Source organism: Manacus vitellinus, unplaced genomic scaffold, assembly GCF_001715985.3.
Source record: "Manacus vitellinus isolate BGI_N305 unplaced genomic scaffold, ASM171598v3 scaffold_28_pilon, whole genome shotgun sequence".
Classification (NCBI taxonomy): domain Eukaryota; kingdom Metazoa; phylum Chordata; class Aves; order Passeriformes; family Pipridae; genus Manacus; species Manacus vitellinus.
This window is the reverse complement of record NW_021940122.1, coordinates 4,323,865-4,429,211: the sequence shown is the minus strand read 5'-3', so window position 1 is coordinate 4,429,211 and position 105,347 is coordinate 4,323,865. Positions and strand designations below refer to the sequence as shown.

The following is a 105,347-nucleotide window of genomic DNA, read 5'->3' as shown; positions in this document are numbered from 1 at the left end:
GCTTTTCTTAGCAAGAGAGGGAGGTGGCTGCAAAGCCAGACTTTCCTTCTGCTGCACAGGGAGAGGGGGGAGGATTTTCACTTTGATACAAGAGCAAATGCAGAACCCTGAAGTAATTGCAAACTCCCCATCCTCTGCTGACACCTGCCCTCCAGAGTTCTTAAAGAGTTTCCCAAAAAGCTTGACCACAGGTTCTTATTAAATCTGTATACCAATCTCTTCAAAGTCTCCCAGGCCCAGCTCAAACTGGGAAACAGTGCCTGAAGTATTAACTCCCTCTGCTCCCCCCAGGCGAGGCGGGACACAATAATTAGCCTGGGAAGGGTCCATGAACCACTGCAGTGTGATCCACATCTTTACAGACCTGTTATGCATTATGGATACCAGCCACAGCAGCACAGGAGCTGCCACTCCAGACATGGCCCTGCTCTGCAGGGACAACATGACAAGCCATGAGAGGAAAAGCTCATGAAAAAAGCTGAGAGGAACAGAAGTTTCACATGTCCCCATTAACAGCACTGGAGTTAAAGAAGCTGGGCACTCCTTGGGTGTCAGAAGTCTGACACTGCTGCACACACCACTCTCACCTAACTAAAATCCTGGTTCACTGCTAGCGCAAGGTCCTTGTTGTCAGAAAGCATAAGGTAATCTTCAAAGAGGAACAGCTGAACAGCAGAGAGAAATGCTACCCAGGCAAATCAAAGCAGAGCTCTGGAACAGTCAAAGGCACCTGTGATTCTACTCATTAAAAGTCATCTTGCCTTTCAGCAGCTGTCCCAAGATACCAACAGAATCAAAGGCTATATCTCTTCCCACTACCTACATGGAGAATATCCATGTCATTTCCAAATACAGCTTAGAAAAGGGTTTAAAGCAAGAGATTGTTCCTTTTGGGGGTTCTGGATCAGATAATGATAATGGATTGCTCATAGGATGAAAGATCCCCATTCAAATTCCTAGCACAGGGGAATATGCCTGGTTTCCAGGATGGTGAGAACTGCCAGCAGGTCTGTTTCATCCCAACACCAAAAAATCCAAAGGTCAACTTTTGCAGAACTTGTTTCCTAACTTTTCCTTAGCCGGTTGCTGCTTTATTCCCACGTCCAGCTCCCAGCTAAATAGCCATGAGATGACAGCAGCTTTTGGTCATTTGGCTTGGCTGAGTGTGTGGGCATAAATCAACAGGCCACTCCACAGCTCATTTCCAATAATTTATTTTGAGTCCTAATTGTATCCATTTGGAAACACTGAATATGATGCAAAATGGACAAACACATACACACACACACACCAGACCTTTCAAAAAAAGATCACAAATGTTTCACAGTTTCTTCCTCAAGCTTAGGTTAAAAAAAAAACCCAGAACTCAAAACATCCCACTCTCCGGAGCCCATTGCTCTTCACATCATCCTTAGAGGAGTTCCATAAAGACAAGATCTTGGGAGGCTGAATTCCCACATTTCAGAAAGAACCTCACCTGTCTGCAGAAAGATTTTTGCTGTCCAAACATCCTGGTAGTGGGGAAAAGAATCCTAGGTAACTGTAAAATTTTTCACTGAAAGGAATACATGAAAACACATCCATAATCACACACGCTTTCTGCCCTAATGAGGCAATATACATTCATATAGAAGGAAAAAACCAAGCACATTATTAAGACATTAGGCAGTGAGGCAGTATCCATTTTAACTTCAGAAGAAATTTTACAGCAAATGGTTTCATTAAGACACTTGAAAGCAACCTACTTTGAAAGGAAAAAAAAGCACCATCATAGCATGAAGGCTGAAATGTGATTAGGAGTCACAAGCAGCACCAGCTCAGGCTCACCAGTGACTTCTGTCATTTAAGGACAAGTTAAATGGAGAAACAGTCGATGTGGGGACCTGTGACTTGCCTACAAAAAACCACAATGCAGGAAGACACAGTTAGAGAGTGCCAAGCCACTGTTTACAGGCTGTATCTAATGGTGCACAGTTCTTACTACAGTCACCAAACAGTAGGGTGCTGGCATTTGGACATGGAGGGTTTAACACTACAACAGCAGCAACATCAGAACCCTGGCCCTTTAAAAGCTGCCTGGTCTGCAAAGTCCACACTATTTGTGAAACAACAAATGCCTCTTAAAAGGTCATGGTTAAAGCAGGATAAACTAATTTCCAACTATGGGCTAGCTATTACCAAAATCCTTCCCTGCTGCTGATCAGCTCTAGGTCCTCTCTTACACAGGAAAACTTTTCAAGGGTCAGCAGGTAAGGTTTTCTGCACTGCCAGGCACGCAGTTTTACAGGTAAGACACTGGTCCTGCCCTCGAAAATGCCACACACGACCCACAAGTCACCTGTCAAATGCAGGTTGTTCCCACTGCTCCAACCCCCAGGCAGCACAGATCTAGGCAGCTATTAACACAGCAAGCCCGAGGACTGACTAGGCCTAGATTTTAACATTTTTCTACCAGCGTGGTCAATAACAAGCTCGGCAAAAAGTTACTCAGAAAAAAAATTGTCCTTTAGTGCACCAGATCACAACTGTTTGCCCTTGCTATAACTGCAAATGGGAGAGTTGCCCTTCAAGTGTTTCCTGCTAATTCTCAGGGCTGTTAAAAGGAGAGCTCCAAAGTATCCATCCTTTTAAGATGCCTTTTAGATATATCATGTTACTTTATGCTTCCCATCTCCCAAGGCATTCACAAGGTAAATCCTCCCAAGAAGAAGATATGCCATTTAAGTCACCACTGCTATGCAGATTACAGCCATTTGAACTTCCTGTTCACTGGGGAATCAGCACTGCATTCTCCTCCTAGAAAAAGGTTGCAAGGCTGGGGTTTTAAGTGTCCCGAATAGTTTCAGTTTCCCCTGGAGTGCAAAATTAAAATTTACTTTAGCACTGAGCCCTCACTGTACTTGAGCGAGCTTGAACAACATATGGAATGGTTACATTAGTCCCAGGTCCTCCATTCCTAATCTGCACGCCAAAATCCATGCTGCCTGGGAGAACAGCACAGAGAGTCTGTGCAAGAACAGCACAGAGTGCAAGCAGTTCACTAAGAGAGAAGGGACAAGGCTACACTGACACACAGGCTGCAAGGTAGCAAGGAATCTCTGCCTGTAGGAGAAAGCGAGCACCACAGGGTCAGCGCTGCCAGGGAAATGATCTGCGATCTGCTCTGCTTTCTCCCAGCCAGGAGTAGCAGGACTCTGAGAAACCACTTATCTCAAACCTGCAAATGCTTCCAGAGCCTGTTCAGTTCGTGGGCACATGACTGACTTCTGTGCATACGGGGACAGAGAAGTTGGCTGTCTCCACTGTAGGGGTTCGTTTAGCCCAGGAAGTCATTCTGCCTCATATTCCCTAGCGTCAGCAGGATGCAATCTAAGATCACAAACCTCCTAGCCCACAGCATCCTTGTCTCCAGGGTTGCCAAGCTCCAGTTCATCTCAGCAGGCATCACAAAATGCATATGTGCCATGGAAACATTTACAGAAAACTCATGTGGAAACATGGACTTTGTGTCAATTTGTACTCCTAGGGACAGGCTCCAACAACCAAAGAGAAGGTTGTAGAGGAACAGTCTGTACAGTCTAGCTGGGTGTCTTTTTATTCACATTAGGGCCAGGGAAGCAGTCAGAAACCTCTCAGTGTATTTGGTTAGAGGCAGGAAGCAAGAGAGGTGTCTCTTTACCTACTTAAAAAGGATTGCTCACTGGATGACCAGAGGGCAAGAGGAAATAAGGGAAACTCCGGTAAGTCAGTAACTCTGCACAGACACATTCCAAGTGCAGCTGCTCATCCATTATCTGCTGGTTATGGAAAGTGCCACTTAAGGAAACCAAACAGTGCAAAGAGGGACACGGTCTCTACATTAAACTGGGACACGTAATCAATAACATACACACCAAATACAGCAGGGATCTAAAGGGACACCCCCAACCCTGCTTTCTTTTGGCACCATGTACAGTCCATCCACCCTTCAAAGCTAATGCACAGCAGCACACAGAATTTGCATCACTCTGCCAACATCCCCCAGCTGCCTGCCATGCAGATGGAGTCAGGAGCAGGCATGATCTATGTCTCCTGCACACACATCTAAAAACATCAGTAGCCAGGACAAGGCTCTTATCTCTGCTTCTGCATCTCAGTTCCAACATGTAACTCTTGTGCTGTGGTCTCCAGCTCTTCCAGCCAGACCTTTCACTGCAGGGCCTATAGCACACATAAAGGGTTTAAAACCAAAAGTAATAATAAATTCCAGCCGCAAAAAAGCCAGAAACCATTTCCATCAAAACCTTGTTATTTCAGCTGAAGCTCAAGTCCAGGTAATAATACAGTTCTAGGCTAATGAGAAACAAATGGCTTTCTTGCAGAGCACATTTAACACGTTAACATTCACCTGCCAGTACAGGTCATCTATCCCCAAAACAGAGACCTCCAACACATCCTCTTCCTCTCCCTACATACACAGAGGCTGATCTGTTCCTTGGCTTCTTGGCTTGAGAAAACAGATCTACAGTCAGGTAGTTCACAGTAACTGTGTTGATGGCAGATGGGATCACTATGTTATTAGCAACACAACTGACCAAATGCTACCTACCAAAACAGTTAGTAGGACTGCCTACTCTCCCACAGACTGCCTTATCCCATGATGGAGGGGGAAAGGTAACTTCCATAAAGCTACAGTAACACTAGACAGACAGCACTCTTGTTTTGCCCTCAGAGTTCACTGTTGCATATTGCTTCAAAACATCTCCTTGGTATATTTACCCCCTGTTTCAAGTCACAATCCATAATCAGAGCAGAAACACTTTGAAGGAGATGAGCCAAGCCTTCAAACCAGCACAGACCCAGCCCTACAGGAATGTAACTCACAAAGGCACTTAATAGAAGCATGTACACAGCTGGATGGAATAAGAGATAGTAAAAACAAATAAATGCACCAGAGAGGAGAGCACTGCCCAGTGACTGCCTAGACAGTCTCTTTTAGCCAGACAGCCTGGCTTCTGCAGGGGTCCATCTGTTATCTGTATCCAAAGTTCATCCTCCTGACATCTCCAAAATGCTGCATGTAGATACAAACCAGGGATTCCTCCACCTTTGCAGGAACCAGTGCATGCTCTGAAGCCCAGCAATGGGTTCCTCATTAGGTTCACACCTAATGAAAACTCAAGTTCTCAAAATCTTGTGCTCTTCTTCCTGTTTCCCACGGTGGAAAAAGGCAGTAGGCTCCTTCTCTCCATGTTTGTGCATATGGCTTACTGCTTTGTGCATCCTATTGCTGGCTGACAGCACACGAAGAACCAACCATTCTGCCTGGGAAAACCTCTGATGTCGTCAGTGGGGGGACAGGTAGCCCATACACCGCCCACAAAGGAAGGGTGTGCGAGAAAGGAGTCCTAGTGGAAGGGGCCACTCCCCTGCTAAAAAGAGTCAGTCAACATCATCTGCAGAAAGAGGGGTGTCACACGATGTCTTCGGCAGAGCGCTGTGGAGGAGAAGACCCCAGGCTCAGGAAATGGCCCCAGTTGCATAGGAACCCCCTGTTATACTGGCCAGTGTCTATCACTAACCCACCCAGGAGTCTGCGCCCAGTGTTGTCCCGCAGAGCCAGCCGAGCTTCCCTCTCGGTCACGTTGTAGCTGATGTTCAACAGCTGGATGAGGAGGATGTATCCCATGCCAGCTGTTACAATGGCACAGTACCATACACAGGTGAACGACAGAGCAGAGCTGGCAGCAGGGAAAAAGATGGGAAGGAAGCCATTTAGTTTTGGAGCAGCTGTTTTAGAGTGACTTTCCCTGGTAATCACTATCCTTTCAAATCCCTGTCTACATCTGCCACAGTGATCTCACTTTGCTGCTTTCATCAGATAATCCTTTAAGGCTTTCTCAAAATTAAAGCTTCAGGACTCACTTAATGAGGGCTTTTAGTGCTACCAGAGTTACTCCTGCATATTGCTATCTCACAACCTAGCTCTTTATTCTTCCTGCTGTAAAGAACACAAGGATGCTCACACTCAACAGGTCACGAGATGGAGTACAGAGGAAGGTAGAGTCATTTGTTCACCAGCCCTATGCTCTGCTCATCAGTGGTAGTGCTGGTCTCTGAACTCATGTCCAACAGTTCTCAGCACCTTCCCTACTGAATAAGGCATGTTGATGCTGTCTGTTCTAAACAGACAACTTGGAGGGACAGTCACTTGATAAACAGGGAGGAATGAGAGGGAGAGACAGCACGTGGATTCCTGACTGTCGTTACCTGCATCTGGGGACACACATTTAAAGGGGTATCTACAGAAGACACAGTAAATAAATACTTCAAATCACAGCTCCTCCAACAACTTTTTCCAAATAAATGGTGAGCTCTCTCCAAGTCTCAGGCTGCCTACCTTGGCAAAAGCAGTGATGCACCTTTGCTTTCCAGAGTTTTTTAGGGAGCACTTTTTGGTCAGGTTTGACAGCTAACAGGAGCTAAGCTGTCTGACCAAACCTGTTCCCACCCCAGCTCTCTCCCAGACATCTCACCTGTAGTCAGAATAGGCCCCAGGGCAGTAGAACAATGCCACAAATGGACTTTGGCCCCTACAGACGGTGTGCAGGGTCAACATAATCCCATACACAGAAGTGAGCATGAAGAAGGAGAGTGCAAGGATGAATGCTTGATGGTTCTGCTCCCCTACGCAGCTGTTAATCCTCCAAAAGGAAAGAAGAGATTACTTTGCTTAAAAAAAGAAAAGAAACTGGCTTCTCTTCCTCCTCCCTCCCCCCAGCTGTCAGAGAACCTAATTTCCAAGGTGCTTCCATACAACACAGGCTAAGAACTTTGAAATATGTTCAAAGAAGCTTTAGAGATTTTTATAGAGAAGTTATAAGCACAAGTCAATAGACTGGCAGCAGACTGTTTGCCTCGAGTTTTTAGCAAGTTTATCCTTTGCTGAGACACGTCATACCCTACTGTTCCTTGTAGGGTATGATCATACCATCATACCCTTACTCCAGTGCTCCTTCCAGCACTGCATGCACACAGGCAGTTTTGAGTTCCCTCCCCCCAGGAGAGTACTAATAACCAAAAAAACCCCAGAGTCATGAAAGCCAGTGGAAAACTAAAGGCAATTCTGGAGCGTGCTGTAGAAATTATTAGCTATCAGGTCAACCCACTTAGAATAAACAGTGCTTCTAACTATTCTTTAAAGGGGAAATACAAAGCTTTTTATATTTAAAGAACGTTCCCAGGTCTTGCACATAGCAAAAGCGACCCTGTTTGACAGGGACTGAAAAAAAAGAAGCTAACTCTAGAAAGGGGGGAACTCAGAGAGAGAACACGCGTAGCCTCAGCAGTGCAAAACCTACCAGACGCAGTGATGGTCCAGTCTTCTTACACACCTGCCACAAAGCCTGCAGTGCCCTGCTCGGGCTGGCCTGACCAGCTGGCATTTGGTGCACCAGTCCTTTTTCACACCTTCTGGCTCATCAGCTGCCATCCTGGTATAGCCTTTGGCCTCCCCATTCACAGCACGACTGCTGGCAGCACCATGGAGCCCGCTGGAGCTCCCTCTAACACTCCTGTTGGGCAAGACCTGGTGCGATGGCTTCTCATTGCCTGCTGGAATGGGAAGGTAGCCAGGGTCTTTCTTGGCTCGAGACAGGGCTGCGAGCATAAGGATTAACCCGCAGGTGAGAGCGACCACTTGGGAATGCTGCACGTGGCCCCGGGGAACCACCTCCTGGAGGAACACATAGTACATGTAGCCCAGGGAGAAGAGCCCCAGGCTCAAGAAGAAGAGGGTCCGCTCCTTCCTCCGGTGGGTGAGATAGTAGTACCAGAGCACCACCACGGGCAGGGACGTCAGGACCAGGAGCCCCAGCAGGAAGTGCAGGGCGGCAACGTGGAGCAGCACGGGCAGCAGGACGAGCGGCGGCACGAGGCTCACGTTGATCTTCACGGCCCCCGAGAACCACGGGACCCGCAGCCGGTCCGCGATGGTGTCGGCGATGCTCTCCAGCGCTCCCGGGGGCAGGGATTTGCACGCCAGCCACCTATGGAGCGGGGAAGCACAGCGCCGGCTGGCACCGGGGCACCGCGCCCCCCGTGCCCTTCCCCTGCCCTGCCCCGCTCCCGGCGCCTCCCCCTGCCCTCCCTCCCCACAAGTTTCCACGGGAAGCGGGGCGCAGTCCCCTGCTGCCACTCGGGACGGGGACAACGCGCGGGAACGGATTCCGGCAGCTGGGCGGCCGCCGGGGGGTCCGCGGCGCCGGTAACCTGTCGCAGCCCTCGTCCAGCTCGCTGGCAGTTCACGCACAGACACGCCGCCAGGTGGCTGCGATGGCCCCGGCGGTTCCATACTCGCAGCAGAGAGCGGCTCGTCCATCGCCGCCCGCGCCGGGCGCTCCCGGGGCCGGAGCCCCTCCGCCCGGCAGCTGCCGACCGCAGGTGCCGCGCGCACCGCCGCGCCCCCGCGCCACGCGCGGCCCGCCCACCCGCAGTGCCCAGCCAGCCATATGGCCGCGCGCGCCCGCAGGTGTGCGGGGGGGCGGGGCCCCAGACGGGGGCGGTGGCCCAATGGCGGCACGGGGGGGCGGGCCGCGCGTGACGCGGGGCACCTGCCTTAAAGCAGCGCAACAGGTGGCGGCCGTGGGGCGCGGGGGCAGCGCGGGGGCCCGGCCCGGTCCGCCCGGCCCGGTCCCGCCCCGCCCGGCGCCGCCGCTCCCGAGGCTGCGCTCACAAGGCTGGGAGAGTCCCCTACCTGCCACCCCGCGGAGGGCTGTGGCCCCAGGACTCTGTTTGTGGGACCCACACGCGCAAGCCGCACCCTACACCTACACCCCTCCCTGGGCTCGCACCACACAGCCAGCGCTGTCGCACAACCATGGGCCACCCCGCGGGCAGGCTGGCTTTCCAGTGGCTTTGGGGTTTTTATGTTCATCTTCTTCCCTTTAACTCGCCTAGAAAAAGCAGGTTTCATGTGCTTCAAGGTGTTTCATCATCAGTGGGCTCACGGCGCTACAGAGCTGAAGCACAGACCTCGATGGAGGGAAAATACCGAGGGCTGAAATTTCTCTGGGAGAGCTGGAAACATATGGCAGAAGGCAGACTGCCAAAGCTTGCAGTGTGCAACAGATATCAAGCTTTTTCCTGTTTATTAATCTTAGGCATGTTCATCCTTAGAATGGTGCGTCGTTTTAAAAAGGTCCCCACGGCTAAAAAAAATCATATGAAGATCCTGTGGCTGAGAAACCACCATCGTTCTTTTTCTCCAAAAGACTCTTCACTGATGGTGATTTGCTAAGCTGACATAAAAAGATGTGATTTTCTCGAGACAAGCTCTGCTCTCTGCTGAGGGTGTTCTCCCCCCTCTGGAATTTGCAGATCCATTAACCAGCAGTACAACTGCCCTTGTTCACTCACTACAGGATCCAAGAGCTGTGCACTGGTCGTAAGCAAGACCCCCCCAGGGTGGAGGGCTGGCAGGACAGAAAAGGCTGCCAAGCTATTGGGGAATGCAGAACCCAACTTACTTTTTCCACAAACCTTTATTCTGTACAGCTTTTGAGCCAAACAGTGAGGAGTCCAAAGGTGACAGTTACATTCCCTACCCCACAAGTCCTCACACACACATCTCCTCTTCCCATGTCTTGAACAAAAAGCTGATGTGGTATTAACTCTCAGTCCTGCTGCTCTGTGTCCTGTTCAAGTGGTCAAAGCTTCTTTGGAGCATGGAAAGGGAAGTCTTCAGCTGTGAAGACACAACCATCACAACCCCCCCCAATTACTTAAGTTAATCTCCTACATGGGTTAGTGGTATCAGGAAAATAATGTCTCCCTACTCTTTTTTTTTCCCCTCCAAGATTTCATGTGATTTCCTCCTCCCTGTTTCCATAAACAGTTGACTTACTGTGCACTCCTAACAGCTATATCCTGTACAGTTTATAAATAGTAACAGTCCAGGATGATAAAGTCTTAACACCTCACCAGACAACAGTGCAGAAGATAAGCCACCCCACTCAGTTTTAGTCACAGATAATGTTCATAGCAAATACTAAGGAACATGGCAGCAAAATACGAATTTTCTTTTAATACCTGGCCCTCCTTGTGCATTCTGGTGCACAAAATGTGTTTAGATTATTGACAACACTCAGAAAACACAAAGTAACAGGCACTGTGTCAGAACTTCCAGGCAAAAAGTGTTATTTGGGATGAAAAAAGTGGTGAAATTCTCACTTTTTTCTTTTTTTTTTTTTTTTTTACGCCGTGTGTTCAAAAGGCACTTAACACTTCAAAATTAGGAATTGTTTGGATAGTAAGCAGAGAAAATGAAAAGGGTATGGAAACCATGCTGTGATCAAAGTGGTTAATTAATAGATTAACGGCAATACTGTGTTTCTACCCACTCTTAATGCATACAAGAACACAGAGCAAACTGGTGATGGATAGAGGTACATGTGGACTTCCCTCACAGCTTTCCTAATATTCCATCACCTTTTAAGGTTTAATAAAGGAACTTAAAATCAGAACATTAATGGGTTGCAAGTTAAAACTAAAGCATGAATTACTGTCCCTCACTTACTGAGTTGAAATTTCAGCCAGAGATTTACCAGTCATAGACTTCAGGATCAGAGAGACAACAGCATTCAACAAGTTACTGTACAGAAGGATTAGTTCTATAGCTATGGAGCCCCTAACAAACATATGGTCTGCAGTTATTTATTTTTTACTGGAGATTAGGTGGCCCATTGACACCAAAGCTAAGTGAAGCTCTAGCCAATATCTAGAAGAGTAGTCAAGGAATCACGAAAACTTTAGTTAGTATCAGAGGACATCAAACAAAAGGTATGATAACATATGGGAGAAAACTTGAGTTGTTGAGAAACAAGAACATCACCAGAGAAAGACTGTCAGACCTACCTGCTCAAGCATTTCAATTGAGTCTCTTAAGACTCCCTTTACATGTTTAACCTGTTCCTTATCATACTGAGGGATCTCTTCTTTTGATACCATTTCTGGAGATATGCTGAAAAAGATTGAGATTACATTAGAAACATGAAACAAGCACCCTGACACCTTTTTAAAAACAACTGCTCTCTGCCACCCTTGCTCTGCCATTACCAAAACCATCCTTTTAGAAGAGCCACAGAAAAAGCTGCCTGCAGTTGAATTCCAATCCCTGCTGCCTTCAAGATACTGCTTCAGACCTTTGTAGACAACAGCCACTAAGAAAAAAAATGTGCTCACATTACATCTACAACAAGTTCTCACACTTCAGTGAGCAAAATCTTTCTTATAAATAAAGTTGTTCTAATCAGTTCTGAGATGGTCATTACAGGAGGTCACCACACCACTTCCAGACTCAACATCAGGTTATGGTTTTTAACTTATTTATTGATACTGTATTCAAGAGAGGAAGCAACATCTTCCTGTGTCCAAATACAAAAGGTATGCAACATGTAAGTTTAAGGGAAAGATTTGCCAGGAAACTCACAGAAAGAAGCTAACAAGTTAAATGAATCTTTAACATTACCTTTGAGATCATGCTGGTTCACACAGAATGAACACTTCAGTTCTGTGATATTCACAGAAGATGAGTCACAGCAGGGTGATAAATGCCAACTAAGGTTAATGTTCCCCAAAAACCAGCTTGTCAAAGGAGAAACTTGTTACTGCAAGATGCAGTCAGACATGTCCCTGGATCTCAACACAGACCACAGAAGTGCAGCAAGCCCCAGGAACTTATGAAAACTTGCCACTGAATTTCAGTGTTTAGAATTTATTTCTTTGGATCAGATTCTCACATAAGCTGAGGAAGAAAGCAAGCAAAGACTGTGAATTCAACTTACTTCAAAGAGCTTTCTTCCTGAAGCTGGACATGATAGAGGGACTGAGCTGCATGCTCTATCTTTGACAGTTTGAGAAACAGTGTTATATTCAGCAAGACCAAGAGCAGCAAACTGTAGAGAGAACAAAAATCAAGTCCTGTAAGAATTTCGGTTGCAATGCTAGAAAAACAAGATCTAGGCTAAAAACAGCTAAGGAAACAGAATCATTCTGGGAGAAAAAAAGGTGTAGGGCAGAACTATACTGAAAATAGAGATCTATCCAAACAATTCTTAGCAGTTAACATTAAGCTGTGGAATAGGAACAAACAGAAAGACCAATAGTATCTCCTCTAGGAACTTTTAAAACTAGGAATTAGTAAATTCTAGACTTTTTTTTTTTAAATAGGATCAGACCTAAGAAAATCTGTAAGTTAGAGTAGTTTGGCAAATCAGCATTTTCATTCCAAGTCATTTCTAAGTCAATTAATTCCCCTCCTATACCCAGGTATTCCACTCATTTGTTAAATTAGGTTAAGATCTATTATGCTACATGCAATGTTAACATGCAAAAGAGGAACAGACAAAAACAGATAAAGACTAAGATGAGCTTGAGTCAAGCCACATTTTAATGCAAGTGAGTACTTACAAGACACTCATTACTACAATGATGGTGGTGGTCCTACTTACTGCATCTCTTTTCCTTCCTATAGGGCATGGAAGAGAAGGAGGTTAAAAAGTACTGAAGAACATTCCTAAAGGATGCCTGCAGATATATGTCAGTGCCCAACACTTCACAGAGAATAGCTCAACAGCTTCTGATGGAAAAAAATAACAGATCATGTGGGTGCACAGGATCATCTCCAACATTCACCACCAAGGCATTTTTGCAGTCATCTCCAACAAGTCAAGCTGAACAGTCAGGCTCTCCCATCAGAATTCCCCCTACCCCAGTATGCTGGGCACAACACAGGACTGGGGCATGGTATCACTAAACATAGCCTGAGAAGGCTACAGTCCATCCATTACTAACATGCCTTCACCACATATACTGCTGGTCACACATGAGCAGAGACAGGCTGCAAAGTGGCTCTTTGCTGCTTGTTCTCATGCTCACATTAATCTTTCTGACAACCAGTGCCAATCAAGTTCTCCTGTGACTTGTCCCATCATTACTGGCTTGGTTTATCTATTGTCCTGAAGACAGCCTTTCAAAAGACTATCTGCTATTCATCAGGCACCAGGGACCAGACACTTGTGAGGGAGAGGAAGTGTGCATGCCCTCTCCAAACTGAGCAGCAATCACCTACCACGGTGGGCAGGCTGATCTTTAAATGTAATTACAGTTTCATACATTCACACCTCCTGCCTTGGACAAAGGACATACTCCAAAGTTGTAGTGTATACAGAGACAGACACATTCATCTGAAAAGGTGGAGCAGCAGTAGCAAAATTAAGTAATCAAGAAGTAATTTCAGATAGGTAAACAGTCCTTTACACATGCTGCTGATTCAAATATTCTCTCAGTGCTATACTCAGTGTTGCTTCTCCTTTCAGAGAAGTGCACTTGCACTTGTAAACACTTCAGTGTTTACAATTCAACTTCTGTCATGGAATCCACCATTCTCTGGTACACATTAATGCACAGATGTTTCTGATCTCTCTAGGTATAGCTAATACTGCATGTGTTAGTGACCAAGTCTGTCATGCCTTAGGGCAATGGAGCTGCAAGAAGTACTTCAGTGACCCAGAAATTACAGAAGCAGATGGGAAACAGACTTAACATAAAAAAAAAAAAAACAAAAGTGAGGTGACAGGGCCAAGACACAATTGACAAAGTTGAATCAACTCATTACTTGGGTATGCTGTTATTTGAAGAAACAAAGCAATTTTTCTGAAACTGTACAAGAGTCAGGTTAATTTTTTTCCTGATTCAATCTTATTTTAATCTTATGCACATTGAGAGCAGCATTTTAGGTTTTAAAACTGAAGGTGATATTAAGCTTAATTTCATGAGATAATCATGCTAAAAGTGACTATGCATGCTCCCAACCTACTTTATGCAAACTTGAACATATTAAAGCATTTGCTATCACACTGATTAAATAAAGACATGAGTAATATATACAGAAGTGCTACTCTTGCACTATTGTAAGAGTTGTGCTTCCTTGAACACACCTTTTGGAAAACACAATATAAAAATTCCTACCTATTATGCTGCCCTGGGACTCTACTCCCATGTCACCAGAGGAATGTTGGGAAGAGCGTTTGGGAAGTGATTCTGCCAGACCCCGGTGTAAAGTGCGTCGTCTTCGTCTCAGAGCAACTAATTTTCCAGAGTCTTCTATGGACTGATTAATTGCATATTCCTCCATTAGGAGATCTGATTCTGCAGTGGAAAAGATAAAGTTACTGAACTGCCAAAAGCAAAGCTGAAAAGCTTAGCAATGAAGACTTAAAATGTCAGTTATGGAGGGCAGCAGTGAGAGGAACAAGTGCATCTTCTAGTAAATAAACTTAAAGCAGGTCTAACAAACTACACCTTGACCTGTACCACCTGTCCTCTTTGCTAGAGGGCACTTGGAACACTTTTCAGAGACGGGTGCATGTTCAGCCTTGGCGGGATTATTTAATGATATGCAAGACAGCAGCCGGAAGAGCACTGCAAAACACTGTTAGACTGAGACTAGGAATTGTGTTAGACTGCGAGCCTGAAGCCGTGGCTGGCCAGGCTGTTAACAGACATATCCATGGAGCCTGCCAAGTGCCACTGCTTCTCTTTTCATGTGCACAATCAAGGAAATGCTTAGAGATAAGCACATGCAGTTGAGAGTAACAGCTTTCCTGCTGCTCTTCATGTTTCCTTCAGAAAGCGATTCTGACAAGGTGTACAAGGTATGTTAGCTTCTTTCATACCCTGGAAGTGGCAGATATATTGATGACAGGAAATTCTGTCTTCGAGACTGCTTAGGTGTCTTTTTTTCAACCCATTCTTTAAGGAACCAAGTTTGACAGATGTGAAAACATACAGAGCAAAGGTAGCCTCCTTACTCCAGCACAAAGAAGAAAATGCCTCACCAAGTTGTTTGAAGTTTTCCTGTATTCCCCCCCATGTATTCTTCTCGATTACAGTCTTGACAAGGCCCCAAGGCTGTTTTTTGTACTTCACTTCTGCAGAAACCCTAGTAAACAGAATGCAATAATGAAAGAGTGGTCTTCTAGGCATCACAGTGATAACAGAAATCTCTCATCAGAAGCAGGCCTCTAGCTTATGTTTATTATCTGAACCACCAACTGGAACTGCCCTGGATTTCAACCTGGGCAGCACTTTCATTGAAGAAATGCAAGAAATAGACAGTAGCAAAGACAACATCTCTAGCCAAAGCCTCAAAATCTGAATGTCCAAACTATGGGAAACACTTTAAACTGTTCTCTTTCAGACTCAGATTAGCAGACCATTTTTACCCACTGAAGCATTCTCATTTTAACATACATTTAAAATAAGATTCAGGGTTTCAGATCATAAAGTCCTGATTTTTACTTTGTATGTGTACACATATATATTACATGGGCACTTCAAAAGCAGCAAGTAAAATTCATTATCACCACTCACAAATCAAGTGCTCAGACCCCACCCTGAGTAGACAGAAATTAAAATCTGTCTTTCTGTGAGCATGATAGAGGGGAAATGGCACTCCTGGCTTGCATTCCCCAGGTCAAGCTAATCAATAGCACTCCCAGAACAAAAATTAACTGGAGTAGAATCCTTCAGAAGGATGCTTCTAGCAACTGAGTGAATCCCAAAGCCCTCCATAAGGGACAAAAAGATAGCCTGTGACTTCAGTTTCAGTCAAGAGCACCGACCATCCTAGAATACACTTTTTTCAACTTTTCAAATAATCTTCCACATCAATGCAAGCCCACTGTGTTTCTAGTCTAACAAAATGAAACCTTTCAAATGGAGTTTTTGAGCCATTTTAATCACAGTATAAGGCCAGCTGTAACATCACCATGTGCCTTTCATTCTGTACATGCCTGGTCTGTGTACCATGTTGAAACCTAAGATTTTATTTTACTCTTATCCTAGGGTTGTCACGTCTCTCAGATAAAACAAGCTTAGTTCTCAAAGAGGAAGTGATTCACTCAAAAAAATCATCTAGAAAAGTTGTTCAAGGACTTTTCTTCCATTCTCCTCCGAGTAGAGGGGAAGTCTTTACTACTTTTATATCCTGAAATAAGCCAGAATAGAATCCAGGCTTGCTTACCTTTCCTGCTGAAGTTTGAGATACAAGGTCTTACTAATGACAACACAAGAACTACCAAGGATTACATAGTCAGAGAGCCATAGAAATGTACTCAACATGGAACTTGATCACTTCAAATGTTTTCAACAAATGGGAGAGAACTCTCCTATCTAGGTATAGTTTAGTTGAGTATCCTTCCAGCAAAACTGAGTACGTTCCATCTTTCCTGCACCTTTTGGTGAAACCACCCTCCTCTGCAGGTCCTCAGCAAGGATATCTAGGAAATTCTGTAATAAAACATCTCACTTTGTTCCAACATATCCCACTCACACAGCTGTACTCCAAAACCCACGGCTGGTCAGAACCCAGTCGGAGATGAGTTCTGTACCTCAGAGTCAACACGAGTTCATTTCTCACTGCATTAATGAGATCCAAATACAGCATACATGTGACAAGGAATAAAGCAAGCTTATGTTTCAGAAGATATCTCCAACTTCAAGAGAAACTGACAATCTCTATGCTGCTGACAGGCACATTTTTTTAATAAGCACACATCATCAACCTGTAAGATCTGTGCCTTGGCTTCTCCCCTCCCACTGTGCCCCACCCAGGCTCACCGCAATCGACACTTGTGACTCGACGTGCGGCTGATACAGTATCTGTTCACAGTGTAGAAATAATCGTGGTAGGGGACATCATGGGTCAGTACCTCAGCATCCACCTGATAAGACTGGCCTTTCTGGCTCTGTTTATGCAGGATCTATCATAAAAGAAAGTAAAAATAAGAAGGTATATTCATGGTACACAATTTTTTTCCCCTCTTTCAGCCTGAGTTCCCTAGGCTAGATCAACCAACTATAAGTGAAATAGAGAGGAAGCCTGAAAAACCACCATAAAAATCAGTTAAGAGTGTCAAATACAGATGGGGTGAGAAAAGAGAAGATGCCTCCTGCTACAGTCAGCATAGGCAGCAGCAATACTTCCCCACTGCCACTTCAAGTACCAGATGCAAGGCTGGCCACTGACTCATTACCACAGCTCTTCTTTGAGACCTGCATCTTTCCCAAAGCAGAATTTCAGAATGGTTGAGATTGGAAAGCATCTCTGGTGGTCATCTTGTCCAAAAACTGTTCCCAGGCAGGGCAGTCTAGAGCAAGTTGCCCAGGACCATGTCCAGGTGGTTTTCCAGTATCTCCAAGGAAGGAGATGCCACAACCTTTGTGGACAACCTGTTCCACTACTCCTTCACCCTCACAGTAAAGAAGTGTTTCCTGACGTTCAGAAGGAATCACCTGTGTTTCAATTTGTATCCATCACCTCGGTCCTGTCACTGGGCACCACTGACAGCCCTGGTAGTGAAAGCCCAGCTCAGACTTCTTTGTACCTCCCTTCAGATACTTCTATACATTGTAAGATCCCTTGAGCCTTCTCTTCTCCAGCCTGAACATTCCCAGCTCTCAGCTGTTTCTCCTATTAGATGCTCCAGTCCCTTCATCATCTTAGTGGCCCTTTGTTGGACTCTTCACCTCTTGTACTGGGGAGCCCAGAAATGAACACTGAAAGCATTTAATTGCTTCTTTTCATCCCCCAATTCCTAAGAAGCGTTAATACCTTTCCCCACAAACTCTGTGGGAGTTTACAGCCATCTGCAAAGGTAGAAAGCCTCTCTGATTTCATGACCATCTGCTCACTAATGTTGAGAGGGGCTTAGAGATGCCATGTTTAAACTACAGATCCACATTCATCTCACTGAACTTTAATCTATGGTCAGAACTCTGACAGACCAGAGAGCTGACATCTCCCTTGCTTTAAAGGGCACCAGACAGACACACACATGCACACAGTACCTGCTTTTCAGTTGCAGTTGTGAACTTCCCACAGAGTGGATTGTTAATCGTTACAGTGTACGTCAGAGTCCTCAACTGATTGCCATTGGAATCTCTATTCCAAGGGGTTGATACAGCATCTAGATGAGAAGTTATGCAAAATCTCACATACAAATTACCTAAAAGGCATTATCTCTGCCCAATCATATCTTAACAGCTTGAGAACAGCAGTGAGGAGAAAGACAGAAAACTGATTCCAAATAGTTGCGGTTTTCCTCAGGAAGGGGAGGATTGTAGCTCACTGATGAACAAAGCGGAAGCACTAAGTAGCTGAACCCGAGTCTACTCAAAGAGACTTGAGAGTATAGAAAAGAATACGCAATTAAATGAAAATATGTCATTTCCCATCTGCTTAAAGTTGAATAGATTCACTCAGCATTATCAAAAGCTTTTGCCACTTTGCCTTCCAAGCTGACACTGAATAAATATTACCCTTTTTGACTTAATTTTCTGTTCTTCTGATCTCTGTGAATAAAATTTACTCATACAGAAAATTAAGGCCCGTGAGTATCATTTAAGAAGATGCAGTGATTGTGCCAGCCATACAAATTTCACTATTTGTGGGACACAATGTAATGAGAAATACCCCACAGAATGCATCAACTTAATAGCCTACCCAAAATTCAGGCATTAAAGTGCAGTTTTGCATTAAGGTACTCTGAAATAAGGTTTTTACTCCAAAATATGATTGATCTACATCTGCTATCTATGGAAGCAACAGTCTAGCTTTAAATGTCCTCTCTCATAGTGAAACTTTAAAGCTTCAAAATTCTTTTAAAGCAGGAAGAAACTTAAAATTCACCTTAGCCCTATTTAGCAATTCTTAGTGATCAAAATTTTCAGGGTAGTTTGTAACAAAGAAGGCAGAAGAGTTTATTACCTACTATACTCCTGGAACTGAGAAACCTCTGCATGAAGTGAGAATTGGTGAAAAGGATTTCAAACATCTTGTCTGCAGTGATGTGGAACACTCTGTTTATAAAAAGTCTCCCATAGAGATCATTCTCAGAGACTGTCTCCTTCACTGCTAAGAAAGGCAGAGAGAGCAGGTTAAGAACAGTATTATGAAGCACCTTTATATTATTCTAAGCTTTATTACAGCTCAAATTCTTCCCAAGCTTACATCAACATTTGTTTCTCATTCTCAGAAACCCAGTAATGATATTGGCATGTGATTTGGTAGGTTGGTTGCCTTCAGGAACAAAGTCCAGAACTGATTTTCAAACATACACCACTACCACCACCCCCACCATCTCCCTGTGCAAATTCATAAATCAACATCAAAAGATCCTATCTCCTTAGTTTTGCCTTCAGTATTCTACTAATCCTACAAGAAACACTGGGGAAAGACAAAAAGTTAACATAATCTTTATTAATATGTGTGCCTATTATACAAAGGACAAGCAAACAGGACAGTGAAACCATAATAATTTTCTTCTCAGCTGTGGCTAGTTTCAGAATTCTGCTTTTAACATTTGTAATGCTGGTAGCATCCACAGTCTAAGAGACCAGGTAGACTCAGAAACAGTTCCTCAAACCCTTCCTCCCTCCATACCTATTTAACAGGAACACAGGAGGTACCCTGCTCCATTTTGCAGTCCCAAAAATGCACCAAGGGGCTCAACTGCATCACCCATTTCAAAGCCACCAAGCACCCCAGAGGTGTTGTGTGGCTGCAGCACTGATCTTTGCTATTTCTGCTTCTTGGTGGTTGCTGGCATGACTCAGCTTTGTGGTTGTCTCAGCCACTCTCGCAAGAGATAAGAGACAGAATTACAATCCTGGAGGGCAAGCAGTCTCCTGTGCCAGCCCCAACTCAATCTGCTTATACAGAATCACCAAAACCACAAAACACTCCCCACACACACACACACATATTACTAAAATGAAATAAAAAGCCCAAAAGCAAATCTTGCAGCAGACAGACAGTTAGGATGCCTAACCTTTCAACTAATACAAATGACTGCTCAGAGCTAGGAAAGGTCAGTGCCAGCCACCAACACAAAGGTAGTCTGAATATCAAGCTATAGGTCACACACTGCCTACAAGCTAAAGTTGCAGCACTTAAAACATTACTGCTTAGTAGAAGTCAGGATTGATAAATGCAAATGCAGCAACTAAACACCAAAGCAGTCCCCAACGAAACCCAATTCTGACTGGGCAGATTTCCTCTCTAGTGTTGCTTCTAGCCTGCTAAAAATCCCCATTACACATCTGCCTCAAAAAAAAGTTCTTTTTGATCTCTCAGGCTTCAATGTAGGACCCCAAAATTGAAGCGTGAGTGCCGTATTTTTGTGCTTGCACAAGAGATTGACTTCCTTCCTGTGCCACGTTCTGCTTATGCAATTGTAATTCCACACAATTACAAGATGGGACAGAAAGCAAACACGCATTTCAAGAGGCCTATTTAACCAGTCAATATGCAGTTATTATGTGTAGAATACAAATTCTGCTGCGCTGAAACATTCTGTGGGAAGCCAGAAATTCTGCCTGAGTTTTCAGCTTATGCTCACTATATTTCCTCTCCCAGCCAAATCTAACTCTAACAAAACGCAGGCCAAGTGAACTGTAAATTTGACCTCAGTTAACAAGATCAGCATTACAGACTTCTCCTTTCAGAGCGCACCCACCACTTCCTCTCTATCACTAAGAAACAGGAAGCTTCAGATATTGATGTTGACATCCCTTTTGCCTACTGTGCATCAGCTAACATATGTGGAGTCAGGTACCAGGTAATTCAAACCTAGTTACTCCAGTTGAGCATTACTCAGCTGGACCTTGACATGCCCAAGAAATCTGCTACCACTTAAAAAATGAAAATACAAAGGCCCAGACACATGATCAAGTCACCATGCATCAGATAAGCTTTGTCAGCTATTTGTATATGTCTTAGCAAATACAAGATAATATTAAGTTGCCTCTACCCCAGTAAGCCTTAGCTAAACAGCACAACGTCACGATCACCTGAAATGCCTGAGGACAGCTGCTATTTTTCTGCTGATGCAAGGTAATTTGGTAAGCCACAGAAACTTACAATACGCACAAAGCCCATGCATTAATACCTTAGGGTGCAGACTTTGCTACTGAGCTGGTTTGCACTTCATGCAAGAAGCCTGTCCTCCTTCTAGTGAGTCTTAAGCAAGAACACTAGCAGGTCTGCACAAAACTTCCTGTTAGTTGATTTACTTACACTTTATTTCTATCTAGTCATGTCTTTAACAAGGAATAGTTAATGAAGTACAAAGTGCATGACAGTGTCTATCGAGAAATACATTTTTACTTTAATCCCTCTCAGTTCTTAGAACAAACAAAGAAAAAATTTTAAAAAATGTTGTTAGCACATAAAGCAGTATTTTCAGAAACTCCAGCCTGAAACTGGGTTTATATATCAGGCCTATCAGCTACTTTAGATGCCAGGACTCAAACAGCTGTTCTCCAGAAAGCCTGGAAATCTTTTAGACGACGGGTCTGGAAGGTGCATGTATGTATAAATGCTGCTCTGAGTTCCACATCTGTGGAAGCAAGTTGCTGCATACACCAAGAGCTTGACAAGCTTCAAGTCGCTTTCATCCAGGTTTCTCAAAATTTATCTATAAAAAACCTAGACAAAGCAGCAAGCACAACCAGTAACACAGCAAAGAATAAGTGTACAATTGATATGCTTGCAATTTGAATAGACAGCTTTAACCACTTACCTCCGCTACAAATAAAGATGCACATTTGTCTACTGTTTTGTTTGTTTTTACTCACACAGGTAAACTTGTATCTGCCTTAATTTATCTCTATACTAGAGCAACATCATGCATTTGACCTAGGACTGGCTTAGAAATATTCTTTATGAACAAAATGTTTTGTACAGGTATAGAGATATCAGTCTAACTCCTTCCCTTTTAATGCAGTTCTAACCCCTCAGCAGCATGCAATTATCAACACTAACTCTCTTAGCCTGAATACATTTATAGCTGAATTGGAGCTGTCTGATAAAAGAACATGAGATTATTCTGACTTTGGGTAAGAATCCCTAGGGACCCAGAAATCCAGAAGTAAATATATTACCCAGAGTGTCCTGGTTCAGCCTGAAGACAGCAAGTCTGTTCCCTCCCCCTCTACTGCCTTGCACTTTATAAGGTCATTTTCATCACTGCAAGGCAAGCTGTGAAATAATGTTTGAATATAATACCATTATGTAGCAGTGATTGTAGAGGTTTAAAAACATATGCAGTGCAAGAAAAGAGACAGAAAATGGTGGGGCAGGGGAAGGGGGCAGCAAGAAAAAACTTGTTCTTAAAATTGTCATCAACAACCAACAGCTGAAAGCTAAACACACATCACAAGCAAGTTAAGAAAGCTGAACTGATAGGAGCAGAGGCTATCAAACATATTAATAAGGATGCTGATTTTTCCAGTCCACAGAGTTAGGGGAGGATCAGGATTTAAAAAAAAAAAAAAAAAAGAAAGCTATGCAAATCTTGGCACTGTTCAGCATTTCTGTACCACTGGGGATGGGGGGAAAAAGTGCACACTGCATGAAGAACACATACAGGTAGGAGCCTTTAACCAGATACACCTGAAATCAAGTTAATAAAACCAATTCCTAGAACTGAACATGTTCCAGACATCATCTATTTGAAGACTGTATCAGCAGAATTAGCCATTTTCAGAGAACTCTCCTATACTTTAAAAGACTAAGTACAAAATTAATTTGGGGAGGTACTAAGTACTGTCTCAATGCTAGCTTTTTCCAGTTCACAAGATAAGAAACCCCCAGCCTTATGCCTTTTGCCTTTAGACAACTCAAACATGTATCCCCCAAACCAGCTGTGTAAACAGATAGATATAGACATATATTCAAAAAAAATATGTCTTTTCACTATTTTGATTAAAATGCCAACAAGATAACAGGGCTACTCTTCCTTACATACACCGTGTATCCAAAATTTCCTATCTTGGGGTGGGGGGAAACCAACACAAGGCTGAACCAATTTCAACCATCCTGTATTTCAAACACTCTATGCCCCATACATCCCTGTCTCCAAGAAAGGTCAAGCCACTGCTGTACCCATCTCACAGCACCACAGTGCAGACAGTTACACTCTCCTGCAGACCGCACATTTAAGGTCGTTATTAGTACAAATAGAAACAATGCAGTAAATCTGTCAAGTTATGCAAGGAGATCAGAAATTTATTATGCCCTCATATACAGTAAAGTTTTCTAATAGAAAACATTGTTTTCCAATTTCCTGCTTTCCCCTTTTTTCTTTGAAGTATTTCATGCAGCTGAACATTGCCAATGAAAGAAAGGAAAAAACAAAGAAACCCACCCTACATACAAAAGAGTCATTAGAGGAAATTAAAAAAACTCTTGGCCCTGTTTTGGAAATGTGTATTCCATGCTTGAACTAAAAATCGTTTTCTAAAATTTACAATTAAGACCACAGATATTAATTTTTAGCTTAGTCAAAAGTTTGTCATGGCTCAAGAATTTATACTCTGATTTATGAAGCCAGACAAAAGCACCAAGATGCAGGTCCATAGGCCAGTGGTGCCTAGCGGGATGCACACCCTACTTCCCCCAAAGTAACCAGTGTGAGAACTGCTTAGGACAAGGGAACTAGTGTTGGGAAGAACAAGAGTTTTGAGCTTGCCCCTCACCTTATTTGCCAGGACACCTCCATGGGCAGCCTGAGTATGAGCCAGAGGACACAAGAGAAATTAATCGCATGGGTAAAGCTTTGTCATGTAGGAAAGCTATTTCGTTTGCGTGAAGGAATTCACCTTGTAAGGGTATGGGGCAACTGCAATAGAAAACAGACAGAAACAGAAGAAAAAAATTCTAAGCATGAAGAATCTGAGAGAAAAGATTAATGCTGTGAGTCTAGAAAATCCTGCTCTGAATAAAAGACTAGTCTTGGGGGAGGGAGGAGAAATAAGAAAAGCAGCATGAAGTCAGTTGTCTTTTTATTAAAGAGACATCTCCAGTTTAAAATGTTCTATTTATTCAACATCACTAATGCAAGGATGACAGGGAGTATTTACTGCTATTGTTCAGGCAGCTAGCAGCATGAAAGACAACAGGACTATTTTTCAGTTAGTTCCACTGGAGACCTTTCCCATAAAAAATAAAACCCAGAAGAGAGATGTGGTACTAAGAAGATAGGAAAACTGCAAGATATCTAAAACATCTAAAGGCCAAACTTTCTGCTGCTCTCAAAGATACACCTGTGAAGGAGTAAATTAATTTGTGAAGCTTGTTAAGTGTGTAGGAGTATGGCATAAACAGCATCCTGTTCAATTAGGTATATTCACAAAAATGATAAAATCTGACATGCATCAAGTTGAATCTGAACTCCAGCAAACACAGAAGGAGTATGGGTGAGCAAAAGGAAAATTAGTTGAATAAAAAGTATATCCCTGGGCAAAAATCACGATTTGCAGGCAGCCAATTCAATCCATAACTTTAAAAGCTTTCCTGGACTCCTCAATGATCCCAACATAAAGACCCCCGCACACAACTTCAGTTGTCAACTCTGAAAGGGTAAGATACAAAATTTCCCAGAGAGATTAAGAACCAGCCTCCATTAACTGAACTGTTCTATTTCTGCCAACGAGTGATGAAAGTAAGTTCTTTTCACACGTGAAAGAAATATTCAGCTGCCACTAAGCACACTGCTGCTGTTGAGCTTTTCTGTCTTTCATTTGCACACCGCCATATAACCTTGGAACCAGTACAGGTTTTGCACACTTCATTTTAAAGGCATTTACAGAGTCCAAGATTCGGATATTTAACAGAACATCCATCACAACTTCAGTGAGCTGCTTGAACAACCAGAGCCCTGCAGCACAGAAAAGTTCCCCATGGTAAGTGAAAAGCTCTCCTTAGAAAATGTGAACTTGCAAGGGGCTACTGTAGGACCTCAGCACAAGTCTCACTGTCATCCAGTCCAGGTAGAAGGCAGGCTCCAGCCTAACTCTCTCCCAAGGACATAGCAAAAATTCTTTTACCAAAACCATTTTGTGAGATAGTGCTACACTTTCCCTCCTATGGTGAGAAGATCAAAAGAAACATGTAACAGTCGAGTTACCATCTCTGTACCACTGTGGTATCCAAGTTTCTTCTCATCTTGTACTGGGTAATGAGGTATGAGTTGTGAGGATAGTGTATTAGGATCCATTAAGACACTAACTGTTGGCACAGAAAGTGTAATCTGCTCCAAGATATTCATTAAGGTTTTCATGAAGGTTTTTCATTTTCAGATCACATTCAGAATATGCACAATACTATCCTGAAAGCCGGGAAGTTGTCTTGCTTGGACTCTCAGTGAGTTCCTCAGTTTACTTCATCAGTAACACTGGAGCCCACAAGCCTTAAGAAAGTAGAAGTGTAAAGAAGGGGGATGGGAGAGATCTTTCAGAAACTTAAGAACTGTTATGCCTGAAATGTTTTCCCTCAGTTTCCAAGAAGTGCAAACAAAACAAAACAAAAATCTTTTAAATATCTGTGAGAACATAAAAAGTGAACTAACACCACCTCATTGTCAATAAACTTTTTTTAGTTTAAGCTGTTAGCAACTCTCTACCCACCAAGAGAGAAAAATCAAAACCACAGTTTGTTTGTGTTCATTTTTCTCCCCAGAAACTAAGATACATAGATGTTTTTGCTGCAATTCCGTCAAACAAATAAGCAAACAAGTTTCATAAGATCAGAAAGTTCTCTAACTTGCTCCACAAGTGAGATGGAACACCAAAGTCAGGTTGTCTTACAGATCCCAATTGTTATAGGATTTACCTTCTTCACTATCTGAGGCACTGCTCTTCTCTGGAAGATTTTCATTTTCATTAAGGTCCAAGGACTTTTCTAAAGACCTGCTCCTGACTAGCTTAACAGGTTTTCTTTCTGAAGACGTGAGAGGGCTCTTTATTTGCTTCTCACTTAGGGACTCCTCCACCTGAAACAACCCAGAGGACAAAAAAAAAAAATCAGTAATCACAGACTGTTAAAAAAAAAATCCCACACCAAAACTCAAAGAGAAAGTTACTTTCAAAGAAGACAGCCATACAAAGGAAGCCACAAGTTCTATCTACTTGATCACCACACAGTTAAGTGCTAATTTCTCCCTTGTTCCTCTACCCCAGACAACCTCCCTTCCTCTTTATTTAAATCTTTCACTAAATCCTGGTAGCAAGGAACAGACTTACTTGTATGTACCATTGATACCAAGAGCTGCCTTAAATGGGACAGTTCACACCCCATCCAGTCCCCTGGCACCCACCTGCACAGTTTGGTCTGCTTCCCTACATCAACACAAGCATAAATTATATATTATATATAATATAAATTCTTTAACCTAACACAGATTTACTTTGTATTGATCAATTTTTTTTTTCCTACCAGTTTAGCAAAGGTCCAACACTCTGGAAGGGAAGCACAATGAAACATAGGCAGGGCCTTCCTCTTTCAGTAAGATTAGATTATCCCAATTGCATCTTTGAAAGGTTCTTATTTTGCAGGACTTCTTTACCCTTTTAAAATACTGTCTAGAGCCATCCTACCTATAAAATGTTACTGCTCAGAAACACAGTGATGGAGTGTCATTTGCCATCTCCAAATCCCCCAGAACATCAGCCACTGAATCAATGATGCAGCTCTTAACCCTAAGCTGTAATGACTGCTGGCTACACATACGTGCCATTGCACACTTCAAGAAGTAAATCTCCAATGAAACTGTATGGACAAGGTTTGTGTATCTCAAAATTCCACCCAAAAGGCTCATCTGTGAGCTTTCTATCATAGTTTTAATTCTGAAGTTCCCCTCAAAGCCCCTTTTGCCTCCAGTGGAACACCTGGGATCAACAACAGTACAGCCCCCATACACAGCAGTACATGGACCATAGTAAACATGATCAGGCCTCCTCAACTGAGTAGTTCTGATTCATCTGCAATACCATCATCCTGTAAAATTATTCAGCACTGACTCAAGAAAGAAAAAGCATCTGCTGTTTGAACCGTCATCATGTACTTCCTGTATTTCTTGGCTTTTTTCAAAATAAAAACCATTTACTTTTTTTTGTGCAACAAAAGGCCATTGGTAAAAGGTGGGTGGTTGGAAAACAGGCATGGATCTGACTGCAGTATAAGCAGACAAAAAAACTCCTTTCAAGGTCAAAAAAAAAAGACTGAATCAGAAAAGCAGATCAATTAACAAATGCTGCTATTGAAAGGACCTACCATGCCTACAGTTTTACTCAGTCAAACAACAGGATCTAGGAGAGAACTAATATTTAAATGTCAAAATACTTTACCAATATAGACAGAAGTCAAAAAGGAGCTAGTGGTGATAGAACAGTCTAAAACTTGACACAGATCCAGCACAAATTCAAGGAACTCTCTCATAGAGTTTTGATATCAATTAAGGATCTGGTGAACAAGTGGAGCTCCCACTAGCAGCATCAGAGCAGCCTACTATGCTATAAGCAGAGCAGGGAAGTCAGGCTCAAGTCAGAAGATAAGAGCAAGAGCTCCAACAAAAAAGCCTTTCATGATGTCAAAGAAGAAGACATTCATGCTGAGGCTTTTGGAATAACTGATCAACTTAAACACTGTTTTCTTGGGGTTTTGGGTGTTGGGATATTGGGTTGGTTTGGTGGGGTTTTCTTGACATTAAAGAGTAATGATTTTTAGATCTGTCTCTGGAATAAAGATGTGTAATTTCTTCCCTATGTACATTTATCTCCTGCGCTAGTCCAGTACTGCTAAAACCTGTGCCAAGGCTTTTCTGGTTTTTAGCCTGCAAACAGCAAGCTCTGGGACTGGAAGGGCTCCCTACAAGGGGCAGAGAGAAGATGATAGCTGTAAACACAGGCAATAAGGTGGTGCCCACATTACGATGTAGTGAGCGAGAGAAGCAGATGAGCCACAACTGGTGTTCCACACAGACTTTTTTCAATCAACTATAGACAGCCATTAACAACATTTTTTCCAAGATGGGCCAAGTACTACAACCAACTCAGATTTTCCACTGAAGAGGGCTTTGGGACTTGCTTTGTCTATCAGAGCAGTAAAGGGGAGGTTAAGCCTGTTTCCCTCCAGTCTTTGGAAGGTGATTAACTGTGTTTTGTGTCATCAGTGCAATGGTTTTTGATAAATACATTCTAAGCACTACTGCCTCCTCCTATTGCTCTTGTGGTTCTACAAAATATGCTGTAATCCCAGTGCTGTGGAGAGAGTGTTGACATTCTTGAGAAATGCCAAGTGACACATATAGCTGAACACAGTCATTATGCATTTTAGTTACTCTGAAACAGTAAACTAAACAGTTTAGTTGCGTATTTATCAAGATTGCACTTTTACACTATAATTAAAAGACTTTTTAAAGGCAGTTTATTCAAGGGAGAATCCTGGCATTTTTCCTTGCTTACAGACCAAATCCCCAGGCATTCCTCCTTACCAACAAGCCCAATTAGATTTAGCACTCACAGGAGACATTTCTGGGTGTGGCTTATTTTCCAAACATAGCAATTATTTTTAAATGGCTTGTTCTTGCGCAAATAAGACTTACAAGTCTAAACCAAGGCTACATGTGTAGATTTTTAATTATTCTAAAAGAGCCAAAATTCCAGCAGCATCCACAGTCCTCTCAGGTTTGCCTTACCTCCAAAAATGTCCTATATTGCTAGGATTTCGATGACGGATACAATTAACTAAGCTTTTAACATCTGACAAACACCAGTATAGTTTGCTGGATATGAGTCTCTAGCCATTAACTTCGATTTTGGCAAAACTATTTAAAGCCTACTTAACCTCCAGATCAGTTTTAGGAAGTGACAAAAGCCAGATTTATACGGTAGTAAAAGCCATTAAAATCATCTCCTTTCTTCCTTCCCCAAATTTTCCAAAGCAAAACCAGCAATTCAGTACCCAACTTTAGTGAAGCTTATAAAAAAAATGCTTTAGTAATTCATTTGCTGTTCGAAGATCTTTGGGATATCTAATAACCAAGAGAAAATGTTTGTAACCTTTTAGGACTACAACTACACAGAGGAGTCCCTGCAACTGTGCTAGACACTGTGCCCATCTCAGATGTTGCTACTAATGCACCTGCCATTCCAAACAGCCAAATATGTTCACAAATTCATATGACACGAATGAACATGAGTGAAACATTCATGTTGCTTCAGTTCTACTAACCCGAGGAATTACAGTAAAACTCATCTTTATAAGAACAAGTGCGGAGGTTTTCCCCTTCCTTCTGAAACATTTCCACAAATTTCAATAAAAAAGGTGTCATATATTCATAACAGTAGGCTAAGTGACCTTTGAAGGCAAGGAAAACAAAATATAACTACCCTCTAATAAACCTTATATACAGGAGAGATATCTTTTTAAATGACAAATACCACAAGTAAGAAAGCACTGAAAGTGAAAAAGGTGTTACTTCCATAAAGCACTTGGATAAAAACACATATGGTCCCTAGGGAAGTGGATAAAAAAACCCCAGGTAATTTTGTTTTTAAAGGAAACAATAAAAACAGACCAGGGCATAAGGCTCAGTGTTCCAGCCAGGTTATACAGTGAATTAAGTGACAGGACATTGCTGGAACTCACACCAACAATGTTCTCTTATACAGAATTTCGTTCATTTTCAAATTCAAGAAACATTCTTGAATTCTCAAAGGCTTCTGAAGTTACAAACCCCATGCCTCCTATGCTTACAGATACACAAGTAAAGCATATATGCCTATCAGTTACAAACAGCAGGAAAGGCTGTGTCAGCACTTACTCCCGGCAAGGTGTGTCTGTTGAGTGACTCTTCTTCTGCTTGAAGTGTGGGTTCACGAACTAAACCAATCATTTTAGGTAGTTTTTCATCCCTTTCTCCAGAATCATCACAAATGCTGGATCTGTCCAAAGCAAAAAGGAAAATATCTTTGGAGATAAGTGTTGAAAAATCTGAGAAAGCTTATGTGTGATTTTTGCATTCAAACTATAGCTGTTAATCTAACATTAAAAACCACCAACTCCTTTTTCCCACATACAGCTCATTAATCTCTCAAGCCATTTTCCTCATCCTAAGCACCTCTCAGAAGATTCAGCTTCTGATCATAAGGTTAATAAAACCAAGCGCTGCTGAATCACAGAGATAGTGAGTGCTGTGGGGAAAGATGAAACAGAGATAGCTTAGAAGAAATTTGGAAAGAAAATGTATTAACAAAGTGTGATAATTTTTTTCCTGCATCGCTTATTCCAGAGTTGCACAGTTATGCCTTTTTTACAGGCAACAAACAAACAAACAAAAAAACACCAACCAGAAAATATTTAATAGGACATCTTTTAAAGCTTGCAATGAACTTGAATTTTTCTAAACAAACATAGATAACACAGGATTGCAAAGAGACAAGTTACATTGATCAGCTTTGTAGAATCATATCTATTTGCATAAAGTGCTGTTATGAATTGACACTGGCAGTTCATAACTTAATTCACATTTGTTCAAAACAAAAAATCAGGGCAATTCTTTAAAAAAACACATTGTTATTACAATTATTCCATTGTATTATATTTATTATTATTCTAGTTTTCTAATTCAAGCTGAGGACAACACAATATTCAGCTAACACCACAGACATCAGGAGAGCAAAGCAAAACAAGTGTTTCAGTCTCAAGGGAGGAGGGGAAAAAAGTATCTGAAAATTATATATAGCTCCATTTCATTCAGCCAAATTAAATTCATTCATTCATTCATACTGCAGAAGGGTAGAGAGGTACTGACTAGACACCATCATGAAAAAAGTTGGTATTTAAGCTGTCCTATGCTGCTATCTGCCCAAGCAGATGCAGAGAGAACATCTTCCTACCTCCCTCCTTAGGGGGCCTCCACTGCGCTCACATTATTTTCGAAAATGAATACTGTTAAGTTTTTATGCATGCTCAGTCTATGCAGGTCAGATTTTTGCATCCTTTTACTACAGGCTTAACCTTTCTGGTAAGGCTACAGCAGTACTTTGGCAAAAGAACTTCTAAGAAAGAGGACAGTGCTTCTCCCCAAGTGTTTCAACAGGCTTTATAGCCTCTCCTTACCGAGACTGCCCGTTGTCCTCAGATGATGAGTGGAAGCTCTCCATCTCCTCACTGTTCAGACCCAGCTCAGAACCATAGCTCTGGTGTACCAGCTGCCAGAATTCCTGCTTGGTTAGCCTCTGAAAGAAAGCAGGCTAGTCAAGAACCACAGTATGGGACAGTAAGGCACAGAAGGTAAAACAGCAACAAGTTTGAATTACGCCACAGCCTTTAACCTCAATTCTGAAAAGCACTGAAAGCATTTAGATATCACATTCCAAGATTGGATTTCAGCATTTTGGGCAACTGTACTGCTGTCTACTCCATATTCCCAACCGATCACTGTTTAACCAGATGTTAGATTGTCATTTCAAGAAAACACACACTTGTAGCCACTACTTGCTGCTTTGTGTGTCATCAATAATTTCACAGATACCTTCAAGGTACCTCCCTCTTGATTTTTACTCAATACAGCACAAGATCAGTAACTATTAGACAGCCAAGGACTCCCTCTTTGATCCCAGACAAACTGCTTAATTAATAGATACCTACCTGCCTGTTTCTTGAGGATGCTTGGAGTACTTTACAAATTGTGAGAGGCTTGGTCACTACAGTGGTGTCCACGTCAGCCAACTGCCCACTTTGCCAAGGTGAGACAGGAGGTCCTAACTTTGGACCACCAGCAGCCTCTTTATGAAAAACAGCTGATTTTGTCCAGGATTACCTTGACTCACTACTACTTATCTTCTCTTTCTCTACAATATCTCTGCCCTGCTCCATGAATTCCCATAGCTACTGGAACATATTTAAAGATCTCTTAGATGCAAAGTTTGGAAAGTGAAAGCGGTATGACACATTCATTTCTGCAAAGTAAGCAACAAGTTTCAAAGTCCACCTCAACTGTAAAGGGTTACAGGGAGAAGAGAAGAAGAGAAAAAAAAAGAGAGAAAGAAATAAAGGAAATAAGGTTTTGGTATTCAACAGAGCTCAGAGAGCAATACTAGCGATCTTAAAAAACAGAGACACCACACTGGAAAATGTGTCTTGGCCACAATTCATATTGATCAAGGGAACAGGACTGTGCTAATGAGGCAGTAACACAAGTACTGCTTACTATTTGCATGAAATCATGGCATTAAATACGCATGCATTATTTAAAGGGCTTTTAAATGATCCTCTCCACCTCCCTGCTTCACCTGTAGAGTGTTACACTACCCGCAATTTTAGACAGACACGAAGGAGCTGACCCCCGGGCAGGAATGCAAATGCGCGGCCTCACGGTTCTTCCCCCCGCCCGCTGCCCGCGCCTTGTCCCGCACCGACACCAACCTGGCGCTCCCCGCGGGCAGCGCCGCTCCCGGGACAGCCCCGCTCCCGCCGGGAGCCGCCGCCGGGGCCGCCGCGCTCCCACTTCCTGCTGGGCGGCGGCGGGGCCCGGCCGGGGCCGCCCCCGAGCCCGGAGGGGGGCCGGGGCAGCGCCTTCCCCGGCTGCTCCCGCCGGCCCGGGGCGGGACGGCAGCTCCATCGGGGTCCCGCTGCGGCACCCCCGCGCTGCATCGCATCTCCCGCCGAACCTCAGGGAAGCGTGCGAGGACCGGGGCAACCCCGGCCCAGTTCGGGAGATCAGGAGGGGTTTTTCCCTCGGGTGTTTTCCAGCACAAGAAAGGTTTCGGGCTTTTCAGAAAGCAGCTGGCACAAGCACGCTATTGGCAGAGATCAGTTTCAAGGTATTTAATCCTACCGAGGACAAAGTAAACATTAAAACACAAAACACACAGCCATAAAGCAAGGGTCATAGCAGCTAGTGCCAGCCTCCTTCTGCCACGGGGTTTGCTCTACAGAGCAATGCACTGCTAAAGACACGTGCATCAACATACAGCTGCCTTACTTTCCGGGGGCGTGCTGTCTTTTGGAGCAATAAATTCATAATCATGAACAACTACCTACAGCTGCTATCATTAAGTGGCCAAAAACAGGTGCAAGCATTACAAAAATATTTCAAAAATATTTAAAAAAAAATTTTCAAAATACGACTGAGTTATCTCTAGATAGCACACTTTTCAATCAGAAAGCAAAGGACAGGGGGGAAAGCTACTTTCACTTTCATTGCCCAATAGTGCCAGTGCTTTTATTTCCAGTCATAAGAAAATAACTGGGAAATAGTTAATGTCACCAATTAAATTCACTGGCACGTTCTGCAGCAGTCTATAGGCAAAACAGACTGCCCTTGTAGAGTGAGCTTAATAGTTTGAGGAAAGCAGAGAAGCTTTTCAGCTACGCATTTTAGGAATCTATAAAGCTGTTTCCTGTGGTTTTGTAAAGTCAGTGCTACCAACTTCTGCTTCTAAAACAGCATTCTTGTGCTCTGCCCAATTATTCCTAGCTCAGCTAGATATAATAAGTTCTTAATGGTCATAAGCCAATACCAAACCAGACTCGCTTTATTTTCTCAGAAAGGATCAGTTCTGAAAGCAAAGAAGGGCATAAATTTTCTGGGTCAGACTTCTACTTCTGAGAGGATGGTTTAGAGAAGCTCTGAAGCTTGAAAGGCTGAACCTAAACATGAATTACTTTGCCCATTCAAGGTGATGGTCTGTGCTGGGTTTTTCCTCAGTTCTCTTTGTGTGCAAACACAAAGGCTACAAGAAGCAGCTGCAAAACTCTTTTGTCTTTTCAGCAAGAGCATAAAACATCAATACTTTGCTTCACAGTCAACAAAGCAGTGTCATGGCACAAGCAATGCTACAGAATGCCAATGACAGAAGCAAAGCTGCTGATTTTTACCCCCTATCGACAAGTGCAGAAATAAGAACAAGACATGCCATATAGATTGACTCAAGAGACATCTCACCACACACCACACTCCTGCCAGGCAACTCTGCTACAGAACTCTGTCTGACTGCTTATTTGCAGAACAGGGGAGGAAAACAGCAAATTTGCTCTCTAACTGCCCAAACATGAAGGTCACAATCAAACCAAGCCCTCTTTGATCTCTAAAAAAACGCTTGTTGCACACAAAGGTGCAAATAAACCTCTCTTTTTTCACAACCTTCCTGAGAAGCTGCTGGAGAAGGCAGAAGTGTTGTCCTGACAGATGTCTGCCATAAGAAGCCCAACTGATCAGAAATTCTCATCCCTTCTCACACCTCTAGACTTACCTGCTACAATGTCTCTGGAGACAGGTGCAAATCTCTACCCAGCAAAGCATACAAAGAACAATAGGAAAGTAAATCCAACTCTAAGGAAGAGGACTCATGGGAATCGAGACTGATTAAGTTAAGATCTTGTTCCATTAGAAATAAGGAGTGCTGTGTTTGTTTGGGATTTGAATGACCTGTCTAATTACATTTTAATTTGTTCCTTCTCCCTTAAACTGGAGAGATATTTGACACCCACGAGCTTTAGGAAAATAAAGCAAAGGTATAAATGGCATTGCTCTTACTGTCAATAGCAGCCATAGTAAACTTGTTTTACCAATCTGGAAAGCCTATTCCAAAACAGGATTTTCAGCTGATTTTATAAACCAATGCATTATTGAAAGCTGCAGTGGATATGGAAGCAGCTATCTGTTTTATCAACACTGGTGTCATGTCTCTTCCAGACCTGCATTAATGATTCCTTTTTTTCCATGATGCTGGATCATTTAAAAAACAATGGCAAGGTAAAAGCCTAAGAGACTCACTCTGCATACATTTTGCAACAGGGATGGAGAAAAAAAAAGGTAGAATTTTGCTTGAAAGAAAAAAAACATCTTTACATGGACATTTACAGAATAAAAAGCCTAAGAAAGGACCATCTTAAGAGGAAGATACTCACTGATTCCCAGAAAGGCACCAGATGCACAGTACTGTATTCTGAACAAGGTCCAAAGGAGAAGTTATGAGCTAGAGAATTACAACTCAGCTAAAGGGGACCAGGAGTCCTGTCAGAACAGTGATGCAAAGTTGGAGGAGAGCACCTGGATGGATAAGTTTAGGCACAGAATAGCATCTATCCATTTGATGTTTTTCTTGCACAGTGCAAGCCACTTCTAGTAGAAAGGCAGACTTAACAAAGGACTACTTGTTCAACCACCTAGGACGTGCAGTACTTAAGAGGTACAAGACAGAACGGCCACAAGATGGAGATCTGGGAAAGGGCATGCTGACCCCACCAAGTTCTGCAGGTGGTGACAGCTTCAGGTGTATCAGGTAAAGCAGACAGGTCACTCTTCAGAGGAGAGACCTCATAACAGGAAATCTATGCCCAGGAAGTGTTGAAGAGGCCAGTGACTGAAAATTACCTCAGCACAGACGTGATTTGAAGCAAATACAATTCCAGTCCCCTGGATCCAAATCCTGGAAATTGGGGATTATTCACCATCAGGTGGCGCACACCAGCACTGTGACAGCTGCAGTCAGTTATACTTCAGATTACAAGAGAATTACTTTATTTCACAATTTAACATTGCATACCATGCCAGGGCCTCAGATCTATGAGATATTTTTCAAATGTATGTTGTCCCTGCCATGGGGTAGTGAGGAGAAAGCAGTAAAACTGCTTGGATGTACCAAGGGCTCTCTTTTAGCAGCAGTTCAATAGACAGCTGTCATTGTAGTGGAGTCAGTAGATCCAGCTCTAGCAACTTCAGTTTCTACTTTCAACTCCACAGTGCCCCCCTATAGCTTGATCCAGTAAAGAATCATAAAGTAGGCTGACAGGTGACTCAAACACATTCTAGCAGAGAATCAGAAGTCATTATTACATTGCAGAAGTAGGAGCTCAACCTAACAGAAATCCTGTTTCAGTAACTAGTTCCAAACATACTACATTAAAAAGCCCTACATATACCTCATGGAAATGTTCCATATCACAACTGAGAACCCCAGGCAGAAAACCTCATAGACCTACCTTTTAACATACTTCAGTGAGGATGCAAGCAAGCTAACAGCAAGATTTGATAGAAAGAATAAGGATAGTTCCCAAGCTACTCAAATGCACCGATCCCTAAAAACTGCTAGCTTAATACATCTCATCTTACGTGCAGTCCATGCCTCCTGCTTTCTTATCTACCCTTCAGTTAGTGCTCTGAAGTGAAAAGTCATTCCTTATGTGACACTCATTTCAGTGTCACAGAGTCGAAACACACAAGGAAAACTAATACTGAACAGCACAAAGCTTGTTACCTCTGTTCCAGCCCCTTGGGCAGATTTGTGTACCTGAATGTCCATACATTCACCCTCCAGCACCACAAACTAATCAACTGAATAAGGTAATTGCTATTCCTGACACACTGCATAACAGAAGAAAGCAGGGTTACTTCCAGTTGCACATTCCAGTTGTTAAAAGATGACACAGTACATTGTGGCTGGATTCAAGACAAGATGGTTATGATGTTACAGTTAAATGGTATTTGATTTGAGGGAGAAGAGATTAGCAGGAAACATTAGTTTTGCCTTAAATTGCACTTCCTTATTATTTTCAGCTTTTGTTTGACAAAAAGTGCCTTTAGTCTGCCCTAAAATTAACATTTAAAAAAAAAGGGGGTAGCTACAATCTATAAGCAGTCCAACGGCTTTAATCCTTTGGGGGCCATTGTAGCACAGTTATATGTGGATATTTCAGTGTGCAATTGCAACTGTGTTAAAATACTTAAACAATGAGAGCCATAAACAGGAAGAAATTGGTTTACAAAAATTATCTTTCTTACAGTGATGTTCTGCAAAAGTGTCAGTACATTTTTAGAAAGAAGATTAGCTTAAGTATCCACAAATTGCAATATAAATCAAACTAACTCACATCGGTTGCCAAAATACACTTTCATGTCATATAGCCTGCCTTTGTTGCACTTATTCAAGGTCAGGGGAGTTGTAATGAGCTGGATGGCAAAGGTTCAGCTAACTTAACTGAGAAGGAGATTTTAGGCCCTTTTCCTTAAAAGTTTTCACTGAGAAAGCCTCTTGCCTTTTGAATCACAAATTAATCATAAAAAAATGTAAAGCAAGTGCATACTAATTTAGTAACATATGCTCGAGCTGGTACTGAAGAGAAGCATGCAACCTATATGCTCCATCAACAGCAGAGTTTAAGTGGCAGTATGAGAAGCAAAGGATGAGAATTTTATTTGGGACATGAAGTACAAGGAACCAAAGGAGAACATCTAAGTCAGAAAGGAAAAGCTAACTTCAAGTCTCTTATCTTCCAAAGACACATATGCCCACATTAGAAAAAGGTACTGACAGGTACAAACTCACCTTATCCAGCAACACATTCTGCCATAAACGGAAGATACTGAGGTAGCTTCTGTCTCTTGCACTGAATGACGTGAAGAAAAACTGCAGGAAAAACAAAGGTGGAAAAAAAAAAAAAGCTCACTTGTAGGTACTTTCAAGAACCCCAGAATGCTTCCTTATATCTTGAATATCATAAGGTTTTCAGCAACACATTCAGCAAATCTTTTCACATTCAGCAAATCTGGAGTATATTCCTCACACTCCACACTTTTTATCACTTTCCATAAGTGAGAGTCAGACCCCCAGTGTCCACATAGTATATAAAGACACTTGCTCTTCCGGGCATCTGACTACCCCTGGCATGAAGGAAGAGCTCTTCCTCAACTAACTACACACCTAAATGTCTCTCACTTCCACATAAGAGGTGAAGCAAATCAGAGATGCATATGCCTGTTTCTTACAGGCCACAGCTCTTTCCATCCTTTTGCCACACATTGCTTTTACTAACATTTTCATGTGACATGATGTGAAATTAAAATAATTAAAATATGAGATCAAATTAGATGCATCATTTGCAGTATTAAAATCTTTCCCATTTGAAAGTTATTTTTTAGTAAAGAGGTCTATCTTCCTTGTTGATGAAAGTTAATATTGGATAAATTGAGAAGGAACGGCCAAATATGAGGAATCACAGTTCCTTCACAAAGAACAACTCCACATTAACTGTGGAAAGCTATTCTCTGTATCCACCCAAGAATTATTATTTTCAAGGCACTTATAGAAGAACTGTATTGCACGTAAGAAAATTCTGCATCACGCTTTCCAGTTTTTCAAATACACACTCACAAACTTAATTTCCCAGCACATATAACAGCATGTTCTAGGGTAAATTTCTCCATAACTCAAAACCCATGACACCACAGTCCTTTTATTTTCAGCAGTTTTCTTCCAGGGGCACTTTAAATCCAGTGATTCATATCACTTTTATATTTTTCCAATATCAAGAATGCAAATTCTGATTTCATGCCCTGAACTTATAGTTTTCAAATGGCTTTCCTTTCAATCAGTGAGACAAAGCCTCTTCCTTCCTGGTTACTGCATCAACACTAAGAAGGGATTGTGCAATCAAACTAAAGTTGAATTACTAAGCCAATATGCACAGGGACCAAACCACCAAGTCTGTCCCAATCCCACCAAGTCAGTCCCAATCACACTTAAAATTTGACAGGGAAGTTACTTATGCAAATATGAACTAGAACAAGTGCTCTATCCTAGACATTACAATTTCACAAGAATATATTTTAAAACAACTTTTCACCTTCTCTCCTTTTGTTGCTATTTGTATGGCATTTGGAATGAGCCGAGCAGTCTTCTCCTTTGTCATGAAAGTGATGTCCTTCAAGGCAATAGAAATCTAAGCAGAAACAGATTTAATAAGACATATCAAAAAATAACTGTTAAGACTAAAAATTTAAAGTTACAGAACATGCAAGAGGAACTCTAACCCTAAACCCTGGGATGCAATTTAGTTGAGATCACAAAAGCAATTACAGTCTTCACTTGCTAAGCTTAACAGCAAGTATTCCAAAGTAGAAGCTAAGGTGACTTAAGAATAATCTCCTTTCATGTTAGGACTAGGGAAGCAAGTGGTTCTTTCTTCTTTCCCTCCACTCCTCCAGCCATACTCCACAATCCCAACCAAATAAAAACCACAGATGCAAAAGCCAATCTCAATCAGCATGCCAGATATAAAGCAGGACAGTCTATTATCTGATCTCTCATCTATGTCACCTCACAGAAGTTTGCAATATATCCCATTTACAGAGATTTATTTGCAGTCCAGACGCTGCAAGAAAATCTTCCTGCTTAAGTGTCCTTGCCTTGTATATTAGTACTTAAAATTTAGAAGAGCATGGTCTGACTGGCTGCAACAAGCCATTTCCATTCAGCCTACTCCCTTCACTTGCAGAGAAGGCTGTGCTGCCATTCTGCTTGGAAAAAAGGAAGAACATACAGCTGGATTTGCTTTTTCCCCTGTGTGCAGAAGGTCCTCCACTTATTCTCTCTCTACATCAACACAACCTGCTAAGGAGGTCCCCAAATTTGGCTCTACCATTGTAGCTGATGAGCTCAGATTGCCTAAAGATTATCACTGAAGATACCACTCTGCTAAACAGGCAGCAACAGCATACCAGGATGTATGCTGTTTTGGCTGAAAAAATCAGTCTTGAAAGAGTTTACTTGTTCAAGGGTGTAATTTCAAAGGGTTTATTTTTAATTTATTTCAAGTCTCAAATAAGAAATATTCAGTCAAATACACTTGATGAAATTAAGCTTGGTTTTCAGTTAAGTATTTCTACATACCCTCACTGTCCTAAAGTATACCAGCTATTTGTTGTTTGTCCTGTGTATTTCAGAGCACTTAAATTTAAGACATTAACTTAAGGTATGAGCAGTCTTACAGCTCACAGAACATTTTGACACAACCATCACCTACTACCTAGGTTATCTTCCTTTTCTCATTCACTGCCTTATGAAAGTTCTACACCAGATGCAACAACTACTTGAATGAAAAATTTTAACTCATTAACCTAATTTTTACAGAAAAAGAGGGCCAACATATGACAAATACCAAATTTTGTCCATACTGTTCAAAAGCTACAGACCACAACATGAGAACTTGCAGAGATCATTTATCAATTCCCTTTTGCTGTTCTTAGATGCTGATATTTACATGTGAGACTAAATCAAGTGAGGTTCAATGCTGGAGAGTTCTCAAACACCATGTATTGTGCCGTGCTTCTGGTCTTACAGGAGAAGATTATGTGTTACATCCCTTGGGTAACTCTCCTTGGTAAGGAGAGGCAAACTGTCACCCAGGAATGTAAAAGATCAGCTTTTGCATAACTCCTAAACTTCCTATGCTGAATGACTGACTGAGCAGGCTTACTTAAGCATTAGGATGTCTCCAATGCTATCCTCATTTTACAGAGCAATGCATCTGCATGTCGACTCAGGGATGCAGGCTCTTTCTTCACAGCCCAAAGCCACTAGTATGAGATTGACAGGACAAACTTTGCTTGAGGGACTCTACCCCAATATCCTGATAGCATAGGACAAAGAAAAGGTGGGATTCAAGTGTGCTAAGCGATCTTACTGTGGTCTCCCATCGGAAAATGTTGCTGTGGAAACAGAGCCAGTTTTCAGAGAGATATAAGCGCCCTTGCAGCAGGATATCCTTCTGGAGTGCACAGGCGTAATCTATGTAGAGAGAGCAAGAGCAAGTTACTCACTCACTGCAGCACAGTTGAGCCAAACTTCTTAATTAGAATGAGATAGGAATATTACAACATAATAAAAGGCCTTTTCTTTCACTCTTAAGAAGTCTACAAAGGCAGACTTGTACTGGGTTGCATCCAGACCATTGTTCTGGGAACACCCAGAGTTAATGGAACATCTCTGTGTATCAACCCTCTGTGCATTATCCTATGCTTTCAGAGAAGAGGTATCAGGCAAGACCAGGAACATGTGAGAAGTATTAATTAGTAAAACTTCGAAGTGCCTAAACAACAGAATACACAAACGTTTTATAATATAACAGATTATACTGTCAACTCCTACATAACAGTAGTTCATATGTTGTAGTAGGATAATAATTTTCCACTAAACAGATCCTATCACTAGCTAAAACTATCTGCAGAGTGAGACACTAAAGGGCATCTTGAAGCTATCCAGTTTTCAGGCGGGGGATATTTTCAGAAGCTGTCATTTTTATAATACTGCCTCTGACTGAAACATCCCTTTTGAGAAACAAGTTTCAGCTAGAAGGTAATTATGCATCATCAGATACCTGCTAATTAAGAACAAGAGCAGAGGATTTCGTTGCACTTTATAAAAATCTCCAAGAGCTTTCACTATTTCAGAGCCTGAAGACTCAAACAAAAGGAATTTTCAGAAGTACTACTGCTACATAATTAAGACAGACCTCTTCTGGAAGCTCTGACCTAAAGAAGGTTACCTTATGTATAGAAAATACCCAGAATGTAGGTATTCATGCAGGATATTAATGATTTTAACTTTAGAGGTATCAAATGTCTTTGTTATTTTGAAAAGCATTGTATCTGGTATTGTCCGAGCCGGAATTTTGATTTTGTGTACTACAAGATGAACACAATTCTTGTTCAAATATCAAGAGGTTCAGGAGTCCTCAACATCCTAACTTCAAGCTAAGTCTGCATCTACAGAAGCTTTTATTATAGTTTTTAACGTTCCTTTGGGATTTTCCCCTCAAATAATCAAGTGGAAATAAAGTTTCTTGCAACAAGAATGAGACATGGATACAAGCCCTTGGAGACATAACTGTAAACAGAATGACATAAACTTAAATCTAAACCAGTAAGTGCATGTTTAACAAAAAGTCAGATACCAAAATGCTAAGAGAGGAATGCAGCAGGAGTTTGAGGTTAAGAACTTGAGGAAAGCATTACTAAGTTTGCATGGAAAGGATTTAGACCTATAAAGGTCATCACTGGGCAAGTGATGAGCAACCCCATCTGACCTACTTACACAAAAGAAAATATCAAAACAAAAGGGAGAGATTAGCATTTCTCCCTCTAAGTTTTCAGAATCAGTAACTAAATATGCTGATTGTAAACAACAGTTTCAGGCAAATTATAACAGCACTCCTTTAAGCTCTGATTTAGAAAGTCTAAGTAATTCTTTTCATTTTAAGAAAATATTTCCTACAATCTTTGTATACTGTGCTCATTACAGTGGAATAGTTGCTTCTTTTTAACAGCTAAGTTAAGAACAAGAGGAGTTACAATTCTTTTAATGAACAGCAGCAAGTAAGGGCTTCTCTGAGCACTGTAAAGCCTATAATAAGTTTTTCTGCACTGAGCAAAGGAAGAGCTCTTTGCTTGGGGGATGCAAATAGTCATTTCAGAAAAGCGCTGTTTTTACAGGGTAAAAAAAAAAATTATATAAAAGTAGTGACTTTGCTTCTGATGGAGCAGGTGCTAAATTGTTGAGATTAACCCATTACTAAATCTTCCTCTAAGTCCTAAGCAGTCTGTTCTTTGAAACTGTGCTTCAGAGTTTGCTCCATGGCTTTTTGTATCAATCAAGTATAAGGAGAAACATGAAAACAATACTTTGAGGTAATACCCATTTCTTCTGTTTTACTTTAGGTACTAAAGTATTTTAAAAATTCAGAAGGCATTTCAGAGGATAACTGCCCCCTTCTGAGGCTGGAAAAAGACACAGGGATTTAACTGTTTCAGAGCTGTCACTTGCACACTGTGAGCATACACTGACAGCCTCTCAATATTAATTTCTTTAAAGGTTGTGTAAAATGAGAGCTTAATTTTAAACAGTCACAATGCCACTTTTGTATAAAACTAACACCCAATTCTTGGACAGGGTATTTGTTAAACAAATACAGTGCAGGCAGGTAATAAAGGAGGGAATAAGGTACATCACAGTATTTGAAGGAGGTAGGTTACATGTTTGCCTTCTATGGATTCTACAGTGGACTCAATCAGGGAATTGGAGCTCAAAGGGAATATATCTCTATGTTGAGACATTATGCACCATAGTTTGATATTCTCTGACATCAGCTTCTTTCCTCTCCTATTCATCTGAAAAAGCCTTTTAAATTACAAACACCCACTGTGCCACTCAGTCCCACAAGTCACATTAATCAAGGTGCCTAGGCAAGGGTGTTAGTTCCAGGGAGCAGAGAGAAATGCTCCTTGCAAGGATGATCTACCTACTTAACAGGGTCTCTGGAACATCCTTAACTTTGTATCCACCCCCCAAACCATTACAACTGCGGAATCATTCCCCCCTCCCCCAACATCTACAGCAACTGACTGTCATAACCATTTGCCTCTTTAAAGTAAGAGAGAGGATGCAGACACTCACAGGATAGAAAATAAAAGGTTGTAACACTGGAAGAGGTACACCAAGTTGGTTGCCCATGCTGGAAAGAGCATAAAACAAATTCAGTGCTCTCAGGATTAAATTCTACCTCTGCTATTCTCACACTACCATCTCACAAGCCTGACAATGCATGTATGCAAAGTTTATGTGCTCAGTGCTCACCCTGACCTTGCATAATGATCTAACTGTCCATTGTCAGACAATCATATCTCCACTATGGGTTTTGTCTAAAAACGCACTAAAAGTAGCATCAGGAAAAGTCATTAAAAGGTTTCCATCCTGTATTTAGATGAATTGGAGGATTCTGCACCTTCTCCTTCACTTCTTAATCCCCAAAAAGAATCTGTCATTTTCCCAAAGCAGTCAGTACAGGAGAGGAGTATGAACCTGACTTTCCCTTAAGGCATCTGGTGCTATTTCAGAGACAGGAGAATAGAAAGTTATCAGTTCTAGTTAGAATTTGCCATAAAAAAATCAAAATGCTTTGACACTACTGCAATCCGGAGTTATCAGCCAGAAGACAAGGATTTTTGCTGTGATTACGTCTTACCTACTATGAGTCTCTCTGAGTCTGGCAGATGAGAAAACTGCCTCTTGAATTCTTCACTCCTATATTTGTAAGTGGAACTTGAGAGCTGCAACAAAGAACAGTAAAAGGTTATGCAAACAGATTTATTTTCAGCCTTCAACTGTCTTCATACTGGAAGTGTAATTTTATCTTGAAGAACAAATGAACATCAAAAGAGCAATAAAGAATAGGTGGTATCTAAATGTGATCATCACTGTAACTTTATGCTTGCTTATATAAGAGTATTTAGGAGAGTATGGGCCAAACTATTCCCCGTATCAGGCCAGATGCCAATTACAAGGCATTACAGTTGTATGATGGCAACCTGCTGCACTCATAAGGAGATGAGAGCCCTTCTGGGACTAAATATTCTAGCACAGGCTAAATGAAGAGGCAGCAAGGCCACAACACAGAGGTGACAGACTAGATCAAGCCCTCACGTAGGCCACTAGCTAGACACAAGAACACAACCTAGAACATTTATGTCTTACTTGGAGCACCATTTCAGGAACACTACAATGTACAGGATTTTTCTCCAGCTGGTATAACTAGACTTGAAAGAATAAAGGTAACAGTTTCCTCCAATAAGGAGGAAATCACTTCTTGATTTTCTGATCTGTTCTACATTTCACCTCATATTCGAGATCACTGTTTATATGATTCATTTGAGATTCAAAGGGGGCAGCAAACTCACAGCAAAGAAGACTATCTTGATGGACTTTTAACTCCTTATTCCTATAAACAAATGTTCCTGCTCCCATTCAAATAAAGAGCTTCAGCATGTTCTCCAGAAAATATTCTGCTGTGAAAGCCCTATTTTCCATTTTGCAGTTATAACGGGGCCATTTTTTTTTCTTGACAGATGTTAGACACTTATTTTAGAGGCTGTCCTAACTACCTAACTAAATGCTGTATAAGGCCATGACTCAGCTGGACTATAGCTAAGACAGGAAGAAACCACTTTCAAGTGTTACTAAAATCAGGTATAAATATAAAGAAAAGACCTCCTTTACACTTTTTTTTAACCTTTCTGAAGATCTTAAGCACATGGTTGCTATTCTCTCCTTGTATTACTCCAAAACTTGACATTCACCACTAAATCCATCTCTGCCATAAGATTCGTTGCTATTTACTTTTAGCATGGGGGAAGAAAGGAGGCAAAGAACCACTTTTGACTGTATAACCTTGCAGGATGTTTACTACTTTTGACACACTCCTGTTGTATGTTAGTTGGTCTATCCTTTCATTATGTTTGTGCTTGTTGTCAAAACAATCCCAGAACAAAGACAGATTTATCAGGGTCTTTTAATAAACTAGAGCCAATACTGCTCCCACCTCCTCAAGATTCTCATATTTTAACTCTTTTTTTCCACAGAGGACATTCCTGCTTCTTGCAGTTCAAAAGTTCCCTGAACACCACCCTAGACTCACAGACTATGATGGTCTGTCATCTACTTATACCTGAGAATTGAGCTCTTAGGCCACAACAAGATGTAAGGTCAAATGTTTAAGTGCACCTAACACGGGAGAGAGCAAAGTTGCCCTGACTCGGTTCAGCTTTAAAAAAAAAAATATGGTAACGTTTATTTTATTCATGGTAATTAAAGGTAAGTCTTTACATATGATCACTGTTTGAGGAGGTATTTGCTGTCCACTAATATTCTGAGCATTGTAATGCAAAAAGACAGTGAGGGATGGAGACTGAAAAGACATCCACCCCATGCCCCTTCTGAGAACAGTAAACATGAAAGCTTTGGGTGCAGGTAAAGGGCAACATGTTTAACATGTCCTCTAAGTTGTATGCTTCCAGTTATATTTCAGTTGCTTCTGAGAGTATAAAAATAACATTCTTGGAGTGCATGTAACCTCCTGAAGTAGATAGGCTGTGGTTTTTGGCCTAGCCACATTAAGCCCTGAAACATACTTCTAACTGGTCATCCAAAACAAGCATCCAACAACTGCACTGCTTTGAAGAAACCGAGTTCTTTGCAATTACTCTGGAAAGAGACACAGGGAAAAGTGAGAAATTAACTCACATCTGTAAAGTTTCCACCTGTAGTTCCAGAGACCCTATGGTTTACACTCAGTCATACCTCAGTTGACTGAAGTATAGCTTGTGTTGAAAATGCCAGCATACAAGGAGATAAAAGAACTGGTCTGCCATGAGAGCAAAAGAAAACTCACTATCTCCAAGTCTGATTTATGAAACTGTGATTTAGGCAGCAACACTTTTAAGGAGGAAAGTAGATTCTCAAACACACTGTATACAAGAGAAAAGAGCTACACTGGAGCTAAGCATTTTTGTCACTATAAGACAAAAGGAATCAGAAGGAAAATAGGAACATCATAGTATCACAGACACATTTATGTTAGTGTCTGAATCAGCCAGTTCAACAGCTCCAAGAATCCAAACTCGAGACACCGAGTTTTACTTAGAAAGGATTTTTTTTTTCTAAAGCATAAAACCTGCTATAGCTTCTGAGAAATTCTTCCTGGCATTTAGAAGTGTTGTCATGAGCAACAAATAAGAAAGCCTCTTATTAATTGTAGCTGTCTACTGAGCTCTTAGGCCATTTATGCGGAGCTTGCTCTAAGCAGCAGGAAAAGAGAGAGTGAGCACACTGAGACTTTCTACCCTTATCTTTTCTCTACTTTGCATGAAAACAGGCTCACTTAGATCTGTAATTGTTACCTATTCAGTATATGGCTTGGTGATTAAGAGATCCATCCATGGACTTGGGAAACAACAGGGACATTTTTAACACTACTGGCAATTTCAATTTCCCTGAACTGAAGAAGAAAATAAGACATTTCTATGAATACAGCGTCTCTTATAACGGCTACTATAATGTCCAACATGTGGCAGCATTTGAAGCAGGTTGCCACCTCTGGATTACAAAAATCTAACATCAAATATTAAAAGAAGAAAGACATAAATCAGATTGTAGTATGATATTTAAGAGATGAAACCAGCAACTCATTTTTAACACATACACATTTCTAGGTTTAATTATAAGTCATCAGGCAAACACTTTGCCTGAGGATAATCTTAGCCATTTACGGTTATGCTATATTTAATCACCAAGGAAATTAAGTCCAGCCAACAATATATTAGCATTTTCCATCTGAACCAAAAAAATATACCAGAAAACTGTAAACTAGCATAAATGGAAAACCATCTTCAGTGACAACCAAAAAGTTTTACAGAAGACATTTATGTAAGAAACAGGTATTACTTGGAGACACGTAACCAAGTGACTCTCATATGTTGTTTAGAAAAGGAACAGTCCAACTACATAAAGTCATGTTCCAGAAAAAAAACATGTAAACTTAAATTAGCACTAAGCTGAGTTATTTATAGGATAGAAAAAAACAGCTTCCCTTCACATTTACATCTTCAAAGTGTGGCCACTGCAAACAATTTGAGCCTCTTAGCAAACTGCAGAGGAAAATTAAGCTATGTCTTCTCCCAGGAGTACAGCAAAAACCCTAATCGTTATGAAATTCTTTGATTGCACATATCACTAAGCATGCAAATAGTCAATCAACCTCAGCAGAATGGTTTGCACATTTTTTAACAATCAACTAATGACAGTAATAATTTTGCATTTACTTTGTTAGTGTTTTCCTTTGTTTTGAGAAACTACAAAACCCAAGTCACCTGACAATTCGCATTCCGTGGTTTTGACCTGCAGCTACAAATACAACAGCTGAGATCACAGGTAAGTTGACCTCACCAGTACAGCAATGCAACTCTGATGTCACCTCATTTTAAGAGATGTACAGCTGAGATCACAGGTAAGTTGACCTCACCAGTACAGCAACACAACTCTGATGTCACCTCATTTTAAGAGGTGCACACGTGTCTCCCACTGAGATTCAGTCTTGGTATCAGTTACCACCAAGTGCTTGGGGTCCCAGAATCAAACAAGCCTACAAGGAAGCTGCCCCACCTACTCCCCTTTTATGCTCAGAAGCCTCACTCAAGCAACAAAATATGGCCCCATGGAACGCATGGCTTTGCTTCTCTGTAAATCCACGTAAAGCATATAAATCCATGCCACCCTGTCTAAACCCCACTTAAAGACCACCTGACATGCTATTCCCCAAAGACAGAAGAGCTTGACCAGTAATTTCCTATGAAGTTTCTAGACATGGTCAAAAACAAATTTGGAGATATTAGTAAGGTTAGGATGAAAGTACATCATAATCCTACACTAGCACATTAAAACAAATATTAAATATTCTTGCAAAAGCTCCTGCATTTCTACTGAAGAACACATTGTGTTCCCCCCTCTTCAAATTAAGTTAAAACCCTTCTTAGCATCAGCAGAAAGAAAAAGAAAGCAGCCTCCAGAAGAACACACAGTCAGAGAGGAGGTTTGATTTTATGCAACAAAACTACTTTATACTGGAAATATTCTTTAAACTTATCTAATAAGTGAGGAAAAAAAAAATCAACCCAAAAGTAAACTAACAAAAAAAGCCAAACCTAACATACCAACATCCCATTTTCAGTGAGACTAAAGCCTCCTTAGGCTAGGTGAGAGCCAAGTTAATAGCCCTGAACAAAAGCCTCATTTAGCAGTGCAAGGCAGGCAAACCTAGGGCTTCACATACCCTAAAATAAATTCAGGCATGCTTACCTATAAACACAAGAACAACTCCCCTGGCACACTGAGATGGTGGTCTCCCTGCTGAGGCTACCTGTAGAAGGTGCCAAGTCTGACAAGCCTTTCCATCAGAGAAATGTGGACACCACTGCAGCCATTTCTTCAGTCCAGAAAAGTTCATTGTGACCACCCATCTAATCTATATCACACAAACCACACCCCTCCTACTTTAAAACTAGAGATGTGATGACCAAATTTCCCTTTGGTAAAGAATAATATATATATATATATATATTACCTTTTTAAATTAAAAGTCAATCCTGATGGAAAAATCCATCCTAGCTATGGATAGTTCTTCTACTGGTCTGTTAGCTAATCTTATCTTCACTTTGTGAATTATTTTTGGATTGTAAACAAGTTACTCCATATCTTCTTTTGACATAGGGATTAAGCTTCTCAAGATTTTATTTTTTCAGACCTGTTCTTGTGGCTTTTCTGAATCCCCTCCTATTCTTAATGTCTGTCTTGAAAGCTAAATATAGCATTGTCACACAAACACACAAACCTGACTCACTTTTGCTTTTAGGCACAAAAATCACAGTGAAAGCCCAGATCCACATGACAACCAGCCTCCTTTATCTTTTTGTAGTTACTGGGCAGAGTTTTCCATTTCTTCTGAAAACAAGCACTAGGCTGTATGTTAGAAGTGTCAGACTTGTTATGTATACCTTATCACATGTACACACAGTCTAGATCCACTCTGTTAAAGTGATTTATTTTCACTAACCAATTCCTGACAATCGCAGAAAAAAAAATGATTGAAAGTTGTTCCTAAACCAGTTTGAGTACTCAAAAGCTTTACTAGCAGTGACTTACTCTTCTTTTCTTTCTCTTAAAGGACAAAAACATTAAACTTACAAAGAAAAAGAACCACTCATAGGATGTGAAGAGCAGCACCACATTACCTAGCATGACTTACTGTGCTGTGTACAGTATACTGTACACTTTGGTTCACTTTTTCTTTGGTTTTGGAGGGGATTTTTGGTTTATTTTGTTTTTGTTTTTTTTTTAAATAAGGAGGTATTTGATCATACCTGCTTATCCACACAGTTGTATTTAATTCATAGGTCATGAGAGGCATGTCAACCAACTAAAAAAAAGAAACCAAGCAACTGTTGCCAGGGTTTGCTCAGCCACTGTACTCCTTAGGAGCCTGCTTTCCAGAAGTTCCCATGTTCTCAAGGAAATGCAAACAAGGTCAGAGTCACAGTGGGAGGGGGAAGAGTTTAGGCAGCCAGGACTATTTTAATGACATTCATTATATGTTTTTTCCTTCACCCTTACCTCTGGGGAGGGGAGTCTCATAAGCACAGGGCTGCTGGCAGGCACAGGGCTGTGCACTAGGGTCATTATGTCCCCACTTCCGTGGCCCAGCCCCCCTCTTATTTGTAGAGGCTGAAGGAGAAACATTTCTTAGTGACTAAACAGAAAACAAATCAATGGCAGTTCTTCAGTGGCATCTGTGTACAGGCAGAGTAGCATCCAATAGCATTTTGGTGAAACTATGTCCTTCTTCTGTTGGAAATACAGTACATAAAATTTCAACAAAGGGATATTAAAATACAGCTCATTGGCAAATACTCCAGCTACTGTATCTTCTAGGGATTTGTTTGTTTGTTTGTTGGGGGGGAAGGGAATGAGGGGTGGGTTGTATTTTTTAAGCCCACAAGATCCCATAAACAAGGCTAAAGACAGAGTCCCTACTCCCCCCCAAATGTGTTATTATTAACTAGTTCTCACAGATGCACAGGCAGGCACACTGAAAATGTTTAAGAGACTATTATTTACAACTAACACCAGTAACTTCCAAAAATCCATGTAGAAAGAAACTCCTCAGAACTATTTCATTATGGAGATCTTCTGAAATATTGGACACCAATCTAAAAATCTTCTGACACCCAGCATCCTGAAGCTGACTGAATTAGGTACTTCTGAAAGGGAGACTTTTTATTTAACTTTCAAGATTAGGTATAGTATGTCAAAAGCACTGTGTCCCACAAGGGTAGTCCAGCTCCCACAAGCTCCACTGTGGACATCAGATTGACCTGACACATGGTAAAAATCTGTTTTTCTGAAAAGCAGTTCTACTCAACTACTGAGCAGAGAGACCAGATCACAACTGTTTCTCCATAGTGTGACATGAACTTGGCTGAACTGGAATCCTGCTCACAGAAGGCCTGGTCATTTCCCTGCACCTTATCAGTCACATGGCCCTTCCAAGTGCAGGAAGGAAGGTCTCATAGTTGAGCTTCACCTGTATAAGTACAAATATCAAGTCATGTTGGAGCATAGCTTGGAAAACAGCCTAGAAAATCCACAACCAAAGCTGTCACGATTACAGTTTTGATAGACAAGAAAATTTAGCATCATATGAAATACTATGCTGCTAACATCAGGTTATATAATTATAACAAAAGTATCATTTTTGTGAAGAATTTTAAAATTTGGCATCCTTCCCAGGCAGAAAAAAACCTCAAAAGACTTAAAGAGTTGAATGATACAAAGGTATTTCTTCAGAGAACTTTTGATTGCATAATCAGTTGAAAATTACATTTTTAATGTTCTTTAAAAAAACAAATCAAAAAACCAAAAACAAAACCAAAATTAGAACAGACCTGGAAGAATTTTGTAACAGAGTATTTTAGTTTAGAACATGTGAGGAACTCTCCCAAGTTTCTCTTTCAAGATCCCACAAGAATTAGCTCGATTTCACAAGCCATTACATTTCATTGAAATAGGGTTCAGGTGAAGCTACTCCAAACAAGGTGCTTCAGAAACAAGCTGATAAGCTTCTTATCAATGATAAGAAAGCCTCTTGTCATTAGCAGCATTATAGACTTTTCCCAGAAAAACAGAAGTTTGGATTGAGAATATTCCCTGCATATTCTGGAGCAGTTGTTTTGTAGTATTCAGTATTTTCTTCCTGCAAATAAGTGTTCTAAAGCATTTTTAACAGTGGAGCCAATGTACTTTCCTGACAACTCTGATTTGGAGATATAATTGCAAATTTGACACATACAGTACAGAGCAAAGCATATGCTCCATTTCAGAATAAAGCTGACTGAGGCATGAAGCTAATGTAAAGTCAGGAGACACACACCCCCCTACACATACCTCCTCCTCTAGCTGCCTGCAGCCTGTTCCAAACCATGCAAATCTCTGGCCAAACCCTCTCCAGCTCCCCCCTCTCTCCCCCACTTGCTCAGAGCTGGTGCTGGACACCATCCAGCAGAGCCAGCTAGTGTTCTGCTAGCCTCTGCTTGCATGCCAGCTTGGAAAGCAGGCCAAAACACACCAGCCTTGCAGAACAGGCACACAAATGTTGCAGCAAGTGATCAAAGAAAACTTAAGAGAAGTGGGACACACTTTAGAGCTGCCCAGCTCCCACCTAAAACCACCATCATCAAAATGGATTTTGGGAGACAGACTGCAGTAGCATTGATCATTTCAAGTTCACAGAGAGAACAGCAGAGAAAAGTACTATCACCAGGGAAACACCAGCTTGGAAAGGAGCACTCGAGTGTCCAGTGCTCCTCCTCTCTGGATTACTGAAGGCTACAGTCCATGAACCAGTCCCAGAGTACAACTACATCTGGTAACCTGGCACTGTCCCAAGTCTACTCTAACACAAGACGTGGCCCTTGCTAAGAGATCTTCTCAGTCTGAGCTCCAGAGAAGGGGAGGGAGGAGAGCAGGGCATGCTTCATGCATAGCCTCGTTCCCCAAAGGCGTACACTACCACACACCCCTTCACCAGCTGCCAAGAGCTCAGTTCTTCATGGACACTGAGCAGACACTGTGAGGCAAGGGATACAGGGCTCTGCATGCCTGGCAGATCTCTGCCTGCTCTGAAAGACAGACACACATCTGTTCTGCTTTCTTTAGGCTGTCTGTCCCTTTCCATTTGCCTTACCTAGGACCTGTCTGCTACATTTCTGCAACTAACTACATGAAGTCAGGGTCTGGATGCCATTTGTATCAGGGGCTGTTCTAGAAGCAAGGAAGATCACAGAGGGAACAGGAGGCTGCACAGGAGCTTCATCCTGCACACATTGTGAGCCATTAGAGCACAGCAGAGTGAGCGGCTGTGGAGCCCCTCTTTGCTGCAAGGCACCATCCACATCCCCAGCTGCAAGACTGCATCCCTAGAAGCTATCACAACATACACACAGTTTCAGAGCTACAGGAGAAGAGGCAGGTGTGTCTCTATGCTGCACCCACATCACCCACTGAAGGCCCAGCCTTCTACAAACCCAATCCTCTTGGGCACAGGGCTGAACATTGAGCTAATGATTCAAGAGCAGCAAAGAGAGATCATTCTCCTAGCACAGCCCTACTAAGGAAGCTGACAGAAGAAACAGAAAAATGCTTTTCAAGGCATTTTTATCAGAGATTTAAATCTGAAAGCCTGAAAGAAGATAATTGAACACAATAAGGCTATATTTACAGTCATTCTGCCAGCCCAAGCTGCTCCCTAGGATAAGTAGCTGTCTCTGTGCACCTAGCTGGGTGGTGGTGCTTTGGATGGCCTGCAGTTCTGTTGTCAGGATCAGCTACATATGCAAATAGCAGGAACTGGTTTCACCAGAAAAACGAGACAACTCTTCTGCCTTCCCAAAGCAGACAGGATACATCACGGGAAATCTCTGTGTGCCGAAAGAGGAGCAAGATATTGGGAAGCATATCTGTACTGAAAAACATTCACTGGCCATTTCTTTCCATCAGAAAGACAGTGGGAAGATTCAAAGCAATCTCAGAAAAGTCCTGCCAGAGCCTGGGTACCAATGTGACAGGTCTCAGAAGTAGCATGAGCATGAAGTGATTTAAGCGCATTTCCTGTTTATGAGATAACACCACCTGCAGCTGATTAAACACCTGAGTCTGGATGTTTGCAATTAGCAATAAGGCTCATTATTTCAGTTTCAAATATAATTATTTATGTAACTGCTACCAAGTACCTCTGAGTTTGGATGAAACAAGCATTTAAGTTTTAAATAAAGTTAAGCAAAAAGTTCAGGAGGTTTGGACACTTCCATTGATAAACATCTTCCTCAACAAGGAATTGAGGTGGTTTTAGCTTCCAGAAGGTAAGATATTCCAATCTCAGATTTACTCAGCATCCTCACCAACACCATCCATAGCTGGTAATAACTCCTCCAAACCTGGTAGTAAAATTATGCATGTAATGGCCATGCCAGAGACCATGTTTCATGCTGCTCTCCCCCCCAGGACACAAGTACAAACCAAGTTCACAAGGCTCTTAAATACCTAATTCCTTTTCATTTTAGGGAAAAATTGCGGATCTGTACCTACTTCCTTGACTTCAAAGACACATCATTCAAGCATTTCTTTTTTGTTCTGTTTTAGTAATTTCATCTATTGCATGAGGATTTAACCAAAAAAGGAAGTAAACCAAAATACAACAACAAAAACCTGTGATACATCGACTTCTAAAACAAGCTTAATACAAATAAACCAAGCATGTTTGGATGAACTCTGCAGTTAACATTGTGTAATTGAAGTGAGTTTGTCACCCTTCCAGCAGAAAGGTATCCTTTAGCTGAAGACAATTTATCCACTCCCCACTTTGAGTCCTGAAACTATGTTGTCCAGGTTTCAACAGCCATAAGTGTACTAACTAATATGATGCAAGAGCAATTAAAAGCTCAGTCAAGATGACTTCCTTTTGGATAACAAAATACATTCCTTTCTGAACAGCAGTTCCATCTGACTCAAGTTTGTTTCTACAGCATGTGTATGAGACAATTAGCCAATGTTAGTGGTTAAGAACATCTGTTCTTTCACCTGATCTTTCACTGCAGGCTGCCTAAGTAATAAACTGTTTGTCTTTAGACGTATTTGATCCATTTAATAAACAGGAGAAAAAAAATCCAGATATTTTTCAGGGGAGGGAAAAAAGCCACATACAAAGGAACTATAAGATATGAATTTTGAACTCTTGTCTTCCTTACCTGCAAAGTACCACAAAGATTACTTAATACAGAACTAGTCAAATACAGAATGAGCATTTCCCTCCTTACTTTGCCAGCAAGATGTGTATCACTATATCTGCATCTCTGATCCGTATTTATGTTTAGTAACAGTACCCAAATATTGATCAAAACGAATCACGAAGGAAAGAAACAGTCATCTTGGTAGGAATTCCCTTTGGTGTCATTTAGTTTTCAGCAACTGATGAAAGGATACATAAATACTTTGGATCAGGACTAGGGTGAAAACCTGAAGGAGCGTATTAAGCCACAAGAGTAGCTACATAGTTAAGGCAGTAGTGACTGTAGCCAATTACATAAACTACTTTCCTATAAATTACTCTGGTCATCTCATTAAATCTGCCGGTAGCCCTACTGCACTTGAAATTACATGGAAAATAGCACTTACCAAGCAATTGTCCCAAAAGTGTTTTTCCTATGAAATATCTTATTTGATCTCTTCCTTTTATGCCTTAGAAAAGCACCGATTTTGCTCTTAGTCATTTCTATATCAAAAGCAGCTACCACATTTGATTGAACCATTCTCGAAGACAAACCACACACAATTTTTCTTCAACTTTATATAGAGTGAAATGCAAAGGGGCAGCTGTTGGGAGACCTGCATGTCAGTACAAGCTGATCAGAGCTACAGAGACACAATGGTTCACGACCACATGCCACCATAGCTGAACAAGGGGTGATATCTTGTTGTGGGTAGTAGGCACAGCAGAAAACAGGAGGAGACACTGAGATGTTGTATGAACAGGCCAAAGTCCTGAATGACTTTATCTGTCATTCCCTAGAGGCTTTAGGGGGTTGCAGTAACAAATACACAAATATCACAAGTATAGGCTTTACTGACTCAGCAAGCAGCTCCAATAAAAAACTACTTAAAAAACCCTCTTACTCCACACATAATTTCTAAAATGCTGCCAAGTGTCACCAAGGAATCTTGACATAACTCGATTAGTGCATAGCCATATCCTACACAGGATGACAAAATATAACTTCCAAAGTAATCATTAGCAGAAAAGCCATATACTTTTGTCTAGAACACTCTTATGGTTTTGGATAGGTAATTACATGTCCCAAATAATCTAGATGTCAAATATTTCAAATTTTAAATATTTTATCTCTTAAGCATCTCCCAGAGATTTTTCTTCTGTTAGTTGCTGCCAATGACTTAATTAAGTGAACCACTAAACAATCACATCCTGTTTTGTTTACCTGTCTTCTTTCCCTCTCCTAGATACAAGTGGCTCACCTGTAGCGAAGCTGAAAGAGACAGTGCTCCAGCACTGCCTGTTTGCAGAAATACAAGCTGTAAACAAACACAAGGACCAAAAAGAGAGCTTACTCCCATCTCCTAGAGTTGTCTTATAAACTTTTCATTCTGCAGCTGAGGAACTGCCCTTTCATTAAAAGGACATCATTATTCCATCAACTCCATGTGGATTTTCTGAACTATGTTGCATTTCTAATGGTTTTGCTCACAGAGACTCGGGGGAAAAAAGAAAAAAGTAAACCACACAAATCTGAAATATTTTCTTTCTGATCTATGAATATTATTCTTCAGGTTCTAAACTAATTCTTTACATGTGTGCAATAATAATCCATATTATATAGAGCTTCCCACTGCTGCAGCTAGCAAAAGCTTACTTAGGGCACCACTGTCAGTCTTTGTTAAGGATGGGCTGAAACTTGATGACAGCAAGATCTACCCCAGTGCTCAATTTGGAACTGCATCAACAGCAGTAAGGAGATTCCCAGCATGACAAGAAGTGAAAAAAACCCCTTAGGCCTAATCAGCCATGTTCAAGGGCTGGTCAGAACTGCAGTTTGTCTTTTCTTACCATGTTAAAACACTGATGCTATATAATCAGTGCTATCACAGGGCTGAAAAAAGGCACCTATTTGTAGGGATTCCAGACAGGTAAACAAACAACACACCAGTGCTACAAAAACAAAAGCTATTTATACTGAAGTTATAACATTAAAAAAAACCACCAAACCTAAAAAGCCTAACAAAAAGCCACACCACAACCTAGCACTAATGTGACTAAGGTTTTTATTCTCTTTGGAGCCCTACAGCATTCAACCAATTCTCATCCTCTTTAGCAGCAGTTGGTTTCATACCAGCAAATAAAAAGGAGGTTAAAAATCCTCCCCCAGTGTCATAAGCATTGATGTCTCTCCTTCACAACCCAAACATTTGATTTGAAGGCACAGATAATAAGAAGAAACATACCAAATACACAACACAGGAGATATAGCTACTGTCAGAGGGCCTTAAATACCAGCCTGACAAAACATAGTTACCAATTTAACCAGCCCAGTAAACCATTTCAAGAGTGTTGTGAGTCTTCAGAGAAAAGCAGAAGGAGCATCCAAACAACCATAAATACAAGAAATATCTCATTCAACGCTCACCAGTCTTGGGCCACAAAGTGCCTCAACTCGATTCTGTGCTTCAATAAGTCATCTTCCAAATTGTGATGCGTATCTGCATCCCTCCTGTGCAGGTTTGAGACATATGTGCCAATTGTGTTCTTGCCATACATACTTGTCACATGCTCCCACAGATTAGCTCTTTCTCATAGAAGCCAATTCTATGTAATAATTCAAAATGTTTTCCCGATCTTGTGCAACCTCACTTGCTCTTCTATTATGAAAAGTAAAAGTTTATTTTCACTTTACACTCTATCATTTGCTTCTATTGTCAGACTACTTTGTACTGACCAACTCTTTAAACTGGCATTACATTGCAATCAACCAGCTTTTTTAAAGCCTCTATTATTTTCAATCCATCCACTCTTTGACACCTCATATTTCCAAATTCTTAAACAAGCCTCCCAGACACAAGCAATTTTCTTAGAGATGCTCATTTGATTTTAACTCTTTCCACCTACCTTTTCATTCCAACAGGACTCACTTTTTTGTTCTTTCTTTCCATGGGCATTCTTCTTATTGTAGACACACATGAACTTTCTTTGACTGTTCATTAATATAAACTAGAGTCCCCAGACACAATACCCTCACTTTTGATGCAAAGATCCTTTTCATTAGCTTCCTCATTCACCTTTACTTTCTTCATTACAGTAGGAGAACACTTAAGACTTTCACAGGTTTCTTCTTCCAAGCATATTAAATTGAATTATATTTCAGTATGAAGGGAGTAAAAAGATGAATTCAGAATCTTGAGATAGGGCTTCCAGATGTAACTTAGTTTCCAAATCATCTTTGACTTTCATCACTTCTATTTGCAGTTGCCAAAACTAGAATCATTTAATCAAATGCAGATAAAAGCTTTATGGCTTCCAGTAAAGAGGGAAAGCCCTGAGATTAATTTTGTTAGTAGGCTTTTTTCTTCCTCCAGTGAGGTTACAGAAGTCCAGCTTTGTACACCTCCAGCTGGAAAAAAAAATCCATCAAAAAACCTACACAAAAAACATCCATGACACACCATCAACCTTAAAAACAGCAGTTAGTAAAACTACCAGTTTAAGATTACAATAATGGAAAATTAATTATTTCTCAGAATTTTTCAATATTATTCTGCATAGTAGGATTCTCTTCTTTTCTTCCCTCCCTCCTAGTTTTTCTGCTACCCTTTCTTCTCCCCACTCACCATAGCCAGGAAAGAGATTGTATCCCAGAGGCTGCCAACCCTGTCTTGCTGCTAATTACATGTGCTCACAGCACCTACTGAGTATTCAGGATATCTGGCCTGACTTCCAGGGGCATGGCACAAGTGCCTACTCCCACTCAATCCATGAAAAATTGAAGTCAAACCAGTCAGGCTCCAACATCCACATTTGGTTTCCAACATCAGAGAAACAAGAGTACATCACACTCAGAAGAAATGAACCCTTGGAGTAAACCAAAGTTGTCAGAAACACGCAGCCTCTCAAAGCAAATAACTCAGGCAACAAAGCTGATCCCTGGATGCTACCACAGGCTATTCCTGCTGTTTTAGCAATTCCTTTCTTCTGCTGACAGAGGAGTAGGAACGAGCATAACAAATCCACACCTGCCACAGGACAGTAACATCATCCTTCATCAAGTGCTAGTGACACATGCTTTACACACTGCAACAAGCTGCCTTCCATGCTATCACCTACACATTTACTATGACTCAGAATGTAGGGAGTTTGAACGATTTGTTTTTAGAGTCAGCAGCTGATCATCAACCATGCAAGTTATTGAAATACATTTTCTGTCAAGAAGAGGAGGAAAGATGCCAATGACATAACATTTTAATGAGAAGATCTTAGTTTTGCCTTGAATTTGTGGCTTTCTGGCTCCTGCTACTTTTAAGTTCAGTCCCCGTGAGGCTGACAAAATAAGTACCATAGCTTCCTATAACCAGACTGATAGAGATTTTTTAAAACTAATCAGTAACAGACGGTATGGCTAGAACACTACAAGCCACAGCATTATCTTACAAGAGGCAAGTATTTACACAGTGACTTTGTTTTAACTGCAAGGTCATATTTGTAGAACCAGATAAACACTAACATCAAACAAATACTGAGGTTCTTGAAGTATAAATCATGGACAGAAGGCAATCATTTAATCATGCTGGAAAACACCTTACACAGCAGCTGCCACTGCACTGAAGAATCCCACTCCACTGAAGTTACAGGGACACATCACTACAGGAAGCAGAAAGTGGCACTGTGAGGACACACTGTACAGGCTTAAAGCTCTGTTCAAACAAACTTCAGACCTTCCTCGTGCACCTAAAACCTAAGAATGCAAAGCCAATTATATGTGCAATATATGCAGTTATATTCTTCATATAGTATACTTTAGTGACTTTATTTTCAATTGCCAAGCTTACCAAGGAAACACTGAGTTACTAACTGCAAGTCCAACAAACTGATCCCAAGACCTGAACAGGCTTATTTCTCACACAAACCACCACCTGCATTAATGGTTGTATGCAAACCATCAAGACTTAGTTTACACAGTCTAATCTGCCATCTAATGAGAGCATAACTGGCAGCTACAGTGTCTGCACAGCAGGATTTACTATCGATTCGAGTACAGAGATACAGCTGGGCACAGGCAGGACAGCCCTGTATCACCTTTGTCTCTGTAGAAATAGTGGAAAAAATACTGAACAATCCAAGTACTCGCTCTCTAGCAACACGAATCTACAACCTGCTGGGTTCATTAGGCCTGTCCTATTTCCATTGGCTCCAGACTACTATTGCTCAGTTTAAGAGTACACATACATTTGTAGGGAGTTTATCTTAGGGCCTGAGATGCACAAACCGATGTTCTGAGCGTTAGGACTTCCACTTAGTTTGAACAGAAGGGATGAAAACACATACAAGCTAGATTTATAAATAAGGAGTTGGGAAACCTGATCCCCCCAGCTCTGCTCACAGCTCTGCCACAGATTCCATATGGCCTTTGCCAGTTACTTAATCTTCTACCTGCTGAGCACAATGACCACTCGGATGACCTCATCAGGAGAAGGACAAAGTAGTCCAGCCCTATGCACAAGCTGAAGCAAACTAGTTTACTGGTTTACCAGTTTACCAGTTTACTGCATCACCTGATGCAGAACCTTAGTCAGACTGCCAGAGCTGTGAGGAAGGGAACATAAGTCTCTCACATGATCAGCTGTTACCCTGCCCATGGCTGCATGCACAAGTAATCCTCTTCCTTATCAAACAACACCAACTCATCTACCAAACTAACAGCATAACGTATTTACCTTCTCTGAAGGCATTAAAAAAACACTACCAAAAGTATGAGGAAAGTATTCAAATCAGCACTTATTATTACACCCTCTGCTTTCAGTGAAGCATTTCCCTGGAGAGGAACAAAGTTAAACCCCTCATTTCTGCCCTTCTTATTCACAAATCCCATTTTTACACAGAAGACAGGAAGCTTACTTACTCTTGTAGAAAACAAATGTGTTTACTTGACAAAAAACAGACAGTAAGAAAGCACATCAGAAGAATCACCCAACAATGAGAATCAAAATTCACCCCTTATGGTGAAAAAGCATCAATAATGTTTTTCTAAAGGCATAAAGAGACACGGGGTACATTAATGAACCATGCCAGGAACCGGGAGACAGGATTGCGCACAGAAGCCAGAAGTTCTGTTACTAACTTGATATGTGACATCAGGTAAACAACTTCACCCCCTCTCAGTCTCACCTTACACTTTGGTAAGCCCATAATGATAAAATTACCAACCTCACTACATGGGTGGAGAGCACTTTACTAATTCATGACTACAAAGCAACTTGAGAACAGTGGATATAAAGCTTGTACATATACACACATATATAAATTAAAATATACATGTATTACATTTATAAATTAAAAACAAATTAGAAGAGAAATAAAACACATTACCCAAAAGCTCCAGTCAGCACTCCAGCTATACTGAGCAGGACCCTGCATTTTCTCTGTGCACGAATTAAGAGTGTCCTCTGAATCAGCAAGTAGCTGGTTAACAAGACCATGATCTACTTCATGAACTTCCTGTGAACAAAGAAGCAAGGTATGTAATTCAGCAGCGGTGGAGAAAGGTGAAATAAGATGGCTAATCTGTATATTACACAAAAAGTGGCATGCTAGCCTCACCAAGGTGAGTGTTATTGAAACATTTCCCATTGACAACTTTTTGACTTTTTTTCCTAGAATATACTATATTTAATTATTACTTACATTTTTTTCAAAGTATTTCATTTCCACAGCAGCCCCTCAACTTGCACATTGAAGCTGCACAGATACTTAGAACTGAAATAATATCAACATGAAACATCAGTCCATAACACGCAGCACATCTCAGGAACCTCTGAGACCTCTCAAAACTTGAGAATTGTCATACAGCTGTAGCACTTTTACCAGAGAACTGATATATATTATTATAATAACGATACATCAAATATTTTTACTTACACTATAAATTGTACATTTTGTTGTATATAAATACAAGCACAACACTCAGAGGCACATACTTGGACTCATATCACTTAGAAAGATAGTAAGTAGCACTATATTCCAATTCTGTAGCACTGTCCCTTGGTATCAGTATTCCTCACTTTGAAGGTCAGTTTTACTTTACGAAGGCAAACAGAGCCACAAAAAGTCACTAGTCCCAACTCACCCAGCAAACGGTACCAAACCAGCCCAGGGCCCTAACCAGTAACATCGCCTGTACTACCGATCTGCCGGGACGAGACAACGCTGAGTTTGGAGTGCAAACCGACTCAACCCCGAGCCGGTGATGGGACACACACGCCCCCCCAGCCGGGCTGCGCACACCGCCCAGCCCTCCCGGGGCTGCAGCGAGCCCGCGGCCAGGCAGGGACGCGCTGCGGGGCGGACAGCGGGGTGAGGCAGAGGCAGGGGCTCGCATACGTGGCTGAGAGCAGGGCTGACCCCGGGGGGTTCCACGCAAACACCCGGGATAGCTACAACCATCCCCAGTTGGCTGCCCGCCGCTCCGACCCCCATAACGCCGGAGCTCGCGGCTGCCTCCCCTGGGTGTCCCCGCGGCGTCCCGGGAGCCGGACTCTCCCTGTTGAAGACGCGCGGGGCGCTCGCCGGCCCTCCTCACGGGGGCCCCGAGGGCCACCACTCCTCCCCCCCTCCAAAAAAAAACCCAACTTCGAGGGAGGAGTGGAGGCGGCGCGGCGCGCTTCCCAGTTGCTGCCCGCGGGGCCGCCCGCGCGGCTCCCCGGGGCAGGAGCGGGGCTGGCCCCCCCGCACCTACCTGCGCCAGCCCGGGGGGCGCGGTGGCCCGCGGAGGGGCGGGCGGGGAGCGCGGCGCTTACCATGGAGGGGGCGAGGGCGGCGCGGGCCCGGCGCGCTGCCTCCTCGCGGGCGCACGGCGGGGGCCGCGGCCGCCATTTAAAGGGGCCGGCGCCGGCCGCCGCGCCGGCCCGCGGCGGAGGGGGTTGCCAAGGGCGAGCGGCAACGCCGCTCGGGGAGCGGGGGCCGTCATGGGGGGCGGAGAGGGCGGTGGCGCCTCCCAGTCCCCCCCCCCGCCGGCTCCGGCGACCCCTTTGCGCCTTCCACGGAGATTTAAACGGAGCCGGTGGAAAGTTTGAGGGCTGTGGCAGGAAAGACTCCTGAAGCGGGGACCCGGGCGGGGGCGGTGGGCGGTGTTCGCTGCCTCCATCCCCAGGGATTACCCCGTGCGCGCAGCCCCGGCAGTGGGTTCAACAGCGCCCGGGCAGCAAAAAGGTTCCCAAGTCCTAAATTCTTGGGATTCGACGGGAAACATCGCCGGGAGGCCGCTCCAGGGGGACACCTAGGGGGAGAGGGGGAAGGCTGGCTGCGGGCTCAGCGGAGGATGAGGTGACATAAAGGAAGTCAATGCGGGATACCCAGGGTCTCGTTTTTGAAGCTGCTGAGCAGCGCCAGGTGGTTTCTGCCCCAAGCTGTGAGCACACGGAGGTTGGGAAAGCTGGAGTCCGTCTTAGACTGCAGCAAACGATGCCTCTCAAGTCAGGGGACCCAACCAGTGCGATGATGGCTCACAGACTTGTGCCCTCAGGTCACTTTACGGAAGAAGAAGAGCCCTGTGAGATGCAAAGAAATCTCCACCTTGCTGGGCAAGCTGCCTGGTAGATGATGAAAAGGGATGGATGGATGGCCAGCCAAGGGAAGGAAGGGTAGAGCAGACTGTAGTGACAGCACTGTTTCTTCCTGCTGTCCCCTTTCTCTCCACGGATTTCCCTGAAAGCATGTGAAGGCTCTCCCTGAAACAACATCTCAGGGCCCTGCAATATCTGCCCTCTGATACATTAGCAAAGGTATCAGTGAAATCCCAGTGGCTGATGTCCCCTCCGAGCTGTTGGCCCACACAGGAAAGTTTTAATGCAAGAGACTGTGAGTCTCCAAAATTTACAAGAAAGTGTGAAAAAATGTGTGGTTTGTTTCATTTTTGTTCTTGGTTTCTTGATTTAGACCTCTAAAACTCAATTTTTTTCCATGCTTTTATCAACAACAATCTGTGTACCAAATTTACTTTTCATTTTGTCCAAAAATTGAGATTCTCTTAGGATAGGATTGGGTTATCCAAGTGGGAGAAGCTTCATTTTCAACTCCTGGCTGCCAGCGACACTAAACCTCCTTTGTATTCCCTTGGTTAAAAGCTGGCTGATCTGGCAGTTTTGCTCGGGCATTGACCTATTCAATAGAGGATTCACAAGAGAATTGCTATTACAGGATGAAATGAACATAAACAGCATTTGCATGAACAATGGTAGTATGTCCATCACAACACACTTGAAGGGTTTTTTTGAAGCACACCAAATACTTGGGTTTGAATCAGACACTGTTTGGATTGCCTTTAGTCTACCTCCATCTTCCCACGCTGACTTCTATGACACGCAGTCATGACCAATACTCTAAGCTCAGTAACTTGGTCCCAATTCCTCTTCATATGCCAGATGCCTTTGACTCTACTGGTTTTCCCTCCTCGAACTCTTGATCGTTTCTGACTCCTCTAATTTTTTCCTTTCATGGATAATTTGGTTTTACTCAGTTACGCCTTGGCAGTACTTCCTTCAGAAGACCCCCACAAACCTCTTTCCAACTTTCCTCTGAAGTGCTGTGTTGCTCTGCACTTGATCCCAGTTCCCTTCTTAATATATACTTCGCTTTGGAGTGATTCCTGCCTGGTAATCCTAGGTCTTCCCACTCTTCCAAGCTATTTCAGAGAAGTATTTGCCCTCCAAGTTCCTTTAGCTATACTCCCTCTAGCCTATCCTGCTTTTGCTGATACTACTGCTTTGGTGTCAGCACACCAAAGCTAGAGTAACAACTGGTGACTACAGGAATGAATTGTTCCTCTTGACATTGTTTGGTCAGCCAAGTTTTTCAAGTGAGATATGGGTCCTTTTTGCTTTCAAATGCAAAGAAAAGCAGAAATACTCATGCCTCTCTCAGCTGAACTGTGGTTTATATGTATTTTAAGAGATAGGGAATTGAGTTTTTACTGGATACTCAATCATAATTCCATTACCTGGAGAGTTTTAAAGATATACAAGATCATTAGACAAAATGTGCAGTAATCCCTAATCCTGTAGCTGAGGGAAGAGGTGTCAGCCAGGTACTGAGGGTGGCACATGCTTGGTACAGGGGTACACTGCTGGAGGGGCTGGATGGTACAGGTAGCATTTGGGGCTGCTGCAGCTCTTCCCACAAAGTCGTGCTCCATGTGTGCCTCATGTAAACCTAGACTCTGTTTCAGAGTACACCTGCTGGTTTTGCAGATAGACCACCTGCTTCAGCAGTTTTCCCCTCCACCCTGGTGGCATGGACAAGCTCTACTTAAACAGAGTTTAAGTAATCAAATTTTGATAAAAAAGCATTTGTTCTGCACTGAAAAGAATACCTTGGGGAATACATTTTACCTGTAAACATCATGTACATATAGTCACAAAAATATTAAATTTCTGAAACTTCCTTTTGTGGTGTATTAGGATGATAGGAGTCCAGCTGCTCAGAAAATTAATCCAATGCTCTTTCTCTTCTCGCCTCCACTTACTTGGGAGTGGTTCAGCAGAAGAAAGGTCTCCTTTTGAGTATTTGGATACTCTGTGTTCAAACCAAAGTTGTGGTTTGTACAAGGCTAAAGTGAAAAACAATGTATTATCTTTCCTCTGCTCTCAAAGCATTTTCGACATCTTCTCAGAGGGAGCTCAGAACAGCCGCAGGGGAAGTCATTGTTGTCACTTCAAACGTGGCTGTCATCCAGGCAGCAGGCAGAGCACTGTGAGCTCAAAGCTGTGGTAACTTTAGTAAGTGTGACATTCACTGGGCAGAATGTGCGGTCCTGTTGCTATAATACATACATATTTTTTGCCCATACGACCAGAGGGAGAGACAGTGAGGCCATATACTTCAGCAGCTATGATTCAGCACATTGGGAAGCTCTATAGGTCTGCAGCAACTTCATTCCTCTTCTTCTTGGTGCTGGGTGAGTACTAAACCTTAATTAGAAGAATTAGTTCCTAGAGTTTGGTTTGAGAGGTTCTCTTCTATTTTTCAAAAAGCAACTTTCCACTGAAGGTTTCCTCAGGTTGCAGAGAAACAGTAGTGCATTGCATTAAAACATACTTTTCTTTTTAGATACATTCCTGTTCAGCTAATATAAATGTTCAGAAAGAGTGTATTTGCCTGTCTTTTTTGAGATGTGTATCATCATTGCTAGAAGTTTCTTTTCTATTTTGGTTCTCTGGTGTATTAGCAACCAGTTATTGTCAAAAGGTAGTTATTCATATCCATTTGTGAAAGCCAAGTTCAGTCCAGGGCAAAAGTCATATAAATTAATAGTAGCAAAGTGCAGTCACTGATCGCTGGGAGCTGGATACAGCTTTTAAAGCACCTTCATGGCACCAGCATGGCATGAATGTGAAGCTGAGCTTTAAAGCCAACAAAACCACCTGAAAGACAGTCATTTCAGCAGGAGAGGATTTTTATGTGGGTTAGAAATCAAACCCTACTTGCCCTCAACCTCTCCTCCAGCTACTGAGTGTGAACAAAGAAAAGGTAACATTCTGTGCTGACCTCCGCCCACCATTTTTGTTCCCCCATGTTGCTGACAGCTGGCAAAAGAAGCTTGCAGGGCTGCTTGGGTTTACTCCAGGCACCAAAGAGTCAGTTAGAGGCTCCAGGACAGGAAGAGAGTGCAGTTATATTTTATGCTTTCTGTTTGTCACCCCACCTCCTCTAGCCTGCTTTGTGTATTTTTCGCTGATATGGCTTTACATGGGAAAGTATCAACCTGCAGATTATGTAAAGGGGAGGCTGAGGGCTTAGTAGGTGCCCTATTAGTGCTGCCAAATGTGGAGCACACTGCCACATTACAGGGAGTCCCAGAGAGCTTTCTCCCCTCATGGCTGAAAACTTACCGTGAACTAACGACTTTATGTGACACTGACCTATTAGATCATCTAATCGTTTTTCCAGGTCAAGACAAGATTATTCATGCTGTATTTCTCTGTATTCTGTCTTGATCAAGTGCTTTCACCAAAAAGCCTTGCATTGCTCTCCAGCCCTACAACCCGCATGACAAGGGACCTACACATCACTCTGCTAATGAAGCAATTGACTTAAAAAGAGCTTTGAAGCAGAGTCAACAAAGCATTTGGCATTGCGTGCTCCCAGATGCCAATACGATAAGGGCATTGTGTATTTGAATACCAGTGAACTAATATGTTCCAGTTTTGCAGCCCTAAAGAAGAAAAAGAAACGAAGAAAGAAAAATAGAGGCAGTGCTGTGACCTTCTCAGTGAAACACTCAAACAGAGCTGGGATGAAACAATACGGCCGACTCTTCTTGTGTTTTGATTTTCCTGATTATCTTCAATACATGATTTGTATTGAATCAAAGATCTGGGATAACAGATGATAAGGCCAGTTATTTCATGACAGGAGATGCAAATAAAACTCATGATGAACAGAGGCAACATCGGAGCACATTGTTCCTGCTCAGTTATGTTCTCTACCCACTAAGTGGCTATATAAAAATGATACCTTTTGCATCACTAAAAGGAATAAAATTTACAGTTGTGTTACAGGGATGCATATGGCAAGGCTAGAATACTTGTAGTGGAGAAGAAGTTTTGTGGCCATTCCTTGAAAACAAGGTAGCAGTAGCACACACTGCTTTGGTTAAAACAACAGGTGAAGATGATGGTTAATAAACTGAAATTTTAAAAGAGTACTCATTATGAAACTGCTCAAATTCACTCTAATAAATAACCGAATATATCACATCAGAATATTGGATGCACAAATATGTATGTAGTATGTCAAGCTACTATCAGCTTAGTCAAGTATTTCAATTATACTCTGTATTTCATCAAAGTATCTTGTCAAGATACTTCAACTTTGTGACTCTTGCATCAATACACGCATCTAACTGGAAAGGGAGAATACGGAACTCAGATTTCCCAAAGAAGCTCCAGCAGGCTCATTGGTACAATTACATATGAACAGGAGGATAGTATCTCATCCAGTATCTTTAATAAGGATCACTAATTTTAGGGGACCAGATTCAAAACTATATTTGGGTGCCTAATTCTCAGGCATTTGATTTTCATGGTTTGGTGTTCCAGTTAAAAGGCAAAAATTTTCTCTTTGAGGTAAGAGCCAAAACAGCTCGTAATGTTTTTCATATGCTTTGTTGTTGCCTGGTTTCATAGCCTGTTTATATTTCCTGTATTTTTGCACCCACGAGTTATCTCTTGTCTGATATTTAAACTGTAAGCTATATACCCCATCCTTTTATAAGGCACTCAGAACAACAGGGCCCTGCTGTCTGAAAGAAATCCTCTACTCCCATAAGAGTCATAAATAATAATAACTATGAATACAACTGTGATTTTGTGTACAAGCATGCCTGAAGGAGCCATTCAACTAACTCCCAAACCGACTATCAAGGGGGTTGGTTTTCTGTTGCCTTGAGACATTTGTCCCTGAGCAGAGAGGATCTATTGTCATTGTGAAGCTTTACCAGACCTAGACAATAGTGTTTCACACTCTATGGATGGCAATGAAAGACTCAAGACAATGGAAAATCAAGCCCTTCACTCTGCAATTGTCTGCAGTCCGTGAGAGGACATCAACTAGTTCGAAAGGAGACTATTTCATTTGAAGAAAATAAAACAACGGAAGAACCTTTTCCAAAAATTGGTCTGAACACTTTCTTGGCAAAAGCTGTTGGCTTATTTTTAGGTTTGTTTTCCCCTCTTTTTGAGAAAGCAACTATTCCTCTCATCTTCTGTGCCCAGGTTATTGTTTCCAGAAACAAGATCCACTCTCACTATTCGTAGCTAGAGGTTGTTTGATACTATGATTAGCACCTGAGTGTGAGAAGGCAGGTTTAAATATCTACTGCAGTCATGCTCATATTTTTCTAGCAAAAGTTAACAGGACAATGGTCTCTTCAGAGAGAACAGCTGTCACCCTCAGTATCAGTACCTGCAGGAGGCTGAGGTTCTGTCTCCCATACTGCTGATCAGATCTGCTGGGAGTTCGGTCTCTGGCAACGGACATTCTTCCCACAATTTCAATTTCCACAGTTGGAAATGCACACCAAAAATTCTAAGAAGCTCATATTATGTTTTGGGATGCAGGCAGTCGCATTAGGATGCACACTTATTCACTGTACTTGCCAGAACAGAATTGCCAGTGTGTGAGTGTATGTGCATTTTTTGCTTTGCCTCAAAAGCAGTTGAGGCAGGAACATCAGGCCCTGATGCTTTTTGGGGTGGGAAGAAAGAGTTTAGTGTTTCAGGTGAAAATGTGGCTGACTGGTCTAGTATGGCAGTAGGAAGGAATTGAGGTTCAGGAAAAGATCCATCTGTACACAAGAATATAATCTAAGCAGGAATTAAGAAGAAAACCCCATCATCATAATATTGACTGCCCTCAAGTGCTAATTCCAGGAGCCATTCTTTGTGCTGGTTAAAGGTCAGGAGCAGCTGGAAGGTTTATCATTCTCAACCGTCCTCTTCTTTCTCTTTCCTGGTGCAGATGTCGGTGTTACTGGTGGAAGCGCAAGCAAGGAGAATGCAGCAGCTGTAACTCATGTAACAGCACAGCCTTTGTTGTTGACAACACTTGAGCCATGGAACCTTTTGGTGACTCAAACACCAGCCAAAGAGAAAGCCAAAGAGGGTGAAACTGTGGTCTTAAATTGCCATTTTAACAGTCCACGACGCCCCTCCCTGAATGACCTGATGGTGAAGTGGTACAAAGAAGATGAAAAGGGGCAGATGGACCTGATAGAAAACAATGTGACCGTCTTGCCAAATAACTCCAGGGTCTTCATGAGTGGAGACTTGTCCCAAGGGGATGCCTCCCTGGTTATCCTCAGTGTGACAACCAGTGACCATGGTATTTATTTCTGTGAGGTTACACTTCCGGACGGGAAGGTGGTGACAGGAGATGGCACAAAGCTCAGGATCAGGAGGGCTCTGGGTAACATTTGATGTTATTGACTTCTTTTCTCGTTGTTTTTCCTCCAAAGCTGGTTTACATGCTTGCAGAAAGGTAATTTTTGTCCTCTAGCTGTAAGGGCCCGGTGTCATGGAGTGTAATTGCTCTATAGCATTTCTCATTAGTTTTGTAAGGCCAGCTAATTTTGATTGGCTTGTCTCTATAAACAGTCAAACAGGTATTATATAAGGAGGAGCATATACAACCAAAAAAAGAAGGAATAATTTTATCCATAAAAATTAAGTCAGTGCCAAGAATGAAACAGACAAGTTCCCTTGTAATCACAGCTCTGGCAGAACCCCCATGAGTGAAAGGTGTCAAGATATCATCTCAGGGAACAGCTCCAAAACTCTTTTTTTTTGACATTATTTTTCTCCAACCCACTAACTTGCATAGTCATTCCTTAACTCTGGATGACGTAAGTAATCCCATAATGAACACAAGGATCACATTGTATAATTTCTGATTAACTTCATTCACATTAAAATCAAAGTAGCATTAAAAATGCCATGCTGTGTTTTCTTAGCCTCTCAGATAGACACTAGGCATATTAAGTAAAGAGATAACTCACTTTGCCTTTATCAGCTGGAAATGTCAACCCATTTTCCATAGGCTAAACACATTGCAGTCCCAAAAAGTCAACACATCAGAAGGGTTATTATCTTATTATCTAATTAACAAAAAATAGCACCTTCTGTGTCAAGAGTAAATTATGCAAGTGCCATTTCCCCCTTATTAATTACCAAAGCTTCTAGCTCACCAAGATTCACTAGGTCTTTGCTCTTTTGAGCCTGATTTACTAATGTGTATGAAACCATTCAGTTTTAACTGCAACACTAACAAGGCAAGAAAACTGTGTTCCTCTGCAAGGGCTTAGTTGTGTAACTAATGGGGTCTTCTCTTGGCTTGATCTCATAGTCTCAGTAGCGCAGATTACTCTTGCAATGTCTACACTCTAGCCAGTATAATTGCTATGCCATCTCTGCCATATAACAGTCCCAAAGAGCAACCAACTGAAGAAAGGATTTCAGAAGAGCTCTGTCTGCTCTCCCATGCTGACTTCTTTGGAGACGGACAAGGAGACCAATGATTTTGTTGAAATTGTCCGAGTAATTTTTTTCCCATTTGAAAATAAAGCATACGGCATGAGTCCCATTAATTCAGGGAGCAGCATCTTTTGCCATCCCATAGCACCTAACTGTTAAAGGAGATTCTGAGGGCAGTGGGGCTGTCCTGTCTCTAAAGCCCCAGAAAGTGTAGCAGCTTGCTACATTGGAGTGAAAAAAATCAATACCTCTGTAGTGCAATACTCTCTCCCACGTAGAAGCCCATGATTTCATGTCAGACAAGACATCAGCATAATCGATATCCTAGTAAGTAGCTTCCTCTTCAGCCACGGCAGAAAACATGCTGGCTGCATTGCATGTCTGCACAACATCTTATGTTACTCTCTCTACCTTCCCTTCTCCTCCAGCCTTGTTTGGTATAGAAGAATCCATTGGAACAATCATTGGGGTTGTGGCAGCCGGTATTGGAGGCATAGTGGTTCTGATCATTGTTTTAACCCCGCAGCTGAGGAAGTGCATCCTCTGCATGAGACAAGAGTCTCGCCAAAGGTACCTTTTTTTAACTTACTTAAAGAGGAATTAGCCATTTACTTACCTCTGGTCAGACATCGGATCTAGTTCAGGAAATAAGCAGTGTGCATAAAATGCTAATGGGGCTTGTTCTATATTCCATCTCTTTTTCAAATAATTCTTTGTTTATGCTCTGTAGACCTTGATGCATGGGCCTAATGAGTTGCTTATAAACAAAACAATACGATCTTCTTTAATTGCCACTTTTGACAGAGTTGTTCAATGAGATGCTGCTGCTTCTTTCAACAAAGTCCTAGGACTCATTCAGTTCTTTTAGATTTATGCTGAAGGATGGTTCTTCCTCCTACCCACTACATGCTGTGTTCTTGTAATGCTTATGTACAGAAAGCCTATGATGGCTTAAATGAGTGAGGTGTGGTTTGTAAAACCCAATAATCTTTTTTATTACATCAGCTGATCAGGTTGGAAAAACTAGAGGTTTTCATCACACATGAGCCAAAGAAATGATGCAGTAAGAGGCTGATGTGCCTGAAAGCTCACCTGGGTTTTTTTTTTTCAGTTCTGTCAACTAGTCTAGTTTGAGGAGACTGACACAGAAGGCTGGATTTCGAAGCAAGCTTAGTTGCCATTTTGTGCAACCCGAGAGGTGGTATGCGTTTCAAACCGAGCTCAGCTGACTTTTTGGCGTTCAGTGAGGAGATGTGTGATTTGTACCTCTTCTCCTGGCACTCAAAGGACTTGCTCGGCCTGCTGAAAAAAATCCCCTCTCGGAAAGGCTGAAGGGAGAGCTGCTCCTGCCATTCACTGGAGCGCTGCCGCCACCTGATGGACAGTGTGGCAGCGACAGGGACGCGCCAGGAGTTCTGCCTCCCTCAACGGGGAGGGTCTTCCACCCCTTGCTGGGAAGCACGCTCACTCCCTTAGGCTAATGCTGCCCACACAGCATCAGCCCTCTGCAAACCCTCTGCATGAAGAGTTCACAACTTATTTACTTGCCAGAAAGCCTTGAAGGAGTTTGTTATATTGTACTGACTCTGTATCGTTCACTCACTCTCTCTCCTTTCCTTCTTGCTCAGCGTCGCTTGAGGTGCAACATTGCAAGAGTTGCTGGAAGATGCGAAGCCTACAGGTGGAACAACTTCTGATGCCCTGTAAGCCAAAAAATGGAGCTCTAGACAGAATAAAAGCCTTTGTCTCTACATGTTGTCTTTGAGATTTTTATTTTTGTTAGCCTGTTTCTTTCCCTGCAGCTTTGACAGTCAGAGTGGCATATTCACCATCCTCCTGCAGTGAGGAGCAAAGCAGCCTTTTGTGAAGAAATTTGTATTCTCACCTGCCAAAACGCCACATAGTTTGCCTACATTTGTCTGAATTTAGACTCTGATGAGGTACTTCGGGCCTTTCCATGCTATTATTTCTTATTTTAAAGGTGATATTCAAAGTCTGTCAGCTGTGCTTCAGCAGAGACAGAAGGAACCCGACCTACCCAGCTGCTTCCACCTACCCAAAGAAATCAAAAGCGTTGCTTCCGGGGTGTAGCTGTGGCTCCCATCTGCCTGTGCCTCCCAGTATAGAGGATCTTGTCCTGTTGCCTTGCTCCAGCCTACGGGCTTGTAACAAAGGCAGAAAGAAGGCCCACTTGTACATAGCTAACCCCTGGCTGAAAGAACGGGATTTTGTTTTACTCTTGCCAGAAGAAAATGTAGTGTTTCGATATAAGCCTCTAATACCCTTAAAAAAAAAAAAAGAGGAGAGATGAAAAATGTTCTTGACATGACTGATATTTTCCACAGTCTCCCTTTCTTGACATGACAATAGTTGATTCCCAGGCAGTCAGTGACAGGGGGATGTACCAATATAGGAGACCATCTTCTATTTGTATCAGAGAGCAGCATATCAGCTCTGAAATCTGTGTAACACGTGAGGAGTATATTCTTTTGCAAAGTATGGCTGCACCTACTAGTAAGTAGAAGTCAGAAACACTGATCCTTGCAACTCAGCTCAGAAGTGTCCCTAGTGCTGGGAGGCAGGAGCATGAGGGATAAGACAGCTGGGCTCGGACCAACCTGATCTGACTAAAGATGTCCCTGCTCATTGCAGGGAGATTGAAACTACATGATCTTTAAAGGCCCCTTTCAACTCAAACTACCCTATGATTCTGTGATTTAAAAAAAAAAAAAAAGAAAGCCATGTGGTGACAGGTAATGTGTTCCCACTGCACTGCAGGCCAAACCCTCTGTTTCTGCGAAGGACATGATCAGACCAGGATCTTGTCCTTAATTCAGCATATATTTTACCCCGTCACAGAATCACAGAATGGGTCAGGTTGGAAGGGACCACAGTGGGTCACCTGGTCCAACTTCCCTGCTCAAGCAGAGTTATCCCAGAGCACATGGCACAGGATTGTGTTCAGACAGGTCTCGAATATCTCCACTGAGGGAGACTCCACAACCTCTCTGGGCAACCTGTTCCAGTGAAGGGTCACCTGCACAGCACAGAAGTTCTTCCTTATATTTGAGTGGAAACTCCTGTGCATCAGTTTCTGCCCACTGCCTCTTGTTCTATTGCTTGGCACCACCGAGAAGAGCCTGGCTCCATCCTCTGGACACCCTCCCTCCAGATACTTACAGACATTGATGAGGTCCCCTCTCAGTCATACCTTCTCGATGCTAAACAGGCCCAACTCTCTCAGCCTGTCCTCATAAGAGAGATGTTCCAGTCTCTTACTTATTTTTGTCACCTGTTGCTTCTCCAGCAGATGTCAGGGTAGTTAAAGTCCCCCACTAGAAAGAGGGTCTGTGACTGAGGCTGCTTCAAGCTCCCTGAAGAAGGCCTCATCCACTTCCTCCTCCTGACCAGGAGCAAACACCCACAATGATGTCACCCTTACTAGTCTGCCCCTTTACCCTAACCCATAAGCTCTCAACTTGCTCGTTGTCCACCCCAAGACAGAGCTCGACACATTCCATGTGTTGCCTCACATGGAGGACAACTCCACCACAGCGCCTGCCTGGTCTGTCTCTCCTCCCCATAAACCCTGGCCTGATAGAAATTCTCTCACACCATTGTTAGCTCTGGGAAAGGAGGAAGAATTTTATTGCAGCACCTTTGTATTCAAAGGGTTAGAAGAAAGGTCCTAAAAAGACTATTCTGGCCCCCCATTTCTGACATGGCAGGTGGGATGAGTCCGTCCACATAAAAAGTCTGGCCAGAGGATGAAGTGTGGGTTGTATGGGGCTGCTCCCCAACATTTGGCTGCTTCTTGGTCACACAGGCACACCATTTTTTCACACTGGTCTGTCAGGTTACCTGCAAAAGAAAATGTGAGCAGAGGATGATAGAGATTCTATATCAGTTGAAGGCAAGAAACAATTTTAGGAGGAACAATTCCCTGAAAAAGCAACTCTTAGGGATCAGAGGCTGTGGCAGCAGGCCCAACATGTCATGTTGTGAGTGGATCTGACCCTCCCCTGTCCTCTCTCTGTCAACAGACCAAGAACATCACAAAGTAGCAACTAAATGTAAATTGGCAGTGCTTATAAAAATTTGCCCAGTACAGAGCACTCCCTGCTTCTAGAGCTCTGTGATCAATGGGGGCTTAATTCAGCAATCAGAGCTAAAGAAGAAAATTATTTTATCTTAGCCTGAACTAAAAATATTCTACCTTTCCTCAGTCAGTAAATTTCCCTTCTAATTCTTCCTTCTGCAAAACAGACTGACTTCAAAAGGAAAAAAATGCTGCTTTGAAAGGAGGAGCGTCCCATAGGCAGAAACCTGAGGGCATAGAAGCACCCACTGGGCATTCTTCACTCATGTTCCATTAGTTAGTTACATCTCTCTCTGACCATGGCAGAGGAGCCAAAGAACTCTGCAACAGGGCCAGGCACCTGAATTTTATGAGCCAGCAGCTAACAAAGCTGATCAAAGCCATACACAGAACTATAGAGAATGCAACTTAGTCATGACTAGATGACTAAGTAAGGACCATAAGGAACATCAAAGCCACCAGCTTAGATGGCTACATTGCAAATGACTGATTTGGGGTTAATGAACCACATCCCACCCCTAGGTGGCTCAAATGCAGCCATTGGGCTAATGTTATTTCAAAGCAAAGTGCCTTCTTTCTTTGAGGCTGCTACCATGGATTATCTAACACTGACACAACCTCCAGTATGCGAAGTTCAATATATAATTTCATGCAAAGTTTCACTCCAAAACCAACTGCAATGAGTACAGGAATTGTTGCAGATTACACTGGACTTTGCTGGATCAACCCTGTATCTGATAAATAAATAAAGCCTGTGTTTCCTAAGCTGGTCTGAACAATCACACATTTACTGGTAAAAAGTGTTTCAAGGATCCTACCAACTAGTTCTTTAGCACTAAGGCCACTTTTTTTAGCTACCTATCTTGCGTGATATACCAATCTTGCCCCTCTGCTCCTTTAGTTCTTCCTATGCTGTGCTAGCCACTGTCTATCTAATGTGAGTACAAAAGCCTGGCTTCACAGCATTTCTGTTAGAGCAGAATGATTTTTTTTTGACCAGCCTCCACAACTTACAGCCTTTCCTATATTTCAGATATTTATTGAATGCAATTTGCCTACAGATTATGGCATATATGGACTGAAGAATATGGTTTTGCCAATTATTTTCATATCACAAATAAAACCACTGAACGGTAGCAAAAGGAGGAGAAATCCCAGGTAAAATGAGTTTCTGTTTAATTTACATGAAAATGTCTGTGTTTATGTTCCAGTGTCAGGCAACAGGCATTTAATTCCTATTGCATTGGAATGACAGTGCAAACAATTCTGCTTCTAAAGCTTCTGGACATCATTACCCTGGGCCCAGCAAGCATGCCTGGAAATTTAATTCTTCATCCCTTTTGTTTGAATGGGATCAGACATTATACCTTTGCACCCCAGTAACACCTGCTGTGCTGTAGCTTGGGGTAGGAAATATGCCTTCAGAACACATTTCTATTGTTCGTCCCCATGGGGTATATCAGGGGAAGTAAAACCTGCTGAGGGCTTGTGGAGAACAAGCCCTCATGGATGCATCTCAGGTCTTGCCTGGACGTCAGTTAGGGAATTAATGGCATTTGTTTAACTAATGCTTGTTAGCCAAGTCAGAGCAACTGCAGCCCACTGCACTCCTATGGGACAGACTCTGCACATGTCTCATGGACTCAGTGATACATCTCAAATTCACAACTTGTTCCCTCACGGCAAAAAGAAACAGGATTTTTTTTTTTTTTCATTTAAAGATGACTTGCAGAGGATATCAGTCAGCTATGGAAACGTGGGTAAGCAGAAGGAAGAGCAGTTATACATTAAAGTGGTACATTCCTTAGCCAGCACTTTGTATTTAATAGGTTGTTCTGGCACTTGGAAAAGAGCAACTGCAGATGTGCTGTGCCCCATCCCATACCTCCTGGCATGTTTTCAGCTGCTGGCGAGGCTGAGGATTGCACCAATAGAATATGGTCTTCTGATAAGTTATCTTTCAATGTTTGAGCAAGTAGCTTTGATGATTATGGGGACAAGTTTTACTCTCGTGTTTCTTTTCAAACTTTCAAAGTGTGCTACAATGGATTTTACCACCAGGGACTTCTTGAAGACTTAGAAGTGACAAATACTAAGACTCAAGTCATCTGGTGCATGTCAAAACAAACTCTGCAAGACACTGACGGGTTGTGATTGTGTAATTCAAACCTTCTTGACTGGGTACCAGCTGTAGAGCTCAGCACAGCCTACACTCGTTGTATGCCTGGAGCACTGAAGAGCATTTGATTCTACAAGCTTCAAAATCCCTGCTGGAACCTTGGGATTTTAGGCTGGAACCCCACATGAGGCAGAGATGCAGGCTGGCACCCTGTTTAACCTGTCTTGCAGCCATGCAAAACAGCATGGCTCTTCTCTAGCAGCACATAAGGGTAAGTAAAAAAGTGAACAGTCCTGTTGGAGGGAGGGCCAAAACTGCAATGGAAAGAGCACCCCTGTAGATCATTGCACAGCTGTGGAAAGAGGTCAGTGAGGAGCAGGCAATGCTTAATGCCAGTGAGTAGAAGGTCTACAGAGAGGCATCTGCACCCCTGCCAAAATGAGATGGCTTGTGGACGCCCCAACTCTCACTCTTCAGCCTGGGGACCACTCAGGTTACCTGGAATGGGTGGTGCTGGGGCTCCAGCTTTCCTCCCACCTCTAGCTGGGGACTCTTGGCAAGCCTATCAATCCAGGGATGGGCACAGATGTTGGTAGAGAATAGATGTTTCTTAAAGCAGCTTTGAGAGCAGCTCAGCATATACAAACCTGCCTCTGGGGCCCACAAAACTCTTTGGTCAGCCTAGTGCCTGCAGAGGGAGAGAAACACACCCGACAACAGCAAACATTTCCTTACCGCACTGCACGGTGTTCTGCTCACACGCCCACCGGTAGCGCTGCACCTTGGGGCTGCAGCCTGCCTTCTCTGCCTTGTCGTAGCAGCAGTCGTGCATGTGGCAGCACCTGGGAGAGAATAAAAGGTAGAGGCTGGGTGTCCTCCTGCATCCTGCTTGTTTGCATATACTCCAGGACGGCTCAGCTCACACACAGCTCATGACAGCACCATTTGCCCCTGGCTGTCGGTAAATCATCTGCTGACGAACCAAGTATCCTGACATCTGTGTGAAGGTTCACATCTCTCAGGAGCTCATTAATGCCATATTTGCTCCCATCACCACTGTGCTTCTTCCTTTGAGCTTCTGCCCTTGAAAAGGCACATATGGTCAAGACATGGTAATGTCACTGAAAGGAAGTTTTTTGCCTTCCTTAATATCACCAAGAAGCTTCATCTCTTCAGTTCACCTGGACCTGCCACATGCTCTTTGGCCCATCCATTTTCTGAGGGCTGGCTACAAGTTCATCAGTCTCAATGGTTAAATTTGTATCAGTTAACTTCAGATCCTTAAATGCTCTCTCTATGCATATCTGGGGCACAGTTCACGTTTTCATGCTGCAGAGATCTAACATAGGTGAAAACCATTGTATTTGAAAGTGCAATTGCATTTTGCTGACCATAGAGGGGGATGAGGGTGAGTAGCTCAGCTGATGACATCTGTCCTACAGACTAGGAAGTGAGATAACTCTCACTGTCAATTACTTCAGAATTTATATAAAACTTGACCCCACTTGAATTTTATTCTGTTAGTTTAGGGACTCAAAATAAACTGAGAAAAGATTCAGCACTTAAAGAGGTTCTCTGCTGAATAACAAAGGTTGTTTCAACAAAGATGCTAAGTCAGAGGCTGAAGGCAGATGGGAGTGATCTGTATTTCCAGAAGCCATCCCTGCGCAATTGCTCTGACTCTACAGAGAAACTACTCTACTAAGCAGGAGGAATTGAGACAGGCTGGGTTTAGGGGTGAATGATGAGTGGACAGCTTTTAGAGAAGCTCTGGAGTTGTGAACGTGAATCAGTTCAAGAGGTTGATGAGCTGACCAAAAGGGACATGGCTGTGCTGGCTGCTTGTAGATTACCAAACACAGTTGAAGATCTTGATTATCTTCAAGACCTGAAGCCAATGTTCCTGAAAAGTCAATAAAAGTCTGGGATCCATCATTATGTCCCTGTGGAGAAGTGGAAAAACACTGCGAGAAGGACAAGGATTTCTTGTTCAAGAAATAGGGCTTCTCTAGGGACGTGTTGGGAGCTGCCGGTACCTTATTCAAGAGCTTAGGAGCATCAGGAACTTCATTACCCTCTGCTGCAGGAGGATTTTGCCCTTTTAGGAATTCGTTTATGGATATGAGGGGTGGTGGGCTCTGTGAGGTGATAAAGCCCGGGAGAAAAAAACAAACCAAATCAAACCAAACGAATTAAACAAACAAACAAAAAACCCACCAATTTTTGAAGTGCAAAGAAAATTCACCACTGATGCAAATTCTAACAAAATCCCTGGAACCAGATCAGGTGAATCAGGTGAAAGAGACAACAGATCAAATTCAGCCTTCATGTAACACCTGTGATTATATGGAGGCTGTATTTAGTTCAGTCTGCTTTCCCTACTGACTGAGGTCCCAATTTAGTGGTTAAAAGAAGCAATTTCATCCCACAGATGAGTCTGCAAGGTAAATGCCTTTTTTCTCTACCTCCGAAGATGAAAGCTGTGTGAAGATTACAACCAGACTGCTCACTACATTGTGAAACGTAGAAATGTAAGTTAATTGTAGCAGACTAGTATCTTCCATGCCAGCTCCTCAAGGGACTTTGGAAAGGGACTAAGCCCTATGGGACATACATATCTAGAAGTTTTCCCATGAGGAGTTGCAGCAATTGCTATAATTGAGAAGACCTTACCCAGCCTATGGAACCAGTTCCGTTGGACATGACAAGAGTAGCAGGCTGTGGGTCAGACCTTTGTTGGTCTGGTAACACTTGCCTCCAAGGCTTGTCCTGAAGAGGTTAGACATGAAAGGCTAAAGGAGACAAGAATTTGCAGCCTTGTGGAAAGTGTGAAAGTCTCGGCTTTCTCCAACATTTGAGTCCATATGCAATGTGTCATAAAATATGGCAGGGATGGACTAAGGCACTGAGCTACAACTGGGGTATGTGTCATCTGGAGGATTTGCTGTAGCCCAGGGCATCCTGGCTAAGACCTGAAGCTTCAGCAAAGCCTAATCCATCCTGAGGGGGATGACAGAGAGCAGAGCAGGCCCATCATCGGTGTCTCATATATGGGACACAGTGCACAGGAGGCCATGGTGGAGAGCCACAATCAGGCTGAGCTGAGGCAGAGTGCCAGCTGTAGAAATCACAGGGTTTGTGAGGTCTGGGGAGTAAACCAAGAGGCAAATTGGGAAAGTTGGTGTCAGGGATGGAGGTACGTAGGGAGGAAGAACAACATGAAGGTAGATGGGCAAAGGAAGGTGTTAAGAGCCTATGCCAAGGGAAAGAAACTGTTCTTCATGGATAGCCAGAGGGTACAAACACAAAAAGAAGTAGGAGAAGAGAGAACAGATATTGCTGGAGTAAAAAGATGGTCTGGGAATCAGGCAAGGACAAGCAAATAAGCACTAGAGCAGTGAGCGAGTTAGCTGTGAGAACTCACTGCTCCTTATCTGGCTTGGCAAAATCAGGGAGAATTGCATAAATTCTGCAGGACCACAGGATTTGGGACACAGTTCTGTTTCCCCTTACAGGATTTCCTCCTGATGACACCCATAGCTGCAGCAGGGTGACATGCAGCTTACACCAACTCAAAGTGAGAAGACTTTGGCTCATATTTTACAAACATCTGTTTCAGATGTGATGAGATGCCAGGGAGCAAAGACTGAGGAAGCCTTTTGCTGTCCTTTGCCACCTTCAGATAGTCCCCTCCTGTCAGGAAATGCCCTTTGCTGCACCTGGGTCAGAGCGGTGTTAAGCTTTTAATAACCTGCTAACACCAACACAAACAGAGCCAGCCAACATCATGGCAGAGCACTGGTCAACAGGTATGGAGAACAAATACAACTGTGTCATCTAGATAGTAAACAACCTGTTCATCACCTCTGGGCTATGAGACAGCCCTAATGGCTACAGACAGCTCCGGCTGGTCCCCAGGCATCAGCCGGCCAGACCCCTGCTGTGGAGCAAAGGCCAATAAATAAGGAATTTGTCACATTGTATTTGTCATGTTAACAGCCCCATCATTGCTGTGTGGCTTTTTCTTTTGCTTTAACTTTGCAACAGAGGAGAAATCGTTCTCCTTCCTATGCGTTTTCCAGGACTTAAAGGTTGGACTCAATGATCTTAGAAATCTTTTTCAACCTTAATGATCCTATGACTTAGATGAGTCATATATGCCACCCTGCCTCTCATGGCATTGGTGTTTTCAGGGAAACATTGAGCACCCTCCAGGTCCTGCTTTACAAAATAGGTGCTGCAGCAACCCAGGGAACCAGAAAGGAGAAGGAGAAAAAAAAAATAATCTATTTACGATGTGGAAGAGATGCCATTATGTCTTGAAGTGGTGAGACTGTAAGAGTGGAACAAAAGGGAAAAGGTAATTACTGACAACACCACATCAAAGTCAGTGTGTGGAATAAACCTTGTAAAAGGATTGCTAACTTAGTGGCTTTTTTCTTTTCAAATAAAAGAGAGGTGCTTAGAAGCATTCTAGCCCTGTCTAGACAGATTGACTGAGTTACTCACAAGAAAATTACTCCTTTTGTAAGGGTCTCGGTAACAAACCTAGAACGTCAAGAGAGTGGGTAATTTCAGACAGTGTTTGTCATTCATGGCCAGTAGTTTTTGCCACTCTGCTTCCTTCTTTTTTAGAATGGCAAATATGGAAAGTAAGTGGTCACTTTCACAGGCATGGAGTACTCAACCACACTGATCTTTGCAGCATTCCCTGTAACACATATCAATATTTCTCTAACAAACAGAAAATAGAATATTTTAGGGCTAAATCTAGTGGGGCATTGCTGGTTCTTCCCAGCTAAATAAAACCTCCCAGTTTTTCTATTGCAGCCAAGCATTGCAGCTAAGGAATAATAATGACTGTACTTAAAGGATCAAGCTTCCCTTTTACAAACTATCTGGTATTTTGAGGCATTTCCAGTTGCAAAGTCTCATTTTCTGCTTTAAGGATAAAATCCATATCCAATGGGATTCAAACAACAGCAGAAACACTGGTTGCTGAATATGTGGCCATATTTTACTCTCTGTTTTTTAGGAGTGCTGACTATTTGCATCTCCTGGAGTCACATAAACTTGGAGGTCACTCAGCCTCTATTGAAAACAGCTTTTAGGTCCCTCTGCTCAGCCCTTCAATAAAAGCAGTACTCCAAATTAGTGAAGTCATGTTTTACTTTAAAGGCTTTATTATGAGAACAGGTAAAGGGTAACAGAAATAATTAGACACCTCACATCCACTGCTGTAGATGGCGATAAGCAGATCAAGAGATATTACTGAAAGTTAAAAGAAACCTATACACCTGAAAGCTATGACCCTTTGTAGGTAGTTACTCATCATTTGTGAGCCCCATAGTGACTGTTCATAGAAATATTTCACGGATAAAAAAAAGGGGCATGATGAGATGGCTTTGGGAGAATAACATCTCACTGCATTAATGAAGGCAGCTCCATTAGTTTTAAGGGACAACTTCTTTTTCATGCCCACAGAGGACCTGGTCTTTAACCTTGACATCTTTTCTTCCTTTTTTTTCTCTTCCTTTTTCTTACCTGGCAATTCAGCAAAATTTTGTAGCAATGTGAAATGTCTCCAGCAGCAGGGTATTCTGGAAAGCTCAGTTTCCTTTCCAGTGAGCTGCAGACTGCCTTCACCAATGCTAAAAGCAGGGCTTGCTTATCAGTAAGGCCTGGTGTGTTGACTAGGCAAAGACAGACTTGTGTGCTCTGCCTTTGGTATTTCAAACTGGATGAGATTGCAGAGAACACCTGTGCTCAAGCTTTACATGTATGCTAATCACAAAGTACACGAAAGAAACCTGATTACAACATTTCCTAGACACATTGCTTGTAGTCTTGGGAATAACAAGCACATCATCTCCCTCCACTAATGAAGAAAAGGGGGAAATAACACCATGCTCCCCCTTGTTGTTTTTCCCTGATTCAGTGTGAACTAACAGGCAATGAAGGCAACAGGTTTGATTGATTCCTCCTTGCAACAATCTGGATTTCTTCAAGAGAATAAACAGTGATATTCCCATTGCTGACATTTTAAGGACCTGGACTAAATAACCCTCCAAATACCTTGGATCACTCTCTTTTTGTCAGACAGAGTTTGCTCTCTATGAATACATATTCAGCTATTTCAGGAAATTATATCCTGGTTTCCCCTTTGCCTTCTACCCCACATAGCACAAGGTCCCAAGAGCTTTGGTCTCATCCAAAAAGAGGCTAAACCCTCATTCAAATCCCAAGTGATATGTGGGTCCTTACCCACAAACCCCCAGTACTGTTCATATATACTAAGTTCCCTCTCCACAAGGCAGGAAATGAGTCTGTGGAGTCACAGTAGTACAAACAGGGAAGGGTGGGGAGGCCACCATCTATGTGCTTCTGGACACATAGATGATGTTTTTCTTACCAGTCTGTTTTATCTTTAGGCCAGCCTCGTCCTCCCAGTCCACAGTAGCATCCATAGCCAATATATGCCAAGGGAGACCGTCCCGTGCCACATGATATAGCTCCAGCCAATTCGATGATTCCTCGAGTGTGCAGTGAATGAGATTTTCCCAGAGCACCTTCCCAAACTGCAAAGACAGGACATGGCTACACAGAGGAATTAAACTCACCTGCCACTGATTTTCCTACAGTCCTTAAAGGGAAATGGTTTTGGTTTTGACTTGTTAGTTGGTTGCAGCCCTAACAATCTAACTAGCCATGACATTCAGCTGGTAAGGGGGACTGCAGGAGGCTTTGCCTGAGGTCTGGGATGACCAAGAGGTGGATGCAGAAATACCCAAGCAGGGTACTTCTTCTAAGGGAGCTCAATTCAAGCAAGATTTACTATTTCCAGTTGATTAGTCTGTGATTGCAGCTCTATTGCACCCAGGAGCAGCATGCCTGGTTTTGCACATCACAAAGCTCAAGCTGCTAAGCTTTGCAGGGCCTGTGCTGGCACCATGCAGAGCCAGCTAGGCTTCACTGCACTCCAGAGCTTCCAAACCTGGGAAAGTTTTCCAGCTATGCTGTGGTCCCAAGTGGGACATGAAGCAGCAGAGTACAACCACGCAACCAGACCTAACCTGGGCTCTCTGGAAAAAAATGAGGTTTCTTTGTTGCCCAAAATTTCTTATGTTATCTGCTATCCAGGATGTTTTAACCCATTCTCCAGGTGGCAAAAAGCTGACAGTACTATTAGTTTGCATTAAGGGATAGCTACAAGTCCCTGAGCCTGTACAGTACATACATATCGTAGAAGAGTATGTACGATAGATACATACACAGAGTGCTTACATTAGCCAAGAGCTATGCATATATCACCTTTCTTTTGAGACTTTGGAAGTGCTGGCAACACTTGCATCCACTTCCGTTATTAAGTTCCAATCAAGTCATAACAGGTTGGCCACATTAATTTGGGGGGAAAAAAAAAAAAGGAACTCTATGTCAGCTGAAGTGTCTGAATTACCACCCAAGCCAGTCTGGACGTTTCTGAGTTACAACTTTTGGTGTTGTGATTTCACATGTTAATTTGCAACTTTTTTGGAAACCACAGACTCTGCAGTACTGTTATGGAAACCAAGAGTACCCTGCCCCTAATACTCAAACCACTGTGATGCTCAGCTGCAAATGCTGATGCTTATCATGCTAACAATAGTGACAAATAAGAGTAGTTTATGCCTGGGCTTACTGTGAAGGACCAAGTGCTTTGCTCTACTCTGTCCTGAATTGCAAAGCTACTCACCAGTAGCATCAAACCCCTCAGACCAACAGCCTAACCCATGTGCTCGTCCTACCCATGCACAACCACTCCAAAAAGAAACAAGGGGACTTCGTGGCACGCTTGGATGGAGAGGGAAGTGATGCCTGGGAGCTGGGAACTTGACACTGAAGTTGCTTTGCCACCTGCCCCTGGTTATTGCAGCACGCTTGACCTCTTCAAAGTGTTGTGCAAACATGGACTAATTAATCCCCTAAACCACCCAAGGACTCAATACTATTATTAAAACAGTTGCTTTCCTTTTAAAACCTAGCCTCTAATCCCCTTGCTTGGGCCTCTCCCGGCATCTTCTGGGCTAGCTCGCCCTCCAAGCCCAATCCAAGTGCCAGTGAGGACAACGAGGGTCTCTCCTCATGAAGGACAAAGCAGGGCTTTGTTCCCTCTCCACAGCCCAAGCCCCCAGCAGGAACTGGCACTGTCCTCCACCATTTTCACCCCGGCGATCGCACCTCGGGCTGTCCCCGGCACGGCATGGGGTTTCAGCAGAGCCTCCCTCTGCTTCCTGGGGCATTCCTCGGGGATTAAATGCACATTCCTGAAAAAGTAACAGCGCTGCTCACCTAAACACTACTTGAGTGTTCAGGTTGCGTACTAAAAACACATTATATGGGTGTTATTCAAAACTAAAAAGACCACTTATTTTCCTTGTCTAAACAGCAGGGCTTCAGAGTTAGAAGGGGGCTCAAGCTCTCAGGCACCTCAGGGGAAATCACAAGCAGTAAGCTGCTTTGGATTCGGGGAACTAAATCATGCTTTTTTAACCTGTTGCAGTTTGCAGACCCTGAAAATGTTCCAATGGAGACAAAAACTTCTTTGTAGGCACTCTGGCTTCCTGACGAGCAGATTGAATTTTTTATGGCTATCTTTCACTGGCCTTTTAAGCCAGGACTGCTGGACTTGGTCTGTTGGCCACTGGCTGAAAATGATGTAAGGTAACTGTACCTCACCCAGAAGAAAGGCCATTCTTCTTTTGGGGATATCTCTGAGGATCAAGGAACTGTAATTACAGTGCAGACCGGCTCATGAAGTAGAGTGAAAGCCCCAAAGGAAATTGAGTCCAAAAGACTCAATTAGTGTGCTTAGGGCTACATGTTCTGCAAGAGGCATCCAGGCAGCCTCTGATGTTCCTGTTCTTTGAAAGCTGCCTGGATTTTGAGCCAGCAGCGGGTTGCTGCAGCTGAGAGGTCAGCCCCAGAAAGTACATTTTAATATTCAGGTGCACAGCTAATAACTTGACCAAGAACTGAAACTGCTTTTTATATGCTGGGCAGCCAAGCCAACACAGCTAGGAAAGCCTTGAAAAAGTCTGCATCTCCACAGTAGCCTGCATCTAGCCACATCTCCCACTAGGAGCATGTCCAATCATTAGTTATACTACTAATGGAGCAATGGAGCACCTTGGCTAGGAACATACCTGCAGAGAGGTGAGCAAAGGTGGATCTGACAACTTACACTTTCTATGTCCTTCTTACACTGGCAGCCTTTAGATTAAAGCAGAGTTTTGCTTTTTATTTTGAAACTCTACTGCAGGTATAACCTCAGACCTGCCAGTTTACTGTTGTCTCCGTGTGTAGGGGCTTTATGTCATTTTTGGCTTTTATAAACAGACTTCTTAAAAATTATTTTAAGTTCAGACGAATTGAAAACTGCTTACTCCATAGTTACTGGTATAAAAAGAAGGTATTTTTATGAAACACGGACACTAAAAACTCTGTAGCAGAAAACTATTAAAAAAGAAAATGGCCTGTGTCATACAGCCCCAGCTATGCAAACCATAGCTGGGGCTGGGAAGTGAAGTGGGCAGGCAGGTCACTTACACAGCCCCTCACTGTAGAGTTGAAAATTGTCCAGTGACACTTTTTTTTTCTCACTTGGCCAAATCACACCGAGGTGCCTGCTGTGAAAAAGGCAAAGCTGACGGCAAGGGGAAAGGCTGTCCCCAGACAGTGGGGAGGCATGGCAAGGCAGAGGGACCGAGAGGTGGTACTCACCTGCCTGAAGCAGCATCAGTATGAGCAGCCAGCGGGAGCCCATGGGCAGATCGCTTCCACGCTCGTGTACTTCGGGGTTCAGCCGCCGGCACTCCCGGCAGCGCCTCGCCGTGCTGCCAAGTGAGCCGAGGTGTGGTTGTGCTAAACAATCTTCCCGGGTTGCTGCTCCAGGGTTTATATATACATGGCTCTGCGCCCGTCTGAAGAGAAACACCCTCTTCTGCGATGTCCCTGAGCCCCAGCTCGGGTCCAGTCCGTCCCCGCAGAAGGCTCCTTGCTGCGTGGGGAGAGGGCGAGGGCTGGCTCTGTTTGCCCAGCATCACCTTTGGGAGGGAGGGGCTGCTGGAAGGGCATTAGGGTGGTAGTCTCTGGGACAGCCCAAGACACCAGGCACTAAGCCGGGCTCCTTCTTTAAGCTGTTTGCTTACAGACCCTGGTTAACCTCTGAGTAGCTGCGGAAAAGGGAAGCCTTCAACTGGGCTTTCTGTGGCTTGGGCTCGCTGCTGTGGCATCCCCCTGGCAAGGATTTTCTCTTTTTATAGATCACTTTCCAGGGTATTTTTTTCAAAATTATTTTATTTTAAGACTGATTATTTTTCGTGTTTAAAAAAGAAGAGACAAAACTATAAAAATCCAACAGAAAGAATACTGTTAAGTGCAAGTACCCAATTATAAACTGACCAGCAGAGCTAATTCTGCACCACTCTGAGGGAAAAATACTCTCTTGGCCTATTGCTGCACCTGACCAACATCAATTGATTTCATGAAGTCCCATCAGTATAAGGGTACCAGCCAGGTAGAACACCAGCAGCTGGGGCCAGTCCCACAGGGCCAGCTGAGTTCTGGTCACAGCAGGCAGCTGGATTGGAAGGTGTTCTTCTTGTTGCACAGTCTCCACTTGTACAGAGTCTCAGGCAATGTGGGCAGGAGGGATGTCCAAAGTTATTTTGCCTTTGGGCTTGAAACAGCTCTAAAACTCCCACCCTTCTTGGTGCAGCAGCCACCTGCCTTGTTGGGGTCTAAATATTTGCCCCTTCCCTGGTGTGGGCATGATGGGCAGGGTGGGCTGCTCTGCTGGGAGAGGAAGGGGAGGGGAAGAGGGCTGTTTGCCTTCTTCCCCTGCACTGCCCAGGACTGCCTCAGCAGCACCCCTTGCCTGAGTTGCCCATGGCAAAGCTGTGCTTCCATTCTTAATGGCATGGGTTTAAACATTTGCTTTCTAAATATTGGTACTCAAATCAAAGGTCATCAGCAAGTCATTTAATGGGCTTCCTTCTGCTGAGTCCTGCCCTAGTGCAGCTGCTGGCACTCTTTGCCAAGCAAGTTTTCAGGATACAGTATATACTGGGTGCCTTTGATACAGGGCAAATGAAACAGAACTGAGTAAATCTCATGAGCACCACTCACCCAGTTGCTCCCTGCACTACCTCAGAGGGGCTTGGGAGGAGCTGCACAGCTTATTCTTCTGCCTTTGGAAAGTCCCTGCAGTAATTATTAATTTACTCAAGTAATAATGCCAAATCATACAGAATCATTGAATCATAGAATGGTTTGGGTTAGAAAGGACCTTAAAGATCATCAGTTCCAACCCCCCTGCCACAGGCAGGAACACCTTCCACTAGATCAGGTTGCTCCAAGCCCCATCCAATCCGGTCTTCATCACTTTCAGGGATGGGACATCCACAACTTCTCTGGGTAACCTCACCACCCTCACAGTAAAGAATTTCTTCCTCATATCTGATCTAAACCTGCCCTCTTTCAGTTTAAAGCCATTCCCCCTCATCCTGTCTCTACATTCTTGTAAAAATATCCCTCTCCATCCCTCTTGTCAGCCCCTTTTAGGTATTGAAAGGTGATATAAGGTCTCCCCATAGCCCTCTCTCCTCCAGACTGAGCAGCCCCAAGTATCTTAGCCTGTCTTCATAGGAGAGCTGCTCCAGACCTCTGATCATCTTCACTGTCCTCCCCTGGACTTGATCCAACATTCCACCTCCTTCTTATGTTGGGACCCCAGATCTGGATGCAGTACTCCATGTGGGGTCTCACCAGAGTGGAGTAGAGGAGCAGAATTACCTCCTTTGGCCTCCTGGCTACGCTCTTTTGATGCAGCCCAGGACATGTTTGGCTTTCTCTGTTGCAAGTGCACGTCGATGGGTCATGTCAACCTTCTTGCCCACCAACACCCCCAAGTCCTTCTCCTCAGGGTTTCTCTCTATCCATTCTCCACCCAGCCTGTATTTGTGCTTGGGGTTGCTGTGTATGTGAGCTGTTGTTGGCCAGTGTCTAACCTTAGGAATGTAAGTCTGAGGAAGGAGAATGCTGGAGGGCAGTTGTGCTGTGATCAATGGCTCTGTGGATACCAATCCCGTGGAAGTGCAAAGAACAACACAGGCTTTGAAACAGTGTGGGGGGCCTGGCTGAGCAACATGCCCTGTTAGAGCAAGCTCCAACCCTGACAGGTGCTTGGCAAGCCCTGTTCTTTAGTGGGGACCAAGAGGGAGTTGTGAGGAGCCTCTATAGGTGCTTTACAGGATTCCTTGGGTCCCTAAGCCTGGGAACTTCCTCCAAGTACTGAAAGTGTCTACTCTATGACTTGGATTTGAAAACTGACATTTAATCTTTTTCTTTCAAAGCCTTGATGAATTATAAACCTGATCAAAAAAACACATTATAAAGTTTCAGATCACAAATTAATTCTATTCTTCCCATTCTCACAGCCCCCCCAAATAACAGATGAGGGGTTTTGCCCCCCATTTAGCAACAAATACGAAATAAAGAAATAGAGACTCCTTTCATAGCCAAATATATTTGCAGTGTTTGAAGAAGACTTCTGCAGGGTATTAGGGAGGGATGTCCAAATTCAGCCTTAAAGTGGGAAGCAGAATTAATGTATTGCTTCCTTGTGATTGTTTCACACCACTGACTGGTCAAGTTTGTTATTTATCTGTGCCAGCACTGGTTACTGTTGCCTAAGTTAATGGGCATATTTATTAAACAGTATTAAGTGCTAATCACGTTCTTACTATGTTATGTCAAATGCACTGAGATCAGGAGGGCATTTTTTATTACTGTTTAGGGAAACAAAATGAATTCCCTGATCCCACCCCTTCACGTGCATTTTGCATGTTACCTGTTTGAGCTCCACTTCTCACTGGTGACGGGAGGCAGCACATGAGGCTGTTGGATATCATCTCATCAAACTCAGCTATGCAGATTACCGTCTGTCCAAAACTGCAGGTGCAATAAACTTACTTTGAGCCTCAGGTCACTTGTGTGGGGCAATCGATCTGTACTGCTGGAGGCCTATTTCTTCAGCTCTGTTGAAAACAGAGTTCCTTTGGCATGTACCACCAAACCAGCTGGCCTTCAGGGATGATATTACTTCATGCTCTTGGACTTGTTGTTGAAAGACAATATTAGGGAAAAGTCTTCAGTTGAAGGGGAGAAGAAATTTCTAAGGACTCTACAGTTTTTAACGAAGTTTACCTAACACAGTTCAAGATGTCAGACCTTCTTGTAGAAGCTGGGCTGTCCTTCACCTCATAGAGTCTGTTCTTCCTCAAATGAAATACCCAGACACCTCTGTGGATGTCACCACTAACCACAAGAAGAGGTCTCTGCTCAGTACCAGCAGAAGGAATGATGCTTTTGCTGCACAGGCAAGCGTTTTTCCTATAAGGGGCAGGGGAAGCTTTCTTGCAATACTGGATCTGCCCTTCCAAAGACTGGTTTGTAGGACTAAGGAAACTGCAGGATACAGAATGACTGTTTGGGTAGTCAGATTTAGAAGAGAAAATCAGTTCTAAAGGGAAAAAAACTTCACGTTGCCTCTCAGGAGGAAGAAAAATAACCCTAAGACTGCCACATGATTTGTGGTGACATAACCAGTTACAGAGTTAACATAGCAATATAATAAGCAAACAGTCTTGTTTAATATTGACTCGCATGGAAGGTCTGCACATACTTTACTGCTGATACAGCCCAGTCAGACTTTGATGAGGAAAGACAACATTATTATTATTTCCAGTTTCTAAGACAGCCCGAAGAGGAGTTTTAAAAGTGGCTTCTGGTTTGTGGATGTCCAGTATGTATCTCCTTGAGCTTCACTGCTGTTCTGCACCAGTCTCATCTTGATGGTGGCGTTTCTGAATAGTGAAGCTGGATGTCTCCAGCCTGCAGCACCCTCTCAAAGTCAGTGCCTGCTTTTGTTGTCAATAGTCAGTCACACATACACCTCTCTCAGGTGACAAAGGAGAAAGGCCACCTCTCTCCGACTTTTGCTGTCACAGGTTTTTCCCAGCAGAGTCTCAGCAGGTGCTGTCTCCTGAACCGACTGTGGGGGACCTTCCCCTTGGAAGTTGTTTCTACATATGATGTTCCCATTCTGCACACTTTCTTGGGGTTCTCACATGAAGGAGCGGACCTCATGGTCCATATGTATAAATCTGCTGGAGGAAAGGAGGCAGAGCTGATACAAGTCAGAAATGATGGATAGTTGAAACAGGGGGGTAATGTGATATGCTGAGGGAGCAGTAACTTCTTCCTTATTAGCATTGCTGGATGTAGGGTAAACATTGTGGGCCATGTGCTGGAGAAGAGCTACACTACCCCAGCAGGCTGCCTTTCCATCCTCATGGCTGCCTCCATCCAGCCCTCGTGAGGATCTGCCACCGCTCAAGCTCTGTTCATTACACATGAAACCCAGAACTGCAACCCTTCACACATTCCTGCCACAGGCCATGGAGAGAGGAGATGCAATCTACAGAAGGGAGATGGGGTGCAGGTGTCCCCTTGTTGTGCAGGCACTGCACATGGGTACAGGCCCTGGCTGCCTCCTTCTCTTGTCACTGGAAATTTCAAGGCTTTCTGGCTTTAACAGTCTTCCCAAGTGTTAGCGACACTATCTCTTATGCTGAGGCCTTCAGAAGTGTCCATTCCCTAGTTTGTTCTGCCCCCTTTGCTGTAGAGCAAGCAGCTGTCCTGCTGCCCGAGGGACAGGTTCGCTCAGGAACAGAGAGGTTCTTCTGGTGGGCCTCACATAACCTACTGCATCTGTCAGGACAATGGGGCCATGACTCCAAAAAGGTTTTCAAGACTGCAATCAATGTCCCTTGGCCACAGATAGCCAGGAATCAGAAACGCAGCATGCCCTGGCAGTGCGGAAACCTGCTGCCATCACCACCCGGAGGCATTGCTGTTGGTACAAACCAAGGAAAAGTGCATCTCCTTGGAACCCCATTGAGCGCTGCCTGTAGTGAAAAAGAGGCATATACCATCAGCTGAGCACCCTGAGACAGCTGGTTTTTATTTTAGAGCCCTGGTGACAATTCCCACTTAAAAGAGAGGATATATGCCTGTATCACCAGGATTAAAGACCACTTAAAATGGGAACAAGCTGAATAAAGGTGTCTTATTTAAATACTGACACCCTCTCGAGCTGCTTAGTCTATGAGATCCACCAAGAGTTTTGGCTATTTTATCCAATAGGAGACCCAGAGAACACACACACATGGAGATGAACATGCACTCTGATATCCCAAACAAGTTCCTGAAATGCCCCTGAGTTCCCTGAAAAGGAACGACCAACATAAATGTCTGTGTCCATTTAACAGGAACCCCTGTTGGAGGCAAACTTGAAAGACCCATGACACCAAGATTTATGATACTCATCCAGACTCTGAAGCCCACTAAAATACTTGTTTTGATGTGTCAGTGTCTTGAAGTTTGTTGTTTAAAGTCACAGGCAGTCCTCAACAGAGCAAAATTACATTTTTCTTTTCTGATTGTAAAGGTAATGTAAACAGAGGTGTGTTCGTAGATCCTCTTGGGAGACAGAGGAAGGGATGGCCTGGGTGGAGAAGGCATAATACAGATCAGGAGCACATAAAATTATTATTTCACCTTTGCAAGTATATTTCAACTCTGACAACTCTAGACCACTGTATATTCCAGTGCTGCCTAACTGTGTAGTCTGCTATGCAATGTCTGAATTAGCTTCTCATTTCCCCATTGTTTAGGCTTCATTTTCCTTTTTTTCCAATTGCTAAAAGATTTTCTTGCTTCTACACTTGCCACCTCATACCTCTCTCCTTTCACCTTTTGTCCCAACCTACCACTTTCACCTACAACATCATAAACAGCTTGAAGACTCATGCTGGTATTGTCTCAAGCCTCAGGCACCAAGAGAGACAGAAAAGTGTGGGGTTATTCTTTATGGAAGGCTTCCATTCATAACAGCAGTTGGTCTTGTTTAGATCATGGAGCACTTGGGAGCTCTGAATTTTCCACTTCTAAGAAATGGTTGACTAGAGACTTCCTGAAGAAAAGAGAATAAAAGTTACAATACCTCTGCTCCATTATTCAGATTGCTATATTAGGATGCACCGAATACACAGATTAATGTCTTTTATATTTCATATCTCAGTATATAAAGAGAAAGCCAATAATTGGCTAAATTTTAGGTGGTGTTGCTACTCGTACAGGAAATGTGAAATCATTCCCTGAACATACTACCACGATGATTCACCATCTGTTTTCCTGTAGCCTTTTTGTGAAGGCTGGCCATGAGCTCAAGGTTACTGTTGTAGACATACTAGAAGAAACACTGGAGAATAAAGGCTTAGCTGCTCTCTTTTCTTGACATGAACCAGTGCTGCATATGGCAAGTGAAACCGTGACAGCAAGTTTTTAAGTGTTCCTGGAATCCCTCTGCTGTTCATCAGACCAGGGTTTCATTAACTCATACATATGGTTAAGCTTATATTGATTAAAATACCCTAGAAACTCCTCTTTACTATTTCCACAATCATAGTCTGAATTATCAAGCCCAAGTTCAAATGCTGTAACTCACATGGTTAATATCCTTGCACAGGCCCTACAAAACCTCTCTCTTTCTAAACATATATAAACACCTGCACCAACACTCATATTTGCTGCTGCTACCTTATTTTGTTACATGACTCACCACCTCTTTGCTGCTGTGGAAACTGTTGTCTTTAGAGTTCCATACTTGGTATATTAAAAGGTTTGGAAAAAAAGAAGAAAAGGAAAAAAACATCAGGACAGTGAAAAGAGCTCCACCCTTTAGGAGGAAGAGAGGAGGTGGCTTTGCAATTTGTTCTGCTGGGATGGCAGAACTGAGCTGGTCACTGTGGTCACCTAGTTGGTTTGCGTTTCCTTCCTCTCTGACCAGCCCCTAGCTGAGGGCACTCTGCCTGTATTACATCTACTCTTCAGGCTTTGTGCTTGTAGCAGGTAAATTACCACATTTGCAGTCCCAGTGCCAATCCTTTCCTCCCTTACATGACAAAGGTTTATCTGATCAAAGCCAATACCTTTTTGCCCAGGGACAGGTTAGGTGAGGGCTGGATGCTGCTGTGCTCTGAATGCTGAAGAGCTTAGTGCCTCCTGTGATCAACATTCCTTGAGACACAACAAGGAACTGCCAACACAGGAAGCTCCCAACCCCAAAGAGATCTCCTCAATTCTTAGTAAAGCTGCCTCTTTTATATTCAGCAAATAATCCTGATGAGGCATTTTGATTATGACTTCATGTAGTCTCTTGCTTACAAGTATGGTTTCAACCTTTACCTGGCTCTCTTGACTGTTTCTCATACCACTCATAGTACTTACAGTAAACCTAAGACCACACTGAAGGACACAGATAGTGTATTTATAATTTGAAGTACTAATATATGATTAGAATGCTGTTGGTTGTGAGGTGGTGGAATGAGATAGCAAGTTGTGCCTGATGAAATGCCTTATCACTTCATGGATGTCAGTCATCACTTGGGAGTTCAGGAGTTCACTCAGTTCTCAGCACACTAAGAAACTGCCTGCAATAAGAATGTTTGTATAGTTAGCAGAAAAAAATCTGCAATGATAAAGAAGTGGATAAATTATTGTAGGGTGTCTGGCCTTCCGTGCTGGGCAGCAAAGAGTAGGTCAGCTCTGTATAGCCCTAGTTAAAATGTCTACGTTCTACTTCAGTGCATTTTCTCTCAGTCAAGCCACTCACCCTTGCCACTTCGCTCCATTGTACATTTGGAAGTTGTGTATTTTCGTTGTCTCTTTTTGCATCTTGTTCCCATCCATATATTCCACTGGACATCAAGTCCCTGATCTCTATCACAGTCATATTTTCATAGTAAACAGCATCTGTCTCTGCCCAAAGGCATTCTTCTCATTCTGGACACTCCGATACATGTTGCAATCAGCTCCTGAACTCTCTGACACAAGACTTATTGAAGGTTTCAGTGTCTTCATAAGTGATGCTATATTGAGCACTCAATCCATAGTGAGAGTTTGGGATACTTGAGAAGATGAGGCTTCTCTTTTCTCCACCCAGAAGAGTGAGTGTGAACACCGGTAAAGTTTATCCCACTTCTTTGCTTACTCACAGTTTCTCCATGGCTTCTGCCTGGAAATTAGCTCAGAGGTGCCTTGATGGATGTTTACTTCTAGTTCTGTTGGACTGAGGACATAGATGCCTTTGGTTCTCAAATTCTTCTGTTGGGCAGGCAGCATATGATGAGAACTACAGGCATGGGCTTTTTTGTGGGGACTTTTCCAGCCTTGTATCATAGACCTTTGAGCAGGTCTGCCATTCATGCTGTTGCACTTCTCAAACATTTTAGTTTAGCTTTGTTGGCTGCTTCTAGAAGACACAAGAATAATTCAACCAGTTGTCTTCACAGTCATACAAATTTTCCTGGTAGATGACATTCTAATATAACAGCTACTGTGCTGTGAGGCTTCATGTATTCCCCAAGTCAGGTCCTCAGGAGCATTCTCAGTCCCTCTGTTCTGTTACTAATGTTCTTACCACAGTAGGGAGCACTCTATCTAAATTGCTGATATTTTTTCTTGGTACCAAATTGTAAGAAAATCATTACTTTTATCCCAATCAGATGATATTCCTTTTGTTGCATGCATCTGGCAGTCAATTCTTGAGGGTGTTTTGTTTAAATTGTTTGTAGGCAACCAAGCATCTTGGCTGAGTTTTCACAGAATCACATATTGGGTAAGATTGGAAGGGACCACAGTGGGTCACCTGGTCCAACCTCACAGCTCAAGCAGGTTCATCCCAGAGCACATTGCACAGGATTGCATTGACAGGTCTTGAATAACTGCAGTGAGGGAGACTCCACAACCTCTCTGATCAGTCTGTTCCAGTACATGGTCACCTGCACAGTAAAGAAGCTCTTCTTCATATTCAGGTGGAAATTCCTGTGCATCAGGTTCTGCCCTTTGTCTCTTCTCCTCTTACTTGGCACCAAGAAGAAGGACCTGGTTCCATCTTCCTGACAACCCCCCTTCAGATACTTACAGACACTGACATTATATACATGTCTCTCCATACTGAGGAGCCCAGGATTGGACACAGCACTCCAGATGCAGCCTCACTAGGGCTGAGTAGAGAGGCAGGATCACCTCCCTCAACCTGCTGGCAATGCTCTTCCTAATACACTCCAGGATACCATTGGCCTTCTTGGCCACAAGAGCACTGCTAACTCAAGGACAGCTTGTTGTCCACCAGGACCCCCAGGTCCTTCTCTGCAGAGCTGCTTTCTGGAGGTCAGCCCTCAGCCTGTACCAGTGCCTGAGGTTATTCTTCCCCAGGTGGAGGACCCTGCATTTGCCTTTGCTGAATTTCAGTTGGTTCCTCTCTGCCCATCTCTCCTGTTGGATCATGTTGAGGTCCTTCTGAAGGGCTGCACAGCCCTCTGGGGTATCAGCCACTCCTCCCAGATTTGTGTTGCCAGTGAACTTGCTGAGAAGGCATCTGTCCCTTCATCCAAGACATTGATGAATAACTGAAACAATACTGGGCCCAGTATTGAACCCTGGGGGACACCACTATTGACCTCCAACTAGACTCTGTGCCATAGGGCACTGCCATTCAGCCAGTTCTCAATCCACCTCATTCTCCACTCACCCACTCCACACTTCCTGAGTTTGCCTATGAGGATGTGAGAGACAGTGTTGAAAGCCTTGCTAAAGCTGAGGTAGACAATACCCACTGCTCTCCCCTCATCCATACAGGTAGTTGCTTCATTGTAGAAGGCAATCAGGTTGGTCAAGCATGATTTACCTTTAGTGAATCCATGCTGACTACTCCTGATCTCCTCCTTCTCATCCATGTGAAAAGAGGTGGCCTCCAGAATGAGGCGCTCCATTACCTTGCCAGGGATTGAGGCAAGGCCGACTGGCCAGTTGGTTACTGGGCTTTATGTACTTCAGGACAAGGATTCTGTCTATTTGCCTAACTTTTACTTTAGAAATACAGGTTATTGTACGTTTTTCTTTTTCTTCAAAAAGAACTTCATAAAGCTCTTCTGGACTGAGTGACACAAGCAGTCTAATTCTTGGAGTAACTTATCCAAAAGTTGTTACTTGTTTTCTTTCCAAAACATTAAGTTTTTCTGCAGCTTTGCTAGAGAAAAGCCAAAATTGCATGCATGCTCTTTCAGTAGCAATTGTTTTGTCTGTAGTTCTACCGAGGTCATCACTTGCCACTTGTTTAGCAAGTTTAACTGTAAATAAATACATCCATCAATCAAAACATATTTCTCAGTAATCGCTATATTCCCTGATATTTTAACCTTTAAATTTTCCTTGGCATTGCAGTTTGGCTTTCCCTGGCAGAGTGATAGTTTGTCCACTGTTTAGTTTAAATTTAGCTTGGCAAGTTTGCTATCCTCTCTTCCACAGCACTGAGCACATCTTCACACATTTCAACCACTGCCAAATTATGTGTTTGGTGCTTTGTTTCCTGTTTGTACAGCGAGTATTTTTTCTGAGACTACTGCTGAATTAATTTTTGCTTATTGGCATTATGTTAATGCCAGATATGACCAAAATCTTGTTTTCTGAGTCATGGCATACTTTCTTTGAAAGAAAGTTTTTCTTTCATGTTCTTCTCTGCATACTTTTTCTGGCTACAGTTACTGTACTTGGCTAGTGAAAGAACATTTCTGAATTTGCATTGCTTACTACCTACACATGCTGAGAGGTGTCAGACCTGATATTTTTCACATGTCTGTAGTAGTGTACTTGTGCATTTACTTTAACTTGTATACTCAGGACTCTGTTGTGCTCGTTGCTCAGGTCTCTCAGTACCATCATACAGAGCTTTAATTGGAAGCCTGATATTAACAGGCTAATGGCAGGGTGCTTTGTGAAAAAAAGTAGGGATTGGAAATGTTCAACTGACTGCCACTTTCCCTTCAGCAATATTTTTGTAACTCTTCATAGGATAATGCCTCAAATGAGGTAAATGTGTCAACCTCAAAGCACTCTGACAATTGACAAAGAAACGTAATCCTAGAGATTAAATGTGTTGGTGCAGTGATCTCTGGGGAGACAGTTCTCTTACTAAGATCTTCTTTGCCTCAAAAACAAACAAAACCTCAAAGCAAAGCAAACCGCACTGAAAACCACAATGTGGTTTCAAAACAAATTCCCTATACCACTGACTCTAGGCAAGCAAAAAAGTCTTGAACTTTCTCCTTATTTTTCTATAAGATTTAGGGAAAGATTTTGAAACAAAATTAACATCTAACACTAAAATCCTAAATTTTTATTTAAAGCCCTTAAATGTGAGAACTGGTCATCAGAGTTGAACTCACACTGTTTCCTTCTAACTTTTGAATACGAGACCTACTCCAATCAGCTTCATATACCCATAGAGCACAAAGTGCACAACACTGCCACACTGGGATGCTAGAAACTTCCTTCAAATGTGATTTTTCCAATTGGACTGGCTCTTCTCTCCATGGGCTTACCTGCTCATGATTTTAATTTTCTCTGCTTGTTTGTTAAATTTTGTCACTGTGAGAAGATTTGTGCAGCATTGGATAACATGAGCTGGGAACAGTTCAAAGAACTCCTCTGGGAGAAGTCAGTCGCTTATTAGAAAGAACTTTCATTAAAATATAAAGACACAGAGAACAAAGTGGAGCTCAAAAATGAAGCATCTCTGATAAGGCATCATGACTTCAGATAGGGCAGAATTTTTTGTTAGAAGAACAGTATGATGAGAAACAAATGAACAATTTGATGAGAAATAAGTATTTCCTATTTTAAAGATAGTTCTGTCTTAGAAATCTGTGACAAGGAAGAGAAATCTATAACAAGGAAGAAATCTTGCTTAACAAACCTCATTTTCAGTGGTAAATTCCAAAGAAGTTTGTGGAGAAACAGCTGATGAGTACTTCCTTGTGAATAAGCTCAATACCATCTCAGAATAGATATGAATGTATCACTAATATGAAGCTGTCTGCTTTCCTGCAAGGTCAGAAGGAATATCAGCTTTATTATTTGCAGTTCAGACTTATTTTCCAAACTTTGCCTTTGTCAAGTTCTATGTCACCTCTATTTTCTGATGCTTTCCTTTGATCCCTTTCATTTCAGCCTGACTCAGCATAAGAAACATCAAAAAGAAGACTCACTGCATATCAAACATCTGCCCTTATTCTGCTATTTATGACAAATTTTTAATGTAACTCCATATGAACTACTTCATCAATGTCCAAGAGACAGCAATTCTGAGCTACAAATAATATGTGTGGTCTCATTTCACCCCTACAGGAAATGCTGTAAGTGGGACAGGAGTATGATGAGATGTATCATGCAGAGTGAATCAGTGCTTCTTCGTTACACCAAGCAACAGACTTTCTTAAAATGCTTCACCAAGGTTCAAAACAGTTACATAAGACCAGATCTGCATGGCATCACTCAGGTGTGTGGGGGATTTCAAGGCTACTCTTTTGTTTGTTCTAAATCCAAGAGGTACAAACCCCAGTGTGTTCATTCAGGCCTTGCAATATCACCTAAAGAAGTCCAAATACCTAATACCTCCCATTCATTGTATAACAGTAACACCACTGATTAAAAAAGAAGGGTAAGAGGACTATGAACTGTAATCTAGACAAAGGACTGTTCTTGCTTAGTAAGCACTCAGATGGCAATGCTGCCTTCAGTGGAGGCACTAACAGAGCCCCTGTCCTCTATGAGGCTCCTTTATAGGAAACAGAATCAGTATGTCAGCAACTCCATCTTGAACTGGCCAATAAATTCTAAAAGGGAAGGAAGGACAATAATCATAAATACATAGGCAGCATAGTTTCCTCAGGTTTGTCTCACTGAGAAACTAGATTAAATAAGCCCCAAACTAAATACATCTCAAACAAATATAATAAACAAAAACTTTAGGAAAAAAACCTATGTAAGTGACTTTTTGGAACACATCTTGAGCCAGTGTCCTAGGCAAAATAAATAACTGGATCTTCACCATATTTCACAACACTCATTTGAGGGTCCATGTTCAGTTACCAGGTTTGGTAATTTGTATTTCATAAATAATTCTGCGACAGATTAAGCCAAGACAGTCCCTCAGAAATGGTGTCACTCAGTAGATGAGCCCTTGGTAAAATGTTTTCCTGAAGACAGCTTGGATGAGGAACAGTGTAATGCTGAAGGGATGGATAATCATCTAGCCAGGATCAAGCACACCTAGACCTAGAATTCTTTTTTCTGTCCATCAGTTTAGTTCTCCTTTACTATGGACTAAGCTGGTTACCTCTTCTCCTATCACCAGTGGATGTGGAGAACTACCAGCCATTTTCTATATCAATTCCCTTTGTAAAAAAATGTTACTTGCCCCACTCAAAGCGTCCTTCCTTCTACATAATGGCTCTGTTGCTCCCTATCTTGTTGGTTATGGTTTCTAAAAATTCTAGAGGTGCTGTTCACTCCTCTCAGGATATCCCCAGCTATCTACAACTTCAACACACAATGTCAGCTAAGGCTGGACATGGTCAAGTGAAAAACAATTATTTCCTGCATCTTTTATGCATATCCCAAGTTATTACATTCCAGAATAGGAATCTACAGAAAACATTACCTTTATCTGAAATTCAACTTCCTGAATCTTCATTATCAGTGACTTACTTTGTTCACTTACTTCTCATTGCTTTAACTAACCCTCCCAACTTTCTATTGGGTCGGGGAACTTGGAATCTCTGACATCTTTGTTGAAAATCTTCCTTTCCAATGAGAAGACAAAGGTGATCCCATAATTTCTAGGAACCCTAGCAGTTAATCTAAAAATTACTGGCAATAAAGGAAAAACCCAGGCTAAATGTATGATACAGCCTCTGAAAATGGGGGGAGAAGTTCTGCATGTACTGTCCTTACCTATAGATCAGAATCTTTGCACTGTGTATGACGGCACCGTTGCAGTTTTCTTTACTGCTCCATCAGTTGATCCCTATTTCCTTGCCAGCTTGTTGAACAAACAATATCCATATATCAAGAAGTTATCAGCCCTCTACTGGCATCTCCTGGGGTGAAGATGACCTGGAGTAGGGAGCATAACAGAAGCAGACAGCCCACACTGTACCATGCAAATCTGCTACTGCAAATTAAGGTCTTATTTCTCATTGTGTAAACACTGGATGTAGAGAGTTTAAACTGCAAACTGGCAGAGCTAACATCATCCAGGCCATGTTAAATAGGGTGCCAGTGCTTTAAAGGCATTCATGGCTGGAGCTGCATGCCCTTACCTGTTCCTCCGCCTCAGCTTCCAGACGCACCCAACTGGGTGTGTAATGGGGATGTGGACAGATTTAAGATTCTCTGCATAGGGCCCAAAGTGCCCCTGGAGTGAGTAGCTAATTTATTTATTGTGGTAAAAGAAGCTATGAAAGAAAGAGAACAGTGTGGGGAGAATCAGTGCAGGAGCTGGGAGAAGAAAGCAAGGAGACACAGAAGGGGGACAAGTCTATCACCTGGATGATGACACTCCTGTCAGCTCACAAAGGTGGCTGAAGGTAAAGCACACTTATCTGCTGCAAAACAGGTTTGACTTCCTCTCCCTGTAAGGCCACACACTTCCTTGTGCTCCCTGCAGGGACAGCCCTGGCTGCCACAGCCTGCATTTCAATCCCCGACCCACAGGGGAATTCACAGTTTGGTCCCTTCTGTCCCTCACGTGGCTGATAGAGTTGTCGCTGTTCCCAGGCACATCTGCAGTGGCTCAAGCAGAATGGTGAAGCTGCTCCAGAACCTGGAACTCACTCTCAAGGGCTGCTCATTTCCCACTGCAGCCTGTCCTGCTCACCAGCTCCTGCTGCCTCACCTCACAGTTCAGCGATGGGAAGATGGGGTGACTCTGCCAGCAGCATCTGCTACTGACACCACTCGTGACATCCTCGTCATTTGTGATGGAACTCCAAGACCTTTAGCGAACCCAAGCAGTTCCAGCACTGGGCAGACACTGAGGCTTTACACCGCCACTGCTGTTGTTCTGTGTGGAAGTAAACATCAAAATGCAAATCAAAGCTAGCTGCTTAAATGGGTCACTTCAGTACAGGACAAAAGGGATTTGTTTGCAAAAGAAACTACTGCAACAGCCCCGCAAAACGCTCAGAAAGCAGAGCTGATTTTGTAGTGAAGACAAACCGCACCCCTTTCTCAATCAAAGCAATTTAATGAGGGCTGGAGAAATGACTAAAGTCACTGGGACTGCAAAATCACCCACACAAGCAGTTTGTTTAAATTAGGGAATTAGCCGTGGGTAAGTGAGGACGGTCCAGTGCAGGACTGAGACCCAGAAAGGATTTGGAGAGGCTGTGAAACCAGTTCTCCAGCATCTGCCATCAAAATCACCAGCAGGCAGGAAGGCTCTGTCGCAGTTGAGACATCACAGAAAATTAGCACTGGCTCTGCCACTCCAGCACACTCCTGATCTCACCCAGCCAGTGCTCCAAAACACACCAGCTTGGTGATTAACTGGTGGATTCAATCAACAATGAAATCAACATCACTGTAAGCACTTCAGGTGGTCAGCTTTGGTGCTCTCAGTGTGTTTGTCACAGGCAAATCCTCTGAAAATGAGGGAAGTTCTCAGTGAATTTACATGGAAACCACTAAATGTAAAAAGGTATTGTCACGGTGACTTGGCCAACAGTGTCAGCTACCTGGCTCTCGAGAGAAATCTCCCCAAAAAATCAAATTAGCTAAAGGTACAAGCTGTACTTGGCCTCCGAGGAAGGAAAAAAAATCATAATTCACTGCAGTGCTGATTCTGTTGCTCAGTCCAAGAGTACCTACACTGATGGCACACTGCAGTTGGACAGTGCTGGGAAAGGCTCCAAATCACACTCGCCTGACACAGAGCAAAGGACACTCAATACTAACAGAGCTAATGCAACTCCCCACAGCTGAGCTGCCACGGGCAGGCATCCTCTTTGCAAACATCAATCTAAAAAATATAATATTCTAAAATCTTTTAATGTAAGAGACACTTCAAAAGAGGCAAATGAAAGATGTGAGAAAGCTGAAAAAAAACCCAACTTTTTTTAGGAGAATTCTGATTAAGTAATAATTAACTTTCATTAAACAAAAGATTCTAGTTTTCTTGAAGATTTCCAATCTTCATCTCAGAAAATCCCAGGCTACAGAGATGCTTGAATCCTCTGCAAAAGTCATCTTCACCTTTGTCTGTACACAGAAAGCATGGAGCAGACACATCTGACAATCATTGCTCTAATCTGATCAATAAATAAAAATACTGGTTATTTTTAAAAGGGGAGACTTTAGAAGGAAGGAGGAGACAGAGGAGTGGGACACATTAATACTTCCAGATTTTTTTCAGTGCTCATCATCTGTATAAAGATTTGGCAAGTATTAGTAGGCAGACAGGCGCTTGCTAAGTGTTGATTTTGCACATGCCTGCTATTGCCATATCCAGATACCTACATAGTCTTCCAGTGACAGAGTATCCACCCTTCCACTGTCATATATCTGAACTGCAACTTGAACAAAGGCTTCATTTTGCACTCTGTAGTCCTGAAAGCTGTAGTTTAAAAATATAGGGCAATATTCTACAGCAATAGAAGAGTTAGCAGTAAACATGCAAAGTTTTGATCCTTTCCTATTAGAAACCAGGTTATAAAGAAGTAGCACAAACTCCAGCTATTCCTGAGGAAATGGAGAAAAAAAAAAGCAGCTTCAAGATGTTATCCTCTCAGTTGAGACACACAATCCACTTGAGCAGGAAATACACACAGATGGGGTGGACAATCAGTCCCAGATGTACCGATGACAAGCTGCTGACATTTCAGAATTTCCCTTTGAATAGCAGGTACTGGCTGAATACACAGCAAGGCTAGAGCATAGAGAAAGAGCTTTTCCGAAGTCATTGCCTTGAATCACTGAATAGCAGCACTGCAGGAGACTGACTTCCAGCTGGTACATAACTTGGTGCCAACAGTAAGTGACAAAGAACAGAAAAAAACCAAACAAACCCCCCCCCCAACAATGCAAACACCTTTCTCAAAAACCACTTCAGATCATTTTAGATCTGGAGAGATTCATTATTACCAAAGCAAGAAGACTGCAACAGATCTGGCTGGGAAGGCCCACCTGGCCAGCACATGGTCCAGAAGGAAAACTACTTCAACACACGGTTTCTGCCAGGTCGATTTAGAAGGGCCCCTTGAGTCATCTAGGAATCTCCTATTACTTGCACCCACAACATATTATTCCTTTTGAAGTGGCAAACTGTCTCCTTTACACAACAAAGCAACTTTTGGTGTCTGCTCTTTGTTGCTTCTTTATTAAAGAAAATGGGATGGACCATTCTCCTGTTTTCAGTGATCTCTCCTCTAATACAAGCAGGAGCTGTCCTTACAATCACAATAATAAAACCCCTCTTTGCAGCTTCATTGACCAGTCCCTTCTCAGAATGGTTTGGAGCAGGGGGAGAGAACAGGGAAAACATCGACTTGAGGAAAAGAATAAGAGGCTGCTACCTAAACTAAAAACTTAATTGCTCTGTGCAGCTTTCTGCTAGTCCTGCTTTCCCAGAGGTTTCACAGTGTCATCAGCAAAACAAACCCAGGCCTGTGAAGAAGGACAGTGTCATATAAAGGCATGTTTGAAAGGCAAATGCAGCTTGCTCACCTCAGATTTGGGGGACAGGACCTTTATGAGCTTCTCATAAGCACAAGAGGAGAATTCACCCACTTTCTTATGCTGCCACTGTGATGGTGCTGTGAGTGGGGAGGAAGGTACCTGTGGTGAAGGAGCAGCAGCTGGCCCTTGCTATGCTACTCAGTATCACGCAGGGAATTCACGCTGGAGTCCTGGGAGTTTGCTCCCATGCAGTGCCAAGAGTCCTCAGTTCTCACACTTAGAATCTGACTGGATTCCTCCTCCTCCTCTTTTGCTTCTCCTTTTCCTTTGATATGCCTTCTCTTCACTTTCACTGGCCCATACAAGAATGTTACAGATGTGTGCCTTTTTCTCTGTGATCGCATACACACAAGAACATCCCTTTTTTTCACCCGTTTTCATATAACTGCATATATCTGCCTCATCCCTATTTTCATATGACTGTATATCTGCCTCATCCCTATCTCCAGCACTGAACCAGTATCAGTAAACATCTCACATGGTCAGACCACAAAATACCAAGGAACACAAATCAGCCTTTGATCTCACCACTTTCTTCCCCAGTGGTAGCACTTGTGCCTGCATTTGCACATATGTATGTGACCACAAACATATACACACAGCTCAAGATCCTCTTGAATGCAGCCTCTGAACCTGGCATGAGGCTCTGACAGTGGGAAGGGCCTGTGCCACTGGGTCAAGAGCTCAATCATTATCTGTTAGTGTGCTTAATCATCTCTCTTCTACAGAATTACTCTGTCCTCGGTATCTCCTCTGACATCTCCTCGCTGTTCTGTCCTCCAACGCCATTTACTGGACCCAAGCCAGCAGTCTAAGAACTCTTCTTGCTCCCTTTACACCCAGAGCAAAGCACATGGGTACAAAGGAAAATACTGATACACAGATCCACCATCCCAGAAAACAGACCAGCCTCCTATCTAGGTGAAATGTGCCTCTCACCAAGATCCACTCTGATGAAGAAATCTTTACACAAGAGTGAAACAG

At 42.7% G+C, this 105,347-nt stretch overlaps 4 protein-coding genes across 8 annotated transcripts; 1 reads left to right on the top strand and 3 right to left on the bottom strand.

The window, feature by feature from the left end:
• Positions 1-5,180: 5,180 nt before the first annotated feature.
• On the bottom strand, positions 5,181-8,359 carry ZDHHC23 (zinc finger DHHC-type containing 23). Its single transcript, XM_018074479.2, is given in 7 exon segments — positions 5,181-5,720; positions 6,516-6,683; positions 7,341-8,027; positions 8,251-8,273; positions 8,275-8,330; positions 8,333-8,344; positions 8,347-8,359. Coding segments are annotated over 7 exon segments (1,227 nt in total). The 3' UTR covers positions 5,181-5,452.
• A 1,143-nt stretch (positions 8,360-9,502) lies between these two features.
• On the bottom strand, positions 9,503-61,546 carry GRAMD1C (GRAM domain containing 1C). 5 transcript variants are annotated; one of them, XR_001920908.1, is made up of 18 exons: positions 61,064-61,116; positions 60,749-60,877; positions 43,688-43,772; positions 40,352-40,455; positions 38,513-38,608; positions 37,216-37,296; positions 31,004-31,122; positions 29,706-29,826; positions 25,715-25,874; positions 18,809-18,955; positions 17,890-18,008; positions 16,660-16,802; positions 14,877-14,980; positions 14,008-14,187; positions 12,489-12,505; positions 11,823-11,933; positions 10,894-10,999; positions 9,503-9,724 (listed from the first exon to the last, which is right to left on the bottom strand). XR_001920908.1 is itself a non-coding variant. In XM_018074656.1 (18 exons), exons 2-18 carry the CDS (start codon positions 60,794-60,796, stop codon positions 9,647-9,649), a joined length of 1,860 nt encoding a protein of 619 aa, XP_017930145.1. In that variant the 5' UTR covers positions 60,797-60,877; positions 61,506-61,546; the 3' UTR covers positions 9,503-9,646. The 5 variants fall into 5 exon arrangements, 4 of the variants coding, with proteins under 4 accessions (XP_017930145.1, XP_017930143.1, XP_017930144.1 ...); XM_018074656.1 differs by lacking the exon at positions 61,064-61,116 and adding an exon at positions 61,506-61,546 and having other exon boundaries at positions 12,448-12,505; XM_018074654.1 differs by having other exon boundaries at positions 12,448-12,505; positions 61,064-61,112.
• Positions 61,547-64,738: 3,192 nt separating this feature from the next.
• On the top strand, positions 64,739-72,249 carry LOC108640030. The gene is made up of 4 exons (XM_018074478.1): positions 64,739-65,330; positions 68,894-69,340; positions 70,833-70,974; positions 72,207-72,249. Exons 1-4 carry the CDS (start codon positions 65,177-65,179, stop codon positions 72,247-72,249), a joined length of 786 nt encoding a protein of 261 aa, XP_017929967.1. The 5' UTR covers positions 64,739-65,176.
• A 1,778-nt stretch (positions 72,250-74,027) lies between these two features.
• On the bottom strand, positions 74,028-86,424 carry LOC103756458 (phospholipase A2). Its single transcript, XM_008922510.2, has 4 exons — positions 86,382-86,424; positions 83,035-83,200; positions 77,358-77,464; positions 74,028-74,265 (listed from the first exon to the last, which is right to left on the bottom strand). Exons 1-4 carry the CDS (start codon positions 86,422-86,424, stop codon positions 74,102-74,104), a joined length of 480 nt encoding a protein of 159 aa, XP_008920758.1. The 3' UTR covers positions 74,028-74,101.
• Positions 86,425-105,347: the final 18,923 nt, after the last annotated feature.

Coding starts and splice junctions, on each gene's coding strand:
- LOC108640030 (XM_018074478.1), top strand. CDS start 65,177: ATGTGCGGTCCTGTTGCTATAATACATACATATTTTTTGCCCATACGA. Junction 69,341..70,832: donor CAGGATCAGGAGGGCTCTGG/GTAACATTTGAT, acceptor CTTCTCCTCCAG/CCTTGTTTGGTATAGAAGAA. Junction 70,975..72,206: donor AGACAAGAGTCTCGCCAAAG/GTACCTTTTTTT, acceptor CTTTCCCTGCAG/CTTTGACAGTCAGAGTGGCA.
- LOC103756458 (XM_008922510.2), bottom strand. CDS start 86,424: ATGGGCTCCCGCTGGCTGCTCATACTGATGCTGCTTCAGGCAG. Junction 77,465..83,034: donor CCTAAAGATAAAACAGACTG/GTAAGAAAAACA, acceptor ATTCTCTCCCAG/GTGCTGCCACATGCACGACT. Junction 74,266..77,357: donor GCAGAACACCGTGCAGTGCG/GTAAGGAAATGT, acceptor TTTCTTTTGCAG/GTAACCTGACAGACCAGTGT.
- GRAMD1C (XM_018074654.1), bottom strand. CDS start 61,084: ATGAAATACTTTGAAAAAAAT. Junction 40,456..43,687: donor CTCAGAGAGACTCATAGTAG/GTAAGACGTAAT, acceptor CTCTCTACATAG/ATTACGCCTGTGCACTCCAG. Junction 14,981..16,659: donor AGTCACAAGTGTCGATTGCG/GTGAGCCTGGGT, acceptor TCTGTTTACTAG/GGTTTCTGCAGAAGTGAAGT.